We start from the raw sequence: 111,353 nt of genomic DNA, 5'->3' as shown, positions 1-111,353 counted from the left end.
CACATCATATAAGCCAATAAAACTCTTTCTCTCGAGTGATGCATGCAGATTTTCAAAATTGGCATAAAATTTTCAATTATGCTTCTAAAACCCACATGAGTCTAGTTGAGATTGCAGTATGGATCACCTCTACAAGAAATGTAGCTTGGAACTGCACAGCAATCAAAGAAGGAACTTCGAGTCAGCGATATTGTGTAAAATAAAACAATTGCTTAAAATAATAAAAAAATATTTATTTCTATCAAGTTTTAAGTAACAGGCGTAATACTTACCGTAACATTATTTAACTTAAAATAAAAGTGAAAACTTTTTGGTCTTTTTTGCTGATTTACGATCGTGTTTCGGATCGTTTTGATGAAGATTTTACATAGGTTTTGATGAAATGGTTCAGACACAATAATAAATTATTAATAAATTAGTTACTGGTGATATTATAATAAAAATATAGAAGGAAGAAATTATAAAAAATAGGCCCCTTTTATTAAATTTTCTTAAGCTCTATTAAATATTGAAACACGCTTTCCCTTAAGTAATGCTTACTAAAGAAGAGTTCATAACCCTATCAGCTGTTTGAAAATAGACAAAGCGAAACAGTTTGCGTAAGTTAAGGGGAAGCAGGATCAATAAGCTTTTAAATTCACAATTTATTGTCTTTTTAAGACGTTGCATCTTCAATATCATTTAGTACAGCTAAAATCTATTATCAAGTGAGATATTAGCACCATTAAATGTCATATTAACAAACGAATTATGAACTCAGTAGTTCAATAGTTATGTTGTATGTCAAGTTTTTATTATTAATGCACTAAGATATTTAATTTCAATCAGGTGTTCTAATAGAAATGTAAGTAAGAAGGTAAGTACTAAGTATATCTGACATAGCCGCGTTTGAAGCTTCACAGGTGACTTATAGACCCACCAACGAGTAAGCAGTGATTTAGTATTAATCGGAACGGCGGAAGTAAAACAATGCGCACCTACATAATGTGTATTTCAGTGTACCAAAAAAAATTAAATTTCATCGGTTTTTTTAACTAAATTGCTGTTTTTTGGAGTAAAATATATGGTAATAATAATTCAACTATGTGATCTAGAAGTAATTTCTATAGCCGTCTCTTAATAACCAGAGCGTTGCAAGCGTACGGAACAATGTAAAGTGTGTATAGGCTACATTCGCCTAGTGTGGATAAGTCCTTTTTTATTGACTTTTTATTTAGATTTCTATGGGTGTTTCAAAAGTAATTCACCGCGAAGGTACAGCTTCTATGTTCAATATGAACTTCGTGGAAACTAAACCTTCAGACAGAAAAGGTTGAGTTTTAAATATAATTTTATAACTTGAAGATAATTTTGTATTCCCGAACATTGTAAGGGTAGGTAGGTCTGTTGATTTCATTGAATTCCTTATTGGAACGGTGACAGTGCCAGTTTTCAAACACACTCCTCTGATGATATTTGTGAGAGAAATACAAAGGACAGTTTTGCTTTGCTGGTTCTATATCACTGAAAATACATATCGGAATAAAACATGTACGCGTGTGTAATATGTAATTAAATAATAATACTATGAGTAAAGCTTAAAAAATGAAATTAAATAAATATAAAAACACACGATTAATATTTCAATATAATATCATTATATTCACTGGTCGTTTGTTAAAGTCATTCGTCTAAATAAATAGTATATTAGGTTTGAAGTCGGCTGTGAAACGAATAGTGCTTCTCAATATTAAATCATACAGAAGATTCATCGTACTACATCCACTACCACTCAACACCTTAGGGAGGAGCGGATGGCTGAAAAACAGCTCTGCATGGCAACATGAATCTATGATCCCATGTCAGTTGAAGCTGAGGCTTCTCCTTCTGCCATTTTTGTAATATTTTTTATGGCAATAAGGAATTTACGTATTTATTTTAGATAATCTTGACATTATGGCACGAACGCTGTACTATTATTTATCGGCCATTTTGTTTATCCATACTAAAACAGCCATCATTTAAACGGCATTATTTGTCGGTCATTCTGTATATCCATATTAAAACAGCCGTGTAGAGCGTATACTGGGAAACGTGTATTCGTCCGTGTTCCATTAGTCTACCATATTTATTTTATTCCATTAATAAGTATATAATACCCCTCCTGGGGTACTGGGTAGATTCAATTAAATTTTAAATAATTACAATCTGATTAATTTTCAAATTTTTCATCTACAGTAAGGCACAAAATTAAATAATTCTTATTAAGTATTTTATAAATCCATAATTTGAAAGCAATCAAATCAGATTTATTACGATATTTTATTATATTCTTCAAATATAATGTCTCACTGAGAAAAAACTATCATGTAACTGAAATTCGTGTGCATTACATTAGACCTACACCACTTAAAACAAAACTTGGTTTCTAAAACTATTAATTTATTATAATACTACTAATGTTATTAGGCTATTAATGCATAAGAATCAAATTAATAGGTCCAAAGCCAACTTCTTAAGTAGATTCCACATTACTTTCATTAACATTTACTTTCCACATTTAAGAAAAACAAAAATACTTTGCATGATCTTACATCTATTGCTTTAAAATATATTATACTTATTTATTAACTACTGGGTTTTTACAATAACTGTCAAATTACAATAAATAAATTATTAATACTTCAAATAAAATAATCTAAGCCAATAATATCAATTTGTAAGCCATAATTTACAATCAATTTCAAAGCGGGATTATGGTCTACAAATCAAAAATGTTGAATGTAACTAATGTAACATTACCGAGCAAATAATGTATCATTTATCTAATATCTATTCAATTAAGGCAAGAAACGTTAGTCATCTATCGAAGCACGATATAAAATCTAAATCACAATATGTAATATATCATACAAGACTCTATTATAGTCTGACAACTGCGTGCGCGACCGTCCCACGGGGTGACAGACGATGGCGGGGAGGGGGGTAATAAGATGTCAGCGCGTAGGGGGTAACGGCAGTCACACGCGTTGCCCTTCCCCTTATAGGAGCGTTTGTGCGATCCTTAAATATCTAATCTGCTGCATTATATGGCAAATTTATTACACAAATGCTTGTCATCTTATATAAGCCTCGGCACGACACCAGCGGGACGCGAAACTAATGCGCAGTTATTACGCGCGAATTGTTAACGCGCCCGACCGCCATCTTAGTGACTTGGCGATTATTTTAAATGTTTTAAATTATGAATTGACACATATTATTTATTACTATTGTTAGATTTCTCGTTTTCTTTCTGTATTCCGTTCTGTCCGATTGTTACTATAAATACTAATGAGACTTTTGGACTTCCGCTCATCCAATGACGTCACTAATAGTTTAGGCTATTGCAGCACATGCTCGGATTTGGTACTAGCCTCGCACCAATTGATCCGTCGTACTCGCTACTCAGTCCAGACAGTAATAATTTTGTGCGATTGACAATGCGACATATCAATATTGCTTAGGCCGTCCCAAATCCGATCATATGCTTATGCAATAATATTCGTTCCGAGGCTTATAAATAGTTAGTGTTACAATTAATAGTCATCACTCATCATCATATCATTGTAATTATTTATCTAACTACTAAAAATCAACTATTTATTGGTATATTTTCACTTGAGTTAATATATTGCGTTCACCGCTTGTTAAGTCGATACCAAAGCGCGGAGCATGTCAGAATATGCATTAGCACTGCGTTAGTAAGTACAATGGCGATATCATTTCCAACGTTTATCGTGGCCATGTCCATCTCCTTGAGGAATGTGATAGGCGTGCTGTAATGGCAGTACACTGAAAACAAAGACAATTATTACTGTGCTGTCAATGAATCAATCAAAAACTGTATATTACGATAAGAGCAGCATATTGTGCTGCATATAAGAGCTGCATATTGTGCTGCATATAAGAGCAGCATATTGTGCTGCATATAAGAGCAGCATATTGTGCTGCATATAAGAGCAGCATATTGTGCTGCATATAAGAGCAGCATATTGTGCTGCATATAAGAGCAGCATATTGTGCTGCATATAAGAGCAGCATATTGTGCTGCATATAAGAGCAGCATATTGTGCTGCATATAAGAGCAACACAATACAGTATACAATATACAAAATACTCCAAGCCCTTTAAGGTTGTTTATCATGAAGCGAAGACACGATTAATGTTGAACACTTATTAAATGAATGTATCCGATTGTTCGAAGTAAATCCATCAAACAGCATTATATTACAAATATTGCTTAGTAGATAAAATTTATTGTAATAAAACCATGTGTTGCCTTTAGGCAGTACGCGAGTAACCATTGATTGGTCCGGTCCTAGTAACCATTAACCATTTGTCTATAACCATTACAGGACTGGTCCGAGTAACCATTTTAACCAATTAATAGTAGAGATCCGCGTACTCACAAGTAGAACCAATAATTATAGTTATTTAGCAAGTGTCATAGATTAATTTAGTATCTTAAGTAAATAAATACTTTTACCATAAAACCAATATATATATCTACCCCTAAGTGCACCCCTTTTCACCGATTTCAGTCTAGTAGAGACAAAATTGTAGGACTTATGGGATTGAACAGATATGATACGGGCATGTTTGTATTTTTGTATACTTGCCCGTCCTGCATCTAAGGATGCCATAAGTCTGTTTGAATCCATAAGTCTTATTTGTTGAAGACTGTATAACTTACTTTTCCTTTTATTAACTTTTCTTTTTAGTTTGTTAAGTTAAAAAAAAATCTTTTGTTTTATATATAAAAGGCCCTAAATAAATGAAGAAAAAAAAAGGCAAGTTTCATTTCAGATAAAATTAAAAACAGTAATAATAAAGTAAAAGCAACTGGGAACATAATTAATAATGAAACTGGTAGATCAAGTTCCCGTAACACTTCTATGTGTTTAAATATTAATAATCGCATTATCAATTCGGAAATAGAAATTGCAAACGAATTCGACAAATACTTTTTCGAAATCCCAATTATTACGACCAAAGACCTAAGCTCTTCACCAAAAGCAGCACAGGATATGCTTAAATTACACGTACCAGAATGTTCAATATATACTAAAAATCCTGAGCGTCACTGTATTTTAATGGGCATGGCGTATCAATTACCATCAGCTGAACGTCCTGCTCGTCTCGTCCCTTAATGTTATAAAAAAACATAAACATCTATCGGACAAATCCTAACCACTAACCAAAAAAAACCCTCAATAATTTTTTACAATTAACTTACTTTTCGAACAGTACATCTTGGTCCTGTCAAAGCCATAAACAGAGTGAACTGCCACGTGGAAGCCTGCTCTGAAGTAAGAGATATGGTGGAGCCAACGGAACACGTAGGGCGTGTCTCTTAGTGCCAGGCAGAAACCAAATATAGAGAACAAACAAGCCAGAACTGGACCGATGAACACTGCGATCTGAAACAATTAATGTTTAAGATAATAATTAATAGATTTCGCATTTAAGAATCACTTGTTGAACGACAAAAACTACCATCCATTTGAAAATTTATGCCTCAGACCTGAGAAGGAAACTCAATTCAGCGGCCTACATTGTATTAAAGAAGGTATTAAATACAACCAATGAAAATAAACATGCATAATTTAATTAAATAATTGTAAATAATTAATTTATTTTTATACAATAAGAGAGAATTTTTATTTTAAAATTTCTATATAAATTGAAATTCAGTATATGTATATTGAAATTTATTTAATTCTCGTCCATTGGTTGTGGTTCAGTAGACATAATATGAGTTACAAGAGGCTTGGGAACTGAAGTTTAATTCAAATGGTCTAGTTGACCAGCTAACGTCAGGGTGTCGAATTTGCGTGACGGTGTGCGCGCGCATCGTATAAATTCACTCTAATAATTTTTCCCTAACTTCCCTAAGGTGTCAAAGAACTTTGTGAAAGAATAGAATCCAAATGAATTGAGTTTTCTTTAGTGTTAATTCCGCCAATATTTGTCTGTAAACAATTCGACACCTGTTTCGCCGAGACTCAAATGTCTCGTGCCAGATTTTAGCGAGTCAACACGTCTTGAGAATGCCTCGTGTAGAGGCGAAACACGTGTCGAATTGTTTACAGACAAATATTGGCGGAATTAACACTAAAGAAAACTCAAAACATTTGGATGATTATGGATTTCCGCAAAGTAACGCCTACTTTAATAAATTTTCGAAAGTATAGAAGTATTTATCTACTAGAGACAATTTTGTTATAATATTACCTTGGTCGGTGTTGTAGATCCAATGAAATATCCCCAAGCCTGAGCACACAGTGAAGTTGCAACGATTGTGGCTAGGAACAGCGTGGCGCGTGTTGGTTCCAAGGGATTATCTGTGAGCCAATACGAAAGTACAACGTATGACACGCAGGATATCATCTGAAAATAACACAATCGTTAAAGTTTGAGAAGTAATTAAAACAAACTTACATACTTTACCAGGGGGAGGCTCCTTTGCACAGGATGCCAGCTAGATTATGGGTACCACAACGGCACCTATTTCTGCCGTGAAGCAGTAATGTGTAAACATTGTTGTGTTTCGGTGTATTTAAATTAAATCAATTATAAACACAATGTCTGTTAATAAAAGGTATCTTGTGGTTTTCGAATATCAGACGTTGAAATACAAATACATATATGTTTATTCAAAATAGGATTCTAAATCACTTATTTAACGTGAGACGTAAACCTGAGAAGAACGAGCGCAAAACCTCTGTGGGCTTATTTAAAAAAAAAGTTGTTAGACAAATTTGACAAAAAAATATTTGTGAAGTGCTATATAGTAAAACTGTTGCAAAAAGTAAGTTTAACTTCACAGATAAATAACACCTGTTTAATTGAAATAGCAGAAACTCACGCATAAAACTTTAACAGTAAAAAACAATAAGTATACAGAATAGTATTTGGAAGAGGAGGGCAAACGAGCGTACGTGTCACCTGGTGTTAAGTGATCACCACCGCCCACATTCTCTTGCAACACCTGAGGAATCACAGGTAAATGTTCCCTTTTAGAAAGGTGTCCGCGCTTTTTTGAAGGCATCCATGGTGTATCGCCTTTGAAACACCGCACAAGGAAGTTTATTCAAAAGCATGTTTGTAAGTCGAAGAATTAGATAATTTTAGAACATCTTCTCTATTGAACTTTGGATATTTTCCCATTGAAATTGAAAAGCCATTGAAATTAATACCATCTAGACTCCTGTCAGACGCAGTTGCCAATATTCAGTCTATCTCTTACTTGAGATAAAAATCGTAACTATCGTTGACTTTTCTGTCCCAGTAAACTTATCAACGGTAACTCAACATATCCGTACACGCTGTCTGTCAATGGGACGACGTATAGCTTACCAGCGATAGAAGTTTGTATGGAAATTCCAACAGTAAACTGGCGATAAGAATGACTTATCGGGTATATTGGGACAGCTTCAGATTATTAAGTGACAGTAGAAGGTAGTAATTTATCTACATCTGTAGATAGTATATTGGGAATGGCCGTTAAAGAAGTGCTCAGAAACCGTTTGGTCAGGAAACATCGAGTTGAATAAAATAATTATAAAAGTTTCTATTACAAGCGTTTCAATCTTTTGAAAAGTATTTTATTAGAAGTAAATTTATTACTGGGCTAATTGTTCCAAAATGATGATCTCTATAGCGAAGATGCTCATTTTGGGTTCAATTAAATTATGAGCGGCATTGCATCTCTATGAGGGTGTCTTACTTAACATCAGCTAACTGACTTGGTCGTCTTTTTTCATAAAGACAAGTTAGTTAGAGATATGTATCTCTTGAAAGAGCGCAAAAACAATAATGGGAGGGATATGTTCGCCGTTACTCTCTCAGAGGATGTGGTTAGTCAGTTAACGCATAACTGACATCAAAACGTATTCTAAAGGGATCAGTTTTGAAAAAATAACCGCCTTTCATATTTAAGATTCCTTCCCCTATACTGTGATGTTTCAGGAAATTTCTTTCAACCAAACTATGGAATGAGCTGCCTTGTGCGATATTTAGAGGACACAACAAATAAAAATGGGTACCGTCAAAATAGCGCGTTCATTTTTCTTAACGCTGGCAACCAAACTTAATTTAATTAACTTAGGGCGCGGTCATACCTCAATATCCACAAAAATTGGTTTCTTAGAGAGTCTATTCATAACGGAATGAAAATATTCCGACGCAAAAAATACATTACAAAAAGAAGTACTTAAAGAAAAATTTGAAGCGAATAGAATGTTTATATATAATTTGAAATGTCCAATAAAAAATTTGGAGGTTGCTTCCCAAAAATAAACTTTGGAGTTTAAAATCTCTGAATTTGCAGCGATAACAACATTCTTTTTTTAAACAATTTAAAAGAATTTGTATTTTTCTTAAACTTAAACCGAACAATCATTCAATTTAATATGTATATTTTGAATATACTAAAGAAAACCAGTAAAATAAATGCCCATTTACAGCTTAGCCTCATGATCAACTCAAATATTGTACTATTGGTTGTAGCGTTTACAATTCAAGTCAGTCCGCGCCTTAACTTAATTTAAAATCAGATGAACCAGAATGTGGGCGGCAGTGATCACTAAACATCAGGTGACGCGTACGCGTTTGCCCTCCTCTTCAATAAAAATAAAAATGTGCCGATTCTATAGAGCTTACTTCAAGACTATTGGCTAGGATAAAAAGTAGAATTATAAAAATATTACTGTAAGAATTAATTGGAAATGTTTGTAATACCTGAAATGGTAGTTCTACGGCCAATATAGAAAACACGTAGGGCCCCAAATTGTACCATTTATTGAAGTATTCTCCTTTTAATATTGTCATCTCAAGCGGAACTGTGGAAGAAAATATACAATTAAAAGGGAAACAGAATAAGTAAGTCTTTCGTTGGACGAAGAATTCGCCTCTACAAGAATATCCTAGTAATCTAAATAAGTCATCATCATTATCATCAACCGGAAGACGTCCACTGCTAGACAAAAGCCTTCCCCAAAGATTTCCACGACGATTGGTTCTGCGCTGCCCTCATCCAACGTATTCCGGCGATCTTGACCAGATCATGGGTCCATCTTGTGGGGGGCCAGTGGGAGGCTCCTTTGCACAGGATGCCGGCTAGATTATGGGAACCACAACGGCGCCTATTTCTGCCGGGAAGCAGTAATGTGTTAGCATTACTGTGTTTCGGTCTGAAGGGCGCCGTAGCTAGTGAAATTACTGGGCAAATGAGACCTAACATCTTATGTCTCAAGGTGACGAGCGCAGTTGTAGTGCCACTCAGATTTTTTAGGGTTTTTCAAGAATCCTGAGTGGCACCACATTTTAATGGGCAGGGCGTATCCATTGCCATCAGCTGTACGTCCTGGTCGTCCCGTCCCTTATTTTCATAAAAAAAATCTCTTGTAGGCGGTTTTTTGAGGATTGAAACAATTCTCTTCCGAACGGGTTTTAGGTAGATTTTACTTTCAATAAGATTTAAAGAAAAAAAACTAATTGCTTTTATTAAGATGAGTGTATTTGTTATAATCCAAATTAAAATATTTTTATTCAAAATAAGATTCAAAATCACTTATACGTCAAAAACTACCACTCATTCAAAATAGACTGCCTCAGACCTGAGAAGAACGGGCGTAAGAAAGTCAGTCGTAATCCTCAGCCCAATATGTGGCTAGGTTATCATCAGCCAATCAATAGACCTCATGCTTGTATATTCATGAGTATCTATTCCTTCTATCCCTGTATCCTCTTTTTATCGGATGGTAAATTATTTGGGCACATTTAACCCTTACATAGACATTATAATAATATAAATCATAATATAAATTGGGCCCCACGGGCCAAGTGTCTTTACACCAAACGACACAAAGATGTATGACGCACTGAGACCGACATAGTTGCGACGCTTGCTGTCTTCGGCAGTCGAAGCAGCAGCCCCAGCACCAACTGACGTAACTTGGACATGAGAAGGAGCTAGAGTTTCAACGCAAGTCGCGTCCCAGACCAGCGCCCTTCCCCTTGCCCAAGCCACCAGCGTCATTCCATCAGGACGCAGATAAACAGCTGGTATATGAAGAGCGGCAAATGCCCCGTGGATGACTTCATTAATGCTGGCGTGACGACTGATACGACCTGCTGATTTTAGGCAGGATAACCCGTGACGCCCAAGAGCATCTACCTGAACGCTTTAGTATTAATCAGAATCCTCTCAACTCCTCGAGCTATAAGAATTATTGTCAGATAACTATAGATAAAGGAAATAATACTCACATGATATTGTAACAGACATCTTGCCAGTGTAAACGACCAGTAGCATAGACCCGTACAAATACACGTAGTTCCCCAGTACACTGTTTGCGTCATTTCCCACTCCAAGATACAGGTAGCCAAAGATCAAAGCAATCACAACATGCGCAGCCACTCGGTACAAAAACAGAGACTGTAAAAAAAATGGTTGTCTGTTGAGTCAGTTTACAATGTCATAAGAAAACATTGATGAATAAATAGCAGATAAAATTAACATCCAATTCCCCTCATCAAAGACAATAGATGAAAATTATATAATTTCACAAAAATCTTATTTTGCAAATTGAAAAATGGAATAATTTTATCAAATTAGTGTATAAATCTACAAGGGTTGAAATCTCGCCGTTTAAAGTTCTCGCGTGTAAAAATTGCATACTTTTATGAATTGAATTGAATAATTTTATGAATTTGTATAATAAAAAGAAGCAGTCCAGTCAAAATTTAAATTGTTACGACAAATTAACATTTATTTGCACTTGTTAATTCAAATATTTTTAACCGACTTAAAAAATGGAGGTACTCAATTGGAGTCGGTGTCAGCCAAGGTTTTTGCGTTGTAACTACATACAGGTGAGATGTGCTTGTGTCGCATGTGCGACGTGACGAGACGAGAGGCGAGATCGGGGCCGCGGCGAAAGGACTCCGATTCCAAAAATAACAATAATTGTAACTAAAATAATTTAGTTACGAGAAATTTTCGTAATAATTTGATCGACTTTTAGTTAGTCTAATATTATTCATTTCACTTTGAATAGGAAAACTCTAAAAATAAGAATATTGTTAAATTGTAGAACAATACGAAAGTTTTTTACTTTTTATTGCATAGTATTTTGTTTTGAGATAGTCTTCAATTGAGTTTTTTGTTAAACCTTTTTAAAAATTAAACCACAGTTTAGGTCGATCGTGCCTCTCTGTCGCTCGTTCCGCACCCTCACTTGCATGCTTGGCTCAGGCGGAATGAGACACTCTCGTTGGTAATTAAGTCAAATTAGTAACATGACATCGATAACTATTTAAAAATCAAACAAGAACTACCAAATCTCATACTAAATGTATGGGAGTGTTTAATATCAATATTTTCGACCCTTCTCATTTGATTTTTAAAAAGTTATTAACATTATTTTACTGATTAGTTAACGTACTTTCGATATCAGTTAAAAGTTTTATGACAACTGTAATAGTTACGGTATAATCGCCTGGTCACACTTTACGAATACAGCTTGTATATTAGTGTTATATTCAAATAAAATTTGAAAAACAAAATTTTATGAACGATGCGGGATTCGAACCCACGACCGTTCCGTACCGGTCCTCTAACCAACTGAGGTAACCGTTCGAGTACCGCCTTGGTATAAAATTCTGTATGCTTTGTTCAACTCTCAGGTTGTGGCTTCATCTACAGGATCTACTTAACAGTTGATAACCTGCTCAATTTTGTTTGTTTTTTTAAAATTTTATTTGTGTATTAATCCTAGAAGTGAGGGTTATCTTACTTTAAAAACATAACATATTGTTTAGATTTATATTATTATTAGTGTAATACAACATTTCAAAAGGTCATACGCATAGAAACAGCTTGAACATGAAATACATTCCACAGCCTGTTTGGGTGAGTCTAAGTTAGCCAAGCGTTAAGTTGAAACTTACGTAATTTCTAGTTGTCATTAAGTAATTCCTATAGAGCAATATCCAGGTTTGTTGGAAAAGGCCTGCCGGCCGGTACATGTTCTTGCCACGGCTCTGTTGATACTTAGTGTTGCGTTGTAGAGATTTCGATTTGGATTTCTTTGTGTCGATATCTGTAATTAAAATTAGATTGTAAATTATTAAAACTTTCGTGTGACATTTGTCAGCAATATTATTTATTACTAGTTGACCCGGCAAACGTTGTTTTGCGATATACATTATTTTAAGCCCGCTTCTTAGACATTGCAACATTACTTTATTTTTCTAAAATAAAAGATTTCTTCTAAGATAAACGTAGCCTAAGTTACTCCTTATTACATCTGTTACCTGTCAATAAAAGTCCCGTCAAAATCAGTCCAGCCATTTAAGAGATTAGCCGGAACAAACAGACAGACAGACATGAAGTAAAAAAGGGTTATTTCAATATTACAAACAGACCCACCAATTTTGTTTATATGAAATATGTATAGACTAGCTGACCCAGCAAACGCTCAAAAAAACTTCAATTATTAAAATATTTGGGGTATAAAAAATAGATGACGACCGATTCTCACCCCTACCGAATATATTGTTCATAAAATTTATTGTACTACCTGGAGACACAAGATGTCGAGTCTCATTTGCCCAGTAATTTCACTAGCTACGGCGCCCTTCAGACCGAAACACAGTAATGCTTACACATTACTGCTTCAAGGCAGAAATAGTCGCCGTTGTGGTACTCATAATATAGCCGGCATCCGGTGCAAAGGAGCCTCCCACTGATCTCTATATAGGATCCTCTAAATATAAATAATAACAGCCAGCTAGGATTTGTAAAAAAGTTTATAAATCAAGTTAAAAGAACACTCACTTAAGGCATCCGATATAGTTGAAATAATGGGAACATTTTCTTCATAGCTGCCGGTCGGAGCTGGGTCTGCTTTGAATATTAACATTTTTTTTGCAGCCTTCTGCAAGTCTACATCATATTCACCGGATGCCACCTCCATTACTGAAAGGAAAACAGATATGGTAGATGAGATATGTAATCTGCTGCTGACATTGATATAGTTGTTTACTCTGCAAATGAGAGCTGTTCTTTCTATATATCAGCTTGGTTATAAAGAAGAATTTAAAGAAATAATTATTATGACTGTTCATTGTCAATATACGTGATATTTGATTAAAAAGAGGGCAAAAAAAGAATGCTGGGAGAGTTACTTGCGCCGCTCCTTCTTTCTCAGTGCGCCATTTGTTTCCGAAGCGGTAGTAGTGTCCAGTATGTGTAAATTACATCATAAAGAATTATTCTAAAGGAATCAATTTTGAGAAAATAAATGCCTTTTATCTAAACATATAAATTATCTTAGAAATAGATCAATAATCATTCATGAATGTTCACACTTAGCAGATGTGTAGGTATAATTTGAATAAAACTGTATTCATTTGAATAAGACAACGACGCCGGTAAATAAATATAAAGATCAGGTTTCTATGTACAAAGGGAAACCAAAGTCGGAAATCGTTAATTGTTGTCACATATTGACAGGAAAAACACATTTGTTTAAAAGCGTCATAAATGTTTACGTGTTTCCTAGTACTTAAGACAACGTCATAACATATGTGGCATAGGGTATGTTCCGATATGCACTGCGAGCACTGCACAGTGCTATCACTGTAGAAAAATACGTTCCGTTATGGACTGGCAGTATACTGCCCGCAGTACTCTAGGGAAATATATGAAGTCATAAATCGCCGCTATATTCTACTGTGAGCACTGGCGTTTTCGAGATAAGGTACTCGCAGTACTTTGATCACGTGATCAGTCAAAACCACTCGAGCGCCTAACGTTTTATAAACAATACCTACAGTTTAAACCCAAACATTTTTAATTTGACAGTTCTCCAACAGCAGTTTTTTTAATGAACTAGAAAACTTTAACACACTGCGGCTGACAGTATACGGGATTGCGTTCCGTTTTAAATAGTAACCAGTATAACTGGCTATAAAGGAACGGCTTCACAGTATACTAAATTGACGTCACACTGTAAAGTGGTCGCAGTGCATATCGGAACATACCCTTAGTTATCGGTTGAATCCCATTATATCGTACTTGTTTCTATAAGGCAGACAAAGCTCCTGTGATTCTTCGTCTCCTTCGGTTGAATACTCTAAGCTATTTTATTTATGCAGTCATCGAAGGAAAGCACTGTACTTGAATAAGTCGTTTTGCATACATAGCGCTTAAATTATGAAGCGAACTGTCATCTTATTCCTAAAGGCATATTTTAATTTCTCTTTTTATACTTTAACCCCTGAGGTGCTAAGCTTTGTGGCAGACAAAGCGCGTGGCGCCCATGCCCGCCAAGGTCCACAAATAAAATATTTATCCAAGATAGGCTATGACAGCTGTGAAAACGTCGAAATAAATTGAGTTTAGATCTAATCTAATCACGCATACTAACACAAACTGTCATACAAACCGCGAGTGTTAGACGTAGCTTGCCACGCACACTAAACTAATATTCCTGGCCTGTTTTTATCGGTGACACCAAGACACTCTATCTAGATGTATAAATTATCTAAGATATTTTTGATTTGATATAATTTACTTACGGAAGTCAGCCGGATTGTGATATGGAGGGCATCGAAGGTCCGCACTCTCGAGTGCAGGTAGCAGCGACGCTCTTGGTCCAGAGTACAAGGTGGTTCCACCAGCTAGACAGTAGACTGTGTCTATCTTCTCAAATATCAAGGCTGAAGGCTGGTGGATTGTCGCGATAACTGTGCGGCCGCCACGTGCTAAGCCACTCAGTAAGGAGACCAGAGACGTAGATGCGGATGAATCCAGACCTCTGAAAATGTATTTAAGTTAATAATCATTTGTCAATCATTAAGGCTTGTTTGCATCCTATCCATATATGCAGGTTGTCATCCGTCCTGACAGGCTGCGTTCATTTTCTAACAGTATCCTGAATATGATAGCGGGAAAAGTGGATTCACTGATACTCATTGAAGTTTTTCTCGAGTAAGCACGCTGTCTCAGATTGTTTACGAGGTTACTATCTACCCTATTATGAATTATATTAAACAAATTGTATTATACTTATTATTATTAATTAAATTGTAACATCCTACTAATATTATAAATGTGAAAGTTTGTATGTCTGGATGTATGATTGAACTTCTTTAACGCAAAATCTACTGAATAGACTTATACACACCAGAATAACAAATAGGCTATAATTTATAAAACTAAAGTGTGAATTATACAAAATATAAAAGAAGTGTGATTGTTACTAATGAATACAACTAGCGCCATCTCTTATCAACTAGCAAGAAAAAGATCTATACAATTTATATGGCAAAACAACGTTTGCCGGGTCAGCTAGTACTAACATAGTTCTTAAGCCTGTACCTAACAAAATAAGGGCCTCTGTTGTATTAATAAAGAAAAAAAATTTTTTTTGACACACTTTTTACTCAAATTATCTTGCCCAAAGTTAAGCATATATAGCCTGTGTTATAGGTTACAAGACAATGATATTTTTAATACAATATACTTACTTAAACATACATAAATTCATATAAACATACATAAATACATTCAAACATCTATGACTCGGAAACAAACATCCATATTCATCATATAAATGCTTGTACCTAACCGGGATTCGAACCCGGGACCTCTAGCCTCGTCCTTTTATTTTTTAATTTATTTATTAGATTTATTTATTTCTTAACTATTCTAGTTAGGGTTTTTAACGATGACTTTAACAAAGACTGCGAAATGTGTTGCATAATGGTATGGCACTTGGCATATATTTTATAATATCGAAAACATTGCTATTTAGATATTTTACCTTAATAATAGCTTTAGACGGCGAAGTATGGACGGTTACGGCTAACAGTTAAAGTTTTGACGTCATCTAAAAACTATCAAATGATTCAACATATTTTTTGAATATGAATGGCAATATGTTAATGTCATTTATAAGAAAAATACTGAAAATTATTGAGGTGGTTACTGAGAAACTTTAAGACGTTAACGTTAAGTGTTGAATGTGTAAACAGTTACTCACAGTTATGGGTTATTCCTGTTTATGTCAACATTTGTTTTTGGTTATTTTCCTTCCTTATTGTGATGGAATGTTTCCTTCGATGATAGAATGGAACTATTCTTGTTAATTATATTCCCAAGAGCTGATTCATAATTTCAACTAACGCCGAATTCCACCTTCCCACGACACGCCAAAAATTAGGATAACATCCCCAACATCTGGATGTGTGGCGTTCCATCCTCGGCGGCTTTCAAGGATTTTTTTTTCACGCACAAAAAAACTGTGGAATGAAATTCCTTGTGCGGTGTGCCTGGAACGATACGACATCGGTACCTTCAAAATAAGCGCGTACACCGGCTTGGCCAGCAACGCTTTTTTTTTATGGAATAGGAGGACAAACGAGCGTACTGGTCACCTGGTGTTAAGTGATCACCGCCGCCCACATTCTCTTGCAACACCAGAGGAATCACAAGAGCGTTGCCGGCCTTTTAGGAAGGTGTACGCTCTTTTTTTGAAGGTACCCATGTCATATAGTCCCGGAAACACTGCAAAAGAAGCTCATTCCACAGCTTTGTAGTACGAGGAAGAAAGCTCCTTGAAAACCGCACTGTGGAGGATCACCCACACATCCAGATGGTGGGGATGATATCCTAACTTGTGGCGTGTCATACGCAGGTGGAATTCGGCGGCAGGAATCAGAGCTCTTCGGAACACTCCCCGTAATAAATGCTGTAGAAGACACACAATGAAGCGACATCTCTACGTAACGCCAAGTGATCCAGCCGTTCACAGAGCACTGGGTCCCCGACAATTAGAGCTGCTCTGCGTTGCACGCGATCAAATGGATCGAGCTGATACTGGGGTGCGCCAGACCAGAGATGACAGCAATACTCCATGTGTGGCCGGACCTGCGCTTTCTAGAGCGCTAGAATGTGGCCCGGCTTGAAGTATTACCGTGCTCTATTAATGACGCCCAGCTTCTTCGAAGCCAATTTGGCTTTGCCCTCCAGGTGGCCACGGAATTGGCAATCGCTCGCGATTTCGAGACCCAGTATTCTCATACTAGGCGAGGCTTTAAGGGAAGGAACGCTCCTGTGATTTCTCTGATGTTACAATGTGGGCAGCGGTGATCACTCAACAGCAGGTGACACATGCGCTTCTTTGTCCACTTTATCCATTAAACATAAGAAACGTCCCACTGGGCTATTGTAAAAAAAATTGGCCATTGACAGAATACCAAAAAAAGATATAAAATTAATACAAGTTCCCAAGACTTCTTAAGCTAAGTAGTAGCTTAACCTAACTCTTGGGAACAACAGCAAAAGCTACTCCAAAGATCTTACAAATAACTAAAAACAAAATCATTAAATCTCTATTTCACTATGACTTTTTAACTACTATTACAAAAATTTATAAAGAAACTAAATTAATTAAATTAAATCAAAGTTATGAATTTAACGCATGCGTCTTAACAGGAAAAATTTCAACAAAAGCCTTAAATACACAATTATAAATAATATTCGCAAAAAAGATAAAGGTACAAAAAATTTGACTCGTCAAGCAAAATATAATACATTTTATTTGTCTAAGCACTTGGACAATAATAAACTATGAGAGAACAAATATTACGTTTGAGATATTTAAAATAAATTGCCTAAAGATATAAATGAAGCCCAGTCGATAAAAACTATATGTTATGTTTTTAAAGTGATAACCCTCACTTCTAGGATGCGGGATGAGGATTTTTCAAATTTTGTTTTTTAAATTTTACTTGTGTATTAATCCTAGAAGTGAGGGTTATCACTTTAAAAACATAACATATTGTTGAGATTTACAAGAGCGACATCTCAAGTCAATTTCCTAATATGCAAATATTGAGCTGGTTATCAACTGTAAAGTAGATCCTGTAGATGAAGCCACAACCTGAGAGTTGAAAAAAGCAAACAGAATTTTATAACGAGGCGGTACTCGAACGGTTAGCTCAGTTGGTTAGAGCACCGGCACGGAACGCCGGATGTCGTGGGTTCGTATCCCGTATCGTTCATAATATTTCGTTTTTCAAATTTTATTTGTCGATAAAAACTTATCAAAATTGCAAAAAACACGCATACTAAACGATTTTTCGTAACCTGAAATTGTTTGTGAAGCAAATGATAAAATACATACGTCGTTGGTTCATCGAGGAACAGCAATGAAGGGTCTGAGAGTAGTTCCAGCGCCACAGCCACCCGGCGCTTCTGTCCTCCCGAAAGATCTCTGCACAGCGTCTGTGATGTTCCATTTAGACCCAATAGCGCCAATATTTCGTGCACCTGAAGAGTAACAGGCATTTAAAATGACTTTATATTGTTTAGCAAAGAAAACATTACAGCTATTGCTAGGAGCATTACAAATAAAAGGCACAAGGCGAAGCCGGGATATTAGATTCACGAGAGTAGTAGAATTGCAATTTCTCCCAAAATATTATGATACATATAGTGCGTTATACTAACTACACCGTGAAGAGAATAAAAAATAAATTATTATAATTTTTGACATTAAATTGTAAATGTCGCAGGAATATTGCCAAAGCCGTGATATTACAAGTTCACTAGTGATATTATAATTTAATCGTAGATTGTCAATCGACTAACGGCCATTTTCAATAACCTATCTATCCTTAGTTTAACTTACTAGAAGTAGACAAATCTATTATTTTACGCTTAAGTACATTTCAATAACCTATTGACAGATAGCATTGGACTATAGCTATATTGGACATAACTATGGATAGATAAGATATTATGATTAAACGGTGACAGCAATGTGTCCGTAAATTAAACTAAGGATAGATAGGTTATTGAAAACGGCCGTTAATTTCTTACAAATTAACGGACTGATTTTAATGCCATTGTAATGTCACGGGTACACTATAATGATATTATAATAAATATAGGTATATCATAAATGAAGTTAGCAGTGTGAGAGGTCGAGCGTTCTGATTGGTCATTTATTTTTCAAACGTAATTTGAAAAACAATTATAGTAAACATTAGTGTGTGTATGCAATTTTACGTCTGAAATGATTATTGAAATAGTAGTAATATGTTATGTTTTTAAAGTGACAAACCTCACTTCTAGGATTAATACACAAATAAAATTTGAAAAACAAAATTTTATGAACGATGCGGGTTTCGAACCCACGACCTCCGGCGTTCCGTGCCGGTGCTCTAACCAACTGAGCTAACCGTTCGAGTACCGTGAGTGAGAGTTGAACAAAGCAAACAGAATTTTATAACGCCGGAGGTCATGGGTTCGAATCCTGCATCGTTCATATAATTTTGTTTTTCAAATTTTATTTGTGAAATAGTAGTAAACATGGGCCGATTCGGTTCTGGCACTCGCCAAGAAATACAAGAAACAGACCAATCAGAGACGGCCTCATAAACTAACGATCAGTAAAACTGTCAAAATCATCATTATATCATTCTATTACAATATCACTATAGTATATCCGTGACGTTACAATATCACTAAAGCCAGGCCGTTAAATTGTAAGAAATGAAGTCGATTGACAATCTATGGTTTAATTATAAGATCACTAGTAAAATTGTAATATCACGGCTTTGACAATACAACTGCGACATAATTATCAACAGTTCTGAAAAATTGAACGCAGACAGCTATTTGAAGTATTTGAAAAAAGATTTAAGAAACTGTCACAGTTTTTATGTAACCTTATTTTAGCAATGGAATCTTATACACTTTTACTGCCAGCTGATCCACGTTACAAATGGGTTTTTACGCAACTGTTCCGGCTGCATATTTGTGTGAAATGAATTTACCTATACCAAGACACTTTCCGAGAAGGTGTAATATAGAATTAATTATGACAGTATCAACGCCACAATATAACATATTTACACATGGGTACATAGACTTAAGACTTATGCTAGAGTCCAAAGAGAAAAACATCAAAGAACAAAAATTTAAATATCTAAGTCACGTGGGACTCGTCTAGAGTTTTTTCTTCTTGATTTTTGGACGTTAATATCCAAATAACGGTTTAAGGGGTATTTATGAAATTTGGGGCACATATGTATCTTGCAAGTCTGAATATATATGCCAATTTAACATGTTTATGTGAAATAGTTTTCGACTTATTAGGTGATCAAAAGCTACTCCAAATAGTACATGTAATATTATAATCGATGTTTTCTCGCCAGTTCTGGTTGCTTCAACTTGGCTTGACACGATAGCGCGAGTCTAAATTTATGATATATTTGAATCATGTACTGATTAGAAAATCAGTCAATAATTAATCCGTACCGGAATATGTTGTTAATGAAATGATATATATTTATTGCGTCAAATAACCATTTAAACAGGAGTCCAGTCAATCGTTTCTGTGGTAAGTTTTTTTTTTCTAGAGGCAGATGATTAAATAATTTTATACACATTGCGTAGCTACTGTTGAAGTATAATGTTGTTCTGGGACATTGGCCATAGACCACTATATCCGCTAATCTGGTGGAACAAGGATTCAATTGAATGGCCCTTTTAAATAAATGATTATTTTGTGTTACAAATTTACACGCTTCTAATATATACATACTGGCTGACCCGGCAAACGTTGTTTTGCCATATATTTTTTTTTTAGAGTTAGACTGTTTCTTGGATATTGCTTTATAAAATAAACGTAGCTAAGTTACTCCTTATTACATCAGCTACCTGCCGTTAAAGTCGCCGGATTAGCCGGAACAAACAGACAGACAGACCGACAGACAAATATTGTAAAAAATGTTGTTTTGGTGTATGTACCGTATATGTATTCATAATATACATTTAGTAAAAATGGGTTATATCAATATTACAAACAGACACTCCAATTTTATTTGAATGTATAGATAATTCACACAATATTTTTATAAATTATAGCCTATATGTTATTCTGGTGTGTAAGCTATATTATTGCAAAGTTTCATCAAAATCCATTCAGTAGTATTTGCGTTAAAGAAGTTCAAACATACATCCAGACATACAAACTTTCACATTTATAATATTAGTAGGATTAGGCAATGTCAAAATATGATGAATAGGTCGGACCAACTCCACATATACAACGAATACATTTTCATTTCGAGCAACAAATGCTTGATGTTCTCTTGTACCATTTCCCCAGATGAGAAGACCGTATCTGAGTACTGAAGCGACATATCCATGGTACGCCATTAACGATAACTTATTAGAATCAATTCTCCTGAGTCTTCTAAGGACATACACAAATCTATAAATTTTAGGGCATACTTTATCAATGTGATCAGAGAAATTAGGGTCCTTATCTAAGATTAGACCTAAAAATATAGTATTGTCAACTTCTTCAATATTTATTCCATTATAATTAATATTTAGATCAGTTTGTCTACGTCCTTTTACACAAAATTACAAATTCTTTGTTTTCAATAAATTCACAACTAATTCATTATTATCAAGCCAATTAATAATATTTTTCAAAGTAGAGTTCATATTCGATTTGATATTCATTTAAATTATCAGTATTAGAGGACATGAGAATCGATATATCATCAGCAAACATAAAACAACGGTGTTGAGCTATTTTTTCAAAGTCACTGATATAAATAATAAACAACATAGGACCTAAAACAGTTCCCTGAGGAAATCCACTTTTACAGTTGGAACAGGATGACTATTGCCGGGAAAAAACACAATTGAACTTGAAAACCAAGATGGCTTGTTACAAAAGTATTAAAAATATATTGTACTTAAATACTGTGTTGATCATAATCGCATAGTAAAGTTATTCCAATTTTTTTTATCTTACTTTTGTCTGTACAGAATTACACGACAGAGAGAAGTTATTTTAATCTTGGAATTGAATTAACTTTACATCGCGTTTATTAATAAGACAGTAAATGTATAATGTTATATCTTGTAAAAATACAATTATGTTAAATACTAGGACAACTGGTAAAGGAGTTATGAATACCACTACCACATACATCAGAGATCAGTACCCAGCTATTGTGGTAACAATTCACATGTTTAGATTTCTGCAAAGTCCCAGTCCCGAGCCCAAAGTGCGAGCGAGCACACAGTATTGGCAATGCCGCTTCCTCAATTTATGATTGCAAATTTATATAAACCCAAACAGTAATAATACTTAAAGAAATAATAATATTTGAGAAAAAATGCAGTTGTGCAGTCATTCATGTTATATAACAGCTTACCTAACCTGCTTTTGCCTAAAGATTAATTTTACGTAATCAAAATAATGTCAATAGACTTGTTAAACTTGTTAATGTTTAGAGTATTGAACGAAAAGGAACGGCAGAAATTAATAAATCGGAATAGCTTGAAAACTCGAAATATTGCGATCTACGAACGACATCACGTAGTTCATTTCTGTTTTTAACCATATTTTACAATTATACCACCTATATACCATAGGGTGGCCGAGAAGTTGACGTCCAAAGCTAAAATTTGAATTTGGCTCATTTTACTGGCCAATGTTCTGGGAAGTTTTTAAAATATTTAGAAGCCATAGGCCTCCCCATATTTTTTTTGATACCTTGAACATTTTCGTGTATTTAGCTGGAGCAGTTATCTTGAACTTACGACTCAATTCTAAGCTAGTTCCGCATTTTCTAAACTAGTTTCTTATGTGGTTATTGCAACTGTAATTAATAATAATCAACAATAAAATTAACTAAAAGTGTTCAAAAAAATTAGAAAAAAGTCCTAAAGCACAATTCGGTGAAAAAAAAGGATAAAAGGGGAAAAAAATATTATCTCCTAAACTACGCAAAATTGTAGAACATAAATAGGGGTGATTCGGATACTCATCACCATGAGGCTTTCAAATTTTAGCATTGGATGTCAACTTCTCGGCCACCCAGTATATGGGTGTAACCTGACAACGGTTCCGTAGAGCTCCCTATAACTAAATGATAGCTTTTGCCATTTTAGCATGAAAGTTCTGTAGATGCAGAAAAAAAATTGTAGACTTTATGGCATTGCAATGCTATGTACAGCTTGCATTGTAATCTGTACATTGCATTGCAATTTACAGATTACAATGTCATTGTATTTACAGTTGTACAAGTGTCATTGTACTTAAGGTACAATGACACTTGTACAACGTTTATAGTGCTGTCAGATGTTGCGGCGAAATAAATTTCCGCATTTTGGTTTTTTATAATTTTAGGGACTATTTTTAAAGATAATTAGATAGTTATGATAGAAAATGGATTTGGCATTATGATTATTGCTAGCATATTATTATATACTAGCATGTATGAATGATTGTCTCCTTTTCCACGAAAATAAAAATATTTTGTAAATACCGTCTCCGGTTGATTAAATAGTCTAAGAGATAATGCAACTTTCGCTACGTTGAGTTCAACGCTTGGCTTACTTTCTCTTTCCGCTCGTGAGATGTGAAGTCGGCCAGTTTAAGGGAGGCGGCAAGAGACATGGATTCGTACACTGTGAGATGTATTCGGAGGTCATCTTGCTGGCGAATGTATCTGGCAGCTCCACGGCCTGCCGATTTCGAAGCACACGACGACACTCCGTTTACAATTATTTGCCCGTCAGCACCTTGTGTTCTGAAACAGAGATCGGCTTAAAATAGACAGTAGACATAATATATCACCAAGTCATTGAGATTTCAAGATATATTATAGAATATATATTATAATGATGAATAAATATTTATTTTAATTTTATGCAAACATTTTTTTAAGTTATACTTCTTTAGGTTATGAAAAAATGATGAGAGTGAAATTTTAAGATCCTCTCCCATCACTGTAACAGGGTGAAGATGGTTCCTAAAATTTTCTGACATTTGCGATATTCGGTATCTTTTTTTGGTTTCTTCGTCCATTATTAGGATAGGCAAAGGGGTCAATCCCGTACAGCCGTATTCGTTATTTAATAATTAATTGTCAAAGCCATCGTTGCAAGATTTTTACAATATTGTTCTCTCTACAAACGTGGAATAGCACGAGGAATAAATCATTTTAAGGATTTTTGCTTCGTTAGGGCAAAGAAGTATAACTTTTTGTGTGCATACATAAGTAACCACACAATTTTTATTATTGTTACCCTAATCATTACCCAAATAAATTTTTATACGGGGCCCCGTCATGCTACGCCTTTAGAATTTTTAATATACTAGCATATATGAAGATCTTACAGCCTGATAATTCGTAACCAATTTTGATTTATTAATATGTGCATTATCTGTTTACGACTTCTCAATGAAAATCGGCTCAACAGCAGATATGCTCACCTTTTCTATCATGTTGTATCTGCGTTAGAGATGTTTTTTTATCTCGCTCGCTTTGTTTGTATACACGGGGCTCATTAAAAGTTTTACACTTCTAGCTAATCGGAACTATTTGAATTTCGAATGTTATATTTTCTGAAACGTGGCAACCTTCTTAGTAATAAAAAAAAACACAATTGGCGGGAAATCATTTGTCAATTGTTTTTTATCACACATCGAAGTTCTACGTACAGAACGAAAATGGAACGAAGGTGCCTACAGATGTGTGGTGTTTCTGTTTTAAAAAATGTTTCGATCGCAAGAAAACATGTTTAAAATGTAATGTAATGTATTTAGAAAAGCAATAAACATAATATTTTGGTTATAACATGGTGTTTTATTAAGTTACGCAATACTTTTAGTGTGACCTACGTATACGCTGGTATATTGTAAGTGTAAGAGATATATAAATATCATTAATATAACATACGGTACTCAATAATATATAAGTATCAGCAAATAGACATTTCTGTTCATAGAGGTCGCTGTTCGCCAAAGTAGAAACCGGAAAATTGGCGCAAGGACGTCAAGTAAAGGCGTGTACACATACATTGAGGACCGGTAGCCCCCCGTTTTATACCTCCGGTGTTGCAAAATAGCAAATATTATTCTGTTCAGTAACCTTCTATACGTAGCCGAAATATGGAATCAAGTTAGGATATCATCCTCACCATCTGGATGTGTGGCGGTCCTCCACAGTGCGGTTTACAAGGAGCTTTCTTCCACGTACTACAAAGCTGTGGAATGAACTTCTTTGTGTGGTGTTTCCGGGGCGATACTACATGAGTACCTTCAAAAAAAGCGCGTACACCTTCCTTAAAGGCCGGCAACGCTCCTGTGATTCCTCTGGTGTTCCTTACACTGGTATCTATACATTGCCGCATTTACTCCAGTTGTTCAAAATATTTATGGTCAATAAGCAGCAATGTAAAACATTTATTCAGTTCAGGTTACGTATGTTGAATTTAGAATCCGATTCGGACAGTGACATTTGACACACGAATAAGGAAAAAGGTGCGCTTACGTTGTCTTTAAGCACACTTTTGCTTCAGCTTGCTATCAGACTGCGAATGGTATCTATATATATAATGAAAATGGTCTTTGTTTGAGGCTCTTTCACGCCTAAACCACTGATCGTATCGACATGAAACTAACACTATTCGATGCAAAATATATCCTAGATGGTTTATGGCTACTTATTTTTCGAATTCCTTCCTTTTAAAATTCGGGAACGGCTAGTACCCTTATATATGTATAAAACGTTGTTGTATGTATTCAACAAGTAGGTATAATATAATATTATTAATTCAACCTGGACAAAGACATTTTAGAAGAGTAGAAGATGAAATATCTAATTGCAAGTTTCAGCTTTTTGGAGCATAGGCGAATTTGTATGGATCATGGTCATTTTGGATTTGAAAGTACAAGAATATCACTGTTGCTAGTTTGAAGATCATTTTTATGCACAAAGTTAAAATCGAGAGTCATTGCATGTCAATTGAAGAAACATAATTGATTGTTAATAATATTATGTTAACATCTTAAGTACCTACAATGTATCTTGCAAATAAAATAATTTCATTTCATCTCATCTCATCTCATCTCATCTCTTCTCATCTCATCTCATCTTATATCATCTCATCTCATCTCATTTTATTTCATTTCCTTTCATTCCATTGACATAATGTATAGTTTGGATACTAGTGAGCGCCATGCCAGTCCGTTAACAGCAAACAAAGGATGAAGATTACTTTACCTATTCAAAAAATACAACATGCTGCAGACATTTTCTATGTCTTAAATCTAGTAAGAAGTAGGGTAAAATGTCCAGAACATCAACTGTTGGAGCAGATTGGTTTACGGACCAAAGGCGAGGCAACATACTGGAAATATAATCAGCAAAATGTAATCATAGACAGAACAGCTTTCTTATTAGAGCATGCAAACTTTATGATGAAGTTAATAATGAATACGACCTTGACCTGTCCAAGAAAACACCACTTGAAATTAGACTGCAAGGAAATAAAAAAATAAATATTTTTTTTATTGAAGTAGGCGTTATTTTGCGGAAATACATAATTATTTAATTGTTTTGAGTTTTCTTGAGTGTTAATTGCACCATAATTCGTTTTCAACAATTCAACACGTGTTTCGCCTCTACACGAGGCATCCTCAGGAGATGTTGACTCGCCAACTCTTGCCCGAGACTCAACTTTAATTCATATAAAGTAAATGTAATATATTAAATGTAAGCGACTAAACAAAATAAAAGATTTTGTTTGTGAAAACTTGTAAATAAAAAAATAAGAACAGCGACCCGATGTTGGAAAGGCAGTTAAATTGTATTTCCTACTAAGGTATTAGTATACCTAAAATAAATAAATAACAATGTATATGGTAAAAGAACCTGTAACTATGTATTACCTAGAATATTAAATACATTACCTTATGATCTAATAGATATATATCTGCAAAAGAAAAATTTCAAAGTAAAGCTAAAAATATACTATCTAGAAGCTAATAGCCAGGAATACCTATGATGTATATTTTTAATATTACTACTATATGTTATAGTAAGTCTTAAGTAATTAAAACAATTATTGTAATGCGAACTTACCGCTCGCACATAAACCTTAGAGGTTTTGCGAGTATGTCTTTATTATTATATAATATCCGGACGACCGAGCCTTGCTCGGATTTTTAAGAATGTACAAAACTTGAACAAAAAAAAAACTAATAGGACATCTGGATTCGAACCGGTGTCTTCTGCTTTCCGGATCACCCAATGTCCCATCTGAGCTATAATAGTCTTGTATATAGTGGCGAAATTTGCCTTTGTATTCTAATGTTATTGTAGCTGTTTCTCATTCAAACATGGATAAAAGCATTTTTTTTAAATTGAAACCTAGCTAGATCGATTTATCACCCCCGAAATCCCCTGCATACTTAATTTTATGAAAATCGTTGGAGCCGTTTCCGAGATTCAGATTGTGATTGTGATCTTGTATATATATATATATATATATATATATATACAAGAATTGCTCGTTTAAAGATAAAACATATTAAGATAATTTTGTTCATTGAATAGGTAAAAAAAAAACTAACGAATATCCAGCAAGAATATTCAGAAGTGTAGTCTTGCCAGCACCAGATGGTCCCATGATAGCTGTGAGCTCCCCTGGCTTGAAACATCCATCGACACCTTTCAATATATTTTTCTTTTCTGAAACAAGATGAAAAATCTACATCAGTACAATGAAAATGAATAATATATGATCACAGCAAGGGTGTTATTTAATAAGGGATACTTCACACCGTTAGAGATTCGTTAGTATAGTTACAGTAACGCCCCTATAACGCGGTAGCCTTAAACAGTTCCATATTACGCGAACTATATATATATATAACGCGGGGATCTCCCACATACATATTTCTGTACTGTGAAATTTATAATGATTTGTACAGTTGATAATTAGCTTCGCGTTCCGTTGCGTGTGTCAATTATTGTGTTATTAAATTTGTGTATTAAGAACTTCAATAACATAGTAAAACAAGGCAAACAATTGGAAATACTACGTAACGAATTGTGAATAATTATTATTATTACGAATTCGAGTATTAAAAAAACTCGTTATATAGATCTACTCTTATAAAGCGTTTTCGTATCGCGACAACATAGCACGAAACGACGTTTCACCCGAGTCTTATACGGAGGAATTATACGGGTTTCAATATTATATCCGATGAAACCCTTATGGACAATATTTTAATAATTTACTATGTTTTAAAATGATAGCCCTCACTTCTAGGATTAACACAAATAAAATTTGAAAACAAACTTATATGAACGATGCGGGACTGGAAACCACGACCTCTCGTGTTCCGTGCGAGTGCTCTTCCAAGTGAGCTAACCTATCGTCATAAATCTTGTATGCTTTGTTCAACTCCCAGGTTGTGGCTTCCTAACAGAACAGATCGGTCTCACTTAGAAGCACTTACTTTGCTTGTGTATCTTTTACGTGGCGGAAACATATTTATACAAAAATAATATACTTAAATCGCGTAATTCAAATTTTATTCAAAATAAAATATAACTAAGCAACGTAATAAAGTAGTTATAAAATATGCATATTTTATTGTGCTGTTTAAAATAAAAATCTAATTATAACTCATATCAATTGAAAAAAAAAAATTAAACAATTTGGTATCAACTATATAATATAATATTCAAAAAATCATAAAGATCTTAGATAATAATCCTCTAGATGAAGTCTCTTGCTGTTAGACAACCGATAAAACAGGCCAGGTTTAATACTTTAGTGTGTGTGACATGCTACGTCTTACACTTGCGTATGTATGACACTTTGTGTTAGTATGTATGAATTGCTCAAAATAGAGGTTAACTCTAAACTCAATTTAATTTGACGTTTTCACAGCTGTCTGGTCTATGTCTATCTAGACGTATAAATGATCTAAACTATAGATAACTTAGAAAAAATGGTAACTAAAACAAAAAAGGAATAATTTTGATACAATATTCAAATTCCTGTCAACTGTCAAATGCGTGCTGTACCCGAGAGCTCATTACTTTTCCCCACCCCAAAAGAACCCGACGTACTTAAAGAAGTTTTATTCCAAATATTTCGCACTAACTAGAAAAGTTTTATCCTAATCGGATAAATAATAAAGTCACATTAGCAAGACACACAAACAAGTAACTAGTTTTTTTTATATAAGAGGGGGCAAACGGGCAAGAGGCTCACGGGATGCCTTTAAGGTGGTGAGTGGTGGTTAGTGAAATTACTGGGCAAATGAGACTTAGCATCTAATGTTTCAAGGTGACGAACATAGTTGCAGTGCCGCTCAGAAGTTTTGGGTTTTGCAAGAATCCTGAGCGGCACTGCATTGTAACAGGCAGGGCGTATCAATTACCATCAGCTGAACATCCTACTCATCTCGTCTCTTATTGTAATAAAAAAAACAAAAACACCAACGCATGTCATCTACCTACCACGTCATTGCCGTAATAAAATGACGTCAACTAACTGGTTTACTGATTCCATTTAAATCTTAGAGTAATTAACACTCGTGAAGATTGGTAAATAGCGTGGTGTATTTTATATTATGGTCATTGATGACAAAAAATAAACGTAGGCATCAAAGTTTAAAGGCTCTCGTCCACTGACTTGCCAAGCTGAAGCGAATCGAATCGCAGAATGTCATGATATTATAATATTACTAGCCGTTCCCACCCGCTTCGCTGGGCAAATTTTTAAAAATAAAGAACGTTGGAATTCAAAACATAAGTAGCCATAAGCCATCAAGGATAAATCTCGCATCGAATAGTGTTAGTTTCATGTCGATAAAATCAGTGGTTTGGGCGTGAAAGAGCCTCAAACAAAGACTATTTTCATTATATATACGAGTATGTATATATATATATATATATATATATATATATATATATATATATATATATAGATTATTTTTTATATCCAAGGAGTGTCTTAGCCGATGCGTTTTCATTTAACCCGGAGCAACAGTAGACGCGGGGTTACCTGTGTTATAATTTTTTTTTTATGGAACAGGAGGATAAACGGGTCACTTGAAGGTATATTTTATTACGATAAGGGACGAGACGAGCAGGACGTTCAGCTGATAGTAATTGATACGCGCTGCCCATTACCGACGACCTGTATAGCCGAGTGGTTAGCGATCCTACCTATTAAGCTAGAGGTCCTGGGTTCGAATCCCGGTAGGTGCAAGCATTTATATGACGAATATGGATGTTTGTTTCCGAGTCATGGATGTTTAAATGTATTTATGTATGTTTATATAAATTTATATATGTTTAAGTAAGTATATTGTATTAAATATATCATTGTCTTGTTACCCATAACACAGGCTATATATGCTTAACTTGGGGCAAGATAATTTGTGTAAAAAGTCAATATTATCTATTCTTATCTATAATATTATTATTATTACAATGCACTGCCGTTCAGGATTCATGAAAATCCCAAAAACTCTGAGCGGCACTTCAATTGCGCTCTTCACTTTGAGACATAAGATGTTAAGTCTCGTTTGCCCAGTAATTTCACTAGCTACGGCGCCCTCTAGACCGAAAAACAATGTTAAACACATTACTGCTTCAAGGCAGAATAAGGCGCCGTTGTATTACCCATAGTCTAACTGTCATCATGTGTAAAAAAGCGTCCCACTGGTAAATACCCTTAGTCGTCTCTTACAACACCCTTGGGCCTGGGACTTCCCTATTATTTTTATGCCCCGGGGAAGCACAGGTCTTCTTGGAATATGTTTATTATGTATTTTATGCTTATGCGATGAATTTACATATCTGGCAAAACCCTGTCAAGCACGTTAGCTCACCTGAGTTCATGACTTTTGTTTTATTATTTTTAGAATTATCGTATTGACTTACATTATGTAGATATGTAAGCTTAGATTTAGTATTGGACTCTGCTGCGCTCCAACTAGATACCGCAGGTGTAGTCGCAAAGTGCAGCTACTAATTTTAAACTTTGCTAATAATTGTAAAATAAAATGTCGGGTTGTGTATAAAACTTTGTAAAATAATACTACAATAAATACAGACAGGTGCCATTGAGTGTCAAGATGCCACGCACACAAGCATCTAATAGTTGCGGTAATAAAAAAGATATTGTTCTCGGGTAATGCGGTATCTAGTTGGAGCGCAGCGGAGACCAATCCTTAATCTAAGTATGTAAAATATGTCTTGAAAATAATCTAGGTTTATGTTAAATTGTCCGTGGTTTTTTTCGCTTAGTGCAAGCGAGATCGAGGAAAAAACGAACCTTTTTTGTATCTGATGAACAAGGGCTGGCTTCCATGAATCTTTTTTTTAGTTAAAATATCATCTGATAATAACACTATAAGAATTATCTATTTTAAAAATATAACACAAGAATTATCGCAAGATTATGCAAAACCAATTATAATTTTTATGAAAAATTATTAGTGTCTGTGCCACACCCTTATAGCCTAAACACATGGTCGGATTTGGTACGGCTGGATCATCGGACGGTTCAGTGGGCGTCTCGCATCAATTGGCCCAGTGTTGTATTTGGTACGCTTCGTACGGTAGTGATAATAATTTTGTGCGATGGACAATGCGTCATACCATTGAATATTGACCAATATATCGAACCATTGGACTGCTGAGCTGCTCGAATCGTCAGCGACACAGTGCACAAGAACGGCTACATAACTTGGCTTTATTATTTGTCTTCTACTGCATTTATCACGGGGAGTGTTCCGAAGAGCTGTTTCACCTGATTCCTACCGTCGAATCCCACCTTCGCACGACACGCCACAAATTAGTATGTAAACCCCAACATCAGAATGTGCGGCGTTCCTCCACAGTGCGGTTTTCAAGGAACTTTTTGCCATGCACGACCAAGCTGTGGAATGAGCTTCCTTGTGCGGTGTTTCCACAACGATACGTCATGGGTACCTTCATGAACACATTTTTACAGGGCCGGCAACACTCTGGTGTTGCAAGGGACTGTGGGTGGCGGTGATCACTTAACATCACAAAAATGTGGTCCGCTACCAGACCGCGTGCGATGTTTCTGCCGTACCAAATCCGATCATGTGTTAAGGCCATTATGTTTGAAAGGCTTTAAATTTATAATATAGTAATTATATAGTAACTTATTCAACAAACATAAGTTATGCTCACACAATAACTCACGATCAAATACGATCTAGACAATCGGGACGTGATTTGAGTTTAACTTGCTGATTATAACTCATTAACATGTTATTCTATTGTTGATATTCTTGTAGATAATATTGTTTAATTAATTAAGAGCCATTGGGATATTATTACCCTGTGCTTCTCTGGCACATTAAAAGAATAGGGAATGGAAAGGGTGTCGTAAGAGGCGATTAAGGGCATTTACCAATGGTAGGCTTAATGTGTAAGAATTTTTGTGTTAAGGGCGGGTAGCTAGTAAAACTACTGGGCAAATGAGCATTAACATCTTATGTCTCAAGGTAGCGAGCGCAATCGTAGTGCCACTCAGAAATTTTGAGTTATTTTAGAATCCCGAGCGGCACTGCATTGTATCGGGCAGGGCGTATCAATTACCATTACAGACGTTGTTTTGCCGAGTAATTTCACTAGCTATGATGACCCTTCAGACCGAACACAGTTATGGTTACACATTACTGCTTCACGACAGAAATAGGCGCCTTTGTGGTACCCATAATCTAACCAGCATCCGGTGCGAAGAAGCCTCCCACTGGTAATTATTATCCCCATTTATATTATTCCTATCATTGAGATCACATATTTTATCACCTGTTGGCAAGACGTGATCACCGCATCCCATACCCACTTGTAACACCAGAGGAATCACAGGAGCTTTGCCGACCTGTTACAGCAACGTACACATACATAAATTCCAAAACCGAAAACACAAAAGGCCGGCAACGCTCTTGTGATTCCTCTGGTGTTGCAAGAGAATGTGGGCGGCGGTGATCACTTAACACCAGGTGACCCGTACGCTCGTTTGTCCTCCTATTCCATAAAAAAAAAACACATTGGTGGTCTAGAATCGAACCTTTTTATTATGAAAATAAGGGACGTGACGTGCAGGACGTTCGGCTCAGATGGTAATTGATACGCCCTACCCATAACAATTCAGTGCCGCTCCAGATTTTTGAAAAACCTAAAAATTCTGAGCGGCACTACACTTGCGCTCGTCACCTTGAGCAAAATCTCATTCGCCTAGTAATTTTACTAGCAACGGCGCCCTTCAGACCGAAACACAATAATGTTTACACATTACTGTTTCACGACAGAAATAGGCGCCGTTGTGGTATCCATAATTTAGCCGGCTTCCTGTGCAAAAGAGCCTCCTACTGGCGAACTTGGGGCTCTGTGTCAATTATAGAAGTCAACGGTTCAATGATTCTATCGATAAGTTAACCACTTGACTATGGTACTAGTCACGTCACACGTGTTGATATCGAGTAAGTGGCGATTTCCTACGATATAATTAATTCATATGAAATCAAATGGAATATACCAACAGCCAACTCTATTGATATTTTAATCGTGTTTGCATATAACTCAACCGTGACGTCAAATATTGCGAATATGATCTTGTGACTCCGTTTAAATTTATTGCTCTAGGTTTTATTATTTCTATGAAATTAACACATTTGAATCATGCAATAATACAATAAATTATCTAATTAAATAACTTATTAATCCTTATAACACTACTCAGTAAATAGACATAACGTTGAAGTCATTGCTTACTGTCGATAAATTTAAAACTTTTTACACACTTTTTATTAGTTTTTTTTATGGAATAGGAGGACAAATGAGCGTACGGGTCACCTGGTGTTAAGTGATCACCGTCGCCCACATTTTCTTGCAACACCAGAGGAATCACGGGAGTGTTGCCGACCTTTAAGCGGTGTTCGCGCTTTTTTTGAAGGTACCCATGTCGTATCGTCCCGGAAACATCGCACAAGGAAGCTCATTCCACAGCTTTGTAGTAAGTGGAAGATAGCCCCTTGAAAACCGCAATGTGGAGTACCGCTACACATCCAGATGGTGGGGATTTTTTTTATTTATTTATACTATTAATCATTTACAGAAAGAATCTTAAAAGCTAACATAGTCCCGCAAAACTGTTTGGACAGTTTGTCTGCAGGATCAAGTCTCTTGTTATACATTAATGCTTATTAGAACATTGATTTTATACAAGTGTAATTAACAAATATTGATAAAAAATATAATAAAAAAACAATCTAATTTTAATTTTAAGGCAGTGTTGACAATAAATATTTCTTAAGTTTAGTTTTAAATTTTCTTTTACTGGTCTAGACGGATGTCCTCAGGCAAGCTGTTTAATAGATTAGGTAGGCGTTTTTTCAAAGTCCTATCTCCGTAGTAGTTATTGATTCTAGGAACCTCGAACTTACCAGCGGATATCAACCGAGTATCGTGGTTGTGCATAATTGGGTTATGTTCTTGATTGCCATGATTGTTAATGGCTAATAAGTACTTATGTTTTAAGCTTACTGGCAATACTTTACATATTTTAAATAATTATCTATAATCATTTTTACAATTATTTTTCACTTTTTTGGTGACCAGAAATTTTAAAAATCGCATTTGAAGTGATTCGAGTCTATCGATATATGTTTTAAAACTAGATAGCTATGGGCTATAGCTATCAAGCGCATAATGAAAAATGGAACCAAAGAAAAGTATAAGCACTTTAGGGTACTAATGGGTATTCTAAAACTAAGGTGGTAAAATTTTCCTAGTAGAATTCTTAATTTGCTACAAATAAAGTCAACATGGTGGAACCAGGAGAAATTAGAATCTACTTTAATACCTAAGTATGTTACAAAATTAACTTTTTCTAAAGGCAATTACTTAAATTATTATGAAAGAAGTTAAAACTGTGTGCATACAAGGGAGGCGGTGATGTAATAACTTGTGGCGTTTGGTGCGAAGGTGGATTTCTGCGGCGGCTCTACACGAGGCATCCTCTACAGATATTGACTCGCTAATTTCTGGCACGAGACAGAACAATTTAGCGGAATTAAAACAAAAATCATAACATTAAAATAATTATGGACTTCCGCAAAATAACGTCGAATTCAATAAAATTTCTCATTTTGTAATATCATAACTTTTTTATAAATAAAATCATATTGATATTAAGTAGCTATTTGTTTTTTATTTTAAATATGCTTGAAGGAAACTGTGGTAATGAGTTTAATTTTAAATAATTAATGACTTACTTATGAGCCACCGTTGACGAGTTTATAAATAAGTTTATAGAGTTATATATTGCACGGCTAGGTCTTTAGTTAGTTTCCCATGTATGAATCAGAGACCATTCACCCTGTCTGTGACTCAAATTTTATATAAAAATCGAAGAGCTGCATTTACATACGCATTAAAGATGTATTGTGACGTACGAGATCGAATCAGAAATGAGGAGATCCGTACAAACCAAACTCACTGACATAGCCCGGATGATTGCAAAACTGGAGTGGCAGTGGGCAGGGCATTTAGCTCGAAGACAGATGGCCGTTGGCGCAGTAAAGTGCTGCACTAGTGGGAGGCTCCTTTGCACAGGATGCCGGTTAGATTATAGGTACTACAACGGCGCCTATTTCTGCCGTGAAACAGTAATATTTAAGTATTATTGTGTTTCGGTCTGAAGGGCGCCGTAGCTAGTCAAATTACTGGGCAAATGAGACTTAACATCTTATGCCTCAAGAAGACGAGCGCAATTGTAGTGCCGCTCAGAATTACCATCAGCTGAACGTCCTGATCGTCTCGACCCTTATTGTCATAAAAAAAAGTCCTCGAGGGGTGACCAAATACTGGAAGATGCTGTGTTGGTCCTCATAAAATGGACCGATGGAGATCTTTGGAAGACGCCAATGGCTTTCGGCTGAGGTGATGATGAATCGTATTTTGCTTTTTTTAAAGATGATTGAGAGATGATGAAATCTGAGGCTATTGAGTGTAATTAGATTTTGCTTGGACTTTACTTAAGTAAAACTTAGCTGAGTGTACACTTAGCATAATCTTTCATTTCGTTTTTATAGTCATTTGACAGCTGAAATTATTCTGAGCTTAATTAATTAAGCTAACCCAATGCAAAAGTCAAGTTCTCGTTTTATCAGATTTAACTTAACAATTTGTTATGTTTTAAGGTGATAACTTTCACTTCTAGGATTAATACACAAATAAAATTTGAAAACAAAATTCGGGACTGGAACCCACGACCTCTCGCGTTCCGTTCTGTTTAGATTTACAAGAGCGACATCTCAAGTCAATTGCCTAATATGCAAAAATATTGGGGTTGAGCAGGTTACAATCAACTGTAAAGTAGATCCTGTAGATACCAGTGGGAGGCTCCTTACGAATGGGAGGCTCATTTGCACAGGTTGCCGGCTAGATTATGGGTACTACAACGGCGCCTATTTCTGCCGTGAAGCAGTAATGTGTAAGCATTACTGTGTTTCAGTCTGAAGGGCGCCGTAGCTAGTGAAATTACTGGGCAAATGAGACTTAACATCTTGTCTCATGGTGACGAGCGCAGTTGTAGTGCCACTCAGAATTTTTGGGCGTTTCAAGAATCTTGTGCGGCACTGCATTGTAATGGGCAGGGCGTATCAATTACCATCAGCTGAACGTCCTGCTCGTCTTGTCCCTTATTTTAATAAAAAAAAAAGATGAAGCGACAACCTGAGAGTTCAACAAAGCATACAAGATTTTATGACGATACGTCACTCGAACGGTTAGCTCAGTTGGCAGAGTACTGGCACGGATCGCCAGAGGTCGTGGGTTCGAGTCCCGCATCGTTCATAAAATATTGTTTTCAAATTTTATTTGTACATTTAACTAAGTTTTACGTAAGTAAAGTCTGGGCAGAATCTAAGTGCGCTCTTTAGATCTGAGGCCAAGACTTTTTAGAGTATGTATTTAATTTTACAAGGAATTCTCGTTCAATTCTTACTTCATACTATGGGTACAAAATAAGAAGGTTTAATTTTCCGCTGATGACAAATTTCATGATCCAAAGGTCAAAGCGATGTTATGACCATGTTAACTGCTTACCTAATTAACAATAGGCTTAAATCATCGATAAAATAATACAACCCGATACGTACAATTGTAAACAAAAGATACACGCTTAAAACTGTCCATAATTTCTTATCTTAATATATATAAATTACGGGACACGTTGTTTGTCCGCGATGCACTCCTAAACTAATGAACGGATTTTAATGCGGATTACTTCATGGAGTGCATTTTAGTCCAACTTGAGAGATGGGATACTTTTTATTTCGATTTGGGACCCATAATTATTTTTATTACCAATATTTGTTTTGTATGGACATATTTTCTGTGATAGAATTTAGTGACGCACGGTTTGACAGTTCTGCTGTGAAATAATTTCATTATAACAACAGTGAGCATATGTTACGAAATAATTAAAAAAATATTGACAAATACATAAAAAAAAGTATATTTTTCAACGTCTGTCGCGTCAGCTAGTATAATAATATAAGCCTTAACGTATTAATATAAGGTTCAATAAATGATAAATTTATCTGAAAAGGCAATAATATTTTACAAACAGTATTCGTTGTAATGCGTTTTTACACATTGTATTACCGCTTTTCATTACGTAAGTACAAAAAATATGCGACAATTTCTTGACTAAATATTCACAGTTACAATAATATGATAAAAAATTATTATTATTTACCAAAAATAAGAAAATTCGTCCTTATTTGTGCCCGGAAGTGCTATAATTAACGCGTCCGTACGTTGTTTGACTACACTAATATATTGCCTTAAAGGAGACAGGGATTTCTGGGCCAAAATGTTGAGATATGGTTTAAATTTTTTTTTTTTATTTTTCTATTTAAAAATATAGAAAATTACACTAATTCACAATCTAGAAAACGAGAAATCTTAAAATTATGTTTTCATTATCTTAAAATTCATGATTAAAATGGGATATCGATTAATGTGAATGAGTTAATACAATTCAGCCCAAAACCACTTGCACCAGATGATTCATTCAATAAAAGTACATAATATTTAATATAACATAATGTCTTTAGTTAAAAAAAATTAATATCAACTTAATATTATAAAGAAATCGATCGAAGAAAAGTTGCCCATATATTGCATAATCTCAATTTTACAAAACCTCCTATAGCTCAGCTATCAGATTGCCAAAAATCCTCAAATTCTCAGTGATGCTTTTTTAATTTATAACCTTTTTATTGACACCAATTTCATCGTTTTACATCTTGGCCCAATAATGTATGAAATTGTATCTGTCTCCTTTATACTAATATTATAAAGAGATAAAGCTTGTGAGTTTGTAAGTCTGGAACAACAGAACCAATTTTTATTATTATTACCAGTAGAAAGCCAGATTATTTGTGAGTGCCATGTGCCTATCATGGCTATATATATTATAATCCGAAAAATGAAAAGACTTTTTCGTGGTAGTCGAATTTGCAAACTAAGTTGGAGGAAATATGTTTCAGATTACGAAGGCTGCCTTAACGATGAGATATATAAAATTGTTATGTATTTATTCATGTGACACCATTGAAACACCAACTAATATGGTAACACTGGTAAACGCGGAAGAAGTCACGGATAACAGCTAATCTAGTATATCATCAACGATTGTGAGGGTAGCGATGCCTGGTCCATGCGTCAACTCGTGAATGGTTGCTGCTTGTGGTACCAGGTCAGCCTGTTATAGTTAATAAATCATTGTATTTGTTGGATGCGATTACTAATTGTGACAGTAATCACGACCATCATGTTCACGAAGCATCCTTACACGTACAATTCTTAATTATTTTTTATGAAATAATTAATATTATTTAAACACGATTCATATATTGGATGCAGCACCTTATAAACTGATTTATTATGTATATTACAGCCAATGTAAGAGTGGCTGTTGATTTCTTGTATGCTCTTCTCACGAGCTCGACTTTTTACGAACATAATATGGTAAGTTCAGTAATTAAAAAGAAATATTTGTTGTGACGATTTAAAAGCGTTAAGTTGAAGGCTAATTGAATAAAGTTCATTTGATGTTGACTTAAATTGTTGTAAAAAAAATTGAATTAGGTTACTTTGCGGAAATCCATAATTATACATATTTAAGCCTTCTTTAGTGTTAATTCCGCAAATATTTGTCTTTAAAACAATTCGACACGTGTTTCGCCTCTACACGAGGCATCCTCAGGATTTGTTGTCTCGCCTAAATCTGGCACGAGACTCAAATTAAATTGTTGTAATTTAATTTGTTTAATTTAGTAACCTGTTTTTTTGCGATCTTCAAGGGATTGTAGATTTAGAAGAGTCTTGACAAACGAAATATGAATTAATCCTAGAAAATACGAGTTCCTTACGACAATTACACACAGAAAATTTTCCTTTTAATATACAGAACACTGAACTGTTACAGCTTTACAAATAGACTTAGAACAATCCATGAATATGCAAAATGTGACAACACTGTTAATACAATGATAATTTTGAAGATTACCGAATGTCAAACAGCATTGCAAATAAACGCGGGAAACGTTACGTCCGAATAAACCAATCGTAAGCAAAATTTCATTTTTTTTTTAATGAAAAAGGAGGACAAACGGGGCACCTGGTGTTAAGTGATTGACCACATTCTCTTGCAACACCAGAGGAATCGCAGGAGAGTTGCCGGCCTTGAAGGAAGGTGTACGCGCATTTGTAAACATTTTGCATTATGTTGGTTTATTCTTAGGTACCTGTAGATTTATGCCAATTTTATTTGTAAGGCCATTAAGATATTCGCGATTTCCTGTTTCTTAAGCCAATTATTAGATGCGTTAGTGACATAAACAGTTATTGTGTCTGTGTATTCATTTTCACCTCGACAAGCGGTGATTACTGTGAATGGACAGGCGTGTAATTACTACGATTATCTATGAGCGATTCTGTCCAGTTACAATATAAAGTGAAAATTTCATAACAGCGGATACTAGCAGTAGGTCATATCTTGCCTGAAACATTGCATTTTTTTTTATGTAAATAAGGGACGAGACGAGCAGGACGTTCATACACCCTGCCAATTACAATGCAGTGCCGCTCAGGATACTTGAAGAACCCCAAAAATTAATGCGTCTAGATGGCACCTCTTCCAGTTAGGCAACGCATGACAACAGGCCAGGTTCAATACTTTAGTGTGCATGACAGCTACGTCTTACACTCGCGAAATGTCAGTCACTTTGTATTAATGTACGTGCGTTTATTGAAAATAGAGGGTGACAGTTCGCCATAATTGTTCGTTAGTGCGTGATTTTTTGGGAATTTTCAAGAATCCTGAGGGGCATTGCATTGTAATGGTCAGAGCGTTTCAAATACCATCAGCTGAACGTCCTGCTCGTCTCGTCCCTTATTTTCATTAAAAAAAAAACAAAGAACAAATTCTGAAACATTAAAAGTTACACAGCCAATAAGTTACAAAAATGGTCCCAACTCAGCATGATTGCTGGTTCAAAGACCAGCTCAGGTTTTCCGTTGGGCCATTTGATGACGTCACGGTATATTAGATATAACATGTATACACGCCAGTATATTTTAGACAAGTATACGACTTCACCGGACACGAAATATTTTAACAGTACTATTAGTAAACTTAACTAATTCACTAAAAAAAATTACATTGTTATTTTAATGCATAATAACATAATTGTAATCAAAAAATAATAAAATAGGCTCTATTAACAATTCTAATCTACTTCGTTGTCTAAAAAAAATTACTCAAGATAATTCTCACGGCTTAATTAATTAAAATTAAACTACATTTTCTTAATTAGGCACATTTTATTATCACAAAATAAATTGTGATCGCCAAAAGTATGGATATTTCTCCTAGCATTTATATACAATATTTTTGAATTGAAAACTGCGTTGAGCACATTTCTTGGGTATAAAATGTTAAACTCGCGTCAGGACACGTGACCTGATCGAAAATTCGTAAGACCAAATGTCTTAAGTTTTCTTATGTGTTAATTCGAGACTCAAATTCGTGCCAGAGTTTGGCGAGTCAACATGTCCTGAGGATACCTCGTGTAGAGGCGAAACACGTGTCGAACTGATTGTAGAGAAATATTGGCGGGATTAACACTTTAAAAAAAACTGAAAACATTTGAATAATTATGGATTTCCGCAAAGTAACGCCTACTTCGTATAAATTCGTAAGACAATCGTTGAAATTATGGATCAAAGTTAGAATTATATATGTATTGACAGTTCTCTCAGCGAGATGTTCATCATTTTGCATATTCTCGGGTATAACTGAATACCAAGTTTTTTTGTAAAGCCGCAATAGTTTAAATATTCTTACAGTATAAGTTATTCACAAAGAAAAAATTTAATAAATTTAAAACTTTATCTTTACAATGCTGATGTTATAATGTGAAAAAAATCTGTATAAACAATTCTAATCTACGTCGTTGTTTATAAAATATTAATTATCATTCTTCCCACGGCTTTATTATTATAATGAGACATATCTTATGATCCAAATATTGTGTACATTTAAAAGTCTTTAATTTTTAATAATGAAGTTCATTGAGATTTTTTGGAACGAAGCCTTCCGTAAGGAATACGGAAGGCTAGGAGGAGATAGGGATTTTGCTGCGGGACCGAACTGAAAAAAATGTGATAGTAAAACCGTAAGAAAAAGTCCGCGGAATAAAACCGTGCGCAGGCGCGACTTTTGTAATCATTTCTATTTCTATGTAATTTTATGTTGTCAAACAAAAATAAAGAGACATATTTTATTATTTTAATTGATAATTTGGATTACGATTTTTTTTTATTTTACGTAATTTATTATTTCCTAAAATATTGAATTTCCTAAATACTTTTCTGTACTTAAATAAAAACTAATCTGAAAATTTAAGAGAAAAATCAAGAAAACCTACATACAATTAAACACGATTTTTTTTTACAAATTGTGTCGATTCTACATTAGCCGAAGGAACTTCGTTCCTACCTGGTGTCCCACGACACCACATCTTTTTTTTAGTTATTTAAACTTACGCCCTTATAGTAAAGACTGACGTTATATTTAAAAATTTCTAGTGAAAAAAAATTTCTCCTGATAGGAATACAAGGCCAAATAAATGAAAATTTTTTATTAAATCTGACGTTTTGGCAGGATTATCTTGTTACCGGGAGGCCTGCTTCAAGTTTTTTTTTTTTATTTCCTTTGTTTAATTATCTTAAAATTAAAGTTATTATATATTTTATTTAATAAAATGATCGCATAATGCCTTTATTTATTTACGTTATATGTGGATTGATACATCCGTTGTACTCATTATTGTCTTGTGTTTTTATTATTAACTTACTTTTTTTTTTACTTATACGTGTAAGCCTTTTAGTTTTTGACGTTTGAGTATTTTATTGCGTCACTTTGGATATATAGTAATTGAAATGAATTGTAATTTGCATTAAAAATAAGAACTTGTAACACCTAATCTGTTTTGAACAAAACAACCGTAGAGTTTCTTGCTCATTTTTCTCTGAAAAAAATCTGCCTTCTGAATGAGCTGCATGAAAAAAATGACATATTTCAAGTGTAATATGACTTACCCATTAAAAAAAAAATATTTCATTTGATTTAAAGTGGGGAAAAAAACATACAAACACATACAGGCAAATATACTATTATGTAGCGTATAATAAGCTGATTTCGTGTACTATTATCGCCTGTAAAGTGATTGAATACAGGAATACCATTATATTATGTTTTACAATGAATTGAATCTCAAACAGTTGAAGAGTACGTCTTTCCCGAGAGATGTAATGTTTACGCATTAAACGACCACATTCGCATAAAATGCCATGGAGTTTCATCATCTCCTCCATTACATAATCTACATACTCTCAAGTTATGGTTAGAATTGCGTGGTGTTTAATAGTTTCCAGTGTCCCGATTGAATCTTAGTTACGACAAGTAAATTTCCCCAACGTAGCTGCATCAAAAGCAGCTTTTTATTAAAGGCTATTATTATTAGGGTTTTGGAGTGGGTCAAATCTGGAATGTGTGTCGAGAGTTTAATGAATTCTTGAGAACTTAAGGGCCAATTTAACGGGACTCCTTGAGACACCACAAAAGGGTTCCATAGTCACATTGAGTAGTAAGTGCGTCAGCGTATTTATTACTCTAAATTCCTTTTTTTAATGACATTAAGGGACAGCTGATGATAATTGATCCGCCTTGCCCATTCAGTGTCGCTTTGGGTTCTTGTCATTTGCCCAGTAATTTCATTAGCGCCCTTCAGACCGAAACATATTACTGCTTCACGACAGAGAAAGGCGCCGCTGCGGTACCCACAATCTAGCTGGCATCCTGTGCAAGGAAGCCTCTGACTGCTAAAGGCCCTTAGTCCTTTCTAGTCTCTGCAAGAATTGCTCAAAAAGCCGCATCCCGTTTGATTGTTTCATGGTCTCGCGTTTATAAAACGATGCGTTTAAATTTTAATAAACGTTGTTCTTAGCTCTGAGACATTCTATTTCAAATGGGTGGTAGTTTTTTGAAGTTCAATTAGTGATCTTAAATTCATTTTTGAATTTGAAGAAATCGACACTAAAATTAATCTATAATCGCTGTTAGGACAGTAACAAAACAAAATTTAATGTTAAATTAACAAACAAATACTTTATAATCTTGTTTTGTTAAATCTGAATACGATTTATGGATTTTTTCTTTGGTTGATTCTAAAAATCGTGATGTGTAATTAATGTCATATTTATTTATAAAATGTAGTAATTTATTACTTTAATTTATGTTGGTTTTTATAATGATATATATTATAAATAGCGACTTCGACCACGTACGCAGCCTAGCGACACTCTGAGAAAAAAGCGATTCACCCGATTGTATGAAACGTGCAGTCATTGATAAATTGATAGATGACGGCTATAATCTTGCAAAAAACGCAGATGGACGAAATTTACTACGTTTTAAGCAACTGTTCGCTTTCAGATTTAGCCGGACAATACTTCGTCGCCAATCGGCATACTGTAGTTACTACTATTTCAAACTTGTGTCAAATGATTGCTCTTTTCATAGTAAACAAAATTTCAATTTTTATTATTATGTAGTAGTAGTTTATTTATTAATAGCTGACCCGGCAAACGTTTTGCCAGATAAATTATTTTAAGTGGTCGACCGTTTTCCGGGTCAATATATTAATATAAATACAAATTCAAATATTGTTATTCAAAGTAGGATTTAATATCATTTATTGAATGTCAAAGACTACCACTATGATACTCAAAAAATAAAAACGAAGTAATCCCTTATAATTAACTATTCAACACAATATTATGTTCAGACTAAGTTTTCATTTGTATAGATCTTTTGCTTGCTAGTCGATAAGAGATGGCGCTAGTTGTATTCATTAGTAACAATCACACTTCTTTTATATTTTGTATAATTCACACTATAGTTTTACAAATTATAGCCTATTTGTTATTCTGGTGTGTAAGCTATGTTACTGTAAAGTATCATCAAAATCTATTCAGTAGTTTTTGCGTTAAAGAAGTTCAAACACACATCCAGACTTACAAACTTTCACATTTATAATATTAGGAGGTATTTACATCCTCTTTGATTTTAAACCAAACTTTTGTGACAAACCTAACATAAACATTGCAACTAGACATTGTGTGATCTGTTTTATTTTAAACTAGCTCATAGCTAACTAATCATGAAATTAAATTAATTAAATTAGGGGCCGGCGATGCTCCTGTGATTACTCTGGTGTTGCAAGAGAACATGGGCAGTGGTGATCACTTAACTTGACCACCACCTTCAGCAGATGACCCGTACGCTCATTTGTAATACCTTTCCATAAAAAAAATACAAATGATTTAAGTTTTCTTTAGTGTTAATTCGGCCAATATTTGTTTTTAAACAATTTGACACGTGTCTCGCCTCTACACGAGGCATACCAACGAGAGTCTCGTTCCAGATTTTGGCGAGACAACACGTCCTGAGGATGCCTCGTGTAGAGGCGAGCCACGTGTCGAATTGTTTAAAATCAAATATTGGCGGAATTAACACTGAAGAAAACTTAAATCATTTGTATAATTATGGATTTCCGCAAAGTAACGCCTAATTCAATAAATTTTCATTAAAAAAAATAGTATGACGTAATTTATGGATGACCCGATAGATATTATCTATCGGGCCTTTAGTAGATATACCTTTAGTATGCGATTCAAGTAAAAATAGAAAAGAACGGTATGCACAAAGTGAAAGTCAAACAAACTTTTAAACTAACCCCCTTATTCATAATGGTCCGCTAACTTTAAACAGCCGCTAAGGAGTGTTTTTTCTCATTCTGACTTAGGTCAATATAAGAAGACAGAGTGACAAGTAGCAATGCTTTAAGTTAGCAGACTATAATATTATGAATAAGGGGGTAAGCGCTTTTGAATCGTCACTACAAATATTTCTTTAAAATTACCGAAATTACCATAATATGTTCGTGATAAGTTGAGCTCGTGAGAAGATAATACAAGAAACTCAACACAGCCACTCTTTTCTGTCAAAAAGAGTATTTTACAATGACTGTAATATACTTACAGAATAAATTTGTATGTTGTAAGGTGCTAATATATAAGCCGTGTTTATATAATATTAAATAATTCATAAAATGTTACACAGAATTAACTGTATAAATATAAATTATTGTATACTAGCTGACCCGACAGACGTTCTGTACATAATAAAAAAATCTGTTTTATAGGAATTTGCCAATAATATTTCAAAACATCAAGAATTATTTCGTAAAAATGCTCCCTGTTGTTGTAATGAAATTGTTTCACTGCGGAACTGTCAAACCGTGCATCAATTAATTCTCTCATAGAAAACATATCCATACAAAACAAATATTGAAAATAAAAATAATTATGGCTCCCAAATCGAACTAAAACTATCCTATCTCTCAAGTTGGACCAATCTGCACTCCATGAAGTAATCCCCATTAAAATTCGTTCATTAGTTTTATATTATTATATATATTTATATATATTATTTTTAGCGTTATTAGTTAGTAGGAGTCCATCGCGGACAAACAACGTGTCACGTAATTTATATATATTAAGATTGTGTGCATCAACCTTTAGAGCTTGAATTCATTGTTTGTGTAAGGATGCTTCGTGAACATGATGGTCGTGATTACTGTCACAATTAGTAACCATAGTAAGGTTAGCAAAAACTCATTTGCATCTCAATAACAATAATCTTAAATCAAATATACAAACGTTAAATAGTCGTAAATTATTTAGAATACTTTATTTATTTAAGGTCATTATTGACAGCTACGGCGTCACAGTACGGCGCAAACTAGATCCTATTCTCATTTTAATCGTATTGTACCTGTACAATATGTGAATGAATATTAATTATTTGTTCTATTGTTTGCTTGTAATGCTTAGAAACGAATATGGGGTTTTTATCACATTAGAGTTCCACAGGGAATTAAGAATAATTTTTGGTAGGGTCCATGTACTATGAGTGATAACAATAAAAGGCATAAAAGGCATTTATTTTCTCAAAATTGATTCCTTTAGAATTCTTTTTGATGTCATTTCTAATGACTACTAGATACTACTACCGCTTCGGAAACAAATGGCGCTCTGAGAGAGAAGAAGTGGCGCAAGAAACTCTCCCAGCATTATTTTTTTGCGCTCTTTTCAATAAAAATATACAATATTGTACAATCATTTCTATCAATTCAATCATGTATAGTTAATACATAAAATTTCACTACAAAAAATATTTTTTGTTGATTACGAAACTTTTTAAGGTTGGCAACGGTGATCAAGTACCATCAGGTGATCCCTTTTATGCTCTTAGGTCCACTTACATAAAAAAATCATACCATGTTATAACGAAAGAGTTAATTACATTGAATACTTAATACATTATCTAACGTACGTATATAAGAAAACAAGAATTTATTTTGAAACGTATAGTCGGTACACATAAATACAACACTAAATAAACTTATGAAAGATAAAATATAATAAACAAACAAATATACCAGTGGGAGGCTCCTTTGCACAGGATGCTAGCTAGATTATGGGTACCACAACGGCGCCTATTTCTGTCGTGAAGCAGTAATGTGGAAACATTGCTGTGTTTCGGTCTGAAGGGCTCCGTAGCTAGTGAAATTACTGGGCAAATGAGACTTAACATCTTATGCCTCAAGGTGACGAGCGTAATTGAAGTGCCACTCGGAATTTTCGGGTTTTTCAAGAATCCTGAGCGGCACTGCATTGTAATGGGCAAGGCGTATCAACGCGACGCACACGTTTTTTTATATGGACATGCCCTTATGCGTACGAATTCGCGCAATTAAGTAAGTAACTTTATAATTACGGAAATCTTACCTACTTTCAATAAAAATGAGATCGACATGCGAAATATCGTAAATGTTGTAATCGAACCGGCAACTGTGTTACCGGCCACCCATGAACTGTTGTTATAATTAACGATTTCCAATAAGATAATTAAATCGGAATTAGGAAAGCTATATGAAGTTGCCTATATCTCATATATCTTAATATATATAAATCTCGTGTCACAATGTTTGTCCTCAATGGACTCCTAAACTAATGAACGGATTTTAATGGTGATTACTTCATGGAGTGCAGTTTGGTCCAACTTGAGAGATAGGGTAGTTTTTATTTCGATTTGGGACCCATAATTATTTTTATTTTCAATATTTGTTTTGTATGGACATATTTTCTATGAGAGAATTTAGTGACGCACGGTTTGACAGTTCCGCTGTGTAACAATTTCATTCTAACAACAGGGAGCATATTTACGAAATAATTTTTGATGTTTTGAAATATAAAACAGTTGTTTTTTTACTATCTACAGAACAAGGTCTGTCGGGGCAGCTAGTATATATATATATATACATCTCGTGTCACAATGTTTGTCCTCAATGGACTCCTAAACTAATGAACGGATTTAAATGGGAATTACTTCATGGAGTGCAGTTTGCTCCAACTTGAGAGATAGGATAGTTTTTATTTCGATTTGGGACTCATAATTATTTTTATTTTCAATATTTGTTTTGTATGGACATATTTTCTTTGAAAGAATTTATTGACGCACGGTTTGACAGTTCTGCTGTGAAACAATTTCATTATAACAACAGGCCGGAGCATATTTTACGAAATAATTCGTGATGTTATGAAATATTATTGACAAATTAATAAAAAATAGTAATTTACTTATTATGTACAGAACAACGTCTGTCGGGTCAGCTAGTATGTATATAAAATTCTCATGTCGCGGTGTTTGTAGTTAAACTCCTTCGAAACGGCTTGATCGATTCTCATGAAATTTTGAGTGCAAATTCTCAGACTTACCCAATAGGGTATGTCTGAGAATCGGACAACATCTATTTTTCATCCCCCTAAATATTAAGGGTGGTCCACACGATTTTTTTTTAAATTTGTTTGATTATGAGTCAGCATTAAAAAATACATACAACTTCAAATTTTCACCCATATACGATCAACAGTTACTTTTGTATCGCGATCTTAATATCGGCAATACAAAGTTTGCTGGGTCAGCTAGTCTTAGTATAAATATGTTTTGTGCGTCTGTTGTAACTGAACTCCTCCTAATCGGCTGGACCGATTTTAATGAAATTATCTTTGTCTTCAGGTGGATTCGAGAATGGTTTAGCTTAACAATTGAACTACCTCCTAAACGGCTGGACCGATTTTGATGATTTTTTTGTGTGTTCCAGTGAATTTGAGATTGGTTTAGATTCTCAATTCCATCCATATAATATAATTCTCCTGCTCATGTGTATGTTAGTGAAATCCTCCTAACGGCTGGACCGATTTTTCAAATTTAAGACGTGTGTACAGGACAACGTTTGTCGGGTCCACTAGTTATTTATAAGTATGTATATTTAAGTTACAGTAAGAATTTATATTTAACATTGACTTTATTATTATTATATAAACTCGCGTCAGGCCACGTGGGCTGATCGAAGATGCGTAAGACAGTCGTTGAAATTATAGATGAAAGATTGATACTTCTATCTAATTATAGTTCGGCTATTTCAACTTAATAATTATACGGTCATTGGACCTGTGGTTGAACCATTGTCATTCGTGACACGAGGTATCAAATCTCGGCCATGAAAGATTTTTACAGTTTATTATGTATGAAAGTAGATTTTACTGAGAGATAAACTTTTTAATGTAAAATAATTGTAATAGTTCTGAAGTGTTAAATTTTTTATGTAGGTAATATAAATTGTAAATTTTGTTTACTTTAGCGCAATAAATGAATATTGTATTTAATCACATAAATACTTTTATACAGATAAATAAAGCAATTCGTGCGAAATTATTCCCTAACCTCCAAAATATTCAAAAATGCACAATGCAATAATGCTTACACATTACTGCTTCACGGCAGAAATAGACGTCGTCTATTAATATTAGTAGGTACACAATATGCTTCAGAACAATAGAATACAACAGTAGAGACAATATCTTGGTCAAGGAGGTTCACTTAACAATTAAAGTAAAGAGTCTTTTAGCGGTGTATTCATTGATAAGAATTTGAGGCTAACTTAAGATATACATCTACATAATATAATCAAATCAAAGGTATGCCGTCGTCGACGTTTATTACAATTTTGTATGTTTGTCTGCGCTTTCCTCGGTCATCTGGTCAACAAGTTGAAAAATAGAGATAAAGATTTAAAGTTCGGCCGTTCCCAATATACTATCTACAGATAGAGATAAATTACTACCTTCAACTGTCAGTAGTTAGCTGTCATTAATCTGAAGCTGTCCCAATATACCCGATAAGTCATTCATATCGCCAGTTCACTATTGCAATTTCCATACAAACTTCTATCGCTGGTAAGCTATACGTCGTCCCATTGACAGAGAGCGTGTACGGATAAGATGAGTTACCGTCGATAAGTTTATTGGGACAGAAAGTCAACGATAGTTATGATTTTTATCTCAAGTAAGAGATAGACTGAATATTGGGAACGGCCGTAAAAGGCGGGCTAAGCTCCTGTGATTCATTTGGTGTTGCAAGAGAATGTGGGTGGCGGTGAGAGGGTTCGTAATGACTTCAGCAAAAGGTATTTTAAGGATTATACCTACCGCAGTTAAAAGTTTTGTAATTACCGTAATAATATGCAAAAGTTTTTTGTTAAGCCATTGCTCATATTTTTAGGAGCAGTAACTTTGTTGTTTTACATTTTTCAACTAGTTCACCAGACGAGATGGACCGATAATCTGGTCAAGATCACCTGTTGGATGAGGACAGTGCAGGATCGATCGTTATGGCGATCTTTAGGGGAGGCCTTTGTCCAGCAGTGGACGTCTTCCGGCTGAAATGTTGAAGATTATGAATGATAACTAGACTACGATAAATAAGAAATCCTTAATAGTGCGAGTCACTATTTTATACCAGCTCGCCCTAGTAGCCATATTCTAGTTACTTCACAAGGTGCAGGTGCAGACATCGTTTAAATGGCATATCTCGTGGAGGCGTCGTGGGGCGACTTATTCGCTTCCCCAAGATATTTTGGAATTGATGGCTGGTCCTTGCGTTATATTCTTGAATGGGCGCCGATTTTGTGCCTGGTCGGTCGGATTTTTTAAAATTATTTTTATGATTATATACCAATTTAAGTTATTAGTTTAATTTCTAACATAATAGTTTTACTACACAGTGTACTATTTACAGAGTATGCGGGTTGATACATCTACTGCAGTCGGTTCTCGAAACATTCTTCCACTTCAAATATTTTTATTCAAAATTTGGACATAATATCACATTGAAAGTCAAAAAGTACCACCCGTTCCAAAATGTATGCCTCAACCTGAAAAGAACGGGCGCAACAAACTCGTACAGTAAAATTTATTATTTAACAGCCTGTGAGCGGTCGTTCAATTCCAAATCAGTGGTTACATTAAGAAAGTCATTTATGTTATTTTTAACAATTCTTTTGAATTTCGTAATGCATTTGTTTTGAACATTATCTGGGATCTTGTTGTAAAAGTATATACATCGCCCCACACAAGACTTACTAACTCGACTTAGCCGAGTAGTAGGCATTATACAAACTTACAGTCAAACTGTGGAATAAACTACCTTGCGTAATGTTTTCAGATATAAGCACGTTCAAACAAACAAACAAAAACGCGATAGATATTAATCCATATATTATGAAAATGGTCATTGTTTGAGGGTCTTTCACGCATAGACATGAAACTAACACTATTCGATGCGAAATATATCCTAGATGGTTTATGGCTACTTATTTTTATATTGTATTCGTAATAAGATGAATAAAATTTAATTTATATCCTTTTGAAATTCGCACAGCGAAGCGGGCTAGTGCGTTTATAGAGTGCAAATCTACTTCCAATCTCACTCAATGTATTACTTATTACAAAAAAACGGTTTTATGCTATTGTTTCGTTAGTCACGTTTTGAATAAGGAAGTACAGAAACGACACAAAAACCACTCAATTTTCTTTAGAGATACTCTAAGAAATTGCAACAAGAAACTGTCCGTGAATTTATAATAATTATCGATGACAATTGATGGCAGAGTCTGCTAATTAACATACAATAAAACAAGGCAAAGACAATCTTCAAGGTGTACAGTGTGTTGTTAATATTAACGGATACAACATTTTATTTATTTACTTGGTCTTACTTTTATACTTACAAATTCAAATTCATATATTCAAGGGGACAATAAATGACGTTCTATATATATAGACAAATTACGTCAAATATTTGATATTGATATAGTGTTTGCTCTGCAAAATAGATTTAAAGAAATAAATATTAAGTGATCCGACAGCCTGGGACTAGATTATGTTTATTATATGTATAGCAATAGCAATGACAATGTAATATTGTATATTTGATTAAAAAGCGCAAAAAAGGGAATGCTGGGAGAGTTTCTTGCGCCGTTTTTTCTCCCTCAGAGCGCCATTTGTTTCCGAAGCGGTTGTGGTGCCTATTATATTAAAAAAGAATTCTAAAGGAATCAGTTTTGAGATAATCAATGCCTATTAATGAAGTATGTATGTAGTATATATATTTCATTCAACATCATGTGCGAAAGTGATCCACGCTGTAAAGAACAGTAAGAAGCTAGTGCGCTCAGGCACACACACTCCGGTATAATAAATATTGATTTATAACGAAAACGAGCGCGTAATATTTTATGGGTATGACCCGACACATGACGCCGTCGCAAGCAAGCAAAATTTTAAAAAGATTATAGTTACATAATAATATTATATTATAGAGTTATTAATTACTGATCTTAAAAAGCCTAATATATTTGTGTGTGCGTTCTGTTTCTGAGTTTACTTTATATTATTATTATTGAGAACTTATGATGGATTCGGTACAGTTTTATAACTGATTAGATTATTCTAGAGCAGGATTTCCAATTTGCCATTGCCGTTTGCCGGTACCGGGTCACAAAATTCCTGCTTTGTTTAAAAAAGTCCATAGGATAAAACTTTCATTTTCCGCAAACTTGGATTCGTTAGTAAAAAATAAGCAGCAACTACATACTTCGCACTAAAATTTTGTGACTAATTAGGCGATAATAAAGTATTTAGTACACAAATACCTTTTTACTATTAATAATTTATATGCCCTGTGCTTCCCCGGGGCGTAAAAAGAATAGGGTAGTCTACGGGCTTATTGAAAGTGGGAAAGTCACGCTACCGTCTTAACACCAGGTGACCCGTACGCTCGTTTGTCCTTCTATTCCATAAAAAGAATAAAAAAAAATGTATATTATTATGGCTTGGGTTTAAAAGTAAGGTGAGTCACCAAGGGGCAGTGTGAAAATTACCGGGCCATGGCAGATTAATGTTTGGGAAGTACTGCTCTAGAGAACAATACATCAGATCTTACTAGCTAACACAACATATTGCCATGCAAAGCAATTGTTTTCCGAAGCATTACTTCTACGCCCGCTCATAGGCCTGAATATCATTTAACATTCGGAGGCCATTAGAAATGATTCTCTTTCTTTGCGTCGCCGTCATTCGTGATCGAAAATATGTATCGCACTCTCTTGAGAAAATCTAAAAATAATGGGATAAAAAGTAACCTTTAGCCTTTTCTTTTAAATCTTACGTGTGCTTGTATGTTGATTGATTGAATAGCTACGGCGTGAAAGCGTAAACAAAAAACATATTCGTAATAACATAATATAATAAATATTATTAGGAAATGTTAATCATGTAAATACAAAACAGATCCGTTCGCAATAATAACATAGCACACTCTGATACTCAGGGCCATCAATAATCTTAATATATATAAATTACGTGTGTTCGAGATAGATTGCGCAGAATCAATATCGGCACTATGAATGTCTACATTGTTTGCCGATAGATGGCGCTAATACCAGAACTGTGACTATATTTAATATTGTTTTTGTTAATGAGGCTAGCAACTAGTACTAATAAGCTGGAAGCTAGAAACTAGAATAGTTCTATTGTTATTGGTGTTACTGTTATTATATATTATAATAATAGTTCAAGTGAATACGTGAAGTTTCATTTACCAATAGTATAGTAAAAGTTATATTCATATAAGTCATATTATTATCATTCTAGTAAAAGTTCAAACTGAGCTATCATTTAGCAACGTGTCACGTTGTTTGTCCGCGATGGACTCATAAACTAATGAACGGATTTAAATGGTTACTTCATGGAGTGCAGTTTAGTCCAACTTGAGGGATAGGATAGTTTTAATTTCGTTTTGGGACCCATAATCATTTTTAATTTTCAATATTTGTTTTGTATGGACATAATTTCTATGAGATAATTTAGTGACGCACGGTTTGACAGTTCCACTGTTTCAATTTCATTAAAACAACAGGAACGAAAATTACAATTAAATTTACGAAATTATTCTTAATGTTTTGGAATATCATTGGCAAATTCCTATAAAACAGTATTTTTTTTATTATCTACAGAACAACGTCTGTCGGTTCAGCTAGTATATTATATATCTTAAAAATACTAAGATAAGTAAATATGAGGTATGTTTCCTCACAAACTTATCAATATAAAATAAATACTTTTTGCATAGTCAGTATAATTCTTCTTAACGGTACCTACACAAACATGGTTATATTTGTTAGTCCTTGTATGTAATAAGTCAATATCTACATTTAAACTTCCTGGATTTTTTCACACATTAACAATTGTATGTCACATGTTTTTATTTACTTCGTTGAAACGTTCATTGAAGAGACTGTTAGTCAAACGGTATGACTGTCGGTCCTTCGACAACAATTAGCGCCTGGTTGCGCCGCAAATGTATGTTCTCTTTGTTGTAATTTTTGTTATGGCAAACTATGGTGGTGGCTGGATGATCTTGTTACCGGGAGGTCTGCTTGATGTGTTTTTTATTATTATTATTTCCTTTAAAGTTAAAGTTATTATATATTTTATTTTATGAAATGCTCACATAATGCCTCTATTTATTTACGGTATGTGTGGATTGATGCATCTACTATTCTCAATAACTCTTGTGTTTATAAGTATTGATTTACTTTTTTTTTCTTTTTTTGACTTACTCGTGTAAGCCTTTCAGTTGTTGACATGTGAGTATTTTTGTTGCGTCACTTTGCATATATTGTAATTGAAATGATTTGTAAATTAATTAACAACAATTGAAATGTAAATCTTGACTTAAAAGAGTGGCAATGAGTTTCTTGCTATTTCTTCTCATTAGCTCAACCCTTTACGAAGTAGCGGTAAATTCAATATGAAACAATATTCTTATTCTTTTTTTGACATTCATAAGTGTCATTTCCGTGACCTACATGAATAAAGTGTATTTGAATTTTGAATTTGAATTTTATAGTGTAGATAGTTCCTGTGGAAGAAGAGAGATAACTATAGACAATAAACGCATTAGTATCTGATTGGCTAATCCAGTGGTCGGCAAACTTATTAGCCAAAGAGCCAATTATGAACATTCCAACAATTTAAAAAAAAATGGGATCCAAATCTGCTTGTTTAGTAATTTTTTTTCACCAAACATCTCCTTGGAAAGTATGAGTAAGTCAGGTTTGTATGTTAGGTAAGGATGATTTCAAGTTCTCAATAAGACGACTTCTCAGTTAACTCTTGATAATGTTCATGCTTGAAAAAGATTGTTCGCATATATATGTAGAACTGCAAAAGGGAAAGAACAGCAAACGCGAGCTTTTTCAGCTGATAGTAAGACCAAGACAGTAATGGCCAAGCGTTGAAAATTATCATGTCTTCCTTCTCCAAGTTATTCAAAGCAGACCACTTGTGTTGTTAACTAAGATCACATTTTCCCGTCTCCAAATTCATCAGTGGTCAACGCCTTAATCGCATCGCATAAAAGAATTCGGTGTAACGCAATTTATACACCAAACGCCGAGACACAAAGCAATCTTTAGCACCAGGTGTTCCCAGTGGATTAGCGCGCCCCCAGCTGCAGGCCATATTTTTTCTCGACTTCAGGTATTTCTGTCTATTGTTTCGGCATAACTTATTTTCATTTTGAATATCATATGTTTTTCTTCGTACGCGCACGCGCTTATACATCACCTTCTTCTTCTCGGTCATTCATTGACAGTTTTACCAGTGGGAGGCACCTAGGATGCCGGCTAGATTATGGGTACCACAACGGCACCTATTTCTGCCGTGAAGCAGTAATATATAAACATTACTGTGTTTCGGTCTGAAGGGCGCCGTAGCTAGTGAAATTACTGGGCAAATGAGACTTAACATCTTATGTCTCAAGGTGACGAGGGCAATTATTGTAGTGCCGCTCAGAATTTTTGGGTTTTTCAAGAATCCTGAGCGGCACTGCATTGTAATGGGCAAGGCGTATAAAGTACCATCAGCTGAATGTCCTGCTCGTATCGTCCCTTATTGTCATAAAAAAAAATAACGACATCAGATGTAATGCGCCTCTCAATTTCTCGCCATATTTCTCTGCTAGAGGTCATATTCATGCACGGCACCACCCACAGCAGACTTAAACTGATCGGTCCATCGCATAGGTGACCTTCCACGCGGTCTGATGCCTTCTACTTTACCCCGAATGACAAGGCGTTTCATGGACTGGCTGCATCGTCTCGACACGAATTGTACTATGGAAGATAAACGCTGTTTAATTTTTGTTTCCAGGAGTATCGAAACGAAGCATTCTCCGGCACCATATTTCCAGAGCGTCTATATTTTTCTTTTCCAACTCTCGCAATGTCCACGTTTCAGCGGCACTCAAAAATATGGGTAAAATTAGCGCTCCGTAAGCCTGGTCTTTGTGGCTCTTGTGATGCTAATGTTTCTTCATATTTCATCCATGTTGTCCACTTCTCTTCAGTTCAGTTCAGTTCAGTTCTTGTTATAGACATATGCCTCTTTTTATCCTCAATGCTCCAAGAAAGTAGCACCTATTATCTCAAAAATAAAATGCCTGATGTTTATTTTGTTGCGTCATACCATTTTGGGCCATAAAATACTATAGCTCTGAAACTCATAGGTGTATTGTTTTAACCAAGACGATGGAAGTGGAAGGACTCGAACGGTTGGCTCAGTTGGAGAGATAAATTTTGGTTACAATTTTAATTTGTATAATTAATCCCAGAATTATGGTATACCATTTTAAAAATAACAAATTATTCAAAACGATGGAATATTTTTTGAGTTTGACTTCTTATCTCAAATTATTCCAACGGATACGTCACCCAAGCGGTTATCTGTTGTGTTTATGCTGTTATCGCTTTGCCCTTCCGTATGCAAAACGTACAAAACCATAAGTTATTCCGACCGACTATGTAAAAAATATATTTATTAGGTTAGTTTGAAATATAGGCTAGGAGACGTAGACGTTTTTCGATCAAATTTATAGTAATACTGAGGTTGAGCTATCTATCGTACTATCCACAAAATAGAATCGTACCCCACCTTTATGTCAATTTCCAACGTAATAAGCAAAAAGGTCGAAGACAAATTAAATTAGAAAAAAAGTTATGAGTGATGAGGGACTCGAACCCACGACCTCTCGGATTCCGTCCGAGTGCTCTTCCACTGAGTCAACCGTTAATTCCAGAAGTGAGGGTAATCACTTTAAAAAAATTATAACAAGTAGGTCGAAATTCGCTTGACCATACATTTCCTTAGTAACTGTCATCATTTTATTAAACACTGACACTCCATCAATTGTCATACAATATTTTTCGAGCATATATAAATCTGTTTTTATGATTTTTAAACAATTATCAGCAAAGAGCGTCATGAACTCATGAATCAATTTGTCCATGGTACATCAAACTATTTATGGAAATATATTAATAATTTGAATTGGATTATCAGTTAGTTATGCCTAAACTCAATACATATAAATATTTATATATGTACTAGCTGACCCAGCAAACGTTGTATGGCCGATATTAAAATCGCGATACAAAAGTAACTGTTGATGGGTGAAAATTTGAAGTTGTATGTATTTTTTAATGCTGACTCATAATCAAACAAATAAAAAAAAAAAATAAAAAAATATTTGTGTGGACCACCCTTAACATTTAGGGGGATGAAAAATAGATGTTGTCCGATTCTTAGACCTACCCAATATGCACTCAAAATTTCATGAGAATCAGTCAAGCCGTTTCGGAGAAGTTCAATGTTTAACACCATGACACGAGAATTTTATATATTAGATATATATTATTATCTGAATCTCGGAAACGGTTCCAACGATTTCATAAATTTTAGTATACAGGGGATTTCGGGGGCGATAAATCGATTCCGAAAAATGTAATTTTATCCGTGTTTTAATGAGAAACAGCTAAAATAACATCAGGGAATACAAAGGTAAATTTCGCCACTATATACAAGACTATAATAGCTCAGATGGGACATTGGGTGATCCAGAAAGCAGAAGACCCCGGTTCGAATCCAGATTTTCTTTTGTTCAAGTTTTTTACATTCTTAAAAATCCGAGCAAGGCTCGATTGTCCGGATATTAAATATTTAAGTGCTACAAATATCAGAAAAAGAAAAATACCATTTGATTACATCTGGTTCACCTTATCTCCGAAATGCCTGGATCTACCTACATACAGAGATTTTTATAGTAAAAAGTTCATACTTAAGGACTAAATTAGCTATTCTTATTTTGGAAATTTTTTGTTTTTCGAACGAAACAATTTGAACTCATGAAATTGTTACATTGCCATATGGGTAAAATTATCGCAGGCGAGGCGAAAGGCAGCTGATAGTTTTAAATGAAAGCGAATTAGCTGATTAAATTTCAAATATTTTCAGCCAAAATTGGATATGAAATTACTGATTGAAAATCAAAAACTACTACCCATTTAGAAATGAATGCCTCAGAACAGAGAAAGCATATTAATATTATTACAATAAAAAATTAATTCTAAGTGTTGGCTTAATTATAGGTGTCACACACAAAAACATGGATAGAAACACGAATGCAAAAATTATCGGAATGTTTACAAATTGAATTAAACATAAATGAATAAGAAATCAATAATATTTTATAATAATAAAAACATGCATCATTTCACAATTAACTTAAACTTATCACTATTTTTTAATTATTTGAATAAAATATAATTTTTGCCTATAATTTACAATTTTTTGGGATCATGTTGCAAAAGCATATACATCGCTGTTAGCCATCGCTATCGATGATTTAACTCTAAAACAACATATCACAACTAGTGTTAAAAAATCGTTTAAGTCATCAAGAGTCGTATAAACATCACTGAAAAGTAGGACATGATTGATTTGTAAACATTCGAAAGGTCTAGTCGACAATCAACACCAACGTTCATATTACAAACATAGACAGATGACTTTGAATGAAATACAAGCGCTCTCTGAAATTTCATAAGAGCTTGTAAATAAGAAGACTCGATGTCTCAACTAAATTTGAACAAAATAAACAAAAATATATGAGACGTTTTGCCGTATGCTCCTTGACCCGAATAACAGCAATTTATGAAATATTTGCTCAGATATTTGACGCCAATGAGGAATCATAGATTTGCTAAAGCATAAAGAACTTCGCTAAAGGTTTTAAGAGCTCCAACATTTTTTCGTATACTGAACTTTATTCATCTCGATTCTTTTAAATTATGAGTTTCAGTTGAAGGTTTGATAAGAATGTTTGCTTAATAGACTTTAACCTAACCAAATCAGCACTCTCAGATCCGGCGCACGGTACGGTGTAGATTGGTGCATATTTTGACGCTCGCCCAGCGTTCTGTAAATGCGTATTATGAAAATTTATTGAATTAGGCGTTACTCTGCGGAAATCCATAATTATACAAATGATTTAAGTTTTCTTTAGTGTTCTAGCGAGACAACACGTCCTGAGGATGCCTCGTTTAGAGGCGAAACACGTGTCGAATTGTTTTGAAAACAAATATTGGCGGAATTAACACTAAAGAAAACTTAAATCATTTGTATAATGCGTATTATTTTACGTGTTGTGATAGATTGCTTATAATTTGGATAATTTGACTTCTGAAAGCTATTGAAACAAGCTATAAGACCATGCAAAATAAACCATCTTTTAAACAAAATAGGAGTCAGAACTTGGTGAGGGAGTAGGGTGCCGTACGGCACACTCGGTTTTGGTGTTTCTGGGCGATTTTTATTTTTGTGTACCGAAGTAAGTCAATTAAATTTTTGTGATATAGCGTGTGTACCAAAGTCAATATTTGACGAAAAAGAATTATTGACAGCTAATTAAATTGATATTTGTGGGTTTTCTTGTAATTTTTGTTAAGTGAACATTCAATTTTTTATAAAGTTATCAGAAAAAGCAAACTGATTATTGCTAAATGCTATTAATTTGTCGCAAATTAAGCACCTTAATATTCTACTGAGTAACAATATAATTAATTCCTTTTGTTTTAATAATGTTTTTTTCTACTGAGTTACGTTTTGGCATTGCGACTCTAATATCTTTTACATTAAAATGTCATCACGCAAATGCAGTATCGAAATAGTACTAAAAATCAATGCAATGAGATCAGATTAATACTTGCTTTAAAAGTACAGCGCTCCTTAAGAACACATAACAATCTTTTATGTTTTCTGAATGCTACTTGTCGTGAGACATCCTTACAAAGGGGGTATTTTCATTTTAAATAATTAATGATTTCCATATAAATATTTGTAAGTAATAAACTTAAAGCAATAAAATAACAAGTCGCTTTCATGTTTATTCATACACAAAAATAATTTCACGTAAATATGTTTAAAAAAGAATTAAAGGCGTAAAACAGCTATAGGACAGGGCAAAAGTCAAGGTACAAAAGAATAAAAAAAACGCCCATCTGATAAATCTAACGCCCTGGGGCACTGCCGTTTTCTTGACCCACTTGATCGAAGTTCTTTGTCTTGTCAATAATCTGTTTCAAAGATGTCACTTAGTTGAATATACTGATAAAATTTATGATGAATATTTTACTCCATTGGAGCCTAAACAGCATTGGGTTGGCATTGTCAATGAAAACCACCAGCTAACAGTCTACCTCCACTATGTGTATCTCATATCTCAAAAAAAAAATTCTTTTAAGCCGTGTTTTCATATTTTTTAAACTATAATTTAGTTACTCTATTGAAAAGTATTTAGTGTACCGTGTAGATGACCTAAAGTTTATTTTCATATAGATAAACTTCATTGTCAAACTTTTATCGCTCAGCAATGACCTCTCGCTAAATGTCATCGTATCATATAGTCCTCGAACCTGACAGATACATAACTGCAGTGTTCACAGACTTTGTTATTTCAAGAGAATCCATTTAAGTAGATCATCATCAGAAACCCGAAGACGTCCACTGCTGAACATAGGTCTCCTAAGAATTCCACAGCGACCAATCTTGGGAGGTTTGCATCCAATTTATTTATTAAATGGATCACCAACATAAGAAACAGTAGTCACAGTGTTAATAATTACATTGCATTATTTATAAAATCTAACTTATCCTACAGTTAAAGGTAATCACAGCATGCTTTGTGTTACAAAAATTATAAGTTAGGAGAAATCTAGAAAAATATTGTTTAAATTAGTAAATTACGAGTTATTTATATTAATTACAGTTCTGTGAATGCAATATTCCGACCAATTTATTATTTAAGACTCCCTGAGTATTATATTCTGAAGCTGTAGATATGTCACACTTAATGAGCTTTAATTTAAAGTTGTTAAGACTATCAAAATTAATGTCAATATTTGGACTATTCTTTGTACAGCGCAGCGACGACAAATGAGAACCTCAGGTGAATCACGTCTTTATTGTTTCCCTATATCTTTATTCATCTTGTGGGGGACCATCCCGTACTTTTATCACAATACATTAATAGAAAAGTACTCTAACTTCATACTAGAGCACCCGAATCGACGCACGCACACATACACATGATTTACACGGCCGCTTAACAATCTTGGGAAGACAAAATTATTGAGTGCCACACCGTACGCAGCCGAGACTTGTCGCTGCCTCAGTTAAATTAGTTGCGTCGCGTTTTTGTATGTAGCAATTTGTGACAGATTAATAACATTTAGCAATCATCAGTTTGCTCGCACTACAATTGCGCTCGTCACCTTGAGACATAAGGTGTTAAGTTTCATTTGCCCAGTAATTTCACTAGCTATTGCGCCCTTCAGACCGAAACACAGTACACATTACTGCTTCACGGCAGAAATAGGCGCCGTTGTGGTACCCATAATCTAGCCGGCATATCAAATGAAACTAATCTTCGAGTCACACTAAGGCTGAGATTTATAGAGCTTACTTAAACTTTGCTCAGAAGACTATATTTACGCGAAACTTAGCTGAGTATGCTTAGCATAATATTTGATTTCCTAAGATATTTTTTTCGTCTAGATAGATTCTCCGCTGTTAGACAACCGATAAAAACAGGCCAGGTTTATTACTTCAGTGTGCGTGACAAGCTACGTATTACCCTCGCGACTTGTGTTTGGGTGCGTGCATTGCTCAAAATAATGGCTTTTTTATGGTATAGGAGGACAAACGAGCGTATGGGTCACCTGTTGTTAAGTGATCACCGCCGCCCACAATCTCTTGCAACACCAGAGGAATCACAGGAGCGGTGCCGGCCTTTAAGGAAGGTGTACGCGCTTTTTTTGAAGGTACCCATGACGTATCGTCCCGGAAACAGCGCACAAGGAAGCTCATTCCACAGCTTTGTAGTACGAGGGAGAAAGCTCCTTGAAAACCGCACTGTGGAGGACCGCCACACATCCAGATGGTGAGGATGATATCGTAACTTGTGGCGTGTCGTGCAAAGGGGGAATGTGGCAACTTCTAAACTCCATTTTTTGACGTTTTCACAGCTGTCGTAGTGTATTAGTTTTTGTTGTCATATTTTATTAGTTATCTGACAGCTGAAATTATGCTGAGGCTAAGACAGCCCAATGCAAATGTCAAGTTCCCGTATCATCACACTCAGCTGAGTTTTACGTAAGTAAAGTCTGAGCAAAGTCTAAGTACACTCTATAGATCACAGCCTCGAAAGAATATGCCGATAAACTTTTCTTGAACCAATTGGCGAAGAATGAAAAGTCGAGAAAAATATCGGTGGCCGTATTAATAAAAATAATTATCGCTTGTTCCCTTACAGCAAGGCGAATAATCAGAAGCGAGTTTATTTTTACTGTAACCGATTTTGATTGACAAGTCGTAAACAGTCAGCCACGGACATGAGCTCTTTAGTACCAAATTATTATATATGTATGTATATTGTATATTTTTATTTCATAGGTAAATATGTAATTTTTTTTTCATCCAGCTCATTCGGAAGGCAGGTTTCCTCAGAGAAGAATGAGCAAGAAACTCTAAGGTTGCTCTTTCCAAAATTAATTTTACATTTTTTTTATTTTTATTGCACTTTACAAATCATTTCAATCACAATATATCCAAAATTACGCAACAATTAATATACTCAAACTTCAAAACTGAAAAACTTACTCGAGTAAGTCAAAAACTGAAAAGTCAAAAAAAATGTAAATCAATAATTAAAAACACAAGAGTTATTGAGTACAGTAGATGCATCAAACCACACATACCGTAAATAAATAAAGGCATTATGCGAGATTTTTATTAAAAAAAATATATAATAAAACATATATCATAAACCACTATCTAACGCACATTGAAAAATCTAAGTTTAAAAGTGAACGACACGTCATTTCATTCCACTCCATTAAAGTAACATCGTAACCAATTGCTGCAACTGGAATTAATTAATTGAAATCATTTGTACACAAACAGAAGCTGGCGACATGATCTGTCTGTCAGTCTTCACCATAATAATAATAATAATAAAGTAACTAGTAGTATTTTAATTATTAGTTAAGATAACACAAATAAAATTTGTAAACAAAATTTACTGAACGATGCGGGACTCGTACGAGATTAGAACTTACCTCTATTTTGAGCAATGCACGCACACTAACACAAGGCGACACACAAATCGCGAGTGTAATACGTAGCTTGTCACGCACACTGAAGTAATAAACCTGGCCTGTTTTTATCCGTTGTCTAACAGCAAGAGAATCTATCTAGAAGAAAAAATTATCTTAGGAAATCAAAGATTATGCTAAGCATACTCAGCTAAGTTTCACGTAAATAAAGTCTGAGCAATGTCTAAGTAAGCTCTGAAGACCTCAGCCTTAGTATGACTGCAAGATTAGTTTCATTTGCAGTAACCAGTGGGAGGCTCCTTTGCACAAGATGCCGGCTAGATTATGGGTACCCCAACACATGTGTAAACATTACTGTGTTTCGGTCTGAAGGGCGCCGTAGTTAGTCAAACTGGGCAAATTAGACTTAACATAGATATGAAATAGACGAGCGCAGTTGCAATGCCGCTTAGAATTTTTGGGTTTTTCAAGAATCCTGAGCGGCGCTACATTGTAATAGGCAGGGTGTATCAATTACCATCAGCTGAACGTCCTGCTCGTCTCGTCCCTTATTTTCATTTAAAAAAATTATAATATAAACGACAGTTGTATCTGCCGACGCTACTGTTTCAAATGAAATTTGACCTTAAAATGATCTAACCGATGAGTTCAGCACATGTGCTTCACGTATTCAGTAAAAAAAATCGTTTAACCTTTTGAACAATATATTCATTATATTTGTAAAAGAAAAAATTGTGCTCACGTGCGGTGCTCAAGTGTGCATAACAAAAGCTGATTGTTTGTTTCTCAGAAGTACAGCTAGCACAATTAGTAAAGATAAATGAAGCATCATATGTAAGAATTATTTAGTAATAAGCTCTAGGTCTTTAAGCATCTAATTCAAATTCAAATTCAAATTCAAATATTTTTATTCAAAATAGGATTTAAAATCACTTATTGAACGTCAAAAACTACCACCCATTCAAAAGAGACTGCCTCAGACCTGAGAAGAACGGACGCAAGATACTCAGCGGGCTTTTTTTTTAAATATAAAATATGGATTACAATGTAATATCGTACAATAAACATTTATAATTAAAGAGCCTGAGGGTGTTCGCTTTATTCCCAGTCCGTGGTGTCATTAAGAAAATCGTTTATGCTATAATAACCTTTCCCACACAATCGTTTTTTAACAATTCTTTTAAATTTCGTAACACATTTGTTTTGTACATTTTCTGGGATCATATTGTAGAAGCATATACATCGCCCAACAAAAGACTTACTAATATATAAATAATATAATAGGTATACGGGGTGTAATCGTTAAGGGTTCCGTAGCAGAAAGTAACATAATATAAAAGTCATTGTAGTTCATTGAGACGATTTATGACGTATTAAAAAAAACTCATTACACAACTTTGGAAGTGTCTCCCGCGCAAACTATTCAGATTAAAAAGAAAATATATTTAAAACCTCAATATAATTTTTGAAGACCACGTATGGATTTGATGAAAAAAAAATTTTAAGCTTTTGTTCTAAGTTCTAAGCACACATTTTTTTTTGTGTATATCTACTTACCAAGTTTCAATAGTATAGTTCTTATAGTTTCGGATAAAAGTGGCTGTGACATACGGACTTACAAACAGACATGACGAATCTATAAGGGTTCCGTTTTTATCTACGGAACCCTAAAAACTTAAAACTGATATCGAAAGTACGTTAACTAATCAGTAATCCAAAATTTTGATATAAATCGAGAACATTCTCTGTGAAATAGACATGGCAGAGACAATAGAAAACCACTTGCTTCTATCCTTACAAACCTGACACGCTTCCTCTACATTCGCTAATCTTTTCATACATACTCGCTGGTTCCGAGTGCTTCGGACCTTCCCTTTTTGAAAACGTCCCCAATTTGGTCGACGAAAATCCTGTGAGGCCTTCCGCGACTGACTTGCCCACACACACTTGCCTTAATATATATTTGAAATCATTCTTTCCTCACATAGCTAACGTAGTAAGAAATAATGCATTCGGCTTCTGATTCTTCAGAGTGAATAAATTTGAATCATATATTCATCATACATGTATAAGTACTTATTTAATATTTTATTACAAAGCACGGTTATGTGCGATATGAATTCAGTTTAATTTTGTACAAAACACTTCAATTATGTCATTTCATCTTTAGATTTCTATTTCGACATCATTTTAAATCAAACTCTTTTTTACACGCTTTTTATTAGCTTCACCTGTATGTATGTATGTTTGTAACCAACACATTTGGACGCGATTTTGACCCCCTTTTAAACGGCCAGATTTCGTTCAAGATTTATCGAGGATCGATGACAATACATTAACACATTAATTTGATAAAATAGTTTCATTTTTCAATTTGCAAAGTTAACTTTTTGTAAATTTATATAATTTTCATATATCGTCTATAAGGCAGGAATTATAAAATGCTAATAATAAATTTATTAATTTTAAATCATTTCTCCTTTCTATTTCGGTTAGTTCGGTTTTCTATAAAAAGCTTTTTTTTAGTTTTTTATTAACTACTATTTATTATTTTTAGCCAAAAGATATATTTTATTGTAAATAGAGTTCTAGAGAGGTTCAATAGATTGTGTTTCACGCAATATTTAAAAGCTAAAAGTCGAAATTAATTTCAGATTTTTTTTATCTAAGGCTAGTTGCTGAAGGACTACAGATAAAAAATACTCAGGACTTATAGAAATTTAATATAAGAAAAATAGAAGGGAGGATGGCGAGAATGGACCCACATAATTTAAAAATTAAGGAAGCATCGTGCAAGTACAAGTTTATATTAATTATAAACTTAAGTTTATAAGATGTCCTTCCGAAAATTATTGAGGCGCTAAGATTGACTCCCATGTCAAAAGAAATAAATTATTATAAATTATTATAATATAAGTTATCTTGCACTAACGGAACGTTTTGCGCAATTGATTATTGACATCTACATTTTTTTGACATGACAGTCATCAAACTACCTATACCTACTCAAGTCAGTAATTCAGTATTAATACACAATAAGATACAAAAAGATTATTATACTTTTTTTAATACTAAAATCAAAAAATTTAATTGTGAATCCTTAATTATTAGCTGCTGGCCAACCTTCCACATATATATTATAGTATCTTTTAGCAGACAGTAATTAGGCATAGACATTGGGCACACAAATTATTGATTCGAAAAATAGATATTGATTAATAATTTTAGGTTATATTTTACTTTTAGTTATATCTTTGTCCTCCCACTTTTTTAGACTAACTTACGATTTGATTTTTTCTTAGTTTTATAACGTTCTACAATTCTTAATAAGTTTCCATGATGTACGCCACTTCTTTCAGTGGGTCCAGAAATATTGTAATCTATTTCCTCCAACGATGAAGTATATACCTGGATGTGACATGCAAATAATCATTCCAAAAATACCGTGCCTTAACTAGATTTGTGATCTAACATGCAGAAACAGAATGTTAGGAATAAAAAGTGACGAAAACAATGTTTTGTGTCTTTGTCAGAGTTCCTGTCTTGTTTGTTAGTCACAACTTTCACTTGTGACCAACACTTCCGTTGTTATCGCTATTCATTTGTAAATTTTTCATCCGTGAGAGCAATTGAGTATTGCATGGATATAGTGTTTGCTCTGCAAAAGAGAGCTGTTCAGCTTGGTTATAGACAGTCTATCAAAGAAAAATTTAAAGAAATAAATATTATGACTGTTCATTGTCAGTACATTTATGAAAATTTAATATACGTTCACAAAAATCGTCACCTTTTTGCTCTTAATAGGTATTTTCATTATTATAACACTAGAAATAAGGGATTGCTTGTAACTAATTCTAGTAGGCTTCATAAGATACATAATAGCTTGAAGGGTAAATGTATACACTTCTATAATAAAGTCCCAGCCACTGTTTAGGCATTATCTATAAATAAATTTAAATGTTTTATAAAAAAATGGCTCTGTCGTAAATCTTACTACTGCACTGCTGAATATCTTAATGATTGATAGCCTGAGACTAGATTGTGAATATTTTATAGCGATAGAAGTGACTGTACAATATTGTATATTTTTATTGAAAAGAGCGCAAAAAAATAATGCTGGGAGAGTTTCTTGCGCCGCTTCTTCTTTCTCAGAGCTCCATTTGTTTCCGAAGCGGTAGTAGTATCTAGTAGTTATTAGAAATGACATCAAAAAGAATTCTAAAGGAATCAATTTTGAGAAAATACATGCCTTTTATGCATTTTTATACCTTTCATATAAAAAGCGGCAAAATACGAGTTTGAGTTGCCCATGGAGACCCGTAGCAGCAAGTAACATAATTTATATAGAAAGGAAATTGATATTTAATTATTTAAATGGTCTTTCAATGGTCAAAAAATCTTTGCTCAAAATCATACAGTGCAAATGAGCTCTCATCATTTATACGTATTAAAAAAAACTACTGACTAGATCTCGTTCAAACCAATTTTCGGTGGACGTTTGCATGCTAATTAATGTACATCATATTTTTTTTAACTTTTATCATTCTCTTATTTTAGAAGTTACAGGGGGGAATATTTAACCACTTTGGAAATGTCTCTCGCACAAACTATTCAGCTTAGAAAAAAATGATATTAGAAACCTCAATATTATTTTTGAAGATCTATTCATAACTACCCCACACGTATGTGTTTGATGAAAAATATTTTTGAGTTTCAGTTCTATATATATACCTACCCTCAAAATTTCTTGTTTTTTTTTTTCTATTTCTGTAAGAAAATATTAATGCGGATCACAGAATACATCTACTTACAAAGTTTCAACAGTATCGCTCTTATAGTTTTGGAAAATAAGTGGCTGTCACATACACGGACAGACAGACAGACATGACGAATCTATAAGGGTTCCGTTTTTTGCCAATTGGCTACGGAACCCTAAAAATCGTCATAGAATCATGTTGATATGTAATATTTTGGGTACAGAAGTCGCTCTAAACGGGAATCTTAAAACATAACCTTTTTACACCTACGTATGTACATACGATATATAGTTTAAATAATATTACTTGCCCTGTAAGAACATGATAGGACAAGAGCATTACGTATTACCATACGTAATAAGAAATTCCACAATATTAGAAAGAATAATATATATAACAATAATGTTACTATAAAACACTTTTAAAAGATTTAACGCGTGTAATTTTAACTTTGTTTTTGGGGACAGTCCCCCTGAAACCGAGATCAGGAAAGGCCTTTAAACGTCGGGTTAACTAAAATAAAAATTTAACTTTTACGCAAAAAATTTAATTTAAAAACATATGAAGTTACAATTACACGCGTTTTAAAAGTGTTTTATTTAAATATGTTACACTCGCGTTAATCAAAGAAAATACAATAATAATGTTTATTATTATCGCCAGAATCTGTATATTATTGAACCAATTTAGTAGTAGGTTCAAATTAACACTCTCCGAACAAAAGTAGATTTGTCCACCGTTCTCTACTGCTTTTTAATTTGTTCAGGTTATAAGATTGTGTGTACGCACATGGCAAATCCACTCTATACTTCATCCTAGATTTTATCAACAAGTATTAGTAGGCGCTATCCTGCGCTGACCTCATCAAACCTATTCCGGCGATCTTAGCCAGATCGTCGGTCCATCGTGAGGGAGGCCTACCACTACGTCTTCCAGTACGTGGTCGCCTATCGAGGCCTTTACTGCCCCACCAGCCATCTGTCCGTCGAGCTATGTGCCCTGCCCACTTCCCTTCAGTTTCGCAATCATCTAGGCTATGTCAGTGACTTTGGATCTCCTACGGATCTCCTCATTTCTAATTCGATCTCGCAGGGAAACGCCGAGCTTTTGGTATATGATCAGATTAATTAGGGATAAAAAAATGACGGGTTGCACACCGGGAGTCCGGCAGAATTTGTGAAAACTTGAACATTATCGTTGTGCATTTTTGAATATTTTCGAATGATTGTGGAATCATTTCGCACGAATTGCTCTGCTTTTCAGTATAAAAGTACTAGCATTTATGTGGTTAAATACAATATTCATTTATTGCGATATTGTACAAAAACTGACAATTTATGTTATAAAAAATTTAACACAATGAAACAACTACTACAATTATTTTACATTAAAAAGTTTATCTCTCAGAAAAATCAACTTTCATCCAAAATTTGAATGACATACTCTTACGAATTTTCGATCAGGTCACGTGTCCTGACGCGAGTTTAACATTTTATACCAATCCCAAGAATAGTGATCAACGCCGTTAAAGCTTACACTTCAAAATTTGGCTAAGAAGTAACGTTGTATTTTAAATGTAGGAAAGCAAAAAGAATTGCGTAATAACGAAAGTATACAAATGTTTTAAGTTTTCATAACAGCTGTTAATTCCGCCAATGAGTGTGAGACAAGTCACAACAACATCAACATGACGTCCTGAGGATGCCTCGTGTAGAGGCGAAACACGTGTCGAATTGTTTAAAGAAAAATATTAGCGGAATTAACACTAAAGAAAACTTAAAACCATTTGGATAATTATGGATTTCCGCAAAGTAACGCCTACTTCAATATTTTTTTTTTTAATAACGAAAGGTCTTAAAGCCTTAACAGTTTCTTTGTTAAATGTTAACATTTTAAAGGAAATCTCTGAGTTCAAGTCTAGGTCAAAAAACAAGATAATAATTATCATTGCGACTGACAGACTTTTCCTTCCGTTTAATTATTTTTTTAATACTAACGCTAAAGAGACACACTTAGTGAATTATATAATTTTCAGGCAACAAACGACCCTTAGCAAATATGTAATTGTGGAAATAAATAAACAGTCTGTCCTTAGCTCAAAAGTCGTCCCACTGAGCCTTGGTCGGCTCGGGGCGCCTTACGAGCGTGACGGCTCAGTCATATTCACTACCAACAAAATAGTGTGCTCAGCTTCTTTAGTCCTTAATCAATTAATTGCTATGTTTAAATAAAAAAAATGGTTTCAGTGGCTTATGGTGTGGATTTATACTGAAATATAAATGAATGAAAATATAAATTTTTAACTCAATATTTTTTTTTATTATCTAAGAGATATCACTGAGAAATTTTTTTAGATAAAAAGAAAATAGAAAGTTTAATTATCTTTATATATATAATTCTTCAGTACGTGTGTTGACAGTGAACTCCTAAACCGATTTTGATGATTTTATTGTGTGTTCCAGTGAATTTGAGATTGGTTTAGATTCTCAATTCAGTCCATATATAATACTTCTGTCCATGTGTATGGTTGTGAACTCCAACTAACGGCTGTACAGAATAAAATTCTGTCGGGTCCGCAAGTTATATATATATAAAAATATATTTTCGTTACTGACACCGATTATTAAACTCGTTACAATATTTTTGACAAACTTCATAATTATACTGACAATTGTTTAATGATGATATTATGCTTTTTGTCAGAATCAAATTATATTTTTAAGAAAAAAAAAGTGATTAAAATTTGTATTTTTATACAAACAAAATAATTATAATACTGACAAATTTACTGAGGAAAATTAGATTATGAGGCGCACACCTTAAAATATTCCAAACAATAAAGTTTTGTAATCGCGTAAATTGAAATATAATTGCTATTATAAGGACTTCTTCGATAATGCATATGGCTCATGGCCTCGTAGGCAATACTATAAAATCAAATATATAAAATTTTCGTGTCCCGGTGTTTGTTTCCAAACTTCTCCGAAACTATTTATAAAAAAATTAAAAAAAAATATATTATTTTATTTTATTCATTGACTTAGCATTAAAAACATACAAGACGCATAATTATTTTTATTTCCAACATTTGTTTTTTATGGACATATTATTTTCAATGGCCGAATTTATTAACGCACGGATAAACAGTTCTGCTGTGCAACAATTTGTGTGAGCATACTTTACGAAATAATAATTCTTGATGTTATGAAATATTATTGACAACACCATAAAAAACATTATTTTATTTATTATGTACTACTGTACACCACGTCTGTCGGGTCAGCTTATAATATATAAGATGTTAAACACAAACACTCACATGTCCTTTGGAATAAATGACTTTTAAACAAACATTCCTCAACTTACCTAGTCCAATTTTCTGCAGCGACAACGAAGTGATTGTACATGTAATATTCTTGAATTCCAAATGCACCGACCTCCTCGGGAGTAACGGCACAATATTATTATTGACATGATTAACACAATTGTCAGCGCCCGGCGTCATTATGCGTAACTCACAAACACTTATCACAAAATGTATTAACACAAATCGTACTCTAGCATCGCAATATGTACAAATGAGTCACTATGGTTATTCTGACGTTTGTGAACGGTCCACGCATGCGCAGATTTCACAGTTTCAGCTGTAATGGACCGTTCTCCCTGCCGTCGTAGTTTCTACTAAGCACCGAACGCTGATGAGTAATTCTTATCAATGTTTGCGCGTTTACTTCTCGTTGTATAGCCTTGTTCTAATTGGTTTCAAATCCAGTGATCCATTCGCACTGTGAACAAAGAAAGCGTCGTGTTAACAATTATTGTTTATATATAATTATTTATATAAACCAGTGGGAGGCTCAATGCACAAGATGCCGGCTATTATGGGTACCACAACAACGCCTATTTCTGCCATGAAATAGTTATGTGTAAACATTACTGTGTTTCGGTCTGAAGGGCGCCGTAGCTAGTGAAGTAACTGGGCAAATGAGACTTAACATGTTATGTCTCAAAGAGACGAGCGCAAAAGTAATGCTGCTCAGATTTTTGGATTTTCAATAATCCTGAGCGGTACTGTATTGTAATGGGCAAGGCGTAAAATTACAAAAAATATTCCCTAAATACTTCTGAAAAATAGAACTAATACTATCTAAGCTATAATAAAAACAAAACAATTAAAAATTAAAGTACAAATTTTAACTTTAACTTATTAAAATAAATTACCATCGGCAGAACGTCTCGTTCGTCTCGTCTCCTATTGTTATAAAAGAAATTAAATTAATTGAAATGGTCAGTTTTTATTATCAGTAGATGTAAGGTTATCTCTTTGATTACCCGTGTAGGCTTCATAGTGCTAGCTAAGATGGCATTGCTTGTGGTGACGTCGTAGAGAGGGTCATTCCATTCTCTCTCGCTCTCTCATCGCTCTGCTTTTGTTTTTAAGTTTGAATAAATTTAAGCAATTTCGACTTATTTTTTTAATTGAAAAATGAGAAGTATTAATAAACTTGTCTGTATGTATGTTGCTCGTTTACAACGAAACTGACCAATAAATTTTTATGAAATTCTGTAGGAACTTGATCTGGGTAGTAGAACATGTATTTACATTTTATCCTGAAGTTTTAGGGTTTACTAGAACCTTATTTCACGCAGACGAATTTGTGGTCAGAAATCTCATAGACTTTGAGAATTTTATAACAATAAAGTAAACTAAAATAGAAACAGTTACAGAGTAACTTAATACAACTTTCTTCTTTATACCTAGATATTATTTTTTTTTTAAAAAAACGGGAAATGTGCGAGTAGGGCTCGCGTACTATGGGTTCCACACATATTATTACCTATATTATTAAAAAAGGGAAAAGTTTTTTTATTTCTTCGTCATAAATCGAAAATATATCATCATAGAAATACATAAAATATGTTTAAGCTTGTGCCAATGAAGCCCTTTCATACAATACTAGCTGACCCGGCAAACGTTGTTTTGCCATATAAAGTATAATTCACGCGATAGTTTTATAAGTAATAAAATATTGCCTATATTATAGCCTGTACATCATTTTGTTCTATTGTCAATAGTTTTTGCAGCGCACGCAAAAATAGGTTTTCGATTTTACACCTTGTGTTACAAAATAGCAATTTTATTACGGATCCCTAATTTTGAAAAAAAAAACATAGCCTATAGATTCCTCGATAAATGGACTACCCAACACTGAAAGAATCATTCAATTCGGACCAGTAGTACCAGAGATTAGCGCGTTCAAACAAACAAACAAACAAACACTGCAGCTTTATAATATTAGTATAGATAAGATTTATTTCAAAAATTCAACCCTGTTTTTTATTATTTAATAACAATCTAGTTTTCAGACTTTTTCCAAGGGAATTCTCTTCGCACTGAAATTAGAAAGGCTCAAACTCTCCAATCCTTTGAAAAACATGCTCTTTAATTATTATTTATCACTGTGACAAATACACTAGTTCTTTTTTTGGTATTATTTACTGTATGTGTATGTTAAAATTAAGTATATCGATAACACCACCTACTTTTATTTTATCAACTAAAACTAATTCAGTACAGGTTGCCTGGAAGAAATCGCTCTTAAGTGATAACGCCGCCTATTTATAACCTAGGTCCTAAAGAATCATTAAGAGAAAAATTTAAAGAAATAAACATTTTGACTGTTGCTTCTCAATACATTTTTGATAATGTTTTGTATGTTCATAAGCACATTGAGGAATTTTCTAGAAACTGTGACATTCATAATGTTAACACGAGGAACAAATATAAACTTGTTATGCCTACTACTAGGTTGGGTCGAGTTAGTAAGTCTTTTGTTGGGCGATGTATATGCTTCTACAATATGATCCCAGAAAATGTACAAAACAAATGTGTTACGAAATTTAAAAGAATTGTTAAAAAACGTGTGTGAGGGAAAGGTTGTTATAGCATAAACGATTTTCTTAATGACACCACGGACTGGGAATAAAGCGAACACCCTCAGGCTCTTTAATTATAAATGTTTATTGTACGATATTACATTGTAATCCATATTTTATATAAAAAAAAAGCCCACTGAGTTTCTTGCGCCCATTCTTCTCAGGTCTGAGGCAGTCTCTTTTGAATGGGTGGTAGATTTTGACGTTCAATAAGTGATTATAAATCCTATTTTGAATAAAAATATTTGAATTTGAATTTTGAATTTGAATTGCTTGTTATGTATTCTTAATTTTTGTTAAATATTTAATTATTTTATGGTGTACAATACAGATATATTTCATTTCATTTCACTTATAGTATAAGATGGTATTATTTGCCAAATTTCATAGTTCTAGGTCTTGCAGGAAATATCCTATTAATTTTGATTCCATTGAGAGTGTCAATACGTTTTTTGCAGCATAAAAGGCCGTACCTTTAGAAATTCATTTTTTAAGAGACTTAAGTATGTCGTTTTAATTTCAATTCGATACCTCTACGTGTTCCTGTAATAAGGGTGTAGACAGACGGCAAGGTGATCATGTAAAGGTTCCGTTTGTTCCTTTTGAGGTACGGGACCCCCGAAATATGCGTACTCAATTTCTTAAGTCATGATACCTTCGTAAGCCGATTATGTGTCGAATGGAAAGTTGCTTACATCTTAAATAGAAAGTAATGAAATATATATATCTATAAAACCCCATTATTCATAATAGTCTGCTAACTTAAAGCATTGCTAATTCTCACTCTGTCTTCTTCTATTGACCTAAGTCAGAATGAGAAAAAACACTCCTTAGCGGCTGTTTTAAGTTAGCGTACCATTATGAATAAGGAGGCAACCCCCTTATTCATAAATATAACTAATTCTTAATTTGTTTGTGAATACTGAATTAGGTAAGTCAGCTTAACTTTTTCGCAATCATTTTGCTTTCACTTTTATTCATTTTTATCGTTACCGTGATACAGCGAACTTCCGATGTAGATATTTTTAAAAGGAAGGGGAGGACATAATTGCAAATTTTACCAGAGTAAATTATACACTTTTTAATTATATTAGGGGTTAAAGTATGAAATGTTTTTTATTTTAATTTAACTTATTTATCTAATCAAAATAACTACCATTGTTATCTATACATTGCTGCTGTCTAATATGAAGGTCATTAGTTGTGCCTTTGCGATAGAAATGTGATCTAGATTCGACAAACTGTGTGATTGTGATAGCATTTTGAACCGACTTCAAAAAAGCAGGAAGTTCTCAATTCGTCGGTATGTGTTTTTTTATGTTTGTTACCTCAAAACTTTCGACTGGGTGAACCGATTTTGATAATTCTCTTTTTATTTGAAAGTTGGTGCTTCCCGTGTGGTTCAGATGTGACGATGGAATCCAGGAGAAAACCAAAAAGTTTAAAATTTGCTATACATACGTATAGCAAAGTGGATGATAAATTTATGATCAACTCAATATCGCGCCAACCGATTTCGATGATTCTTTTTTTATTGGAAAGGATATACTTCAAAGATAGTTTGGTGAGAGTTTGGTTAGGTTCTGATTACGGAATCCATGACAAAGTATACATAGGAACCATGACAAAGTTTCACTCAAGAATCTAAAACCATGAAGGTTCTATGTCAATTTGAAGTGCCTATTACAATTCAAGGCAATTCCATACTTTAACCCCTATTATGTTATTATTGTATGTATGTAGAACAAAAATTTCTTGTTTGTTAACAGATGGCTGGTCCATGCGTCATGATCGTGAATGAGCCTGCGGTAACGGTTCAGGGATTTTTATTTCTAAATTGATAATATACTATTTTAAGTTATTACTTTACATATTTAATTGCTTACATAATTCCTCTATTTATTTACATTGTATGCGAATAGATTCATCTTCTTCACTCCTTACACTTTTGAGTTTAATTTGTTTATCACTTTACATACATTGTTACAAAATACAATGTAAAATGCTGAGACTGTAAGCATAGATTAAAAAGAGTGGCAATGAGTTTCTTGCTACTTCTTCTCATTAAGGCTCAACTTTTCCGATATGGTGGTAAAATCTTTGACATTCATAAGTGTCATTTTGACATTATTGAATAAATAAGTTTTCTTTCCTTCTTTCTTTTTTACTTTTTCACTTCTTCACAGATGTCGGGTTATTCAGTTAAATATATAATTAATCTTTTTTTTATGAAAATAAGTGACGAGACGAGCAGGACGTTCAGCTGATGGTATTTGATACGCCGTTACACTTACAATGCAATGCCGCTCAAGATTATTGAAAAATCCAAAAATCTGAGCCGCACTACAACTGCGCTCGTCACCTTGAGACACAAGATGTCAAGTCACATTTGCAAAATAATTTCACTAGCTACGACGCCCTTCAGACCGAAACAGTAATACATTACTAATTCACGGCAGAAATACGCGCCGCATAATCTAGTCGGCACCCTGTGCAAAGGAGCCTCCCACTGGTTCGTCTGACACATTTTTTTTTTTCAATTTACTAATTATCTTTCTTTTTTTTATTACCAACCTCGTCTTCATGCAGTTTTTACATCTTGAAAGCGTTTTTCATAACAATAGACACATATCTATTGGGCGAGTCAGTTATAATATATAATTAATCATCATCTAAATAATAATATTTAAAAATATAAATAAAAATATGTTACGGCTTAAAAATAAATTAATGAATAATTGTTGCTGCAGTGTAGTCACGGCTTTATAATTACAAATTGTGAGTGACGGTCTGCGCATGCGCATTGCGCCGCTCGATCGCGTAATTCACTAAAGTACTTGTACTATTGTATTCAGTATTGTGTCTTTAGTTGATATTCATAAGTGTAGTGTAGGTAACTTATTTATGTTTTTTTAACGTTTTTTTTCCACTTTACTTTGTTAATATTTATAGTTAAGGCGACACTAAATGCCAGCGGCCTTGAGCGATATGAGTTCACGGCTGCCGGCCCGCCATCTATGTAACAAAGCCAATACTTTCAAAATTCTTGCGTGGAAAACAGTTTAAATGCTTCCGTTATTCACTACTAATCAGAATAAATTAACACACACAAAAAAGTACAAGCTATAAGAATAACTTTTCTGAGAGAAGTACCAAAAAAATGCGTCACGCCATGCCAAAACCTTGTTTAACTTCAAAGAAAAGTGGTAGTTCCAAAAGGCTCGGCAGTTTTAACTATAACCAACAGCAATCATAAGCAACCTAAAAATATGACTTAAGGATATGTGTAACAGGATTAAGTAGTGTTCATAGCGCCAAATGCTATACTTTCACCATAAAACATGTCTAAAAACACCATGTTTGCGTGTTTTCTGCTCACTCTACGCCTATATTCTCACGGCTCACATATTATATAGTAATTAGAATATATTATTTTCTCTATAAGTAAATATTGTAATATTCTTCTGAGAAATAATGTTCTTAAATCGTAATCATATTGGTTCATCCGACACAAAACTATTTCCGTAAATTATGATATTGTTATCATTGTGTTGCCTTCAATGGCGTGTTATCGCCCTAAAACTCACAAGTTTCCGCGTTTAATTATTCCAGATTCTATTTATCAGTTTCATAATAATAATTATACTATTTAACCTTCGTTTTGTGACGATTATACTCCACGATAACAATACGGAACGGGTTATTAGATTAATGATTGGTCTCCGCTGCGCTCCAACTAGATACCGCACTACCTAAGAACAATAGCTTTTTTACTACGGCAACTATTAAATGCTTGTGTGCGTAGTATCTTGAGACTCAAAGGCATCTTTCAAATTATGTAACATACGCTTCGTGTTATTTCACATTGAAATTAATAAAATACAAAATACTTATTGATGATATGTGATCCCAGTGTCTTTCTTATTTCTTTTAGTATTATTTTTACAAAGTTTTATAACGCAACCCGGCATTTTTCTTTCAATTATTAGCAAAGTTTAACAGAACATGTGGCACGTCAACGTCACACATTGTTCGAGACTGGCTCGAGTACGCCCCCTTGGGCGAAGTATTAGCTGCCGCGCATTGCGACTACGCCTGCGGTATCTAGTTGGAGCGGAGACCAGCCCATAATCTAAGTTTTTGTTATTGTTTTTCAAGTCATATTTATTTTTAGCGCGTTAGGGATAAATATTCAGAGTGAATTATTACGATAATTTGCGTGTCGGTATGACACGCAAATTCAACACCCTGACGTTAGTTGCTTAACTAGACCATTTGTATCATACTTCAGTATAAACCTCTTGTAACTCATAATATTATGTCTACTGTAAAATGGACGAGAGTTTGATAAATTTCAACATTTATAAGTTGTAAAATAAAAATTATTTTCATTTCTCTCTCCAATTGTATAAAAATAGTTTTATGATATTTAATTACAAGTTATTTAAATAAATAATAATGGGATAATAATATTTTCATTACTTGTATTCAATACTTTCATTTTTACAATGTTGTTCTATTTTTTTTTATAAAAATAAGCGATGATACGAACAGGACGTTCAGCTTATGGCAATTGATACGCCCTGCCCATTACAATGCAGTGTCGCTCAGGATTCTTGAAAAACCTCAAAAATTCTGAGCGGCACTACAATTGCACTCGTCACCTTGAGACATAAGATGTTAAGTCTCCTTTGCCCAGTAATTTCACTAGCTACGGCGTCATTCAGACCGAAACACAATAATGTTTACACATAACTGCTTCAAGACAGAAATAGACGGCGTTGTAGTACCTATAATTTAGCCGGCACCCTGTGCAAAGGAGCCTCCCACTGGTAAACTGGTTCTTTCTACAAACATAAAATAGCACGAGGTAGATATTATTTATTTTTAAGGATTTTTGACTTTTTAATAAATTACATAGATAGCAAAGAAATAAACCGTACTAAACCGATTGACTAAACAAAACCATTATATTACGTTATTCAAAAGAATTGTTAAAAAACGTTTGTGTGGTAAAGGTTACTATAACAAAAATGACTTTCTTAATGATACCACAGATTGGGAATTGAGCGATCGCCCTTAGGCTATTAAATAATAAATTTAATTGTACAATATTACTTTGTTACCATATTTTTATGAAAAAAAGCCTGCTGAGTTTCTTGCGCCCGTTCTTCTCAGGACTGAGGCATTCTTTTGGAATGGGTGATAGTTTTTGACTTTCAATAAATGATTTTATATCTTATTTTGAATTAATATATTTGAATATAATGATCCTCAATAACCCTTTCGTACAATTTCAGTTAAAGGTAGAACAAAACCAATTAACGGCCGTTCACAATATACTATCTACAGATAGAGATAAATTACTACCTTCTACTGTCAGTAATTAGCTGTCAATATTCTGAAGCTGTCCCAATATACCTGATAAGTACAGTCGTGCTATAAAGCTTCCATTGAAAATAAGATCATTTTATGTTTTTGTTTATATCGCTAGCTGTTGATGTCAGACCCATACCGTTAATATACTTTTATGTTGTTTTAGAACTGCAGCGGACAAATACTCTTAGTCCCAATTTCACCAATGACACTTCAAACTGAGTTTTATAAAACTTGGTTACGTAAACAAGTTTAAATATCAGTTTTGATGTTGATTAAGCACAAATTGATATCACCCTTAATACCATGTGTTGACGTAAACTTAGTTTACATGTCATAAACAATAGAATAGAATGTATCAAACACCTGTCAAAACTGTCATCAATAAGTATGAACAAAATCAGAATAGTTAAATGTCATTGTTTCAATAGGATAACAATAGTGACAGCTCTTGGGCGCGATCAAATATGTTGTACGTGAACAATTCGGCGGTCAGTATCTAAACGCGTTTAGGCTATAGCTGCGTTTAGTTTGTGTTGGTGAAATTAAAAATTAGCAGTGGGAGGCTTCTTTGCACAGGACGCCGGCTAGATTATGGGTACCACAACGGCGCCTATTACTGCCGTGAAACAGTAATGTGTAAGCTTTATTGTGTTTTGGTCTGAAGGGCCCCATATCTAGCGAAATCATTGGGTAAATGAGAGTTAACATCTTATTTCTCAAGGTGACGAGCGCAATTGTAGTGCCGCTCAGAATTTTTGGGTTTTTCAATAATCTTGAGTGGCACTGCATTGTAATGGGCATGGCGTATATCAATTACCATCAGCTGAACGTCCTGCTCGTCTCTTCCCTTATTTTCGTAAAAATAAAAGGGATCAAATACTTGTCATAACCGTCATCGATAAGTATGAACAGTAAAAAAATCAATTAAATGCCATTGTTTCTATAATGTTAACGACAGTGGCAACTCTTGGACGCAATCAAATATTAAGTGGAACGTGAAAAATTCGGCCGTCAGTATCCAAACGCGTTTAGGCCATAACTGCGATTAGTTAATGTTGGTGAAATAAGAATTGAATCTGTAAACTCGTTTACACTGATCGTAAACTAAGTCAAACTGTTCTAATCGCGTTCTACATCATTGGTGAAACCGGCGCTTATTGTGAAGTAAACACGAAGGATAAGTTAACGAACTCTTTGGGGTTTTGTACCTAGAAACCTGTTTGATATTATGTAACCCTATCAGGATAATGCGTTTGAGGAAACAGATACCTGACGTGTCGATTAAAGGTACTCGTAAGGGAACAAACTATTCGTGTCAGTTTGCTGAGGAATATTTTTTTATTTAATAAATGATTTTGAAAGGGGCTAAATAAACACATTTGTTATAATATTAAGAGCATTTATTTATTTAATTCAGAGACATCTCCATATATATTAGTAAATGTATTAGTAACAATATTATTATGAACTACGTTAGTATTATAAGTGAAATATATTTATAAACCTAGAGGTAACTGTATCCAGTGTTTCTGGAAGGAACAGTCAGCTCTGGCAGCAATCATCTTTAGGATGCTGTTACTGCTTACACGTAGACGCTGCAACATGGAGAGCCGCTTTTTTGCGCATTATGGCATGGAAACCATCCACAGATGCCTCAGCAAACATTCCAGAAGCGCTACAACACCATGGTAGCCCCAACAGCCTCCTAAACGCATTATTATATGTGACACGTAGAACGCTATAAGCGAGTTCGAAACGAGTAGATATTGACACAGACACAATTAAAAAAAAATTGATATTTTATATTTCATTACATACATATAAATTCTTTCACTGTGGGGAAGCTACACTATTCCCGGGTGACAAAGGCTATATAATAATTTCATGAAAATTAGGGTACCTCACTTAAACTCCAATAATTTAAACAAAAAAAAATACCCATAATATTATACAAATGATTTAAATCTTCTTTAGTGTTAATTCCGCCAATATTTGTTAAACAAAAGAAACAATTCGACACGTGTTTCGCCTCTACACGAGGCATCAGGAAACATGTTTAACACTAAAGAAGACTTAAATCATTTGTATAATTATGGATTTCCGCAAAGTAACGCCTAATTCAATAAATTTACCCATAATATTCTTAATATCCCGTGCGCTGCTAAAAGTGTTCTTTTATTTAAAAAAAATTGTTGAAATGTCGCTACAACGTGCGGAGTAATGTGTGTACGTGTACGAAGTCGCGGGCATCAACTAGTCCCAAACAAATATACAAACTAGCATTAAAAACTATGCAGACTGTCTGTTCAGTTCAATTTGCCAGATATTTATATAATAATAGCAATCAATTGTGCATTACCACAGTTTATGGAAACAAACAGGAAACGATTCATTTATTTCCCATTCAACATTACCTTCAATTGATATTTAAATATTTTTAGTTTTTATTTTATAATGAAAATAAGGGTCGAGACGAGCAGGACTTTCGGCTGATGGTAATTGATACGCCCTGTCCATTACAATGCAGTGCAGGATTCTTGAAAAACCAATAAATTCTGAGCGGCACTACAATTGCGCTCTTCACCTTGAGACATAAGCTGTTAAGTATCATTTGCCCAGTAAATTCACTAGCTACGGCGCCCTCCGGCCCTAAACATAGCAATGCTCAGCAGCAGTACCAGTGGGAGGCTCCTTTGCACAGGATGCCGGCTAGATTATGGGTACCACAACGGCGCCTATTTATACCGTGAAGCAGTAATGTGTAAGCATTACTGTGTTTCGGTCTGAAGGGCGCCGTAGCTAGTGAAATTACTGGGCAATGGGACTTAACATCTTATGTCTCAAGGTGACGAACGCAGTTGTAGTGCCGCTCAGAATATTTGGGGTTTTTCAAGAATCCCGAGCGGCACTGCATTGTAATGGGCAAAGCGTATCAATTATCATCAGCTGGACGTCCGTCTCGACCCTTATTTTCATAAAAAAAAAACACACAATGAAGGGACGTCTCTACGCAACGCCAAGTGATCCAGCCGTTATACTTGCAGGTTGCTTGCTTGGTTTTCTAGCAAGGTAGGCATTGTGCATTTAACTAATCGAAGTTGTGCTTTGGAATAAGTAAAGATTACTTACTGTACGAATTTAGTATCTAGCGTAAGGAAACATTTTATGACTGAGTGTTCAATAGAACTTTTGTAATAAAATAACGGAACCAAATTAAACTAAACTAACTTTAACACTAGTGCTATATATATTAAGGTTCTATATAAAGGATATGCCTATATGATATGCACGCCCCTGATAGATATACCTATAGATATATAATCGTAGCTGACAGCTAACGACCGTTTACAACAACAACAGATTTGAATTTAGAATTACGTGTTGTTGGTGTAACTATCTTAATAAATAAATAAATCGAAACGCGAAAACTTAAAATGGCTGACCTAGATCCGATAGGAAAAACGACAGTATTAAGCAATAGGTAATATGTGGTAGTCGGGTCATTGCGCGTGTGTGCAACATGCATCGGTTTAACGATGAACCGGTTTTGTAATAACATGATTAATAATCGGATTTAAATATCGTTGAATGGCGATTTTGTAATAATTCTATTGAATAATTGTAATTATTGGAACTACGCATATACAAATACTTAATTAATGACAATTATCATATTTGAGTGTAACAATGTATTGTTTTAATGAAATATTAATGAGATCAGTTATTTAATTAAATTGGAAAAAAGTTTTTAAATACATTTGCGAAAATATATATATTCGACACAGTCAATAGAACTAATTTTTATTTATTTAAATTTTTAACCGACTTCGAACGGGAGGAGGTTCTCAATTCTATTGGTATTTTTTATATGTATGTACAACGCTGAGATTTATGATCCGATTTTCGTGATTTTTCCTTAGTTTGATGCGAAATGTTTTGACTTAGTTTGGCCCAGTAGTTTTCATTTTATGAATATTTTTGTTTACGTGGATTATGTTATTATTGTTTGTGAACAGCACATTGCTAGTTAAAAATAGTGACTTTGAGCGGGATAGCTTCGTCTAGAACCAAATAACCCTTGCGGGCAGACACCGACTTAAACCCTATCAGCAGGTAGCAAGTTGTATTAAATTAAATATTTATTATAAATAAATGCAGAAATGTTATTTCGCGCGAGCAAGTTTATTTTTTTTAAGAAAACAGTTACTTCCGTCAGAAAAAATATCGAGTTACCCTCAAGTCACGCCTAAAGAAGTTTTACTTCGAAAATATTTAGATTTTTGAAAATACTGAATAAGTAGATTATTTAAAATTAAAATGTTTAATACAATGACTTGTCTAAGACCGGAAACTGATATTTGTTTAAAGATATAGAAAGAAACGGATAATTGAATTGATTATTTTTACAATACCTACCTAATTACGAGATTACTATCAATTATAAACAAATCGAAGATAAGAAAAAGTATTACACTATTATATTGCCTTCATATTGCTATATGCGTCTGATTTTTAGGGTTCCGTAGCCAAATGGCAAAAAACGGAACTCTTATAGATTCGTCATGTCTGTCTGTCTGTCCGTGTGTGTCACATAATTATTTAGATGAGTTTTTCAAACTGTCTTTGTAGTGTTAGTTCCAAATAAAGATATTCCATCGGATTGTGTTATATTTTATAAAAAAAAAACTCCCAAATGATATTAAAATATTACCTATTTAAAAAATTAAGTGTATCGTAAAAAATAAATTAACATCTAAGGCCTATTATAAAGATTGAGAAGTGAAAGATTATTTGAACCATAAAGTTAGTTGGAATAAATGTTTCAAAATTTTGTTAATGAATATTGTTATAGACATTGGAGTGCTATTGTAACTTTTGTACTTCATCCAGACTTGCACTAAAAAACTTATAAAGTTTACAGTGAATCAAAAAATGAAAAAATGAATGAAAAATCTTTATTTTTTGACTTTGACTTTGAGATATACTCACTTACTAAATATTGTTATTTAGTCACTTTCGCAGTGCTTTTCTTCGCATCGTTCCGTATACGGTTAAATATAAAATATTGGATACAAGAGACATTACCTTAACACAATAAAAATACATTAAATTGACGGTTACCTTGGTACAAAAGTGTTTCATCCAATGAAGAGATAATATTTAAGTTATAAACATGTCAAGTTCAACGTCGAATGCTATTTAAGTTGCCTACTTAAATATCAACGAGAATGAGTTACTGCTGATTGTTCGGCGAAAATAAGGTTGATTTTAATAGTTTGTGTCAAAAACGCCGATTACTGAGTAAAAACGTAGTTCAGCAATGAGTTATATTAATACTTTTTTTGTCCCTTGAAGTTGTAAAAAAAAACAAACTCTTTAGAAGGCATAAAAGGCATTTATTTTGTCAAAATTGATTCCTTTAGAATTCTTTTTGATGTCATTTCTAATAACTACTAGACACTGCTACCGCTTCGGAAACAAATGGCACTCTGAGAGAGAAGAAGCGGCGCAAGAAACTCTCCCAGCATTCTTTTTTTATGCGCTCTTTTCAATAAAAATATACAATATTGTACAGTCATTTCTATCGCTATAAAATAATCACAATCTAGTCCCAGGCCGTCCAATCATTTAGATATTCAGCAGTGGAGTAATAGGATTTACGACAGAGCCATTTTTTTATAAAACATTTAAATTTATTTATAGATAATGCCTGAACAGTGGCTAGGACTTTATTATAGAAGTGTATACATTTACCCTTAAAGCTATTATGTATCTTATGAAGCCTACTAGAATTAGTTACAATCCAATCCATCAAATCCCTTATTTCTAGTGTTATATTGTGTCAAAAGCGCCGATTGCTGTGTAAAAACGTAGTTCAGCAATGAGTTATATTAACACTGTTTTTGTCCCTTGAAGTTGTAAAAAAACAAACTCTTTAATCAACTATTAGTACCAATTTTTCTAGAAGAAGTAGGGCGATGTCAGAGAGTACAGATTAGTGAAGAAAAGCATGAAATTCAAAAAAATTTAGTCAAAACAGGATAGAAAATCACTTATTGAAAGTCAAACATTACCACCCATTCCAAAAGTTATGCCTTTTTATATAAATATGGTTACAATGTAAAATCAGGCAATAAAATTTATGATTAGCCTGTGGGCGATCGCTCAGTTCCCAATCAGTGGTATCATTAAGAAAGTCATTTATGTTATAGTAACCTTTACCACACAAACGTTTTTTAACAATTCTTTTGAATTTCGTAATATTTGTTTTGAACATTATCTGGGTGCTTGTCTTAAAAGCATCATATACAACGCCATACAAACATCAGTGGAGTAGTAGTAGGCATTGTAAGTTTATGTCATCAAATACTGATATTATTTTAGATGTTTTACATTTCTCTAATGGAATTTTTTTTGGGCACATTCGTATTTCATGGGTTGAGAATCAACAAGTATAATTTTCTATAAGAAAGTTATATATGTATGATAATGGGCAGGGCAGGCCTGTAACAAGTAGCCGGCTATGTCCATTTAAAAAAAATCTTAAATATTTATACTCTTTCCATTTCTAGCATTAAACTGACATCTTTTTTTTTATCTGTAGCGGTAAACACGTTTATTTGTTACAGCCTCCTGACAGATTTGCTGACTGTAGAGTCTTTGTAATAGCAAATTTGTAATAAATACAAGAACTATGTTAAATCCTGCGTTCCGCCGCTAAAAACGTACAAAGTGGTTTCGACGCATAGTTCCCAAAATTTTAAATTGAGTTTATATTTAAAATTAATAATAAATTTCACTAAGTGAGTAGAACAGTCGTGTACTAGAACACCAAACACGTGAAACTGACTCCGTGTACGTGACACTCCTAAATAGTACCAACTTGCAATGGAATGAATCGGTACGACCGCAGACTCCGCTCTCCTTCATTACCGCACTCATTGTTACTCTATCTAATATTGTAGTAGAGTCACTATATGTTTCATTACACATATGGTAATTGGTTTGCGTTCATTGCCCTTCTGGTATGAAACCCAAAAATAGTTAGTTAATAGTAGTTCTTTTTTTCATGACAATAAGGGATGAGAGAGACAAGAAGTACATTCAGCTGATGGTAATTAATACGCCTTTCCACTACAACAACAATTGCACTCGTCACCTTGAACATAAGATGTTAAATCTCATTAGCCCCGTAAATTCATTAGCTGCGGCGCCCTTCAGACCGAAACAATAATGTTTACATATTAATGCTTCACGGCAGACAAAAGACACCGTTGTGGTACTCATAATCTAGCCGGCATCCGGCAAAGCAGCCAACCACTGGTAAATATGTCCTAAGCCGCCTTCTACGACACCCTTGGGCCTGGGAGTTCTCTATTATTTTTATGCACAGGTGCAAAGAAGCATAAGTTTCTTTGAAAGTCGACCTTTTACAACTGAAACAAATTTTGCCACCCGATGTTCAGTTTTTGTGCAAAACTATTGTAGAAAAGTGTGTCATTTGAATTTAATGAGTACAATAACATCGGCTATAAAAATTATCTGATATGACTAACGTGGACATTGAACTTATGAAATAGTTTAAACATTGCTGGAATCAATCGAATGCACGATATATATATCGTATCCATATTAGGTATGTCAGTACTCCAAGTATATTATATTTACTTAGAGTTCGCGTATTTAGATAACAGTAATTCAAATGATATCATATGATAAACTTTATCTATTATGAGTCAACATGTAATAAAGACTGACCTGAGATTACGATGTGAATATATCGCTGTGTAATCTTCGTGATTTAACATATTGGTGTAGATTGCAGATTTAGCATTAACGTTATGTACGTAATACTAGCGAGATTCACAATATGACCAGCATTGTATGGAGCTGGGCCATACAAATATTCTTGTGTCTCGGTAAATGTTAGCATAAAATAAAGCTTAATAATTCTTCTTTCATTCACAAATATATTTTTCTTCTTGGAGTTCCAGATTCTGAGAAAAGCTATTTTTACCTTCCGTAATCGGCAAGTGCCCCCGCGCCGCGGTATTTCAATGATCGGCGCGATTGTCGCAGCGGCCTGTCAATGCTTATTATTTTACGTGTATGATATGAGAGAATGTATAAGAAAGCTATTGAAACAAGCTATAAGACCATGAAAATAAACTATTTTATAAACAAAATGAGGCTCAGAACTTGGTCAGGGCGCAGTGGGTCACATTCGATCGAAAGTTAACCTTCCATGATCATATTACCACTCTGGCCAAGGAATCCTATAGAATTTTGGGCTTTGTTTTGAGGAATTCTGGGGATTTCACATCTGAACCAGTCATAAGGCTTTTATTTGGTGCTTTAGTGCGCAGCAAGCTAGAAACAGCTATGTGTGTGTGGAATCCGCATGAAAGTACTTATGTACTCCTTCTCGAAAAGGTACAAAAAGCTTTTCTTAGGTACCTTTACAAACGTACGCATGGATACTACCCCTATATGTATCACACAAAATTCTTCTGGGTACTTTAGTCTACAACTCCCTAAAGATTAGGCGAAAACGACAGCAGCACACAGTTATGTGCAGAGTTCTCAGAGGTGATATAGATGCGCCGAGTTTGCATGTTGAGCTATGTAGAATCTTGTACCGGAAAATTACTGTTCGAGGCGCAGGCATAGATTGTTCGCGAGTCCGACACATCGTACTGTGGCTCGCACCAACTCACCTATACCGAGGTCTCTCTCTGCTCGAAGCCAACCCTGCTTGTGATTTATTTGCAGATGGATGGCAGACGATCTTAACAGAGTGCTTGCGTTTTTGTGAGAGGAATGAATGAACGGTATTTGGATGTTTATTAATTCTTAGTTATTTACAGTAAACTTTGTATTTATTAACTTCATATTACGTAGTTAATTCATTATAAATAGCATTGGATGATTGACTTTAGCAACAATGATCACCGAAATTACTATTACGTAAATATATATGAACATAACATTATACAATGTTATTAATTAACGCGAAGTAAAGTTATTCGAAATTCAAAACTTTTTATCTTTATCTTACCTTTGTCACTACAGAACTACATGACAGGGTGAAGTAATTTTAAATTTGAATTAGGTAATATTACTTATGTTAATATTACATCGCGTTTTTAAATAAGACAGATTATATAGTGTATTGTTTTAAATTTAAATAATGTAATACTCTCGTTTGTATTCAAAATATATTATTATTAAAATCGAAATTGCTGTATAAGAAATACACTTAAATTGACGCGATAACTATGCTAAAGTACATAACAGAATGCCAAAGACAACATTAAACATTTTAGGTAACATAGGAACCCGGTTCACCTTACTACAGCCAAGTACCCGCGGAGAGCTAAGAGTTACGAAACTGTTTCTCAATCTGTGTCAAGTGATATCATAATATTTTAAAACATGTGATAATATTTTGAACTATTCCTTTAAATGTAATTTGGTAGTGAAATCTTGTTTATCGTTGGGCACTTTTGGGATGGGGAAAAACACTGATGAAGCGTGACTGTCACGCATTAAACACTTGACAGGATTCAAGCACTGAACAAGCGTGACAATCATGCATTTGACACTTGACAGGATGAAGCACTGAACGAGCTGGATGAGCACGCATTTGACACTTGACAGGATGAAGCACTGAACGAGCTGGATGAGCACGCATTTGACACTTCACAGGATGAAGCACTGAACGAGCTGGATGAGCACGCATTTGACACTTCACAGGATGAAGCACTGAACGAGCTGGATGAGCACGCTTTTGACACTCGACAGGATGAAGAACGAGCTGGATGTTCAAAAATTTGACACTTGACGGGATGAAGCACTGAACGAGCTGGATGAGCACGCATTTGACACTTGACAGGATGAAGCACTGAACGAGCTGGATGAGCACGCATTTGACACTTCACAGGATGAAGACCTGAACGAGCTGGATGAGCACGCACTTGACACTTCACAGGATGAAGCACTGAACGAGCTGGATGAGCACGCTTTTGACACTCGACAGGATGAAGAACGAGCTGGATGTTCAAAAATTTGACACTTGACGGGATGAATCACTGAACGAGCTGGATGGTCACGCATCTGACACTTGACGGGATGAAATACTGAACGAGCTGGATGAGCACGCATTTGACACTTGACAGAATGAAGCACTGAACGAACGTGACAATCACGCATTTGGTGGGAAGTTAACAATTATTGAATCAAATTTGTTCGTTCCGTAATTAATTAATATAATAATAATATATAGAATATTAATAATAAAATTGATTAAATCTATAAATAATGTTTTCTTATCAATTTATAGTTATATGTTTCTTCACAATGTTGATATCGTTTTGATTGATGTGTCTTCTATACCTACTCAATCATCTTGTATTTTTTTTTTATATCTTATTAACGTTATATATTTTTTTTTGGCTGCTTAGGTACCTAAGTAGTAAGATTTAAGTATTTTTGTTCCATAACATAGATTGTAATTAAAATAATTTTATAAAGCAGTGAAGCTGTAAATATTGATTTAAGTTTCTTGCCACTTCTTCTTATTATTGCTCAACCTTTTACGAAGTTGTGATAGACGATTAAAAATAGTACAAATTTTAACATATTTAAAACTTGACATATTAAAAATTAAATTCAAAGTCTGTTGACCTCGACGAATAAACCGATTTTGGTATGATTTGATTTTGTTATTATTTATAATGACCGTTTTTAAAGGGTATATCCTTCCTTCCAGGTCCCAGCAGTATACTGCCAGCAAAGGATATGGAAATGCTTCCATACATGCCTGGGCATAACAAGACGAAAGTAGCACCATTTAAAAGCATAAATTTAAATAACCCATAATAGAAAATTTGGCAAGATTTGTCAATCAAGGAGCTGAGCAATTGAAGAAATAAAAATAGAATTTACGAAATTGTAATAAAAAGTATAATGTGCTACAAATTTTAACATATTTAAAACTCGAGTGCGTTAACCTCAACGAATAAACTAATTTTGGTATGATTTGATTTTGTTACTATGTAAAATGACAGTTTTTAAGGGGTATAAAAATTCTGGGTTACTGTATGCCTATTTCTTACACGTACGCCACAAGTTATTTGATGGCAAACATTTATTATACATGAGAGAAACTTAATAGAGCTTACTCAAATAAAGATTTCGATCAGTAGTTAACGTTTCTTCTCCATCAACTGAGGTCATTAACTTCTTATAACAATTGACGACGATGACACATGGCGGGTTCTGTACACATTTGTTCACAGGAAACTTTGACAAAGGATTAAACAAAGACATTATTCGTTTTTAGGGTTCCGTAGTCAAATAGCAAAAAACGGAACCATTATTGTTTCGTCACGTAGCCACTTTTTTGCAAAACTATACTGTACTGTTGAAACTTGGTAAGTAGATATATTCTGTAAACTGCATTAACATTTTCACACAAAAATAAAAAAAAAACAATAAATTTTGGGGATTCCCCATACTTAGAACTGAAACTCAAAAAATTTTTATTCATTAAATCCATACGTGGGGTATCTATGGTTAGGTCTTTAAAAAGTGATATTAGGGTTTCTAATATCATTTTTTTTCTAAATAACGTATCAATACCAGCATATGAACGAGTGTTTAATTTGTTGTGAGTGTGTTTAAATTTTTTTTATGCGAAAATCCTGATACAATGAGCCCAATACAATGTTCTCATGTAAATCTGTTAATATAAATAACCAAATCTAAATAAAATTTGATTTTATTTGATTTATAAATAATCAAAATTATGCTCACGAAGTAGACCGACTCTTTGACTGAGACAAATTTAAAACAGAAATAAAAAAAAAATACTTTTTGAGATAGGTATGACTGACCACCGAACCACCTAATCAAGTAAATTAAATTCCCTAATGCTTGAAATTGCTACAATTGATTGTAAGAATTACTTCAATTTTTATTTGTAACTAGCTGACCCGACAGACGTTGTTCTGTATTTAATAAAAAAAATAATGTTTTTATATGAATTTGTCAATAATATATCATAACATCGACAATTACTTCGTAAAATATGTCGTACTGAAATTGTTTCACAGCAGAATAGAGTATAGAATATAGAAGATTATCATAATTTTTAAAAAAGTATCAGGTGCGAGCGTTGATCATAAAGCGAAGTATGCCTCAAAGAAAATGTAAGTAATAAAAAGCAGAGAACATGGTTCGACCGTACTACAATAACACCACACATTATAATATATAATATGTGGCCTGTGGATTTTGAGGTCATTACCCTTAATCTATGGTTCGTAATATTGCGTATTTTTAATAAAAATAAGGGACATGACGAGCCGGACGTTCAGCTGATAGTAATTGATACGCCCTACCCATTACAATACAGTGTCACTCAGGATACTTGAAAAACTCAAAAATTCTGAGCGGCACTACAATAATTGCGCTCGTCACCTTGAGACATGAGATGTTAAGTCTCATTTGCCCTGTAGTTTCACTAGCTACGGCGCCCTTCAGACCGAAACACAGTTATGTTTACACTTATCACTGGTAATTTTTATTGACAGTCAGTAAATTGTTATAATAGTACAGGATCTGAATTAAGAATATGAAGCGATATCTAACTAGATAGATAAATATCTGAATAAATAGAAAGTCTCTCACGTGCAATTGAAGTTAATGTTAAAAAAATATCACGACTGTGATTTTGGCTTGTCCGAACATTAATGTCAATACTATAGTTAATTATAACTTAAGCGCAAATAAAATTTTTAAATTCCCCATCATTCCCACGTATGGAAAAAAATTTACACGAGATCAAAAGTAAAAAAAACGGAGAGTCGTTTTGCTGAAAATCTTGAAATTATAATAACAGTACCCCAGACAAAAATTGTTGATCATAAAATAATCTTTAATAAAGTATCAATACTTTTTTACTACGACTTTAAGCTCGAGTAAAGTTTTTCCATACACGGGAATGATGGGGAACTTAAATATTTTATTCATAACTAGCTGACCCGACAGACGTTGTTCTGTATATAAAATTAAGTTTATTTTTTACCTCCTAAGAAAGTTAGTAAGATAAAAATTCTATTTCGTTATTCATTTTACACTATTCTTTCAATTTGATTTCTGAACGACGCGATGGAGGACACATCAATGAAAATCAAAATTGTTGTTTTTATTTAATTCCGAGTATTTTCATATTTATTTAACCTTTTAAACTTTCTCTGGACTTCCACAAAAATAGCCAAATCGGTTCAGCCGTTCTCGAGTTTAAGCGAGACTAACGAACAGCAATTCATTTATATATATATAGATTATGTTTTGAACAATTTTACTGATTTTCAGCTTCTTGTGATTTTATGCACCTTCCGATGTCTAGATTGACCGGACTAATTAAGTAGGTTAAGCAATTTTGTAATTATATGATTTAAAAGATGGGTTGGCTGTTTCTTATCAGTTCTTCTCCCCAAGTCAGAGCCCCTGTAGGAACTGATGTACCTTTATGATAAGTGTTGTTGCAATATGTTATGTTAATGTCACTCCCTATGGTAAATAAATATATTTCTAGTCTATTAACTTAAAAACAAAAAAAATTGTCAAGTTATTTATACATATAAATTAAATTTTAGAGTCTGTTTGTAATATTGAAATAACCGTTTTTCACTAACATATATATGAATATATATACGGTACACCAAAACAATAATTTTTCCAATTTTTGTCTGTCTGTCTGTCTGTTTTTTCCGGCTGATCTCTGAAATGGCTGGACCGATTATGACGGGACTGGCTGGACTTTTTTGGCAGGTAGCTGATGTAATAAGGAGACACTTAGGCTACGTTTATTTCAGAAAAATTCTTTTATTTTAGAAAAATAATGTAATGGTGCAATGTCCAAGAAAGGGTCTAACTCTAAAAATAATTAATATGGCGAAACACCGTTTGCTGGGTCAGCTAGTCGTTAATATAATCAATGGGTTTTGACACTTTCGTTTGGTACGTAATTTGTCTCTCGTAAGGAAATGTAATAAAAAAAGTGTTTTTTTTTTATTATAATAGTGACCTGTAGACTTGATAGAAAATTTTCAGCCAACCAATTCGCAATTATCGATATACAATACTCATAGCACATGAGTAAATTACCATTAAGTTACTCATGGGCTTATAGTCCCTAAAACGGATGTATCAAGGTTGCTTCCTACTCGGAACTTAGACTTTACTAAAAAATAACAAGAATATTCTACAATTCAATAAAAGATGCACATTACCACACTATTTCCTACATTATTAAAAATTAAGTAATACATGAGAGATATTTTATACAAAACAATTATTATTAGTGGAAACATTACCGTCAAATTTCATCCGACACGAACTAACTTTCACTTCAAACGTAAAATACTAGGTCTCGTGTTACGACACGCTTATGCACACACCTGACGACCGCTGCATGCGGCGATCGGAAGACAACTGACCGAGTGTACTTTTATTATGATTATCTTATAAAATATGCGGTGTTATAAATCTTAATTGTTAAGATTGATAATATTATAATAATAGTTCATTGCACTCCGCTTAAGCGCTTACAGAATCTGAATAAATGCTGTTGGTTTGTTGCAACTTTTGAAATTTCGCTTTCATCGCAATGTTATATACAGAGTAAGAGTTTTTTCATTTATTTATATGACCTAATCCAGTTATACATACAATCAGTGGGAGTTTCCTTTGCACAGGATGCCAGCTTAGCCAGGATTAGCTGCTCGAATTGTCGGAGACCCAGTGCTCTGTGAACGGCTGGATCACTTGGCGTTGCCTAGAGACGTCGCTTAATTTACTTCATTCACTTATATGTTTCATCTGATTCCTGCCGCCGGATTCCACCTTCGTACGACACGCCACAAGTTAGGATATCATCCCCACCATCTGATGTGCGGCGGTCCTCCACAGTGCGGTTTTCAAGGAGCTTTCTTCCACGTACTACAAAGCTGTGGAATAAGCTTCCTTGTGCGGTGTGTCCGGGACGATGCGACATGGGTACCTTCAACAAAAGCGCGTACACCTACACCTTACTTAAAGGCCGGTAACGCTCCTGTGATTCCTCTGGTGTTGCAAGAGACAAAATGACGCAGTCCGGTAGTGGACCATATTCAATGGTCAGCGACATATTATTGTCCATCGCTTATTATTATTACCGTGCGGACCGTACCAAATACGAAGCCGGACCAATTAGTGCAAGACGCCCACTCAAGCCCACCGGACTTTCCCATGGTCCGGCCGTACCAAATCCGACCGTGTGTTTAGGCTATAACATTTGGATACCATATATGTTTCCTTAAACATAATGTAGCACGTGAGTCCTCCTTCACACGCGGGATCGTTGCAGAATAAAACAATCTTCTTCTTTTAAATATATATATTCTTATTTACACATTCTTTCACTTTCTATTTAATATTGGGTCGAAGGCCAACCGTTCTTACTTTACTTCATTCTCTAATCCATCTATTCGATTCTGTTCTTATTCGCGTCAATATTCTAATTTGAAATTAAATATTATTCCATTCCTTAACTTTTCTGCCAACCTTATAATAAGGAGTTGTTTATATACGGGTAAGAACTCCTTGTAACACAAATAAAATTTGAAAAACAAAATTTTATGAACGATGCGGGACTCGAACCCACGACCTCCGGCGTTCCGTGCCGGTGCTCTGACCAACTGAGCCAACCGTTCGAGTAACGTATCGTCATAAAATCTTGTATGCTTTGTTCATCTCTCCGGTTGTGGCTTCATCTACAGGATCTACTTTACAGTGGATAACCTGCTCAACCCCAATATTTGTATATTAGGAAATTGACCTTAGATATTTCTCTTGTAAATCTAATCATTTTGTTATGTTTTTAAAGTAATAACCCTCACTTCTAGGATTAATACACAAATAAAATTATGAAAACAAATATTTTATGAAAACTGTAAAAACATTACTAACTCCTTGTTACATCAAACGAAGCTGATATAAAGTGTATATTTTATAGTGATTTGTTGAGAGTTTTATACCGCAGGTCCGCTCTAAATATAGATTTCTAAATCACTAGTCATTACAAGTTTATACTTGTTGCCGGTCACGTATTTTCTCACTCACTGCATAGTACTTCGATGTGAAGGATATTAATTGGTTTTCATTGACGTCTGTAGGTACCTGAGTATTGAGTTGTCAAGATAAATGAGACATGATCAGGTGGTTAATGTGACAATATACACGTAAGCTTTATATTAGAATCTTACAACATTTTGAACTTGTTACCAAGTTAAAAATAAACATTAAGGCTGGGTTATTTTTATTTATTATATACAGACACTTTATCACATATTACATCATATTTGGTCCCTACACTAGGCGTAGCCTGTCCTGTAGGCAACCAATTTAAATTATGTCAGATTATCGAAAATCTTAGTCTACGTTACATTTAACTTAAACATTTACTATAACAGACAAAAGAAGAGTGGGCTTTAGACCGCACGAAGTAAAACAAAATATTAATTTATTAAATTGTTGGAGACGAAAACGAAATTACGAAATAATCAAGAAATCACCGTTCGCGTAACGCTCTCGTCAAGCATTCACCAGCTTACCTACTCCCCAAGTCAAGCTTAAGTAAAGGAGTTTTTCTTCAAAAAAAAACTTGCATTTGCATCATTTGCAAAATTTTTCCTAAGTTTACAATTAACGATCTAACATATACGGCAAGTTAAATAAATGCATGTTTATATGATTGTAGGTACTCTGCGATTGTCGAGAGGTTAAGGATAACTCATTGAACATGACATTCATCATGGTGTTGCTATACTCGTACATAACATTTCCTTAATATGCCGACATTGTTACCAAGTTGCTCTACTAAGTGAAGATATTCGTTCAAGTTTTTAATTACGTTCCGATGTAGACCTTCTACTTGAATGAGGAAACGGAAATCTGAAAACTGTCATTAAGTTGTTTTTTAAGTGACTCTCAAGTTATTTTTGAGTCGAGAGTTTTGTTGTGGAGCTATTGTTTACTATTGACGAGACGGTATATGGTTATTGAAAGGGATAAGATAGTGAGCTGATAAAGGTCAATTAAGTAGAGGAAAAGTACAAATTATGAACTACGGCAAGTTGAGTTATGCACCATTTAACTTTATTTACAGATTCTGTTGTGTCAATGATATTTGTTTTCTGTGTACCCAATTAGGGATAATTGTAAAGATAGTTTGATAAGAAAGCTACTTAATTTCCTCTAATAACCATTTAGAATTTATAAACGGTGCATTGTTGGTTGTAAATTAGCCGTATATGTTTTTCATTGCTGGTCGAGGACGCACCTTGACATTATCTGCAGGAGCAAGCCCATCGTGTTAAACGCTACATTTCGTCGCCGTCTTTATCAGCCTGAATTAGTCCACTACTGGCCTCTTTCAATGCATTCCACTGAACCCGATCTTCAGCTGTCCTTCCAGATCCCAGCTACTGCCAGCAAAGGAGACGGAAACGCTTCCATACATTCCTGGGCCCAGGTGATAACAAGATGAAAGTAGCACCAATTAAAAGCTTACATTAAAAATTGTCCATAATTGAAAATTTGGCAAGATTTGTCAATCTAGGAGCTGAACAATTGAAGAAATAAAAATGGTGTTATATCCTTTGCGTATCGCTTATTTGCGTATTTCATCGCTCTACTTATTGGAAGGGCGGTCTACTATGTCTTGAGTTACAGTCTCCACTTAAGTAAAAATATTGGCTCAGGCCTTTTTAGATTGAAGAATTCCAAAACTAACTAACCATCGCATTTACACAGTTGAGACAATCAATCATAAGTGGTATTAAGACAGATTCGACTAAGAATCGTGAGTAAAAAACTCATAAATCAGGATTTTGTTGTCGACAATTACCTCCTCCAAGAAATTAACCAAACGTTACGAAGTTTTGGAAACTGTATGGAAAGAAAATATCCTCGCTTATTGTTGTCAGATTTGTATATTAAGCGTCTGTTTGCAGTATTTATAATTAAGGAGTTTTTGAAGTATCCTTTGAGGTATTCTAGCATAAACTAATACAAAAATATCAAAAAAGCAAAACAGAGAGACACATAATATTATAATAATAACATTGATTTTGAAAGTTAGACAAAGAAGGCTTACTATTGTATCTAATATATAAAATTCTCGTGTCATGGTGTTAAACTTTGAACTCCTCCGATTTTTTATCCCCCTAAATGTTAAGGGTTTTCCACACGATTTTTTTTTGATTGATTTTTTTGACATTTTTTTAAAAATTTGCTTTTGTATCCAGATTTTAATATCGGCAATACAACGTTTGCTGGGTCAGCTAGTAGTAGATAAAAATATAGAGGATAATGATGCATGGTTCTTGTCTGGTTCTGTGCAGGACACCTTAAATTGTATATTATTATATTAAGTAGGCTAAGTTGTTATATGACTTCAAAAATGGACCGGGAGTTTCTTATCGCTTCTTCTCCCCATGTCAAAGCCCCTTTACGAACTGATGTATCTTCATAACGTTTACCAAGTGCTGTTACAATAGCATATTTTATAAGAAAAGTCTGCTGTTAAATTTTAGACTTATCTAACTGTGTAACATAACGATTCTAATCTTATTTTTATTGCTATACTGAAATAACAACAATTTTACTATAACTTGCTATAATATGGGATCTATATCTATACTTTATAAAAGATGTTAAACTCACATTGTAGAACTGATCAACAAATTTTTGAGATATCTTACCATGTTACGTACATAACAATTCTAATCACAAATTTATCAGTTGTTTTCATAAATAGAAATGATAATTATTTCTAGGAAATGTCAATTTATAATAATCAGATTTATTTAAATTGATTATTCGAACACTGCCAAGGTAAGCAACTAGAAAATATGCTATCATTACAAATACGACGATCAATATTATTTAATTTAATTGTAAAATTATTACGAGCAATTTATTCAATTGGATAATTTTTACTTCAAGCCATGACACAGCTTCAGCTTGCAGATATTACTGTTTTATTTTTAATATTATTGATCTATTATGTTTTTAAACTTTTGTCACCGCGCAACTTTAACATTGGTATTATTATTATGCAGGTCTTCACCAGATCGTCGGTCCATCTTGTGGGGGGCCTACCTACACTGCGTCTTCCGGTACGTGGCCGCCATTCGAGGACTTTACTGCCCCAACGGCCATCTGTACGTCGAGGTATATGCCCTGCCCACTGCCACTTCAGTTTCGCAATCGCAGGGCTATGTTGCTAGTTTTGGTTCTCCTACGGATCTCCTCATTTCTGATTTTTAGTCCGTGCTGCCATTTGTATTTTTTGTAGGCCTACTCCGTGACGGACTCACCGGACGAAATATAGCGGCATAGCCGCTATTTCACGCCGGTTTTGACTGGGGGAGTGGTATTTCGTGCCAATTCGGTTGTGTCCGTGAGGATCCAACATGGCACTACCACTCCTAAAATACGTTTACAACTCTCATATTCAGTAAGTAGGTCCTTATTACCCCCAAATGGGGCTTGTAGGTACATCTAACCATCATACTGGCATCTATTGCCATCATACATTCAGCCCAATGACAAAAGAGTTCGCTTCGCTATTCAGCCTTGTCTTCGTATGAGTATAATAGTCATTTATATCAGTATGAATATAATTTTAAATATCGAACGGCGAAGCTCAATTTCGTTCAAGAAAAAAATAATAAAAAAAAAGATGAAAAAAGGCGGGAATAGAAAACTTTTACTTTAAATATTGTTTGTTTTTGGGATTTTTTTTATAATTACGTGCTAATTAAGAAAAAAACATGAGTTCTGCAAGTGATGAAGATATACATATGCTGCATTCCCGATTCAATGAAAATGGAAGCTGAAGCAGCAATTAAGAATATTTTATTATTGTAATACCAGTTTTTTTCTACTAACCTCACAATCACAATCGAGATGTAAAGCAGAGTAGTTAGCTCGGGGGTAAGCATATAGCTCGGACTATAGTATCTCGGGCTGCAATTGATGCCTTACAGCCCTTGGCTACTAATAAACTGTTACGTATTGAAGACCCCGAATCGGAGCCCATATGTCAGGCTTGGGTGTAAGCTACCGATTATAAACCTCCTCTGTGCTAGCCCTAAAGGCTTTTACAGCGAAGTCCGGCGGGAGCCTTGGATGCTGCCAATTCTTTTCTGGTGTATGATGAGAGGATTAAATTTTGCAGCAAGAATCAGATCAAACATTTTTACGAAATACTTCCCGTGATAAATGTGGTGAAGACACAAAATGAAGCAATATCCTTACGGAACGCTAAAAGCCTAAACACGTGGTTGGGTGTAGTACATGGGCGTGCATTTTTTTCTAGCAAGGCAGGCACTGTAGATCTAACTAGTCGTAGTTGAGCTATAGTTTTATGAATGCTTGCTTCGTATATGCAATATGTATGCCTGCCGTAGGTAGTAAATTAACTTTAACACTAGTGCTGTATTTATTTAGGTTCATAACGAGGTAGGCACTGCATAATTGCCTATATGATATGCATGCCCCTGGTAGTAGTAGGTAGTAGGGCCGGACCATCGGAAGGTACGGTGTGCGCCTCGCACCAATTGGTCCGGCGTCGTACTTGGTACGGTCCGGTAATAATAATATTCCATCGAATATTGTCCGCGTCTGATAATTCGCCTGTATGAAATCCGATCATGTATTTATAGCTTAAGCGATCGAGCTGTTCACGAGGTCAAACGGTTCGGAAAGAAAGAAAGAAAAATCACTTATGAATTTTTCAATGACTTTAGCACCGCTTCGGAAAAGTTCAACTTTAGTGTGAAGAACTAGAAAATAATTAATTGTCGCTATTTAATCTGTATTTACAGTTACAGCATTTAACATAATGTATGTTACACCAAATTAGGTAAATGTTTTGACTTACGTAAGTTATAGAAAAAAAAAAAGAAGTGAGTAATTATAAAATAGAATAGAAGAGGGTAATTATAAAATAGAATAGAAGAGAGTAATTATAAAATAGAATACAGGTAAGTAATTATATTATAAAATAGATCAGAAGTGAGTAATTATAAAATAGATCAGAAGTGAGTAATTATAAAATAGAATAGGAGAGAGTAATTATAAAATAGATCAGAAGTGAGTAATTATAAAATAGATCAGAAGTGAGTAATTATAAAATAGATCAGAAGTGAGTAATTATAAAATAGATCAGAAGAGAGTAATTATAAAATAGAATAGAAGTGAGTAATTATAAAATAGAATAAAAGTGAGTAATTATAAAATATAATAAAAGTGACAAATTATAAAAAAAGGCGAATGGGTAAATAAGTAAAGTAGCGTATCGCAAGGAATTATATATTTAAACTAAAAACTACTAAATGGCGTATGATTCATATAAAAATGAAGGTTCAACAGTTCAAGCTGATAGTGGAGTGCTCCACTCCAGACCAGACACGGATGTAAGTAACAATTTATTGTATATATTGTATTATCTAATATTGTTTTACCGAATCCATTACCAGTCTTGACTACTCACCAAGAAGATTATTTTTCTCCTTTGCATCACATTAAAATGTAAGTTTATTATAAATAAGGTGTTGACGATAATATTATGCCATATTTGGTAGATTTCCAATATACCTTTTTGAGCAAGGTTTGATATAATTTGCATTATTTTGCATTAATAATGTTTTTTATGGAGGATACGTTTGCGTTGGCTTGGTTTTAATGGGCTCCATCTATCCTCAATCGAGAGATTTGTGTCTATATATTTTTTTAATAGACCGTGCGAAATATATTTAATTGCTTAAAAAACTTTATTTATCTCAAAAAATAATTATAAATTCTTGTTATATAAATTTACACACTAAGTAAAAAAAAGCGGCCAAGTACGAGTCGGACTCGCTTATGAAGGGTTCCATAGCAGCAAGTATCATATTATAAAAGTTATATAAAAAGGAAAATGATATTAAATTATTTAAATGGAAAAAGCAAGGAATCTTTGCTCAAAATCATACAGTCCAAATGAGCTCTCATCATTTATACGTATTAGAAAAAACGAAATAACGTAGATCATTTATACGTCTAGATAGACTATGACAGCTGCGTAGAAGCAAGTAACATAATATGTTTTTAACCGACTTCAAAAAAGAAGGAGGTTCTCAATTCGTCCGTATTTTTTTTGTTATTTTTCATGTTTGTTACCTCAAAACTTTCGACTGAGTGAACCGACTTTGATAATTCTTTTTATATTTGAAAGCTGGTGCTTCCCGAGTGGTCCCATTGTAATTTGGTCCAGATCCGACAAAATTTAGTCCAATTCAACCCCAAGAAGACACAAGTTTGTGCGTTCACCACTAAAAAGTCTCCCTTTGTCGTATCCCCTCGATTCGAGATCACTCCTCTAACTGCCACAGCCTGTATTGGCATACTTGGCGTCGATATATCGAGCGACGTTCAGTTCCGTGGTCACTTGGAAGGGAAGGCCAAACTGGCCTCTAAAAAGCTTGGTGTACTCAGTAAGGCGAGACAGTACTTCACTAAAAGCCACCGCCTGCAACTTTATAAGGCGCAAATTTGGCCTCACATGGAGTACTGTTCTCACCTCTGGGCGGGTGCTCCCCAGTACCTGCTTCTTCCATTTGACCGCATACAACGAAGAGCGGCTCGAATCATCGACGATCAAGTCATCTCCGATCGGCTTGATTCTCTAGCATTGCGTAGAGATGTGGGTTCTCTCTGCATCTTCTACCGCATTTATCACGGGGAGTGCTCAGAGGAGCTGTTCGGGTTGATTCCAGCGGCCGAATTCCACCATCGGACATTACGTGCAAAGTACCATCCGCATCACGTAGACGTCTGGCATTCCACAACCGCGCGTTTTCTTCGAAATTTCTTGCCTCGCACAGCCACTTTGTGGAATCAACTACCAGCAGCGGTCTTCCCGAACAGATACGACTTAGGGACCTTCAAGAAAAAAGCATACTCCCACCAAAAAGGCCGGCAACGCATTTCTTGACACACCTGTTGTTGCGGATGTCCATGGGCGGTTGCCTCACCTCTCCCCATCCCGTGAGCCTCTTGCCCGTTTGCCCCCTCTCATATATATAAAAAAAAACTGACAGTGGAATCCATGAGAAAACCATAAAAGTCTTAATATTATGTAAGACTTATTAGTTAAGACTTATTATTGTGTAGTATTAATATATCTATATAAATATATTAAATATTAGTGATAAAACGCATGCGTTTTGAGTGCATTTATAGAATTGTCGGTATGTATAATTTGTTTACACTGTTAATTAAAAATTATTATCTAAAATTTTTTTTTTCGTTTTGTTTTATTTCTGGTATATTAACAAATTTTATGTATAAATAAAAAAAATAATTAATTTACTATACTTGTTTATATTAACCTTAAATGCTGAGTGTTTATACTATCTTTGATCTTAACTATTTGTTAAAATTTGATTTATTTTTCCATACGCCAAAGAAGTATATATATATATATATATATATATATGTATGTATTAATTATAATTAAGTTTTACTTCAATCGCGCGTAAAGATTACACGCACACACTTTTTTTTAACTGTTAAATATTTGGTTGAAAAACGTCTCACAAATATTAACTATCTGCTAAGCATAGACAGACCTTGTTAATTATGGGAAGATATAGAAAAATATAGACAAGGTAATATGTTAAACACTAATTACCTTGCAGTCTAGATAAATAACATCGCCAATAACCTTTTAACCTGACGGAATTTATTTTTAAACGTATAAGTATACAGGCGGAAACATTTACAGATTTGTAATGATTTAAATCAAACGAGATGAATTATTTCTATAGAGAGACAAGTGAGCTTTTCAATTCGGCTATGCAACCAATATTGTTGACATGTGAAACTGGTGCATTTATAATTATGTATATGTGTTGTGTAATGTGCGTTTTACCAGTGGGAGGCTCCTTTGCACAGGATGCCGGCTAGATTATGGGTACCACAACGGCGCCTATTTTTGCCGTGATGCAATGTGTAAACATTACTGTGTTTCGGTCTGAAGGGCGCCGTAGCTAGTGAAATTACTGGGCAAATGAGACTTGACATCTTATGTCTCAAGGTGACGAGCGCAATAATTGTAGTGCCGCTCAGAATTTTTGGGGTTTTTCAATAATCTCGAGCGGCACTGCATTAATGGGCAGGGCGTATCAATTACCATCAGCTGAACGTCCTGCTCGTCTCGTCCTTTATTTTAATAAAAAAAATGTTAATCATAGGTAATTGACATGTCTAGATAGTCCTCTTGCTGCTAGACAACAGATGAAAACAGACCAGGTTTATTACTTTAGTGTGCGTGACAAGCTACGGCTTACACTTGCGTATGTCACTTTGTGTTAGTGTGCGTGCCTTACTCAAAATAGAGGCTAACTGTCAACCTCAATTTGTTTCGACGTTTTAACAGCTCTCACAGTATATGTTTAAATGGTCTAAGATGTTAATAATTAGTTATCATTAGTTAATTAATTAATCAAATTATAATATTATTATTTTAAGCATTGCGTTGTATATAAACCCCCTTATTCATAATAGTCTGCTAACTTAAAGCGTTGCTAATCCTCACTCTGTCTTCTTCTATTGACCTAAGTCAGAATGAGAAATAACACCCTTTAGCAGCTGTTTTAAGTTAGCGGACCATTACGAATAAGGGGGATAATCTATAGCACAAAGTCCCCTGCCCGCGTCTGTTCGCGATATGTATGTTGTGTATTTTATATAGCAAATTTATATTTGATTGAAAAGTGTGGCCCTTGAGTTTCTTGTGTGTTCAACTTACTAGTTCTACTTTTTCCTAACATAATATTATGGTAGATTTAGTAATCTATATATATATAAAAATGAATTGCTGTTCGTTAATATCGCTAAAACTCGAGAACGGCTGGACCGATTCAGCTAATTTCGGTCTTGAATTATTTGTGGAAGTCCAGAGAAGGTTTAAAAGGAATATAAATATGAAAATGCTGGGAATTAAATAAAAACAACGATTTCATTTGTCCTTTGATGTATCCCCCGTCGTTCAGAAATCAAATTGAAAGAATAGCTTAAAATGAATAACTAATTAGAATTTTCATATCTTTCTTACTTTCTCAGGAGGTAGCTAACCATAGTTGGTAGATTACTTACAGTTGATAACTATCTATTAGATTGTTTTTATATAAATTGATAAAATATGGCGATATCTTCATTTAATATAAGGTTAATAAAGTTTTAAGAAATAAAGATTTTATAAGTAATACGTGCTTAGTCATGTGTGTACGCGGACGAAGTCGCGGGTATCAGCTTGTTTAAGATAAATATTTATAGTGGCGATTCAAAAGAGCTTAGTTTAAGCCTAATTAAATAAAGTTTTTTTATGGAAAAGGTTAAACGAGCGTACCTGGTGTTAAGTGATCACCGCCGCTCAAATTCTCTTCCAACACTAAAGGAATAACAGAGGCGTTTCCTGCCTTAAGGAAGGTGTATGCTGTTTGTTGCGCGTTTAAGGAGTTATTTGACTTTGACTTCGATAATAACTTCATTGTAATAATGTTTAAAGGTAAAAGTATAACACTATAAAAATCATGAAACCTTATCTACTATTATTAATTTATAGGTGTTGTCACTTAGATTAACGATTGGTCTCCGCTGCGCTCTAACTAGATACCGCAGGAGTAGTCGCAAAGTATGGCAACTAATACTACGCGCAAGTGGGCGTACTCGAGCCAGTCTCAAACAATGTGTGCACGTTGACGTGCCACATGTTCTGTTAAACTTTGCTAATAATTGAAACTAAATTGCCGGGTTGCGTAGTAAGACTTTGTAAAAATAATACTACAGTAAGAAGAAAAACACTGGGATCACATATCAGTAAGTATTTTGTATTTTATTAATTTCATTGTAAAATAACACGAAGCGTATGTTACAAAATTTCAAAGACGCCATTTAGTGTCAAGATGCCACGCACACAAGCATCTAATAGTTCCCGTAATAAAAAAGCTATTGTTCTTAGGTAGTGCGGTATCTAGTGGTGACGAAGCGGAGACCAATCCTTTCCTTGTGGATTCAATTTGATGATTCATTTTTACTTAACACATTACCAGATACTTGACCTCATAAATGGTCATGGGAGGTCCGTGTCATTGACGCTAAGAAATGATAGCTTCCAACAAAGTGTTTACAACTTAATGAGCTTCAAGGAATTTCTTTGTACACGGTACGGCACATTGCACCCCTCGTACTAATAATAAATTAATATTCACGGCATGTCAAACGACAGTACGTGCTATTCATAATAATTATTATCAACTTAAGGCGAAGAGTAAGCAGAAAACACGCAAACATGGTGCTTTAAGACAAGTTTTGTGGTGAAAGTATAGTATTTCGAGCTATGAACACTACTTAATCCTGTTACACATATCCTTAAGTCTTATTTGTAGGTTGCTAATGCTTGCTGTTGGTTATAGTTAACACTGCCGAGACTATTTGAACCACCACATTTCTTTGAAGTTAAACAAGTTTTTTGGCTTGGCGTGACGCATTTTTTTGGTACTAATCTCAGAAAAGTTATTCTTATAGCTTGTACTTTTTTGTGTAGGTTCATTTATTCAGATTAGTAGTGAATAACGAGGATTGTAAGCATATAAACTGTTTACCACGTAAGAATTTTGAAAATATTGGCTTTGTTACATAGATGGCGGGCCGGCAGCCGTGAACTCATATCGCTCAAGGTCGCTGGCATTTAGCCTTAAACTTACATGTAAGTATGTAATAAAACACCCTAAGTAACTTTGTTCTTTCTGTATATTCTTAAAGTTAACTGTGATCTGTATATTCTTAAAGTTAACTGTGATCAATATGTTATGGTTTTTAAAGTGATAACCCTCACTTCTAGGATTAATACACAAATAAAATTTGAAAAACAAAACTACTCAGTTGGTTAGATCACCGGCACGGAACGCCGGAGGTGGTGGGTGGAATCCCGCATCGTTAATAAAACTTTGTTTTTCAAATTTTATTTTTGTGTTATCTGTGTCACGGGGAACCCTTATTATAAATTAAAGAAAGGCTGTGCTTAAGACTAAAGAAATGAAAACATTATAAAGGCTAGTAATTTTAAATTTTTTGTTCTTTACTCTTATAATCTTATATATAAAATTCTCGTGTCCCTGTGTTTGTTACCAAAATCCTCTGAAATATATCGGGTATATTTCATACCCTAACCTCTATGTTTCATACTTCTAAATGATAAGGGCGGCTCACCCCAAAATATTTTGTTTATTTTTATTTTATTACTAGCTGACCCAGCAAACGTCGTATTGCCGATATTTAAATCGCAACACAAAAGTAACTGTTGATCGTAACTGAAAATTTGAAGTTGTATGTATTTTTTAATGCTGACTCATAATCCAACAAATTAAAAAAAATGACAAAAAAAATTAAAAAAAAATCGTGGACCACCCTTAACATTTAGGGGGATGAAAAATAGATGTTGTCTGATTCTCAGATCTACCCAATATGCACTCAAAATTTCATGAGAATCGGTCAAGCCGTTTTGGAGGAGTTCAAAGTTTAACACCATGACACGAGAATTTTATATATAAGTTGATTCATCATTAAAAATACACACAACTTTAAATTTTCACCTGTCTTCGATCAACACCTATTTTTGCCTCGCGATTTTTATATTATTCTATATCATCCACAGATCCGCAATAAAGTTGCAAGATGGCAATCAAACATAATAATTATTGTAGTACGATAAATTTGGTAGGTCTGAGAAATTTCAATATAGATTCTGCCATTTCGAAGATTAGTTGGAACAAACAGACGGACAAAATGAATTGAAAATTAATTGTCTGGTATACCTAAGATCCACATAGGTAAACATACATTTATTACAAAGCTGTTATTTTCATATTACAATAAAAATCTTCTATTTAATTTATAGGTATAGATTTGAACACAAACAAAATTAAAATCATTACAAGAGGACAGAAAATGACTACGGGATGACCACGATACGGTTTTTTGTACTTATCAGTGTAATACCTCAGCCAGACACTGCCAAATGAGTTTCATAATGACACCACAGTTTAGGCAGTAGTTAGGGTTGGCAACCGTACTGTAAAATATTTAATTGTGCTCTATTTCTTATAGGTTTGCTTTGTAATCTTTAACACACATAAATTTCGCTAAAATTCTCTTATGTTCTATAATAAAACACTTTTACGAATCACTTGAATAGAATATATATTCAATAATTTCACTATAATCACAACTATATAAAAGTAACACTAAATGATTTATGACAATAGGGCAGTCGGATGACCAGCAGCCAGCACTTCCGATACTTTCGACTGTCCCAACAAGAAGTGCCCAAAAGCTGAGAGCAATTCCTAATAGTTACAATACTACCAACTTAATAATACGAAACTACCAACATCATAATAAAGGGACATCACTAAGATTTTGCATGTGATTATATAATATTACAATTACTAAAAATATACTAAATATAATAACTAAAACAATATTATAATATTAACAGATTACAAATTATTCTATTAATATTATCATAACTGAATGTTGGTACTAATTGGAATGTCAAATAACCATGTACAGTACATAAACCTACTGTTTTTACATAAGCCTTTCTAAAGGCCGTTAACGCTCCTGTGGTGTTCCAAGAGAATGTGGGTGGCGGTGAACACTTAACATCAGGTACGCTTATTGGTCCTCCTCTTCCATGAAAAATGCCTGCCATGTATATTTATTTTGATGAATAGCGCTCTCGACCAAGCAACTACCTTTACCTACTTAAAGTTAGCCGAGGCTTAATAGATGCCCCTGATATTAATAATGAGCTAATTTGATTGTATACACCTGAAAATAATTATAGTCGTAGCAGAAATCACCGTCTTCTGGCGGTACTCGCGTGTCGCACGGTAGCACGCACTGCGGCGACCGTGCCGCGAGTCTTGAAATTATTTAATCGCCTCGTAGAAGCCTGGTTGTGATTTATGTACTAACAGACTTGAGGTGCTAGTGGAGTTACTGCTCCAACTTTGTGAGTCCTCGAATAATAGTGTCTAGCAATAGCAATTTACATGATTAATGTAATTAGTATTGTAACCGTTTTGATCAAAACAAATAAATAAATAAAAATAAAATAAATAAATAAACATGACTTTCTCAGATAACTTGTTGGTACCCAAAACCATAAAACTCGAGAGTTTCTAAATGCAGCTACAGGTCGAAAATGTCAGTGACCCGTGTTTGCAGATTGTTTTTTAATTGAAGTACCTAAATACGCTCTTGCCGACGCCAGATTTCATATCATCGACCGTACTACATTTATTTATATTATTAAATTTAACCATACACTACAACCAATCAAATTACTTAAACACTACTGCGTCACCTGCCCTACGATGTCAATTATACTTCATCTTTCATCTAACTGTCAAATAGAACATTCATATTTCATTCATTCACTATTTTATTATTCCAGTGGGAGACCCCTTTGCACAGGATGCCGGCTAGATTATGGGTACGACAACGGCGCGTATTTCTGCCGCGAAGCAGTTATGTGTAAGCATTATTGTGTTTCGGTCTGAAGGACGCCGTAGCTAGTGATATTACTGGGCAAATGAGCTTAACATTTTATGTCTCACGGTGACGAGCGCCGAGTGATGCCGCTCTGAATTTTTGGGTCTTTCAAGAATCCTGAGCGGCACTGCATTGTAATGGGTAGGGCCTATCAATTACCATCAGCTGAAAGTCCGGCTCGACTGATGAGTCGAGCCGGCAACTTATTTTCATAAAAAAATCTACTTCAACTACTTGCACACGACATCGACGACAAGAATGTGTCCTATTATTCTTTCTATTGTAATCCTGTTAAGACAGACATATATACATCTTTGAGAAGATATTCAATCTTTCTTTTGTTCATCGCGAACAGCTCTTTTTTTATCAATCCGTATTTTTTATTTTCCCTTTCTGAAATGTTTTGCAGAAATAGTTGTCAGTCCTAGCAGTAGTTGAAGGACAATTTTCAAATGGCACTGGCAATGTCGAACGCACTGTATCTCCAAGGTTAAACTGGCAACGCTGAAAATCAGTGCTGTTTCATTGCCACGGCCGTGTCACAGATAATCCTGTTTCGGTGACCCATTTTCTGCACTGCACAGGAACTCTCTAATATGAAATAAATTACTATTTAATTACGTTCTTTTTGGTTTGTCTTGTACTTTTATCTTATTATATTAAGTGTAGGTAACCTGTGTTTTATGAAATAAATGTTTTTCTTTCTTCTTTCTTTCTTATATGACATTGTGTTTCTATTTTTTTTTATTTGTCTAATATTGTAGTATTGTATATCATTTTAGGGTTCCTCAATAAAAACAGACCCGGAGCGCGTCCGCACATGTTCGTTTCTTGACTCGATCTTCCAGATACCGTATTCAAATGCACGAATTTCGCACAATAAATTCTAAGGTATACATGTACTTATAATATAGAATCGAAACTATTCAATCATGTTATATCAAAATATTAAATTGTCAATAATATGGGGTTAAGTCAAATACCACAGTGTCAGAAGCTGAAGGTTTTTAACCAATGTGTGTTGCCAGTGATGACATACGGAACGCAGACGTGGTCGCTAACTATGGGCCTTATGAGGAAGCTCAATGTTGCTCAGCGGGCAATGGAAAGAGCTATGCTCAGAGTTTCCCTGCGAGATCGAATCAGAAATGAGATCCGTAGGCGAAACAGTCACCTGGGTGGTTGCGAAACTGAAGTGGCAGTGGGCAGAGCACATAGCTCGATGGACAGATGGCCGTTGGGGCACTAAAGTCCTTGAATGGTCACCACGTACCGGAAGACGTAGTGATGGTAGGCCCCCCACAAAATGTTTTTGTTGGAGTAATCGGTCTGGTCAATGAGGGCAGCGCAGGAGCGATCATCGTGGACATCCTTTGGAAGGCCTTTGTTCAGCAGTGGACGTCTTCCAGCTGAAATGATGATGATTTTGAAGATGGGTTTATGCCTATGCAATATAGAAGAACATCTGTAACAGGGATATACCAGGATAGAAGAGGAAAGCGAATCTATTGTTACTCTAACCAAATGTGATTGACAAGTCGTAAACAATCAGCCACGCTTGCCATTAGGTTAGAATATTATATTGAATTAGAATACATTGGCAAATCAAACGTGGTCAAGTATTATCGGGCTGCCAGGTCGTCATATTCTAAATCTATGCATAGATATTATCAGTGAGATATAGATAAAGCGTAGACCTTAGTCGCTGGATTTATCCGGTTGTCTTATCTCTTACGGCCGTACAGTAATTAGCTGTCAATAATCTGAAACTGTCCCAATATACCCGATAAGCCATTCTTATCGCCTTATATTGGGACGCGTGAATTGAACTTTTCATACAAACTTTTATCGCTGGTAAGCTAAGTAAGTTTATTGGGACAGAAAAGTCAACGATCGTTACGATTTTTATCTCAAGTAAGAGATAGATTGAATATTGGGAACGGCTGTTAGAAAGACATAAGCGTTGTCTACTTCACTAGTTATCAGTAAATCGCAATTATGATCGTAGTTTTAA

At 34.3% G+C, this 111,353-nt stretch overlaps 1 protein-coding gene across 1 annotated transcript; it reads right to left on the bottom strand.

The window, feature by feature from the left end:
- Positions 1 to 212: 212 nt before the first annotated feature.
- LOC126965408 (ATP-binding cassette sub-family G member 1-like) lies at positions 213 to 94,119 on the bottom strand. Its single transcript, XM_050809009.1, has 13 exons — positions 94,003 to 94,119; positions 71,669 to 72,087; positions 27,492 to 27,609; positions 23,469 to 23,661; positions 18,222 to 18,367; positions 14,611 to 14,849; positions 12,866 to 13,006; positions 11,977 to 12,128; positions 10,294 to 10,462; positions 8,764 to 8,864; positions 6,256 to 6,411; positions 5,258 to 5,441; positions 213 to 3,813 (listed from the first exon to the last, which is right to left on the bottom strand). Exons 2-13 carry the CDS (start codon positions 71,805 to 71,807, stop codon positions 3,659 to 3,661), a joined length of 1,893 nt encoding a protein of 630 aa, XP_050664966.1. The 5' UTR covers positions 71,808 to 72,087; positions 94,003 to 94,119; the 3' UTR covers positions 213 to 3,658.
- Between the last annotated feature and the right edge of the window lie 17,234 nt (positions 94,120 to 111,353).

Source organism: Leptidea sinapis, chromosome 7, assembly GCF_905404315.1.
Source record: "Leptidea sinapis chromosome 7, ilLepSina1.1, whole genome shotgun sequence".
Lineage (NCBI taxonomy): Eukaryota > Metazoa > Arthropoda > Insecta > Lepidoptera > Pieridae > Leptidea > Leptidea sinapis.
This window is presented reverse-complemented; position numbering and strand designations above follow the sequence as displayed.

Bases quoted from the DNA above. Each gene is read 5' to 3' on its own strand.
- LOC126965408 (XM_050809009.1), bottom strand. From the start codon at position 71,807: ATGACGCCGGGCGCTGACAATTGTGTTAATCATGTCAATAATAATATT. The intron at 27,610-71,668 runs GTAAGTTGAGGA...ATCTTGTTTCAG, and splicing joins GCTGCAGAAAATTGGACTAG to AAAAGAAAAATATATTGAAA. The intron at 8,865-10,293 runs GTGAGTATTATT...TTTCTTCCACAG, and splicing joins GATGTCTGTTACAATATCAT to TTCCGCTTGAGATGACAATA.